Here is a 133,457-nt window from a genome sequence, read left to right on the forward strand (position 1 = left end):
ACATCCACATTATGACCCTGGTATTCCTTAGAGGTCTCCCATACAAATATCAGGGCTATTTTTGGGCAGGAACACACAGGAACGGCGTTCCGGCTGGCTTCCAAGTTGGCCATGCCCAGCAGGGACTCATTAGCATAATAGGCCACACCCAACAGCAGAAACTCATTAGGATTGGCTACATTAGGGGTGTGTGGCCTAACATGCAAAGGAGTTCCTGCTACAAAAAAGCCCTGGGTTTTGACAACAAACAAGGTAAACAGAATAAGAAGCAAAAGGTGGGTGTGGCTGGATGAACACACTTCTGGTAACAAGGGGGTGTGGCCTAATATGCTAATGAGTTTCTGCTGTGGGTGGGGCCTATTATGCTAATGAGTTCCTACTGGGCTTTTTCTACAAAAAAAAGCCCTGCAAATACTAGTCAGGGTGAGCCCTGATTAGTTTCCAAAATCTGATGAGATCGGGCTAGCCTGGGCTATCCAAACTAACTGTCTAAAATAATGCCAGGCATCCAGCAATATCCAATACTAAAACCCACAAATACCCAATAAATCCGGGAATGCCAACGGAATTCAAGTTATTCCATCCAAAAGTGAAGGGAGAAGCTAAAGAGGTACAGTGAGAAAGGATGCAGACCTGGCTATCGATATCGATATGTGCAAGGTCAAGTGAAGGTCTAATTCCCAAGACAAGGTCCAGAATCCAACCAGAAAAATTATTTAAAGGGGAAAACGGATAGGGACCGTATCTCATCATAGTCTAAAAGCAGGTAAACAGACAGGGTGAGACAATGTGCCTCAACAAGACGTTTGTGTAGCAGTACCTTGAGGCAAAGTCTGCTGAAGCACACAGCACATGAAACTTCAATTTGGGGAAGGACCTGGCCTCCAGTAATAGGATAAGCATATAGAACCAAAAACAAAAGAGGCCTTTCTTTCCAGGCATGGAAAGAGGGGCACACGGTCAGACTTCAGGTGTACAACCTGACTAGACAAAGGAGAAGGGTGGCCCAGGATCCTGTGAAGAATTCCAAATAGGGGAAAGGGGCGCTACCCAGGTGGGTCGCGAGGTGGTTTGGGACAGTACCAGTCTGAAGAGTCGGGTTTTGGCGGGTAAAGTTGAAATTGGATCAAATGGCCTAAATTAGAGGAATCTGGGATGAGGGAACAAAGACAAGTTAATGTGGGAGAAATTATTTCCTTGGCAAATGTTGAAAAGAGGTTATGTGACCAAAGGCACACTGATTAATTATCAGAGGCCTTGATTATTGATCTGATGAGCAGACACTGGGTGAGGCAAAGCTTTTCCCTGGCCTAGGACCACCTATCCTTGGATTTCTCCAGAACAAAGTAACAACTTCAGTTCTCTTTATCATCAGTATTAGGGCCCTGCTCTATGCATGTTGGGATCACTGGCAACTTCTCTCTCTAACACGTTGGTTCTTCTCGGATTCCCTTTGATACCATCAGTTCTTACGCTTACTCTGTGCTTCTTTTTTTGCCAAAAAATATTTTTTAAACGACAAACATAACACAAACAAACATACATACCATAGAGGGGGGGTTACCGTTACATCATTAAATTGTCTATTTAAGTACCTCATACGATATCTAGTTATTTATTTTCTATGTACCACCTCGTATTTTTGTATAAGTCTTTTGCATATAATTAAAAATATAGCTTTTGTTCCTTCTAAGTTGGTTGTATGTCTTCAGTCTATTTATAAAATCTTGACCATGTATTTTCAAAGCTTGCTTCAGCTTGTCCTCTCGACAATAAAGCTAATTTATCCATTTCTGCAGTTTCAAGCAATTTATTTACAATTTCTTCTATCTAGATGGAAAGGTAAAGGTAAAGGTTCCCTTGCTCGAAAGCCAGTTGATTCCGACTCTAGGGTTGCGGTGCTCATCTCCGTTTCAAAGCCGAAGAGCCAGCGCTGTCCGAAGACATTTCCGTGGTCATGTGGCCGGCATGACTAAACACCAAGGTGCACGGAACGCTGTTACCTTCCCACCCAAGTGGTACCTATTTATCTACTTGCAAGTTCTTGCTTTCGAACTGCTAGGTTGGCAGGAGCTCTAGATGGTACCCCATCTCTTCTCCAATACTTAGCATACAATATTCTTGTTGTTGTCACTACATGTATAATAAGATAGGAATCTTGCTTTTTACAATTTTCTGGTAATATATTCAATAAGAACAATTCTGCTACATAAGGTATAGTACTCTTTAAGATTTTTTGTAATATTTTGTGAATCCAAGATCAATATTTTTAACTCTGTCACACGTCCACCACATATGAAAGAAAGAACCAACTTCTTTTTTTTTACATTTCCAACAAACGCTTACTCTGTGCTTCTTAGGACAGTGCAATGTTCAGCAACTCAGCAAAAGTTGAACACACTGATGTCTTGAAAGGGTAGAGAGTAAACATTACAGTACCTAGCCATGGACACTGACGAAAAGAGTTTAAGATGCGTAATGGACATGTAGAGAAACAAGAGGAAGTTTATCTCAAACCTATTGAAAATAACAAAAGCCCATTATCATGATAAAAGTGAAGTGTACACAGAGCAAGCAAAACTAAGAGCTTTGTGACAGCACTTAAGAGTAAGGCAGAACTGTATCTATCCTTGCTGGGTAAATGGATTCCATGATAGGAAATTCTATGAATTTCAAGCAGACTAAGCGAGCCTGGAAGACAAGCCCAGAGTAACACGCTTCATCTATCAAAACCTCAATTACATCTAGACATCCAACAGGGGCTGGTTTTTTATGTACTGGCTAGAGTTTGCCGCTTGTCAGTTTTATGCCTTATGTGTCAAAGGGTTTGTTTGTTTGTTTGTTTTCCAGTAGGCTTGTCAGGTTTTATAACCGCTGGATGGAGCAAATATATATTTCCAAAGCTGTCATACAGAGGGATATGTGCAACTGTAGTCCATGGTAATACCACAACAGGATTCCTTACAAAAACTGGAAGGATAAAATTTCCATGTAAGTGGAGAATGCCATTTCCAGGATGGCATGCTAGGGTCACTAAAGTTTTTCATATTTCAGTAAAATTAGGTTTTTTTACCAACTTATGTAAATACTTTCCCCAACTTTTTAACTGAAAAAGTTCCTGCTGGGAAAGAGCCTCGAAGATAGCCATGAGATGGGTCTGAGCATTGCGTACCATCTTCTGAAAGCACTTGCTTTAGGGTGGCATGTTCCTGGATAAGCTGGTGTCATCCACAAGCAGGCTTTCTAGGAAGCCTAAATTTATCTGCGCTGGCACCAGTGTTTGCCCCACCATTTTCATTACTGGTTTTAAGTGACATATCTAAGGTATGGCCTGCATGTAAAACACACCTAACATAGCACTAAGGGCTTTTTTAAAATTATGAGTGTTACGTCGTGAGCTTAACAAGAGTCGGAAAGTGATTTCAGCAAGAATGCGGCTTTTATTCTTGAGCTTCAATACTTCTCCAACACGGTACAACATCAGTCAGCCAGAACAGCTTTTACATAGGAGCTGTTCTGTATTTAAACATTCCCGGCTAATGAAGCCACACCCACTGTACAAATAACAACCTATCAGGTTGAACAGATAATGACCAATCACAAGCGCTCCCGCTCTGTAAGGTGATTGGATGACACATCCTGGGCTAGTGCTCCTATTGGTTACATTAGGATCCTAGCCCAGGCCGAAGCTTTTCATTACAAGTTAATGCAATGATTCACACACACCAGTGCAATGCATTCAGGTCACTATGAATACATAACACTATCTATCTATCTATCTATCTATCTATCTATCTATCTATCTATCTATCTATCTATCTATCTATCTATCTAATGTTTCTCAAGCATATGGAGAACCACATAGCTCCTTCATTCTTTACATGATCATGTACTGAAAAATGTCCAAGCAACAACTGGTTGTATAGTCTTCCCCTGCAGCCTGGTTAGGAAGCAAGCTCTGGCTGTTCCCTCCTGGGAGGAGGAGGGGGAGGAGCCTCAGCCAGTTCTTTACCAGACTGTCTCAATTGCACAGGAGAAGCTTGCCTATCTATCTCTCCTGTGTGATTGAGAGAGTCTGGTAAAGCAAGCTGGAAAAGAAAGCAGGAAACAACCAGGTCCTTGCAGGCCAGATTGGAGCCCTGCGAGGGCCTGATCTGGCCCATGGACCGCATGTTTGACGCCCCTGCTGCAAGTTAAGTAGGGTTGGCCCTGTTAATTAGGGCTGGCCCATCAAGTTGCAGTCGACTTATAGCAACCCCATAGGGTTTTCAAAGCAAGAGACTTTCAGAGGTGGTTTGTCATTTCCTGCCCCTGTGTAGCAATCCTGGGCTTCCTTGGTGGTCTCCCATCCAAGTTCTAATCAGAGCCTGTAATTTAAGTAGGGTTGGCCCTGATTAGTACTTGGATAGGAGACCACCAAGGAAGTCCAGGGTTGCTACACAGAGGCAGGCAATGGCAAACCACCTCAGAAAGTTTCTTGCCTTGAAAACCCTGTGGGGTAGCCATAAGTCAGCTGCAACTTGACAACACTTTCCACCCCTCCACCATGCATGCATCCAGCATCATCTTGGAGGTTTTCTCCCACTGCCACAGAGGCTGGTTAAGGTGAGGTGTTAGGGTGATACATTTTGGAAGGAATAAATTTTAAGTTGCACCCCAGTGTACTATCCAAAGTAAAACTCTCAGTATATGTCATGCTTACCTCTGTTTTAAACACCAAATCAGACAACTCTCTTGTTAGTTGCATAAGCACATTCCTCCCCGGTCCCTCCGACCCGGTCTCATTCCTGGTGTTTAATTTTACTCCTGGTAATTAATTTTATTTCCTCTATTTGTTTCATTTTTGCACCAGTTCTTGTTTTCTTGCACCAAATTGTATGCCTTTTCCCAACACTATTTGTGCCTTATGAAATCTGCTTAAATAACATATATTGTACTGTAAATTGGATTTAAAACTGTGCAAAAGACATACACAGTACAACCAAATCTACAAAATCACAAGAGAAAAGCAAAGAACCAAAACTATTGAAAAACCAGAAATAAACTTGTCCCAGTTCCCCAGTCCTGGGACGAGACCCCCCCACCCCCGGAGATGCACTTGAGCCCCGACTTACCCCAAAGGCAGCAGAAACACAGGGGAGCGATGGCACCAGAGCCCCCAAAGGAGACGCAGCACAACAACTTGACACCTAGCGGCTCAGGCACAGGCCATAATGCCGGCAGGGCAAGACCCTCACAACGAGTGCCATGCTGCCCCACCCCTAGGAATCCTGGCTCCGGCCCCAGCAAGAGTGAGCTGAGACCAAACACGGTGGAGCACCTGGGTGGCGGCAGTGGTGGTGGCACGGCCGCCAGGCCCACCGTCGGCTCACCTGCGGCCACACCCCAAACTCCCGGGAAGCGTCCGTGTGTATGAAAGGGGGCGGGGCCAGATTGGGAGGAAGGGAGGCATGGAATAGGGGCAGCACCGGGAGAGGAGAGTGGCCGCCAGGACCACCGTCGGCTCACCTGCGGCCACACCCCAAACTCCCAGGAAGCGTCCATGTATATAAATGGGGGCGGGGCCAGATTGGGAGGAAGGGAGGCATGGAAGAGGGGCAGCACCGGGAGAGGAGAGTGGGAATAAAAGAGGAGCTCTTTGGCGGGACCGGGGAGGAACAGCGTATGAGGGAGCAAAACCGTGAAGGTGACGGCTAGAGAGAGAAGGAGCAGTATCCGGCACATGAGGCAGAGGGACTTGAGGGGTGCCGTTAACCCCGTCCCCTGCCTGTCTGAGGTCCTTCCACAGCTCCCTTTAGTGAACCACCTCCAACTACCAGAGCCACCTACCCCGCAGAGAAGCCAGACGCCACAGTCACCGGTGGGTTTCCCCCAAGCCCCCAGGGGAAGCCCACCACAAAACTTACAAGACAAATAAAATAGAGAACATTTGCTCAACCCAAAGAAAAAACGGCTGCAGTGCCTAGAGACAACAGAAGCACATAACGTTTTGTACAGCGGAATGAATTCTGCAGTTAGAACCTTTACCATACATTGTCATTACGAAAGTCTGGGATGTAGCCTGGATGAGTGTTTTGACAAACAGGGGTAAATAATATCTTTCAGTCAGTATGAATCATCACACTGTTCCATGCCTTACACACTAAAACTACTATAGCCTATCCCAATTTCTTACAGAAGTCATCCGTCCTTGGTGGCCATGTGAATTTTTTTACAAGCAAAGAAGTTATTGGCTTCACTGAGTCAGTGCTAATGATAGGGACAGTTAGGCACTTGGGAATGTAATGATGAAATTTTGTCTCCGGAAGCCTGTCAGGCTAAAATAAGGAAGTTTCACCAACACTGCACTTTTGTAAGAACAGCTTGTCTCTAAAACAGTGCCAGAATGACAGGATCAAGCCTCTCGGATGGCCTTTTCTAGCTGTGTTTGTAATGTATGAGTCCCACGTGTTGTCTGTGACAGGTCGTGGTCTGACTGACAGCTCAAACCATTTGCCAAGTCTAGCTGGAGCCTTTGGGTCAGATCCCGCCTCTCACATGGAGAGCTTGCTGCTTTTTGCCTCTACTCTTTTCCTTTTGTTTGCATAGATCTTTGTGCCTCTTTCATCATAACATTGGAGCCAAGCTTTTTGGAGGGGTGGGCTGACATTTCAGTTTCTGAGCATAGATTCCAGTCCCATGGGCTGTCTTTCCACTCTGGGGGCTGTCATTACAGTTCCAGAGCACAACATCTGGGCCCAATGTTGAAAGATTTTTACCATGAGTACTGATTTTTAGCTAGGGCATTATTGGTTTGGGATTCAAAACACGTGGTTTCAGAGTTTGGGAGCATTATTTTCAATGGGAAATGTATATGAAGGTCTGGGGCAGCTGTTCATAAAGATAATGGTATTAAATGTTCACAGAAGATATTCCTCCTTCTAATCAAAAGACTCCCCCAAGTTTCAAGTGAATTGGACTAATGGGGGTCGATTTCATAGCCCCCTGAAGTAGGTGTTTTTTGGTGCAGAGTCAGTTATCTCCACTGATTCCTAAAATGGTGGCCAAGCAGCAGCTGAGCTAGAGAGCTCCAGCCGGCCATGGCATTTTAAAGAAATCCTGTCTGCATTTCCCTACTCTTACAGTGACTGACAATAAAACGATCCTTACCTTTCATGGAAAACTCTGCATTTGCTATTCTTCATTGTGTCCTGTTTGTTAACTTTCACACAAAATAAAAGTGGCTTCCTTTGTGCAGTCTCCCCCATCCCTTTCTTTGGGTCTGCCATTATGGGGATGTACTAAAATGAATGACAGGCATGCGTATTGGGGATAATAAGACAGACCAAAAGGCCCGTGGGACGTAATGGGAGCCAGGAATACCAACTGACTTGCACAGGCTTCATTGAAATATGTTACAGCACACAAAAAGTTATAATGAAAAGGTGGAATGGGTTATGAGAAGCCTGCCCTGTGCCTGGAAGGACAGCTGCCAGAGTAGAACGACGATCCCTGGGTTGAAATAAAATGCTCTGGGACTGGAATGACAGTCTCCCAAGTGGAATAATGGCTCCTGGGTCTGGCATCGGTGCTCCGGCAACTGTCACTCCAGTCCCAGAGCAGTTTATATGGTCAGATGGACCATAATTCCACTTTGGGGACTGTCATTCTAATTTCTGAGCACAGATTCCAGTCCCATGTGCTGCCATTTCACGCTGGGGGGCTGTCATTACAATCCCAGAGCCACCTATCTGGGCCCAATGTTGAAAGAACTACAATACCTGCTCATTTGTTTCCAGGCACAATTCAAAGGGCTGGTTTCTTACCTTTAAAGCCCTAAATCAGGGATGTCAAACATACGGCCACTCCAGGGCTCTTATCCCACCCGCAGGCATCTGATTTTCTTTATTGCCATATGACAGAGGCTGTGTGTTATGACTCTACTATATGCTATCCCAGTGCTAATGCATAACAGGCAGTGGAAGTGGGAGGGTGGGCATCAGGGAGATACTGTAAGAGTGTTAATGTTTTAAGCATGTTTGCATTTTGAGTAAAAATAATATTGTTAATTGGGTTTACCTGTGTCCTTTATAAAGTTTATACATTTGGTACCTGGCATTACATTTTACGGCACACATGGCCCGGCCCGACAAAGAGACATTTATGTTAGATCCAGCCCGCAAAACAAATGAGTTTGACACCTCTGCCCTAAATGGCTTGTACAATAATAATGATGAAAAATTGCTGTGAGTTCACAAATCACAATGAATAGACAATAATAACTAGTACAGAATTCTAAATTCGGACAACAAGTCTTAATGGTTGCAAACATCTATCTCATTAAAGAGACTTGTTGTCCGAATTTAGACTTGTTGTCCGAATTTAGAATTTGTTAGCCTTTGTGCTGTTAAAACTTGTTAGCCTATGTGCTTTACGGATGTTGGTAAGTTTTTTTTCATCTCTTATAATGGAAGTATAAGCAACAGTGCTTACATTAATGCAATTGGATCTTATTCTTGAACAAATGCTTTGTATATTACAGGATAAGATTGATATCACAGCTAAACACAATAAGACAACCAGAGAACTGTATGTAACAACAAGAATATTTATATATTTGGTCATAGCCGTGATGTATGTATTTAAGCTTATTATATTCCATCTGTTTTCTGATAGGAATTTGGTTGATCGCTCACCTTCCGTATTTGACGTCCTGTGTTCTGAAAACATAGAAATTATAAACATCATCAAGCGTCAATTCTGTACTAGTTATTATTGTCTATTCATTGTGGTTTGTGAACTCACAGCAATTTTTCAACATTATTATTGTACTGCTTTGAATTGCTGGTCCCCCTTGTATATATTTTTAAATGGCTTGTAGCCAGGGTACTTGAAGGACCGCCTCCTCCCATAACGCGCAGCCTGCAAGGTAAGATCAGCCTCACAAGCCCTGCTCTCTGTGCCCCCACCTTCAAGAGGGAAGGCAGATGGCAACCAGAGACAGGGCTTGTTCAGTAGTGGCATCTCACTTATGGAATGCCCTTCTCTGGAGGCTTGCCTGGTGCCTACGGTGCTTTCTTTTGAATATCAGGCTTAAATGTTTCTGTGTATAAATTTGAAAATGGTCCAGAAACTTCAGCTCATCCAAACGATAATAACCAGACTATTGCCAGGGACAAGATATGGAGATAAATGTATCTTGTGTATGCTAACGTACGAACTGAGGCTCAATCAGGGATCAATGAAAGGAACCATCATCGTTTTCATTTGTCTGGTTTCTTCAGCACTGTGCTTGGAGAATGCACTGTGAATGCATATTTTTCCCAAAAAAGGAGGCCGTGCTGTCCGAAGCAGTCACACTCTTCTAAGCCCATTGACGTCAGTGGATGTTGAAGAGTGAACTCTGCTTAGGATTGCATTGTAAGCCTTTTAGAACAAGCAAAGATGCACATACTAGGTCTTGTGCTAGTTGCTATGGTAACTACCCTTTCAACTTCAATAGCGAAATCAATAATTGCCTAAAACCTGCTAAAGAGCTGTCTTAGGTTTTGGGGGTTTAATCTGTTCTAGCAACATGCCTCCTTTTCAGATGTTCAAGAGGGGAACAAACTACAGTATAAGAGATCAGCAATACAGCTCTTGAAAGCTTGTGCACATGAGTGACTTTCCCCTGTGTTAGAATGTAATCCCATGGGGATGGGTAATTGCACATTATGTTGTGGAAATCAAACCCTTTAGTAAAAGGTGGAGATCTTTCATGTATATTATACATTATTGAGATGTAATGGTTGAGAAAATGACTGGAAAACCTGGGTTATGTCCCCTTCGTTTTTCTCCAAGGACTTTCAAGATTACTACCTGTTTGATGCTTCAAAGTATCTATTTAGTAGGGCTAAAGTGTAATTTCTGTAATGGAAGCATGTGTAAATGTCCAAATGCATGTGATTTTAATAGCTCCTTTCAGCTGCTCCACAGCCCAATTTCCAAGCGCGCAGGCCTGTAGTATCTGCTGCAACCCTAAGGCTATTTTCCTGGGAGTAAACTCCACTGAATAACATGGAATATACTTCTGAACAGACTTGCTTAGAATTGCTTCCTAAATGTTTGAGCAGAGGCATAACAGCAACAGCAAATCCTAGTTGTATATGCTTAAGTTCCAATGATATTTAAGTGGGTATCGACCTGACCTGGATAGCCTAGGCTAGCCTTATTCCATCAGATCTTGGAAGCTAAGCAGGATTGGCCTTGGCTAGTATTTGGAAGGGTGACCTCCAAGGAATACCAGGGTCATGTTGCAGAGGCAGGCAATGGCTAACCAACTCTGAAACATCTCTTGCCTTAAAAACAACTTGAGTGGATTTATAAGGGCATAGCTCTGCTTAGAATTGCCCTGTAAATTTGAAAATAGTGAGTCTATTCAATTAATTTAGATGAAATGTATTCTGCTTGGCTATATTAACATATACTGAGGGAGCCTATAAAACTATCATTTTAAGTAAATAAGTACATCCACTTAATAATAATAATAATAATAATAATAATAATAATAATAATAAGTGGATGTACTTATTTACTTAAAATGATAGTTTTACAGGCTCCCTCAGTATATGTTAATATAGCCAAGCAGAATACATTTCATCTAAATTAATTGAATAGACTCACTATTTTCAAATTTACAGGGCAATTCTAAGCTGAGTTATGCCCTTATAAATCCACTCAATACTTGACCTGGAATAACTATGCACAGGATTGCATTGTTAACCCAGGATTCCAAACCTAACCAGTGAGAGCTAAACTACACAATAGCATGTCCCCAAGTCTGCCCTGGGGACCACGTTTAAAATTGCCACGGGGGCTTGATCCTGCTGGGGATCACAGCATGGGGTGGATGAGGGACTGCTCTCCTCCCCCCCGTTTCTCCCAAATATGGCATAAGGCAAGACAGGAGCCCTTCATCCACCCTCACAATTTTCAAATTTACAGGGCAATTCTAAGCAGAGCTATGCCCTTATAAATCCACTCAAGTCAATGGGCTTGGCCTGGAATAACTCTGCACAGGATTGCATTGTTAACCCAGGGTTACAAACCTAACCAGTGAGAGCCAAACTACACAATAGCATGTCCCCAAGTCTGCCCTGGGGACCACATTTAAAATTGCCACAGGGGCTTGATCCTGCTGGGGACCACAGCATAGGGTGGATGAGGGACTGCTCTCTTCCCCCCGTTTCTCCCAAATATGGCATAAGACAAGACAGGAGCCCTTCATCCACCCTCACCATGTACCACAGCAAGACTGGGCACCCACAGCAATTTTAAAAGTAAAAAAAATTAAGGCTTTAAAATGGTGCTGCATTTCCGTGGTGGACTCTGGGATACAGTATCATATCGTTTGGCCCGCAGTACTCTTCTGAAAGGTGCTCAGGCTTGTATTTAGTGAGTGTGGGGTAAGTTGATTTCCATAGTGGGGAGGCGACAGCCATTGAGAACATCTCTGACTACTCCCTTGTTGATGGAATCTGGTGCACAGATAGTGTCATTAAAGGCATCCTCAGTGCACCTCAGAGACTGGCTCCTCTCTTGACTCTACTGACAATCTCTATGTAAATTGGGTTTAAGTCTATTGTAGCTTATAGCCAGAGTCTTGAAATGTACCTAGAAGAGAACATATATACACAGTATTCCAGTTCCCTTCTGGGTAAAATTCAAGGTTCTGTTCTGGGTATCATAAGAGGTTCTCAGTTATAGACTAGAGAGCTAGAATTCAGGTGGTTTTTTTTAATTCCACTGAGCTTTCTGGCAAGTCATGCTTTGCATTCATATGTATGTTCTAATTTTCATGAAGATGAAATAAGAAACCAAGAACTAAAAATCCAAATGTGACTTTTCACAAAGGGACCTTGAGCTTCACCATGGGTTAATAAAATTATACATGGTTTTAAACAATAAATGTTTTTAAAAGTGGCTGCTTTGGCAAAAGGCATCATGATTACTATGAACTACAACCTCCTGGAACACTTGACCCATCAGCTAATTTGAGATGAATACCGATATTTTAGGAGTGTTACACCTGAGAACTCTAGGACACTTCTTAATCACTCTCCTGCTTTCAAACTGAGTAAACAACAAGCAAAACAAATGACATCTTACTGCAGTCTTTAATTCAGTTTTAACATTCTGTAGGTCATGTAACTTTACACTGACTGACAGTTTATGAAAATACATTCCCGTCAAATATCAAATGATTCTAAGCTCCTCATACATCTATGCTATCATAATTCGGTTTATAACACTTATGTATTAGTTGTCAAATGGAAAGTGACTCTGCAACTCGAGCAAAAAAGCTAGTTTTCATTACTATAAATCTCTTTATGAACCCCAGAATGGTTCTCCGGCTTAGCGACATGGCTTCTTTACATTACCCAATGATCGAGAAATAGTTCAACCCAAAGAAAGTTCTTATGGGTACAGAATATGGGGAAAGTCACAGAAAGCTCTCTATTTACCCAGCCATAGAGGAACATGAGAACATAAGAAGAGCCCTGAGGGATCAGACCAGTGGTCCATTTAGTCCAGCATCCGGTCTCATACAGTGGACAACCAGGTCCTCTGGAAGGCCAACAATAGGGCATAGAGGCCGAGGCCTTCCTCTGATGTTGCCTCCTGGCTCTGGGATTCAGAAGATACCTGCCTCTGAATGTGAAGATTCCTCTCAGTCACTATGGCTAGTAGCCACCGATAGACCTATCCTCTATGAACCTATCTAATCCCCCTTTGAAGCTGTCTATTCCTGTGGCCATCACTACATCCTCTGCTAGTGAATTCCACATTTTAATCATTCTGTGATCTATCCCTCACAAAGGAGGGAGAGCTGCAGATTTCTGTGACTTGTATCCAAAGATGATTAGCTGGTAGCACTCTGTGTTCCTCCCTTGCAAGGATCTGATGGGAAGGGAGAAATGCCATTGCTTGAAAAATCAGTAGAATTAGGAGGGACACAAGCACATGCCGTAGTTGTCTAACAGTACCCATACTCAAAAAATAGCATGGATTCCTCTGGGAAGGGTAGTTTCATTTTACTAGGATTCTCAGATTCCTAATTCCATTCCAGAAAATCATTGTAATGACCCAAAACAGCAATTCCCATGTATATCTTCAGCTTGGATATCTTGTTACGCATACCTATACTGCCTAGCTCACCCGTCCAACTGAGCTGTCAGTCTCTCTCCTGGTGTAAATTCAAAAATCTACCACAAAAGATTGCTGAAGGCAGAATGTTGACCCTGATTGGTTCCTCACATATCATAGCAAGGGACCAGTGTTCCCTCTAACCTGAGTTAGTGTGAGCTAGCTCACAGTTTTTTAGCCTGCAGCTCACACATTTTTGTCTTAGCTCAGGGAGGATGGCTCCAGAGCAAACTAATTTATGCAGTAGCCAAATCGCTCACTCACAACTTTAATGCCAGTAGTTCACAAAGTAAAATGTTTGCTCATAAGACTCCACAGCTTAGAGGGAGCATTGCAAGGGACCCCCTAATATGCCATCTCTCCTCACTTGCATGCTCAGCATTTGACAAGCCACAACAAAAATAGGTGTTTTGCCTCCCATGGAACATGCTCTGTTAAAGCCAACAACAGGTCATAGGAAGCACTGTCTGTGGGGTCTGATCTGTAATGACTGGTCCACACAGGCAAATCATCAAGTGATGAACAAGAATGTGCAAACTCACTCCATGACTCCATGGATAACAACTCTGAAGCAATACTAGGCACGAATGGTGGTGCTAAGGGAGTCAATTGATCCAATCAGCCAGTGTTTCACAGTTGCAGAAAATAATTTAAGTGATCTTGATTAAACCATAGGAAAACACCTCTGGAGTGGAAAGAGTACTGGGAAACAGTTTACAGTATTCTACCATTATCCTCCTTTCCGTGTTCTTTTCATTCGTCTTGCCCATCGGCTTGTAACCTCTTCCCTTGCCAATTTATTAATTCAACTTCAGTTTCATAACTCAAAGCCCGGGTATCAGACATCAAATTAGGCAATGTGGGGCTATCCATCTTGGTGTTTTGGTATAGAATAAATTTTTAATCTCATTCCATACTTTTAATAGCCAACTCTTATCAGATGTTGCTGAAAGTACGAATGTGACTCATGTTTCTTATCCCATAAAAAAGTGTGCCATCCTACCATTAAGTTATGTCCCTCAATATTTAAAATCCTAGAATTTTTAAGAAGTATCCACTCTCGTAACTAGGTCAATGCCGCGGCTTGATAATATAGCCGCCAGTCTGGTAACGCCATACTACCCCTTTGAATTTTTTCTTGCAGGAATTTCAATTTTATTCTCGGTTTTTTCTTTTGCCAGATGAATTCATGGACTAATTTATCTAGATTTCGGAAATATGTAAAATTTTTAAGTACTGGGATAGTTTGAAAAATAGCACTTTAGGAAGGATTCATTTTGACCACAGTTGCCCTACCCATGAGAGAAAGTTGCAAAGCCGACCATTTATCAAAATCTTTTTTAGTGGAAATTATTAGTTGTTCATAATTATCTTGTACTAATGTACTAGTTCTGTTTGTTATATGTATTCCCAAATATTTTATTTTCTTCTTCACTTCAAACTTTGAGCATTCCCGCTCGGCTTGTAACCTCTTCCCTTTCCAATTTATTAATTCAACTTCAGTTTCATAGATACTTTATCTCTTCACTTCTGTATTGTTTATGTATTTAAAACATTTATAGCCTACCTACTGACCAGTGGTTCATGGGATGGGATACAGCATATTTAAAATACAATACAAAATAACATGCGTAGCTAAAAGCAAACCCTTGCACTATTCATTGCAACACTCAGTCACTGTATTATTGTGTATTAGTAGTACTGTATTATTTTGATGACAGGGGCTGGTATTAATACAAACATTTAGATACATGGGAGAAAAATGTAATATGCACAGAACATGCATGGCCTCACCCAGTGAAATCAAAAGGAATGACACACTGGTTTGTCTAGTTCACTAAAGAATACTACAGTCCACAATACAGCAGCCAAACTACACTTGAGATAAAGCTTTATCTCCAGCAAGAGGACTGTGATGTGCAGAGGAAGAGAGAGAGCTGTTACAGGCCACACTGAAAAGAAATGTTGTGATGCATGTATATGCTGATAAGTGATATCAGCAGTCTTCTGACTGTGGCAGTATCAAAGATCCAACTGAACAAATGACGAGATTATTTTATAGTCAAATGTTACCCTTAAAGCCAATGTGACTGGATCTTTCCCAATGACTATATCTTTGGCCCACAACTAAGACATATTCAAAGGTAATTTAACATAGCAATACTTCATGATTGAGAGAAAAAGCAAGTGGTAGTGGTAAGGTGGATATATATCTTTAGGGCTTAGATCTCCAAAGATTTATACTGCATTTTGTATAATTATATACAGTCTTTAAAAATCTAGAAATTATAACAAAGTAACAGGAAGTAGTGGAATTTTTGCAAAATTGGAAAGTGTGATATTTATTTTCATACCTAAACAAGCCACAGGTACCTTTGTGGGGGGGAACTCTCACCAAGGGACATTACAATTAATGTCATTATAATGCTCTCAGTAAAAGCATTATTTCACACAGGCCTGTGAAATAATTTTATCTGGCCTTCTGCTGACCTTGCCAAATCTCAATTTAACAAATTTAAAATTAGTTCATCATGTCACTTATTAGGAACATCATATTGGTTCCAAAACTATCCTACGTGAGCAAAAATTCACAGATTCGTGTTATTTCTTTTGTTTTGAATCCAACACCCTGGTCAAACCTGAGCCCGCACAATTTGTAATGGTGAACTCTTACTGCTAAGTAATTGCAAATTTATTATAAATCCTACCACGCATGAAAGGATTTGGGATGTGCAGCAAACTATATCCCTAGCTCTTGGAGCCTTAGTACTACCGAGAACACTCCATCTGGATAATTAAAAAGATAGCTTCTAACTCCTGGTAAATCAAGAGAAACCGCTGAGTTTCTGAAGATACACTTTCAGCACTGTGGACAGCTCCCTGGTTACATAATATCCTCACTCTGAGGCGTTTTAAACTTCAGCTTGGCCTGCAGGTTTGGGAGCTTGGCCAAGCTTCACATTCCTAGTCTAGTATACTGTCCACATCATGTCTTGTAGCAAATGGACCACAGCAGCAGGATTTAGTTATGCAGGCATCTGTACAAGCAACCTGTGGTTTACTTTAAAGAGTCAGTGTGCGGTGGACAAGGCGCAGGAGTCCAGAACCCATTCACAGTGCCTTACTGTGTGAGTGCACACTACACACTGCGGCTGTGAATGAGCCGCCTTGTACATTTGTACACATGACAATATTTTAAATATTTTGAAAACATGGAAAGTCACACAGCAGCGAATTAGACCTAAGTATTTTATGTATGATAATCAGGATTTTCTTTTTAAAGCTTACTCTGTCTGGGATCAGAAGGTCATGACATTCCCATATAGGCGCTGGAGGTTTTTAAGTTCCTTATTTCCTCCCTTTAAAACCTGCTCCTGAAGACAGGGGGACTGTCCAGAGTAGTGCTCACCATAGCACAGTGAGATGCAAGAAAAAAGGGAAATTGGCAGCTCCTCTCACATGTGATGCACTTTATGCTCACACAGTGAGCTTTGGATCCTGGTCCCTTCATGCAGAAATTTTATTTAAGGCAATAATTGGAAGTGATGTTGGTAAAAGAAATTACCTGCTTACACCTTAAGGTAAATCGTTCCTGGCTTCTCCTCTAAGTAAGGATGAATTGAGTGCTGACTTTTCAGATACAACCTATTTCACTATGATCAGAATAGATGCACAATTAATATACTGCCCTAGAAAGACATTCATAAAGTGTTCAAGGCAAAATAAATAAATGAAAGGAGCTGGTTTATCTTCTCAATCAGGACACAGTCTTCCGTTAGCTAGTGTCATGGAAACAAAAGCTACAGAAGACAGACATCTTTTTGCTAGAACATTGTCATAAATTTGATGCAGGAGCTTTTGTGTGGCTAATATAAATACACTGTCTGGGAATATGATGGCTGTATTGTTTACAGCAAAATAGCTGTAGAGGAGAGCGTTATTTTTAACTTTGTCAATGAATAAAAGCCAGATGCAATAAAAACAAAGCCCCTGGCAGCACGTACCAAGCCTATATCAGCTGTGGAAAATCTTTTATTCGGAAAGCCCAGTAGGTTTGCACACCTTTCCCTTAGCACGCAAACCAGACACTTCCGTACTTATAAAACCATTTCACTATACTATAGACTTCACTATGATGTGTGCAAGGAATAAACTGCAGGTTCTTATGAGACAATAAAATGCAGGAGAAAGAAAAAGTAATCTGATCTATATTGTGTTATATCATGAGCATCATTATCAGTAAGTCTTTCCCAAACTGTAACTAGAAACTTGCATCTTAAAAAAAAGCACCCCTAAGAGTTCATTTGCTTACAAAGCTTCCCCCATTTCAATAACACTTAAGTCAGAGAACCAGTAACACAGCAATCATAACATTTAAAAATAATATCTCCTTAACAACACATTCAAGCATCGGTATCATTTTCTCCCAGCTAGTTTTTGGCCTTGGGAAGTCAACATTGCCACTCCTGTCTGTTAACTGGTGAGAGAGAAGTAGACACACCCTTTGATGTCTTCCTTCAGTTGGCGATCTTCTCCTCCTTCCCACGTACTATGACATCTCTCCTTCACCTTCTGTACTGTCATCCTTTCTCTCCCTTCCCTCTTGTTTCCACGCCTGTCTTTTTCACCCTGTCAGTGCTACAAAATCTCATTCTTTATGGCAGCCACAGAGCTTAGCCGCTCCAAACCATTACCCATTCTTGCCACACTTCAACTCTCAATCCCATCACCTCGCTGTTTGCCAGTACTGCCCCTCTTCATTTCTGGAGTCTGACAGGGCTGAATCCATTCCACGAGTGGTGGCACTTTCCGCCAGTGGAAGGAGCATTCACCTGATTTCAGAAGAACATCTTGCATCACAGGAAGGCTCCTTCCACCAGAGGAAAACACCTCCACTACTGGGACTGATTCCCAGCACTCAACACACAGTCTCCGGTCTTGCTTCCCCTCCCACAAATAGCAGTTACATCCTTGCTTGCCTTCTGCCTTTGAATGGTCAAAAATCAATCTCTTTGAAGTGTGATTACTTTGGTCTAAGCAGCAAGCTCAACAGAGGGTAAAATATGGAAAACTGGTAATGCTAAAAACAAAAGAAGTTCAAAAGCTGCAATTGTCACCAGTTATAGGGAAATACATTCCACTGTAGTAAACGGGACTCGCTGCCATCTAACAACTATGATTCAGCAGTACAGATGCATGCAGGGGCTTTCCATTTTTCTGTTTAGGGCAGCACTCTAAACTCACAGTGCAGGATTCCTGTACGCCCTCAAAAACGTTGTTTCCTAGAGAAGATTGAAAACCTTCTGTATATCCAGGGCTTTAACATGTATTGCATTTCAAGGCTCTGAACAATCAATGCAAGCCCTCCAGACTTCATCTTCTGTCCACTGGTACTTATGACTCATTGGAAGCTACTTAGGAACACCAGAGGGCAGGACACAGGAGACTGCAGGAAGGGGCAGATCAGAAGTCCCAAAAAGTAGATGGAAACTTCTAGGTGCCTACAGAAGTGCCATTTGTAAATTCATTTGATTCTACCAATGTATATAGAACTAAAAATAAAAGCGTGTCATAAACGATGTAAACCAAAAGACTGGTTTTGAAGCAAAAACTCTGGCCAAAGATACTTGTAGAAATCTGCTTATCTATTGATATGAATATTCTAGGTGCTATGGATATGGGTTGCTTCTGCATAAGGGCAATTAGCTCTCATGGTCCCTTTAAATGCAAATGCATTCACAGCAGCAATGGAAGTGCCTTGCAGGGATTTTTCCCTTGCTTTCTCCTTAAATCTAATACCCATCCCCCCTTTCCTCTTTTAACCTCTCTCAGGGCAATTAGCTCTCATGGTCCCTTTAAATGCAAATGCATTCACAGCAGCAATGGAAGTGCCTTGCAGGGATTTTTCCCTTGCTTTCTCCTTAAATCTAATACCCATCCCCCCTTTCCTCTTTTAACCTCTCTCTTTTTTTAAAATCAGTACTAGAAATATTAAGGTAAAGGTAAAGGTTCCCTTGCTCGAAAGTCAGTCGAATCCGACTCTAGGGTTGCGGTGCTCATCTCCGTTTCAAAGCCAAAGAGCCAGCGCTGTCCGAAGACATTTCCGTGGTCATCATGTGGCCGGCATGACTAAACACCAAGGCGCACGGAACACTGTTACCTTCCCACTGAAGTGGTACCTATTTATCTACTTGATGCTGCTTTGGGGGGGAGAGAATCGAGTAACAGCTTCACGTGAAAAGCAGGAAATGACCACTCTTTATCACCTCCAGCCATGTGTTAAAAGACGTCCAGCACTGGAGACTAAATTGACTCATACCTTGACAAAGCTAGAGGACTTCTGCTTCTAACTGGGGATTGTTATTGATGACACTCATTGTACTCTCTGATCATTCAACATTTAAATTTCCATAGTACAGAGTTCCAGATAAGCAAAGCTGCAATGCAGATATACTTGGAAGTAAAGTCCAGTTGACCTCAAAGAGTCTTTTTTTCCCAAGGAAACTTGCATAGCATTTTCACTTTTGAAAAATGAAACTTTCGTTGGTCAGGTTTGTGGGTGTATTTGGTTGCGTGGGATCTAGTCTTTCAAGCTTATCTGTGTGTACTTTGACATTGGGTTGCTCACATCAAGGCACACATGGTCATATTTGCATTAATTAACTTCTGTCTTTGCTCTCAGACTTCTTAATCTCACAGGAGATACATACTCCCTGCCCTGAGCTCCTGAGGATAATGATAGGACACAGAGGCACCCAAAACATTCTTCTTTGGCATCCAGAACAAAAAGGGGCTCAGTAATGATTGAAATTGATTGAAATGGAAAAAGAAAAAAGGCTGCACAAAGCATAACCAGAGTCACCTGCCTATCAAAATGGCAGAGGAAATTCTTTTGTATACTAAAAGGAAAGTGCCTTGCGTAAACAAAAACAGACAAGATCGATAAATGTACATTGAACTAAAGAAAAAAATCGATCAGGCCCAATGAAATTGCCATCTTCTCAGATTCTTAATAAATTCATTATCAATTACTATGGAAGTGTATCAATTCATTTGGGTGATGCCTCTAGCACTCCATGTGAAAGAGCACAAGCTCATAACAGAGAGACAATCCGTCTCTATTTAAATCAGCGCAAGACTATATTTACCATTTGACTTCAATGGGATGTGGATCACTCATCAGAATGGCTATGAATGGGAAATGATTACATGGAATGATTCCCGGTGTTCTCTAAACTTCAGTTTGCAGCACAGCAGCTGCTTCTCCTCTTCAGATGATTGTAGGAGCTCTAAATTACTTCCTTCCCATTCACCACAATCAGGCTGTTGTCCCAATGCATGATAAATACAGAACAGACATTTGGACTGCCCCTTCGTGGAAAGTTATTGCATCCGTAGATTGCAGCTGCCATATTAGTATCAAAGGGTATGAAATACAAAGCAGGTCCTATGTCAGTAGATGTTGGGATACGCACGCTTTCAAGTCCCACCAAGAGCCGCATCAAGCAGAATGGCTGTTCACCATATTTGGAACTCCTCTAAAATAGGGAGAGAGCCAGGTAGTGAAATATACTGGGGAGCCAAGAAGTGACAGAATAGGCTGCACCACTTAAAACACCACTTCTATCTGCAAACAGAGGATTCCAGAATAGCGAGGAAAAAAGGATTCACTCCATTTTTCTTTTTTGCTCCTTCCTACTTGAAAGGAGATGTCTGGGTTTTTTTACATGGTAAAACATTTAAAATGTGACCTCTGTGATTCTTCACCTGTACTCTAAAGTGCCGCAGTTCATTCTACCACCTCAGCATTCCATAGCATTTTGGGAAAGGCAGATGTGTCATTCCACTGGTGTCTGACCAGTCTTCCATTTCATTTGGATTTCTGTTTGGCTAGAACAAAAGCTTTTTTTGTCAAGAGACTAATTACGAAGAAGAAGAAGAAGAGATTGGATTTATACCCCGCCCTTCACTTGGAGTCTCAGAGCGGCTTACAAACTCCTTTCCCTTCCCCTCCCCACAACAGACACCCTGTGAGGTGGGTGGGGCTGAGAGAGGTCTGAGAGAAACTGCTCTTTTTCAAGGACAGCTGTGCCAGAGCTTGTGACTGACCCAAGGTCACATCAGCAGGTGCAAGTGGAAGAGTGGGGAATCAAACCCGGTTCTCCCAGATTAGAGTCCGCACACTTAACCACTACACCAAACAATTAAGCCCCTCAACCTCAATCATTAAGTTTCCATTTTACAGGCGGGAAACTGGGGCAGCAAAATTTGCTTGTCCAGTGCTACCTAGAGAGTATGCAGGTGAGTAAAGATCAAAGTCCCTGCCTTCTCAAGCCAAATCCTCTGCAACAAGTCCAGATTGAAGGAGAATTACAATGACACCCAACAAGTTTTATGGTAAGAAAATATTCTTGTCTAGAGGGGGATGCAAACGTTCCCTGGCTGTTAACGACATGTCCTCAGGTACATGCTGGGGAGAAATGTGTACAGGTATTAAAAGCAAGAGAGGCCCAGGCTGTGGTTTCTGGCCAAGCGACACAGTCTACGATCCTCTGAGATCACGGAGGCCAATCACCGGCTGCTTGGCTTTCTGCACTTCGCTACGTGTAGCTGCCTATTTTTGTAACTGAAACACTAAAAGGCTCATCCTCGTACAGCTTGGCAGAGTACCAAATGTGGTTTCTTTGTATGGTGATTGACTTGAATCTGATTGCTAACATGTCATTTTGGGGTTTTGTCTGCAACAAGAAAGTTTTCCCCTCCCTCCTCCCTCATCCCAGTTCGCATCTCAGTATTTTATCTTTTAATTCAGTGTAACCCAATTTCCAGAAGCTCTGAATGGCTACAAAGGAGATGTGATTAGATTGCTAGCAATGGGATTAGTTTTTATTAATGTACTGGAGTCTGAAGCATAACAGCAGTGGGATACGTGCTTTGTACGCTTCTCCAAACACCAAACCCAATGACAATATTGTCACACAAAGCAAAGCAGCCCCCTGCCTTTCATTTTTTTTATAGCACGGCACACCATGGTGGACAAGAAGGTCCTGGCAGCTCCAGATCACTGGACTTTATACCATATCCCATTTACGTGAGTAAGGATTAAGAACAGGCTTTGCATATGAATATGGGAATAGGAGAAAAACAGCTTGCAGTCTGGAACTGGCTAGAAAAGGTCACTGAGGAGGCTTTTGACTTGCAGAAGCAGTTTGCCGGGATACTGAAGTACTGAACTGAGGGTGCTTCAGGATTAGTATAGCCTGCATGCCCAGATGCTTGCTGGCTTGCTTCCCATCTGCTCAACCTGTACATTTGTAAATAGGTTGATATAAAAGGCACCATTACTCTATCCCCAATAGAAAACAGGATATGCTATAGTTTGGAGAAGTATAGAGAACAAAACGGTGAGTCACAGTGCTTGCTCTCTTGAGCATTTGCCTGCTGATGGGGTATCTTATTAGATTTTATTTATTTATTTAAAACATTTTTATGCTGCCTTTCCACCCGATTAGGGTACACAAGGTGGTGAGGTGAGCATTAAAACATTTATGCAATTAAAAATACGGTTAAAATGATAAAATTTCAGATAAAAACACATAAAGAATACTAGAAGGAGGGCCAATAACAACATGATTGGGGGTATGCCAGATGAAACAAAAAGGAGATAGATGAATCTTCCAGGGGAAGGAGTTCCAAAGTTTTGGTGCCTTGACAGATAGGGTTATCTAGCCTCAGATGGTGGAAGCGACCAAAGCAGGGCCTCCGAAGATGACTGGAGTGAGCAGGGAAGTTCATATGAGAGAAGGCGTTCTTAAGGTATGTTGGCCCCAGGCCATACAGGGCTTTAACAGTCAATACCAGCACCTTGAGGTGAGCCAGGAAGCAAACTGAAAGTAAGCGTAGATGGAATAAGAGTGGAGTGATATGGTCTCTACAACCCACTCCAATCAACACTCCGGCTGCAGCATTCTGTACCAACTGTAGCTTCCAGACAGTCTTCAAGGGCAACTCAACATAGAGCGCATTGCAATAATCTAACCTAGCTGTTACCAGGGCACATACCACAGTGGCAATATCTTTTCCACCCAGGAAGGGCCACAACAGGCTCACAAGCCAAAGCTGCTGAAAGGCACCTCTGGTCACAGCTGCCAACTGTTTATCCAATAGGAGGCCCAGGTCCAGGAAAACCCCCAAGCTCAAACCTGCTTCTTTAGGGGAAGTACAACCCTATCCAGAACAAGGGATCATCCATTTCCTGTGTCAGACCTTCTCCCTACCAGTAACACCTCCAATTTATCACGACTAAGATTCAGCTGGTTAACCCTCATCCATTCCAATGCCTTCAGGCACCTGTCCATAGATTCCATAGCTTCACTGGGATCTGCTGGCAGGACAAGATAGAGCTGAGCGTCACCCACATATTGCTGGCAGCTCAGCCCAAATCTCCAGATGACCTCTCTCGGCAGCTTTACTTAGATGTAGAAGAGCATGGGGGACAAGACGGAACCTGGGTGGACTCTGTGGGCCAAAGAGAAGAGCAGCAGTGCCCCAACACCACACTCTGAAATCTACCCTCGAGATAGGACTGGAACCACTGCAGAATAGTGCCGCTTAGTCCCAGTTCTGAAAGGTGACCCAGAAGGACACCATGATGGATGGTATCAAAAGTTGCCAAGAAGTCCAGAAAAATTAACAGAGTCACACTCCCCCATCCCTCTCCCTACACCAGGGCGACCAAGACTGATTGTTTCATTATTCATTGTTCAGATGGGGCATTTTAGCCGGCATAAACTGCTCCGGTTGGAACCGGAGCAGTTTGATCCGGAAGAAATGAAATCACACTTACCTTCTGACTGTGTAGCACATCGTGATATGCCCGTCCACACTTCAGGCGCTCAGCAGAGCGCGTCGGCTGGGGTTTTAAAAATTTTTTACACAGTTTGCACATGCGCATAGGCAGGCTTCCTTATAATGAAGATCTTTGCGCAGGCGCAGAACCCAACCTGGAAAGCATGCCTTGAAGTGAAGACGTCCCTTTAAATTTTTACTCTGAAACTGGCCTCCTTGAGGTCACAGACTTGTCTAAAGCCTTACACTAGGCCCTTTTTTTTGTTTGTTTTACAAACACCGGGGCGAAGCTTCACCCAAGCGCACATCGAGGAGGGTTTAAAAAAATGGCAGTCGAAAAGCGGAAGCCTCGGGCTTCTGAGCGGAAGTGGCTAGACACCGGTGAAGAGCGATCAGACGGGGATAATGCGGTTGGAACCGGTGCACTCAGGATACCACCACTTGGGGACCTAGTAGCAGAATACAACAGTTTAAAGCTGTTTGCAACTGTTAGGGACGGAAGGCAGATGTTTGCCGTGTGATCGCCCATAAGTACACCCATTCCAACCGACATCTATACCAGCATAAATGCCCCATCTGAATGCACCCTTTCAGTCCCCTAACCAGGCATAATGAAACAATCCACTTCATTCAGGAATCCCTGAATTTGGACAGCCACCACTCATTCAGTCACCTTGCTCAAGAATGGTACATTTGAGACTGGATAGTAGTCATTCAACTCTCCTGGCTCCAGAGTAGGTTTCTATAGGAGTGGACAAACCACTGCCCACTTCAAGGCAGCAGCAACTACCCCATCTCTCTGGGCAGCATTTGCTGTCTCCTGGACCCAGTTTGCCAGACAGGCCCCAGATTTAAGCAGCCAGGAGGGACAGAGTCATAGAAACAGGTGATAGATCTCAAACTTCCAAGAATCTTTTCCACATCCTCAGGCTACACAAGCTGAAAGGTATCTCACACAGCTGGGCAAATTAGCACCCTGGGACCATCCAGTCCTGTTGCTGCTAATGTGGAGTCCAAGTCAGAATGGATGCAAGAGATTTTATTCACAGAGTGCTTAGCAAAATGATCACACTGTAGTCCCACTTCCTTCCACTGGCCAGAACCAGGGCTATTTTTGGGCAGGAACGCACAGGAACGGAGTTCCGGCTGGCTCCCAAGTTGGCCACACCCAGGAGGAACTCATTAGCATAATAGACCACACCCAACAGCAGAAACTCATTAGGATTGGCTACATTAGGGGTGTGTGGCCTAACATGCAAAGGAGTTCCTGCTACAAAAAAGGCCCTGGGTTTTGACAACAAACAAGGTAAACAGAATAACAAGCAAAAGGTGGGCGTGGCTGGATAACCACACTTCTGGTAACATGGGGGTGCGGCCTAATGTGCCAATGAGCTGTGCTGTCAGGGGTGTGGCCTAATATGCTAACGAGTTCCTGCTGTTGGGTGTGGCCTATTATGCTAATGAGTTCCTGCTGGGCTTTTTCTACAAAAAGAGCCCTGGCAGAACCCAATAGGCCCTGACCTCCTGGAAGAATTCTACAGGTCTAAACTGTGCAAATGCAATGGTGGCAGAAAAATATTGCTTCTTTGCCTCCATCACTGCTACGGGGTCGGCTTTCAAAGCATCTCTAGCCCGTTCCTTGTCAGATTTATCCTGAGACTTTCTCAACCATTCCTTCAGCTGTCTTCATTGATTCCCCACCCCCACAAAGTTCTGGTTCCCCTGTAAGTCTAAACCCCACCAAGTAGGGATCTATCCATGACCAAGGGGACCATCTTCAATCCCCCCCATCTCCAGATTACTTTCCTCCTGCCCAGAACAAAACACCAGACCAAGAGTGTGACCTGCTGCACAGTGTGTGGGGACAGTTAGAACCATGCTGTACCGCTAGTCCTTCTTAAGACTGCATTCCAGACTCCTCTTCCTAGTTTATAAATGAACTAATTTCCTGATTTCTGGTGAAGATTTCATCAGTCATCAGCCATTTTTAGTACCCCAAGTAAGGGAGGACAAGAAGCTTGGCTTCCCTTTCCAGGTGACACTTCACATGATTATGGTCTGCTTTATTACAGCTCTTGCATGTCTCTGGAGCTTCATTGCAACACAGAATTCTGCCACTGGATATCCATCTGGATTGTGCCAGAACCTAACATAAAGCTTTCGGCAAATCCTGCAGATGTTTTGCAGACACTGTAACATCTTTGTTTAGGCTAGTGTAGCATTTGTTCTCAATTTACGCTGATATTGTATTTTGTAACACTTTGTGCTGTGGTTCCTTAATTACAGTATCCAAATAATGTTTTACTGTAAATTGCTAAAAGCTTTTCTGAAAATTGGTAGGACAAGGAATCGTGCAAATCACCATGCAAATAATTCAATGTCACACAAAAAATGGATTTTCTACTCTTGAATGTCCTGATTTTTCCCCCTTTTCCAGTACGCATGTTGACTTTGATGCCCTGTTTCACACCTGTGGATCTCCAAAGTGGGACAGGAATCCTAAACAGTCATACCCTTCCAAATCTATTGAAGTCAATGGGCTTAGAAGGGTGTGACTCTGCTTAGAATTACACTGTAAAGCTGTTTTGTTAGGTCCCTGATCATCCGTCAGTTTCCAGATGATAGCTAAAATTAATAACAGTATGCATATCACCATTGTGCTAAAGGCAGTGTGGAAGTGAGAAAGATTTTCATATTCAGTGAAACTGATGTATATTCATATCCAACTATTTCTCCCATCCTGGCGATTGAATGCAAAAAAAGGTATCCTACAATTCTGAAAGCCTGGATTCCTCTATCCCTTCTTTGCTAATTTCTTCTAAAATTGGGGGGATTTGCTGAGTAGCATCCTGTCCTAACAAGACTCTGTAAAACTATGTTTGGGATTCTGAAATTCTTAAACAGAAGGTGATAATACAGGGGTATTGTTAACAGCACCAATCTATTCTTCAGGTTTTAAAAGAGATGGAAGGAAGGATAATGAGTGTGTTTGAAGATAATTCTGCTTTTGTATAGGAAGAGACAGAAGAGGATTTTTACAATCCAGTCACATCAACAGCATCCCACAGGCTGTGCAAAACACATACCATTCATATCACAACATCTCCCAAAGCATTTTTGGTTCAAAATTCAAGGCCATCTCAAAAAGCAGAAATAAGCTCTACCTGGTAAGAAATGTTTTCTCATTCTGCCACTTCATGTGCTTTTGATCCACTGGTAAAAATGAAGCAACATTCAGCTCAGTGAATGTGGTTTTCCAGACAGCAACAGAGCTTTTTTTTTGTTGCTCAACCACTATTCTTTAAAAATATGATTTTTTAAAAATTTATGCTGCTGGTGGATATTGTGTGTGTGTAGTGTGTGTGTGTGTAGTGTGTGTGTGTGTGTATACATATGTGTGTCTATATATACACCTCCCTCATCATTTTATTTTGAAAGTGCAATATGCCAATAAATTAAGTAAACACTTTTATAAAAGACACTAGCAAAAAAAAGCACTCATTTGTGCTGATGTTTTAATACAAGAACTCCATAGCTAATAAAAGCAACACACTGCAAGAAAAAAAGCGGAGGAAAGGCAATTCAGAAGAAAATAACTACATTCCCATTTGTAAAAAGGTAAAGGTTCCCTTGCTCGAAAGCCAGTCGAATCCGACTCTAGGGTTGCGGTGCTCATCTCCGTTTCAAAGCCGAAGAGCCAGCGCTGTCCGAAGACGTTTCCGTGGTCATGTGGCCGGCATGACTAAACACCGAGGCGCACGGAACGCTGTTACCTTCCCACCGAAGTGGTACCTATTTATCTACTTGCAATTTCTTGCTTTCGAACTGCTAGGTTGGCAGGAGCTGGAACTAGAGACAGGAGCTCACCCTGTCTTGCGGCACCCGGGTCTTGAACCGCTGAACTACTGACCTTCCACAGCCTGCAGTTCAGCGTCTTAACCACTTGAGCCACCGCAGCTCCATTCCCATTTGTAAGTGCTCTGAATTACCTTCCTTGGTGGAACTCTGTGAGAAAACGCTTTCTTAATGTCCAGAAAACATTTCATGAAATCAGAGTTTAGTTTGCTTACCAAGCATCTATATACACCTCCCTCATCATTTTATTTTGAAAGTGCAATATGCCAATAAATTAAGTAAACACTTTTATAAAAGACACTAGCAAAAAAAAGCACTCATTTGTGCTGATGTTTTAATACAAGAACTCCATAGCTAATAAAAGCAACACACTGCAAGAAAAAAAGCGGAGGAAAGGCAATTCAGAAGAAAATAACTACATTCCCATTTGTAAGTGCTCTGAATGACCTTCCTTGGTGGAACTCTGTGAGAAAACGCTTTCTTAATGTCCAGAAAACATTTCATGAAATCAGAGTTTAGTTTGCTTACCAAGCATAATCTCATTTGCACATTTATAGAATACCTAAGATATTTAGATCATGCACCTCCCAGTTCCCGTGTGTGATAATTAACTTCTATTTCCAACAGGTGACCCCTGCATAGATACAAATCTGTCTCTGTGGGACTCAGTAAAACTAAGTAAGAATCTGCCCGGGAAACAGTACATCCTACTTCTTGTTAGTATGTTGGACTGATGGCTCCACACTATGATACCTGGGGGCAAGTGTCAAAAAAGTATGTTCTGCGCACAGCATGCAATCGAGCTAATCACTGTATTATTGCCAAGAGTGCAGAGCAAGAATCCCTTTAACTCTCAAACAATTTGTACTACGTAGTTATAGCAAAAGAGAAAATTAGCGAGATTCTAATTCATTAGACTCTCCTTTTCAACATTTCAATGATGATTAAACATTAGAATGGATGTATATATAGATTCATGTTTTGTGCCCCATCATTCAGAGAAACGAGAGAGCACCAGTGTCTCAGTTTTCGTTTAAGATGCTATTGTCTCCTCTTGAGAGGCAGGAGCCAGACTAAATTGGCCATCTGCACTAATTCCCCCTTCCTGTTGTAGACCCTCCTCATACCCTTCCTGAGGGTTTCCTTCCCCAAGGAGCAGCATTTCGCAAAGATCAGTGGACTGGAGTGAGAAGGGGGAGGCAGGAAAGTGCCATTCTGCAGGTAGAAAATTTAGCCTGGATCCAGCCTGAGGTAATGGATAGAACGCTTGAAGATATGTACCAAATAGATCTACTGAGTTGCCAACAGAGTGATATCTGCTTGAGTCTGCAGTAGCTCCAAGATTCCCTGCCCTGCTAAATCCAAGATTTCCTGCTCTTGACGTTTCTATTTATATCAGAAGAAAAGTATGACAGCTGGCCTAATGCTTTCCTTCAAGCACTTCAGCTCAGAGAATAATCAGTTTCTTCTGTAACAACATAACAGGCAGGGGCAGAGAAGGTACCAAAAATGACAAGCCACGTAGCCTGTGTGGTGCTGGCAGTGCCCCCGGGGGCCATTCAGCATGGACCCAGTTGGCAGCAACAACGCACAACAGCAGGTCACCCGCTGCCTCCTCCTGCAACACTGGCAGCAGCAGCAGCGCCGGAGGAAGCAGAAGGTGAACCGATGAATTTCACAATCACTGCTGGTTGGGTCTGAGCTGAGTGGGTCCTGCAGTTCTGCCACTACTGACAGAGCAGAGCCTGGCTTGTTCCTGGCCACCAGCAGCCCCCTGGAGCAGTACACCGTGGCTCAGGAGCCACATGTAGCTCTTCTGAACAACATCCCCCAACATGGCAATGACCCATTTTCAGGAAAGTGGGCAAGGCTATTGCTCAGTGGGTCTTGTCGCTGGCACGTGGTCCCTGCTTAGCACAGAGAGAAATTCTAACCACCCTGTCTCTTGCAACACTCCCGTTCATCTTGAAGGGAAGCGTTTATGTTTTAATACCCACCTTGATAAAGAGTTCTGGAGAACCTGGAAGCTTGCACAGTGATTTGTGTTATAAGTCTGACTTGCAAGCCCTTCCCCTCACTCCAGATACCAAAGGGCTGGAGAAGGTTCAACAGAGATGATCCTACACACTTAGAGGCATGCTGGTAATTTAAAAGGTTGTACTCATACCTTTACTATTAATACTAATATCTTACAGGTGTTTAATATTAATACAAATATCTTACAGGATCTGTGCTTGGCTGGGTGGCACACAGGCAATACAACAGTCAGGTGGCTCTTCTGATTGATGGTAATTTGAGAACATGGCTCTCCACAAGCCATGGAATGAGTACCCCTGCTCTAGGGCAACAGCCCACCAATAATAGCCACTCCCAATAACATAGCCTGAGCTCCATGCGCTCAAGTTCCATCTGTCATTAATCATCCTCCTGAATTTTTGCATCTAAGAATATAAGAATGTAAGAGAAGCCAATGTTGGATCAGGCCAATGGCCCATCCAGTCCTACACTCGGTCACACAGTGGCCAAAAATACCAGGTGCCATCAGGAGGTCCAGCAGTGGGGCCAGGATACTAGAAGCCCTCCCACAGGCCAATGGCCCATCCAGTCCTACACTCGGTCACACAGTGGCCAAAAAATACCAGGTGTCATCAGGAGGTCCAGCAGTGGGGCCAGGATACTAGAAGCCCTCCCACTGTTGCACCCCCTCCCGAGCACCAAAAATACAGTGCATCACTTGCCCCAGACTGAGAGTTCCTGTCTATACCTTGTGGCTAATAGCCACTGATAGACCTCTGCTGCTCCATATGTTTATTTAATCCCTTCTTGAAGCTGTCCATGCTTGTAGCCGCCGCCACCTCCTGTGGCAGCTTTAGTCCTTCAGATTACTCAGTCTACATCACCTTAAAAACTTCACCTTCCTCGTTGCTCTCTTGTTACCTTCCAGCCTCATAAGATTTTTTATCAAAACCAACAGTGTGCACATGGCAGGATTCCTTATTTTAGGAAGAGGGAGTTCTTTTTATATGAGGACTAGGAAAAAGGACCGTTGTGGAAATAAATACAACGACCTCTAGAAAGAGGCTCGGGGCGGGTGCCCCGGCCTTGGACACTCAGTTTCAATTTGCTGTGGTGACCTCAGCAGGGTATAATGACACTGAGTCCGCCATTTTCTCCAGAGGAACTGATCTCTGCTACCTAAAGAACAGTTGTAATTTTGAGTGATCTCCAGTCCTCACCTGGAGATTGGCAACGATGGTTCCCCCAATCATCAACCTACCTTTATTTCCCCCTCACTCTTCAGCTTTCCACCCCCCACACACCTGCAGCCTCTCCCGTGCTCTGAAGCCCTGACATCTACGTCACATTGGCTGTCATGGGGGCCACCTCAGCAGCATATAAGGATACAGAGCCCACCATTTTCTCCAGGGGAACTGATCTCTGCCGTCTGGAAAGCAGTTGTAATTCTGAGTGATCTCCAGCCCTCACCTGGAGATTGGACACATTTTACCTCAGAAGAGCAAACTGTTTAGAATGTTAGAGGGAAAAGCCAATCAAGTCGCATATGCAAACGACCTCTGTGTTCCGAGGCAAAGACCAATGAGGCTGCATATACAAATAACCTCTGTGTTCTGACTGGCTATGGGGGGGAGAGGAACAGCAAAATGTTTAGAATGTTGTAGACAGGACTCAGGCAAAGCAGCCAGTGGATAGGGAGACCCTCTGAATGACAGATCAGAGAGCGAACTGATTTTGGAACGTGTGGAATGTTCTAGAGAAGTTCCACCACCTTTCGGCTTTTATTTATAAGGGAGATTAGAATTTTGTTACCATTAACAAAGGTTTAGAGCCTTTAAGTTCTCCTAAACAGGACTTTGCTCTTGAAGAAACAGCCTGAAGGAACAATTTTGGGAAATTTAGAAACAGTCTTTTTCACAGCTACACAGTCGAATTTTGAAAGCTCTTTGCTGTGAAGCTCTGTACAGTTCTGAAACATTGCAAACACCAGACTCAAGAGTGAACCAACTTACTGGGCCACTCAGCTGACGAAGAACATTCTTGGTGGGCTACTCTGCCCTGGATGGTCACTAGTGGCCAGAATCAAGCTGAGCTGAGCATGCTGCAGGGACCACTCACCTCACCTCACACAGGGGGCAGTTTTAAGGTCCCAATCCATCCTGGACAAAACAGCATTATTGTAAGTCTGGCTACTGAAATAGAAAACCCACTGGAAGGAAGGACCAAGAACATCTACTGCTGCATATTTTTTCAGCCTGTATTTTGTATTACAGAAATATTCTGTATAATAGTTGGGGCTATGAACACAGAGGAGAGAAATAGGTTTCCTTTGCAAGAAGAAAGGAGGAAAGCAGATGGTCAGTCTCACAGTACTCTGGGCAAGCAGGATGTTTTGCTATGCATCTTTACTATCACAAGAGGGTGCTCTTATTTCTTTATTACACTGTTCTCTATGCTAATCATTGCACAGTTCTTTCTAGTCATATTTACTGCATGACACCATATTGGGCTACTGATTTAGATCATATGGAACATCACTAATCAAAACTTCAGGATGAGACATAGTATATATCGTAGACCCTTGGTCCATTTTGCCTAGGCCTGCCTGTTGGTCTCCAAAGTCTTTCCCAAACCTGTGATCTGAAATTCTTCAAGTCACAATGCCAGTGACTGACAGTGCAATCCTATGCAGAGTTATTCCATCTAAGTCCATCGAAAGAAATCGGTTTAGACTGAAGTCATTCTACATAGGACCCCATGTGCTTTTCCTCTGACCTACGGCTCCTCATATTTGTCTTGTGAACTTTGTTTATGGATATATTTTTGTCCCATGGCATGACTGTGCAGACCCTTCAGAGCTACTCCCAACGAATCATAAAACAATCAATATATCACCATAACAAATGCAACAATCAAACCTGAGGTCATTAATTCACAGGGTTGCCATAAGTCAGAAGTGATTTGATGGCACACAACACACAGAGAAGCATCAACATAACATCAGATAAGACTGTCTGACCTTCAAGGCCCTAAACTTGGCCTTGGTCTGGGACCATTGTACATACAGGACCGCCTCTTCTGTATACCCCCAGAAGATTATTACACTCTGGGGAGAAGAACATCCGGGTGATCCCTGGCCCAAAAGACAGCCGGGAGTCCGCAACCAGAGCTTTTCCAGCCCTGGTGCTGGCCTGGTGGAACTCTTTGCCTAATGACCTTGTGCAGTTCTGCAGGGCCTGTAAGACAGAGATGTTCCACCAGGCCTATGGTTGAGGACAGCAATGATTTGTCATCGAGCCTGGCCTCCTCCATCTCTTCCTCACCGCTCATGGGGAAACGAGCTGAAACTGGTTTTAAACACCATCCTAAAGAGTTATATTTTGTGATTGTTTTAGCTGTTTTAATTTGGTCACGGATGTATTTATTGAAATGTATTTGTTGAAATGCTGTTCACCACCTTGAGCCCCACTTGCAGGGGAAGGGCAGTCTATAAATCAAATAAATAAATAAATAACAACAACAATAATAATAACATCCCAGACAAAATCCCCCCCCCATACCTACTGCAATTCAAAGAATGTTGTCGACTGCATGAAAGTTAAAATGGAGCCAGTCTATACAACGTCTCTGTGGAGCCAAATCCATACAGAAAGAGCCAGTTCTGCTGCTGCTCCCTAGCTCAGCTGTCTAAAGGACACTTGAACTGTACCCCACAGATGGAGTGGCTTGCCAGTAAATCCTGCCGGGAGTCTGTCAAATGCTAATTGAGCCAAAGGCCACCGAAACACATGAAGCTGCCTTACTAGGTCAGACTATTGATCCGTATAGTTCAGTTTTGTCTCTCTTGACCAGCAGCAGCTTTCTGGGGTCTCAAGCAGAGAAAGGGCCAAACTACACATTACTGCCTCCTCCCCATGCCCTGTGCATGTTTTTTTTTTTTTTTTTGGGAACTGAAACGGCAGGGGAAGTAGTTAGCTCATCTTGAAGCCCCTCCTCCCACTGTGCAGCCTTCCCACTCCTGGGGACTTTTAAAAAATGCTTTCCCCTGCAGCTGTTATGCAATTGTGGAGAAAGGGTTGGGAACCCAAACACAGCTTGTCAAAAAAACATAACATGAGGTTTGGCCCAAAGTCACATCTGGCCCAAAGCCACATCTGTGGGTGCTTCCCCTCCCCCCGCCCCCCCAAGGTGTTCCAGTTTGGAAGCCAACATCAAGAAAAGTATCCACGTGAAACCAGCCAGGGCGATAAGGTCTTCCATGACCGCCAAGCAAGCTTCAGCCTCTGCACACTCATCTTTTAAAAATGAAACATATTGTAAATATACAGACAGAGTTGCTCTTAAAAGCTCGACAGAATCAGACGTGGGGCTGGTCCCGAGGTCAACAGTTGACAAGATTAGGGTTGCCAAGTCGTTTCAGTTGCTGCAGCACGTCACCAGGAAGTGATGTGACAAGCCTAGACAAGATGTTGGTGATGCGTGTCTGAATCTGCCACTTCTTTAAAGTCCTATAAATAGCATTTGGTGGAAGGGGAACAATTTGGATGGGACTGCAGCACAGGGGGGGGCAGTTAACCCTCACCCATGTCCTTCTCCCGATATAACACCCCCCCCCCCAGGGCTATTTGCACCAGTATGGAAAACATCATCCAAACCTAGGAAAGAACTTGGATATAAAATAAAAGAACACCAAATATGCCCATAAAAAAGAATTCATATTGGCATAAGTGTGCAGGAATCAAGTCTTGGTTCTCAGCAACCTCCTAAACAAGGATTACTTACGGATGAACTGAACGTTGACTAAATGTAACCCAAGTATTAATTAGCTAAAGCTGTATGTTAACCAAAAACGAAGAAAGAAAGGCAACTCCCATCTGGTTAAATATTAAGGTGTCAGCTGCGTGTGCTTCTAGGATCCGATTACACTTTCTGTAATAATATGGGTTGGAAAAAAGGAAGATACCAAGCGGGTCCAAAAGGCAACACACCCATTTACTGTATGTCCAACAATTTCTCTAAAAAGTCTCAAGAAAAGTTGCAAAGTTGTGTTCACTTTAAAAAAAGGGGGAGATAGGCTATTCTCATCCATTTTCTAAGCCTATCGAAGCATCACTACGAGAGACTCTGAATCGTTCCTGCTCTCCAGGCTAGTCTGACATTTACATAAGTAATTGTTTAGGTTCACAGTTGCACATTATTAATTTATACCTTGCACAGAGCAAGCTCAGGAGGCAAAAGGCAATCTGTTAAATTCCCAGCCCATAACTCTGAGGAAGGAAGCAAGCACGCAAGACATTTTATCCTCCTAGGAAAACCTACCCCATATGTTCAGTGGAAAATAAAAAAACAGCCAGGGAATTAAAATGCTGGCCACTTAACAAAGTGGGAGAGTAAATGATCAGTCACAACAAGGCCCTAAATCCGTAACACCAAGGCTTTATGCCAGATTTGCAATTGACCCAGAGGTTAACCTCAGAACTGGTTTCCATTGTTAGCGTTCTATTTGGGATTGTTGTGTAAAATAATAACTAAGATTAGACCTCACCCTAAATATGCACAGAGTCCCTCCAGTTCCTCATTGTATAACTACGGCCTGCTGGTGCATGTATTTGCAATTTAGGAGTTTGGGCTTCTGAACAGAAAGTATAGCCTCCAAACAAACCTGAGCTCAGGCACTCACACTTCAACAATCCCTCTGCTGTTTTGTGGTATCTTTCACAGCCATAGCACTGCCTTTGCCCTACTAAGTTTACCACACGCACCTGCAGATCCTACCCACTACCTCATGCCTTTCTGGAGGCCCTTTTGGGAGCAGGATTCACCCTGCCAAGCCAGGCAGAGATTAATTGACATCTCAAATCAAATTAGAAACCAAGGGGTCTATATTTATGCTAGCATTTCTCTATGCTCATTCCCACATTCTACCTCCAACCTCAAAGCTATCTCTAATTGGTGTAGCCAAAGCACCAGCATCCTCTCCTAAAGAACTACACATCCCCTTTGTTTGTGCGGCAAATGCAGCAGAAAACTTTCTGATATACCACCAACCAACTAGTCACTCTGTGCCCATACCTTTTTTCTTTTACTTTGTGTATAGCCTTAGGATAACTTGGCAGGCTGGATCCAACCAGCTTTTCTGCTGGCAAAACAGGAAGGAGATATCATCAGTGAAGAACAGAAGGAATGGGGGGGTGGGAAGGGTCCACAGAGTTTGGAGAGGAATCCTAGAGCTCCATGTCAATGCAGTGATGCCACTTCCAGTTATTCACCAGAAGTGACATCGCGCCATCAGTACAATTCCGGGTTTCGTGCCCATTTCCCCCCACTGTCCCACCAAACAGCGGTGGGTAGAGAAGGCAGGAGGTCTCTTACTATAACAGGAGACCTGGTGTCCCAGTCTTCGATCATCCAAAAAGGCTATGCTGAGAATCCTAAGGTGTGTATATACAAAAACTCTATGGGATGGGAGGGTATAGTATGGAGAGGAACTGGGTGAGACTGAGAAAAAAGTGGCTCGATCCAACCCAGTGTAATGCTTGAAGGGGGTAGTAGGGAGAAACAGAAAAAAAATAAGCTTCCCTTCAACTGCTTACTGAATTTTCATTGAGCAACACTTCTATGTAGTTAAGATTATTTTTGACCAACTATTTTAACCCATGTTAGATAGTGCCCCAGTTTGGTGTAGTGGTTAAGTGTGCAGATCTAATCTGGGAGAACCAGGTTTGATTCCCCACTCCTCCACTTGCAGCTGCTGGATGACCTTGGGCAAGCCATAGTTCTGTCAGAGCTGTCCTTGAAAAGGCAGTTCTTGAAAGAGCTCTCTCAGCCGCACCTACCTCACAGGGTGTCTGTTGTGGGGAGGTGAAGGGAAAGGAGATTTGTAAGCCGCTATGAGCCTCCGAGTGAAGGGCGGGGTATAAATCCAATCTCTTCTTCTTCCTCTTCTTTCTCCCCTTGCTTACTCCTCCTGTCTCCTGTCTTCCCTCTTGACCAGCCTGAACAGATTCTACTAAACATTTGACATTTGCATCTATCTGGATCTTGTCAGAATTCCACTGGGACACAAGCACACTTTAAGGACACAAAACCCACTTGGTACAGTCTGCACTGCAGGCACAGGACGTGACCACTTTGCAGACTCCGTGGGAAACCCTGGGCTCCGTGGGCTGCCAACCTTCATTAATGATCCAGCACCTGCCCATGTAGAAATGCAGATGTGAAGGATACCAAAGCTGAGTCTGACAGCTAGCAACTGAAATCTTTCAGAGCCAAGAAAAGGATGGGGAACAATCCTTTTAAGCAGCGAGTAGGGCAATGGTGTCTGCCCTAGCTAGGTATCCAAGCAGTCGTAAAGCAAGTGGCTCCATCTGGAATGGAAGGTCCTTGCATCTTCCTTTCAGGTTACACTGTCAAGCACCCTGCAACGGGCTTTCCTTCATGTTTAAATAATGTCATGCAACGTAATGCCACAGGTGCTTTCCGCGCTGAAAAAGGATCAGAGTAGAAAGTGGCTGGATTGGATTGGTATTGCGAATCTCCTCTGAACACCAAGCCCATAAGCTGAAGCGTCTGTGTAACACAAGAACTGTGTCAGAGAAAACCAGTCACTGCAGGTGCATTGGTGGCTTGCTTTGTACATGCCAGTACATAGCCAAGGAAGGACACAAGGAAAGATGTGTGGTCCACACACAATTGGTGGGTAACAGTGGATAAAGTCCTTGAGCAAGAGTACGGATTGCAAATAGGAAAGAGGAGAAGATTGCCACCATGAAGAAGAAGAAAAAATGTGAATTGCAGGTCATCATGGAAAATGGTTCGTATAGATTTAACGGCATTTAGCTACTGCTCCTTATATGTTGCATCTTGGGGGAAATAAAATGTCTCTGATACAGACACAATGTTCAAATTGTATGTACTTGTTATGACTTTGTACAGAAAACACTGTTTACACACTCCTACAAATATCAAAGCAATACAAAATAGAGCTGTGCACACTTTTTTTTTTTTAAAAAAAAAGCATTTAGCTCTCTCTAGCTGAAGTCATAAAAAGGAAGCTGCATTCCCCCCCCCTAAGAGTAATCTGTTGCATGTTAAAGTACCGACAATAAATGTGATCACTCCGTTTGCTTTTGTCTTGCAGTTGGGATGGAGATTGATGGACAAGTACAAAGTGACTCAGCCAGCGAAGGTAAAGGCAAGATTAACAGCCGCTGTCTTTGGAAAGACACTGTTAAAGAAGAATTTATTTTTCTTGAGAATTACATGCAGTGCATATAAATGAATATATGCTGGCAGCAATCTAAGCAGATAGATTCAGGTGGGTAGCCTTGTTGGTCTGAAGCAACGGAACAAAATTTGAGTCCGGTGGCACCTTTAAGACCACCAAAGTTTAATTCTGGGTATAAGCTTTGGTGTGCATGAAAGCTTATACCCAGAATAAAACTTTGGTGATCCTAAAGGTGCCACCGGACTCAAACCTTTGTTCAGCAACCTAAGCAGTTATTCAACAACCAGCAGAGTTGGGGTTACTTAGTTTAAGAAAAAGTTGGATTTTGCCCAGCTGATTCATGAAATACTTTGGTATGGGATAAGGTAAGTGTAACTGACAATCGACAGGCTTAGGGGCATGCAGCTCTGCTAAGGATAAGGACTGTAAGAAACACAGAGGTGGCGGGGATCCAGCAGATCATTTAGTCCAGCTGTCAGACCTGAGAGTGTCCTGAAACCTAATGCAATCCCACTAGATATTTGTTCAGCTTGATGTTACCCTAAAGATAAACCTAACAAGGTAGCTAATTCCAATTAATTCCTCTGGCATTTAGGAAGGATTTAAACATCTATCTGCCGTACTATTTGTAGACTGCTAAATCCATACTAATGGGTAACTATGGAAATAGAGCTGCACAGTGGGTTACATCCAACCACACCGTTTCAAAGAATGAATGGTGATTTCCATCAATTCCCCCACCGACTGCAGACTCCCACTTTGCCCTGCTGCTGTTCCTGAGGGCCTGTTTACCCCCAAAGACCAGAATTGGGGGGTTCCCTGAGCCACAGTGGTAGGGCTAAGCAGGAAACTCCCACTATACAAAGTCTGTGGATGGTTGCTTACACCCCACTTAGCAGGTCCACCTTTCAGGAAAAAATGTTAGGAAACACTACATTCATGTATTCTTACATACAAACAACTCATTATCTCTTTCTATTTCTTATACTGTCCTGCATTCTAAATACCAAGCAAAAACTATATTGCTCTTCTGAAGTACCTGAAAGCCAGCATGGTGTAGTGGTTAAGAGTGGCCGTTTGGATTCCCCACTCCTCCACATAAAGCCTGCTGGGTGCACTTGGGCCAGTCACAGTTCCCTCAGAACTCTCTCAGCCCCAGAGAAGAAGAAGTAAAGGCTGAAGGAGTCTGAATTGTGCCTTTGAGAACTTGGGTTCTAGGGGATGATGGGGGGCACTGTTATTGGGCAATTAAATGTAACTGGGAATGGTTAAAAGGGTTAAAAGATTGACACAGTTCATAAGAAGTACAAAGATGAAAAGTCTGAATGAAGTATAAAAAGCTAGGAGATCTCCTCTCTTGGGTTTTTAGTTAGTAGTGGGTTCTTTACTTTCTCCCTTATATGTAGCTTTCCCTTTCCCTTTTTCTGTTCTAGTTTTTGTAGTGTTTAAAAAATCAATAAAAAATCCCCTCCGGGGGCTTAAAAAAAAGAAAGAACTCTCTCAGCCCCACCTACCTCACATGGTGCATATTGTGGGGAGAGGAAAGGGAGGAGATTGTAAACCACTTCGAGACTCTTTAACGTAGAGAAAAGTGGGGTAAAAAACCCCAACTCCTCTTCTTCTTCTTCTTCACAACAGTTTTGACAGATGCCCAGGTCTCACAATATATTTTTGTATTACTCTGTTAACATCTGAACTGCTAGGCCTGATCTCCATTACAATAATTGGAAGTATTCACATAGATGTCCAAAAATTTGTATTTGTCTGATGAAAGACAATTGTTTATTAGAACAGAACAAAGTTGTGAGTCCAGTGGTACCTTTAAGACCAACAAAGTTTTATTCAAGGTATAAGCTTTTGTGTGCACGCACACTTCTTCTTCAAACTTCATCCTGCTGCCTTGGACAAACACGGCTACCTACCTGAATCTATGTTTATTACAATTATATCAATGTTATGGTTTATTTAAAACAAAAATGGTTTCCCTCGAGGACAGATGAAGAGGAGGAGGAAGAAAAGCCAGCCAGAAGAACGAATAGAAAGGAAAGGACCAGGGCAAAGAAAAAACAAAAGGATGAAAAGGATGCCGATAATGAAAGTGAAGAAGAGGATGAAGAGAGTACCAGGTGGACGAGGGCCAATAAAAGGAATGCTCAGAAAACAGCTGATCCCAACGGAGACACTGATGCTGAGGAAGGAGTGAGAGGCAGGAGAAGGGGAGCCAGGAGAGGTTCCAGCAAAGACCAAAAAGATGCTGAAAACGAGGACAAGCAATCAACCAAGAAAGCAAAAGGGAAGGATAAGAAAAAGAAGAAACACACAGGAGAGAGGTAAGGGATTTTTAGCAAGCTCCAGGTGTAATGACCTGCTAAGGGCTCAGGCATTTGGTAGCTATCAGCAAAACACGCTCTCCTTCTGTCAGTCCTGAATGCCATTCCACACATTTTCAGTGACCTCATCCAAATCATCAGCTCCTTTACTGGGTACCACGTTGCTGACAGAAACGGTCATTTAAATGCACTCATGCCCTTCGTGAGTGATAAAAGGAGTATGCCTTTTACACAGCGTGTCAATGCCTGTCAGTCTGATTTCCACCCTTTACTGGTAAAAGGGCAAATTTCACTAAGGGGCCTAGTTTCTGAAAGGCATAACCATGCATTCAATGTCTTGAGTTTAGGGCGAACGTTTTACAGACAAGGGGAGACTCCTGGGGTGTTTTAAGTGCCCAGATGCACAAATGTAGTTTGATTTGGAGACCTTGATACAAGCAGTAGTTTGTTGTTATTTTTTACCAAAAAAACTACAACCCTGCTACCTCTTTAAAGTCTCCATATCTAGATAGGGGCAACTGGTGAAAGGATGTAGTTTGATTTGGAGACCTTGATACAGGCAGTAGTTTGTTCTTATTTTTAACCAAAAAAACCCCAACAACCCTGCTACCTCTTTAAAGTCTCCCAATCTAGATATGGGCAACTGGCGAAAAGTGAAAGGGAACAAAAAGCAGAAAATCTGAAAAACCAGTAAAAACTTCACTAATTCTCTCTGGCTCTTCAGAGACTCCTGTGATAGAAGAATGGTGGGAAGCAGACAAATAACTTGCAGGGTATCTGGCTTCAGGAAGCACTTAGGGAATTGCTGCCCATTTGGATAAGGTTACATCATAACCAGCACTTTGGGTAGCATTACACATCAAGTTTTCCTACAGACAGAAAGTCCCTGGGTGTAGATGCATGTTTACAGAAAACAGAGGGCAGCCTACCCAAAATAACAGTCTCTCCTGTGTTCCCACTCCTCCCCCTCTAAGTGTAGCTTGTCCATTTCTGCCCTGTTATCATGACATAGAGCATTTCCCTGTATGCCATTCATAACATTGACTGGCAGGGGCATGAAAACACGCAGCACAGTTACACCAATACACAAAGTAAATTGAACTAAAACAGGTATGTACAACACTGAATTTTCAGGTCTGTGAGGAAGGGACAGGCTAGGAGGGGAAAACAGCCCTGGAAAGGGGTTCCTACCCCTGGCCTGCCCACACAGGGAGGAGGGAGAGGCTGCGTGTCTGCCACACACCCCAGGGCCACCTCAGGCTAGGGCTGCCAGCCTCCAGGAGGGGACTGGAGATATCCCAGTATTACAACTGATCTCCAGGCCACAGAGATCAGTTCCCCTGAAGAAAATGGCTGCTTTGGGAAGTGGACTCTAAGGCATGATACCCCACTGAGATCCCTCCCCTCCCCAAACCCTGTTGTCCCCATAAGGTTGCCAGCCTCCTGCTGGAGGCAGGGGCTCCCCCCACTACCGGGCTCCAACCCTGATCAGCTGGCCAGTGGGGGGACTTACCAAGAGCAGGAGGGTGGCCCAGGATATGTCACCAGTGACATTAGGGTTGCCAGGTCAACGTACCTGGCCAGTGGGGGTCTCCTGACTGGAAGTGATGCTGGGCAATTTCGGGCCTACTTCCAATTTTAGGCCTACTTCCAGTTGGGGGTGACGCTCTGTTTTTTGGGCAAAACTCTATGGTAAATTTAGCTTCAAACCATAGAGTTTTGTTCAAAAACCAGAGCATCATTCCCAACTGGAAGTAAGCCTGAAACTGGAAGAAGGCCCAAAAAGGTCAGTTGGGGGCAGGATTTTCCCCCACTGGCCAGCTGGCCAGCAGCTGGCAAGAGCCTGCAAAAGTAGGGGTTTCCCCACTCCCACAGGGGGAGGAGGCTGGCAACTGTAGGTGACGTGGCCACGACACTTCCAGAGTGCAGTGGAAGTGATGTCATCATATTGGTAATGGTGTGGTGACACTCTGGTATTTAGTCTAAAACTCTATGGTAAAAGCTATTTTTATCATAGAGTTTTTGCCCAAATACCAGAGTGTCACCACAATGGTGCTATGTGATGGCATCCCTTCCTGTGATGTCGCCACATTGCCAGTTACGTAGCCTAGGTCTTCCACCCAATCCTGGTAAGTCCCCTCCCACCCCCTGCCAGTTGCCAGGAGGGATCTGGCAACCCTAGGGATCCCAAGTCCCCCTGGGGGGCGGGGAAAACCCCGCCCCAGAGGCCCGTTCCCCAGTGCCACCGGATCGGGCCCCGGGGGGAACTCCACCCCAATGTGCGCGTCACCCGAAAGTGACGCGGGCAAGCCGGGCACGCTTGGGGCGGGGCCACGACCATACAAGGGAAAACTCTATGGTTTTCCCTTGTATGGCCGTGGCCCCGCCCCCCAGCGTGCCTGGCGTCCTCCCGTCACTTCTGGGTGATGTGCGTGCAACACGCGCGCACAAGACGCCGGCCAGGAGCCCCCTGCTCCCGGCAAAGATACACTCGGCAACCCTAGGCAACCCTACAACCCCAGGCTCCACCCCCAAAATCCCCAGCAGTTTCGCAACCTAGAGTTAGCAACCCTACTTCAGGCCTACCCACCTGAGGAAGGAGGGGAGGCAGGCTGCATCCCCAGTGGGTTACACAAGGCTTGGGCAGGCTGCCATGGCCTTCCAGACACTGTGCAAGGCTCTAGAGGGTTCCATGCAGGCCTTCCCCCTCCCTTGGACTGGGCTGGGTCAGTGGCCGAAGGGTGGCATGCAGCCTCCGCATCACTGTGCAAGGCTTGGGCAGGCTGCATGCAACCTCTCCCACACTGTGTGAGGCTCAGGTGGGCTGCATGCATGCCTCCCTTCTGCCACTGGGCTTGCTTGGCCCAGGTGGGAGAAGGTCATCACCCCACCGTGGTCATCACCCCACCGTGAGAAGTTCTGGTGGCCAGAATGGTCAGTCCACCTCTTCTTTAAGGTCTTGCTTATGATTAAGCTATTCAGATTCTTCCCATATATGTTCTTTAGTTAAACTGTTTATTGACTGTTTGCCTTTTTCACCTTTTAATGCCTTTTAATACATTTTATCAGTGTTTCCTACTTTTCCAATTGACAGTGTCTCCTTATGCTTAGAACTGTTGCATAGTTGATGACATAGGCTTGGATCCTATACCTTTGTTCTATGCATGCTGTTCTCTGACCTCCACTGAGGAATGCATTCTCCTGTGGCTAGGCGCTTTGGGACTCCTTGAAGTTGAAAAACGTTTGTCTGGTGCAAGCAGATGTGCCCGTCACTGGAGAAGTGCATTCTGCAGCAGAGTCCCATTTCCACTTCACCCAGAGAGAAGCACATGCAGAGCAATGAAATAGGATCATTTTATGGGAGGATTCATGTGTCCCCCCTGCTCCCTTAAGGAGCAGGGTGTGCTGCCAAGGGATGTTCTGCCAAACAATTAATTACCAGCTAAAGATGAACATAATGGTCAATCAGCAGAGCTACATCATGCTAGAAGAAGCTACTTTTTTAACCCCCAAGGCCTGTGCAATAGGCATGCTTGCTGACTGTATGAAGGTTTCTGAAAGAACACTGAGGCTAACATTCACCTTCTCAAAAGCACATTAGAAAATTATTGCCTGGTCTCCAGAAGCAGGTTGCCTGAGGTGGTAAGATGGGCTACAGCACTTCAGAGTGCAGGTGGGGGTGACCACTTTTTATCTCTCTCCTAGAAATAAAAGATTGCACAGTCCCACTATGTATCTGGTTGGGCCCTATGTAAAACAAAGGCAAAATAAGGTTAATTTCCTTATCGATTGTGATAAAATGGAGAGATAAAACCGGACCCTCTCTATATTTGTGGCAAAATAAACTATGGGAGCATTTTATTTATGGTAAAATTACAAGTCAATCCTTAATGGCCAACTTGGAAAGTTACCAAAAAACATTTCAGGTTATCTGGTTCCCAGTAGTAGAATACTTGGCTAGGGGGAAGGTAGTACCAAAGAACGTGTATTATCGTGATCTGTTACTCTTAAACTAATTATTAGAATAGACCGGTGGTGTTAAGTTAACGATACTTGAATGTAATGGCTTGCTTTGAACGTACAACTAATTGTTACTCTTGAGAAGCTCTCATTCAGTATTCTGAATGTTAATATGTTATAAAAATGATGTTAAATAAAGAATTTAATTTTTACAAGGTGAAAGACACACACGTTATACTAGCTTTTCACAAGTATTAGTGTAAGGAGTTCTTTGAAAATGCCCCCTCTGCTCAGAAGTGGCGTAGCCCATTCTACCACCTCGGCACTCTACCACCTCACTTAGCTGCACACACATAGACCTAGGGGTAGCAACTGTAAGATAAGACGACAACGCCTCATGTGCACAGGAAGCTGCCAAAAAACACCCCATATCTATGTTTTACCAAGACCACTTGCAGCGGATCACAAGTAACACATTTTAAACCAATAAATAATTACACTACAATAAAACCAATACAGTATAAACAACAATAAAATCAGGCAGCAAAGGTAAAGAAGGAGACATGTAATCTTTTCCCAGTGGAGAGAAAAAATTCAGGGAACATCCAATATTTATACTGGGAGCCATACCAGAGGATTTTTTCATAAATGCTCTGGAGTCAGATAAAATTGCAACCAATTATGTCAACGGAGAGGACATTTGAAGCTGAAGGCACGGTGCCCTCCTTCAACCCAAATGTCTCTAAAACTGATTTAATCTTTCCGCTCCTGAAGCCTTGAAGCCATTCCAAAGTGACAGTAAACCTCATCTCCAAACTTCTACTGTTCATCTTTAATTTCCTTCCATGACGTTTTTTCCTCTTTTTTCCTGATTATTTGACCTGTAAAGAAAAGTCTTTATACATTTTTGTTTAGTGTCTCAGTTTTTAAGTAGAAGGGCTTTGTTAATTTTTTCCCTTTTACTTTAGTTGCTGTAACTTGTAATTAGGGTTGCCAAGTTGATCTTCGCCGGGAGCGGGAGGCTCCCGGCCGGCGTCTGGTGCGCGCACGCACCGCACGCACATCACCTGGAAGTGACGGGAGGACGCCAGGCACGCTGGGGGCGGGGGCACGGCCATACAAGGGAAAACCATAGAGTTTTCCCTTGGATCACCGTGGCCCCGCCCCCAGTGTGCCCAGCATAGTCGCATCACTTCCGGGTGACGCGCATGTCGGGGTGGAGTTCCCCCCGGGGCCCAATCCGGCGGCGCTGGGGAACGGGCCTCTGGGGCGGGGGTTTTCCCACCCCTTGGGGGGACTTGGGATCCCTACTTGTCATTCTTTCGCTGGGGAGCATCCTGTAGTCTCTACATCCTTTTGAGTGAACTGTCCTGCGTTCCCCTCTTCCTTGTGTTGAAGTTGTAACCTACATGTCATTTCTGTTAAATTTACACAAATTTTGTCTTTAATGGGCATAGGTTGGGACTCAGTACATTCTTCTATTTGGTTCTTTTTCTTTATTTCTAATTGTGGGTTATGCGTTGTTTCTATGAAGTCCACAGAGGCTTTTTCAATACCCTTTTGTATCTGTTCCCTTAAAATCTTCAGGAACTGTTCCACAGACAAGTCTCCCACAAGCGTGTTCTCAGCCATTTCCTCCCCCTCTTGTCTTATCAAAGCCATTTTAAATACGCAGTTCAATTTAATTCACACAAGCCCTTATACTTATTCGAAATAGTTAATATTTTTCCTGTCCATTTCGCCTAATAAATCCTTGCCAAGGGAGAAAGAGAGCAAAAGGGAAAAAAGTTCTCCATGATTGCCGGCACTCCAGGAGGAAAACATTTAAGCCACTTCCAATCCTCTTCTGGCCGCTAAACCTCTCCTTTTCAGGCTGATATTTTATTTATTTATTTATTACATTCGGTTTATATACCGCTCTGACCCAAAGGTCTCAGAGCGGTTTACAGGCAGGTTGCAAGTGCAATTTAATTCCCTTACCTAAGGCCACATAGTACAGGGGGTGGGGCTGCCTACCGGCACCCAGGTGGCAGGTTAGCTATTCTGTGGCTCAGGCTCCTCCCTCCAGGTGGTCCATTGGGGTCAGCATCCATTCTTGGTGTCCAGGGCAGGTCTTCTTAGCTCAGCGGTCTCCTGGCGTGCGGCCCGTATCAGTCCCGGCTCGGCTATGTCCATATCCGGCTCCGCCGCGCCTGCACCTCTACGTCACCGCGCTCCTCCGCGACTCTACTTCTGCCTCCACTGTCATCGGGTCTTGCCAGATGCTGTTGCTTTTCTGGCCACCAGGGATCGCCACACCGCACCGTTGTTCCACTGCTACTGCCGCCGCCGCCGCTGATGTTCCCACCACATCCTCGCATGGAGGAGGAAATATCTGCACCAATCTTCCCTATTTCAAAATTAGAAGTAGTTGTACTCACAATTTCTCTTCTTGAGCATCTTCTGCATTACCGCTTAGGAAATTCAATCCAAATACAGTTAAAATGGGTGGCAGCGGCTTCATAGAACATGGCGACCATGCTCCTCCCATAGACCGCTCCTGCTTCTAGGCAAATAATGGACACTTCCCCACATTTGCCAGCTGCGGGAGGGGCCAAAACAGAGCCCCCTGCTCCAGACCTCTCCCCAGGAGATCTGGCGGAGCTCTCCCGCCAAGTGGGAGACTCCAAAAGGAGTGGAAATTAATCGGGCGGCTCAGTGTGAGCCGAAAACCGCCCCTCACCACGCCATTGACCGGAAACTCTACTCCGGACACCCCTCTGACTTGCCTGTGGTTTGTTTATCAGTAAACCTCATCTCAATAATACAGGGATTATTTCCTAGCAATTAGCCATTGGGAAACATCAGTGGACCATTCTGTATAATCAACATAAAAAGGGACTGGATGGCCAGCAGAGCTGCAAGGTTTTAAAAAGGGGCTACTCTTAAAGCCAAAACCACAGACTACAGATGTGAAAATTGAAATTCATTTTTTTCTTTTGGTGGCCATGGTTCAGCTTGCCATCTATAGAAAGAATCCCCAGGAATCATCCAAAGTTCAAATAAAACTGGTGAACCTATCAATTTTCTGCATCCCTTCCTAAATATTACAAACAAATGTTAGTGGAAAAACTTGACAAAGGGCAGCTGCCCTCCCCCAAGTGTGTACCATATTGCAGAAATCTTGTTTGAAACCAATTCACATGGCCACAGGATGCCTGATAGCTACTTAATAATTTACGTGTTACCTATTGATCTGTGTTCAGCCAAGCACCTCCATCTGCTATCAAATGCAGAACAATTTTTTGTGTTATATTTGTAAATACTCAAAAAGCTGTTTTAGCAATGGAAAGCAAGAAATTCAAGCCTCTGCATGCAACAGTTGTATACATGAATCCAGCTGAGATATGTGAAAGATGTTCAAGCTCCTGTTATGACTTATCATACAAGCACTCCCTCAGACAGTTATGTTCCCTATTGTGCATTTTATGTTTTTGTTCTCAGTAGTTCCTCTTCTGCATCCAACTCCTCAGATGATGAGTCTCTGAATGAGGAAGAACGGTCCAAGCTAAAGGAACAGGTAGAGGAAAAGAAGAAACTGATATCTATCATGAGGAACAAACCCTGGAGGATGGCAAAGAAATTAAAAGTGCTCAGGTAAGGTACATCAGTGGTTTCAGTTTCCACAACTGAAACATCAGAGAGAGGGGAAGAGACTGTACGTGTGTTTAGCAACCTGCAGGCTGTTATGCCATTTCACAAGCAATATGTTTTTGTAGCAACTTTTGCCACTTTCAGCAGGCCTGTAGCCAGGATTTTTTTTAATTCAGGGGGCTTTTAAATAAGTTGGGGGGCACCCCACACAGACACCCCCAACACACACCCCAAGGGAGCGCCACAAATAAAATAAAAAATTGTAAGTCAGGGAGCCTTGGCAGTAAGTTGGGGGGCCGGGCCCCGAGGTGCCCCACTGTAGCTACGGGCCTGACTTTCAGGCTCCTGGTGTTGGAAGAGCAACCAGTAGAATTTTGCTGCATGGTTTGGCTATCAGAGTTTTGAAGGCAGAGGTCTGTTATCATTTGTGGTTACTGGAGAGAAGATAATGAGCAAAATGCTCTTCAACTGATCATTAAGCCTGGCTTACTTTATTGCTTTAAAGACAAGTCTAAAAGCCTGGCTTTCGCAACCTCGTTGAAGTAAGCTCTCTGCTCTTCTTCGATTATTCATGCCTTTTGTCGTAGGCATGAGTAATCAACAGGATTCTTCCCCAAGATTCTTCATACTTGCAAGTATTAACATTTGTGAGTAGTTAAAGGGGGGAACATATTATATTGGTTGCTAATTTAGAGTACTGCTACCAAGCTTATCCATGAGGATGACAAAATGTTCCCCTTCCTCTAAGTCAGGGGTCCCCAGAATGGTGTCCGTGGGGGCCAGAGCATTCACCAACACCTTTTCTTGCACCCACAAAGTGTTTTAAGAAAGTGGGGACTAGGTGGGACTTCTGATTGGGCATCAAAGGTCTTATTGACTGTGCAGATTTAACTAATGTTGTTTCGGAGGCAGCTGCCACTACACTGTCAGTTCTGTTCTCTCTCACACTTGTGTTTCCCAGCAAATTTTTTAAAATTGTCCTTTTGTGTGCGTGTGTGTGTGTGGCTCTGGCTCCCACGGCAGCCATCTTGTCGTTGCACCCACCACCCTGTGTCAGAATTCCAAAGATGCCCAAAAAGCTTGGAGGCCCTTGCTCTAACGCTACAGTTTCAAGATTAGGATCCTTACGTAGATCCCCATTAGATAAAACTGGACTTGTTTCTGAGTAAACATGACCTCTGTCTGATGGAGGACGTGGTAAGGAGATCACCAGAGCCATTCCATAAATATGCCCTTGGAGGAGAAATCCCAGATAAGAATTTATTTATGTGGTACTGAACAAGTGACTGCAAATTACTCTGTGATGATGCGAAGACCCATGAAATTGAGTTAGTGTTGGCTCAGAAGTCTCTTGGGACTGCAAGGTTCATATTTCATTTCTGAGCGGCACAATCATAAACGTTAAATCTCCTACATCGATGTTTTTTAAAAAAGTATAACAACCTTTTAATTTTTAAATTAGGGAGGCTCAAGCTTTTGTAGAGAAGTTTGAAGGTGCCTTGGGAAAGGGGAAAGGACGAAAACTATACGCCTATAAAATGATGATGGCAAAGGTAAGCCCTGCAAGAGTTTCTGATAAACGGGAGGAAGGTCTGTGCTCCTGTGGTTTATTTTTCAATTCAGGAAGTGAAAAGTATTATGGAAACCAAATTTTTTTAGACTGAAGTTCAGTGTAGAGCTTAGGGTTGCCAGCCTCCAGGTGGGGCCTGGTGATCTCCCGCTTTTACAACTGATCTCCAGCTGACAGAGATCAGCTCCCTTGGAGAAAATGGCTGCTTTGAAGGGTGGACTCTATGGCATTGTACCATGCTGACGCCCCTCCCCTCCCCAAACCCCACCGTCTCCTGGATCCAACCCCAAAGTCTCCAGATATTTTCCAACCCAGACCTGGCAACCCTAGTAGAGCTACCAACCTCCAGGTGGAGCCTGGAGTTCTCTTAGAACTACAACTGATGTCTACACTACAGCAATCAATTCCCCCTGGATAAAATCACAGCTTGGGTGGGGGGACTATATGACATCACATCCCTGCTGAGCTCTTTCCATTCCCCAGACTACCCCCTCCCCAGGTGCTGCTCCCAAATCTTCACCAATTTCCCTAGCTGGAGTTGGCAGCCCGAGTTCAAGTTCAATCTGCCACACTGGAGTATGAATACTGGTAGGCTGCACCCACTCAGGTGTTTTGCCCTGCACCCTCGCTGGATCCATGGGTGATTACTTAGAAGTAACTCCCATTTTATTCTCCAGTTGCCCACTTTCCAGAGTTTCCGTTTGCAAGTTTGCATGCCACGAGGGTGGGGTGCATATTTTTTGAACTTCACCCGCATGGTATTGGTGGAAAGCGCCATCAAGTCACCACCAACTTATGGCAACCCTATAGAGTTTTCAAGGCAAGAGATGAACAGAGGTGGTTTTGCCATTGCCTGCCTCTGCGTAGCAACCCTGGACTTGACTGGTGGTCTCCCATTCAAATACTAACCAGGGCTGACCCTGCTTGGCTTCCAAGATCTGATGAGGTCAGGCTAGGCCCATATCAGTACCTAGACATATTGCTCCATCAGATATTCTAGTTTTCTGTATGCTTTGAAAATGTAGTTGAAAAGATCAAAATGTAGTTTAAAAATCAAACAAACCCAGGGTGCATATGCACTCTAGTGCAAAATGGGGGCGTGCCAGACTTCAAAACTCTAAATTGCAAATAAATAACCAGGTGAGCATTGCTGTAGGAGAAGGGGGTGGTCTTGCTTTCTTTAAAGGGACATATTCAGTCTGTAGAAATGTCTTTAATTTTAAAAAACAACAGAGCAGTTGAAGCAAGGGTAGGGGGTATTAGCGATCCCTAGTAATATCACAGCCTTTGTTTAATCAACAACTCTGATTCACCCACATTCCACACTGCTGTGTGTGTATGCATTAGTTGGGGATGGGGCCCCGGGAGAATTGCATTTTCCCATAAATACATAATTGCCATTCAGTGTTGGGGAAATGCAATATTTTCACAAAGACCATGCTGCCCTGAGGAATCATGCATGCATCCTTGCTGTAACATGTATAATTCTGACACTTTGTGGGGGAGAAATGGAGTCCTTTAGAATTGCTTCCTAAGCAAAACTGAAGAGTCTGAAAAGTTCAGCTCTGTTCTGTTCCCTCTACTGAGAATATATGGAATGTAGCTGCTCAGAGTCTCAGATGGGAAGATCCCACCTGAGCCAGGAACTCACAGGCTGTCAGCACTTTCCCAAGTTCAGCCACATCTGGCCAAGGCTATTTTGGGGCAGGAACGCACAGGAACGGAGTTCCGGCTGGCTCCTGAGTTGGCCACGCCCAGGAGGAACTCATTAGCATAATAGGCCACACCCAACAGCAGAAACTCATTAGGATTGGCTACATTAGGGGTGTGTGGCCTAACATGCAAAGGAGTTCCTGCTACAAAAAAAGCTCTGGGTTTTGACAACAAACAAGGTAAACAGAATAAGAAGCAAAAGGTGGGTGTGGCTGGATGACCACACTTCTGGTAACGTGGGGGTGCAGCCTAATATGCTAATGAGCGGTGCTGTCAGGGGTGTGGCCCAATATGCTAATGAGTTTCTGCTATTGGGTGTGGCCTATTATGCTAATGAGTTCCTGCTGGGCTTTTTCTACAAAAAAAAGCCCTGCACGGCTCCCATCTCCACTGTTAAAGGCCCAACCAAAAGAGACATTCAAGATCTGTGATCAGATCTCCCATGTCTTTTGAGCTTTGCTGTATAGCAGTCGTAGGAGGATATAGAACAGGATGGAAGCCTTTTCCTGATTGGCCCTTTACAAGCCACTATTTGCTACCAGAGAGAAAACGTGTGCTTTCCTTGTGGGACCAAATACCTCTGCACTCCTACTCCCACTCTCAAGGATTCTGTTTGTGTAGTGCTTCAAGTCAAGAGACCTGACCACAGATCTCCAGCATCTCATTAGGGTTGCCAGGTCTGGGTTGGAAAATACCTGGAGACTGTGGGGGTGGACCCAGGAGAGGGTGGGGTTTGTGGAGGGGAGGGGCCTCAGCAGGGTACAGTGCCATAGAGTCCCCCCTTCAGCGCAGCCATTTTCTCCAGGGGAGCTGATCTCTGTCAGCTGGAGATCAGTTGTAAAAGCGGGAGATCTCCAGGCCCCACCTGGAGGCTGGCAAGCCTACTTCTCATCCAGTCTGGCCTTATTGCTGGCCTGCTGAAATAATCTGTATGAAATATTTCAAGTATTCAAAATGTGCTACATATCTTCTATTTCGGGTGGAGGCAATATTCACAAAGGCTTGCAACGTTTGAAGACGAGTCCCAAACTTGAGCAAGGCAACCTTAGAAGGGCCAGCTCCTGGGCTTCAAAAGTTCAGCTTTGTCAGACGTATCTAAACTGTGAAGTGCCTAGAGAGCTATAAAGCTCAGTAGGTGGGATAGACACTTGAAAAAGGAATCATACATAAAGCATAGATATCGTGCCAGCATTCAGATAACTGGGGGTGGGGAGGAAGACCCTTATTCTTCAGCAGTTAGGGTTTGCAGCCCTGAGCAAGGTTCCTTTATAAGACTTCAGTCTCTCCTCACTTGCCTCTTTTTCTTTCTGATATCACTGTTACAGAGAAGAATCCAGGGGAAGCCCCAATGTTCTTTCTCTCATAACTCAAGTGCTCAGAATGTCACCGTTTCAACTGAAATTCAATCCTTTGGGTTCAGGCTCATCTTCAGGTTTCAGGCCGCTAGTGAATCATTTTAAAGGCTCCGGAAGCCTTGGCCTCCAGCCATCTTAAGAGGGGGGGAAATTACCTGCCCCTGTTTTTCTTTTCAGAAATGGGTCAAATTTAAGAGAGATTTTGAAAATTTTAAGACACAGTGCATACCTTGGGAGATGAAGATAAAAGAGGTGGAAAGTAAGTGAATGTTTCTGACTACTGTTACAGAAGTTATCTTTAAAAAGAATGAAAACTATTTTAAACATTCAACGGTATGAGGATCCTCTCAGACCAGCCCATGCTTGCTAAGAAAGCCTCTCTGCAACATCCTATTCCTTCTTTTAGAAACCTTCACTTGGCAGTCTTAATCCCATGTGTGGAAGAGAAATGCTACTATGTCCAATTAATTTATTTAGATACCATTGCCCACTATTCCCCCCAGTGGAGACCTAAAGCGACTTTATCCTAAGAACTACTAGGCCTGTAGCTACAGAGGGCCCTCCCAGGACCCAGCCCCCTGACTTCCTCCCAGGGCCCCCCCGACTCCCTATCCACCCCAGGCCCCCCGACTCACTGGAGCTGGCGGTGGCTCAGGGCTCCCGAGTGGAAGACAGAGGCAAGACTCTCCTTCCTAGGGGAGAAGCCAGTGAACGGTTCCCTTCGGGGGGAAGAGCAATATCCTTTGCAGGGGCATGCTCTTTCCTTTCCCCCCTCCACGCCCCACGTGCGTGGAGGTGAGGCACTGGGTGGGCTGACACTGCCTGCAGCAGCATTGAAGGACTTTCTGGAGGCGCTCACCACCCTTCTTCCATGGCTTCTTGTGGCCGGGGATGAGGGCAGCTCCTCACTCGCTCTCTGTCAGCTCTCCTCTCCCCAGATGGACAGAGAGATGGGACTCGGCCACCCGCCAGCCTGCCTTTTCTGGGCTCTGCTCTGGGTTTTGGCTGGGACTTCTCTAGCACTAGGAGGGTGGGCTCCCGCCCTCTCGGCAGCCCTGCACCCTTTCCTGGGGGCTGGCCAGTCGATGGACGCTCCTCTGGCTGGGGCCCCTCTCTCTCCCCAGGTGGGGATGGGCAAGAGCAGGACAAAGAAGGCACCCAAGAGATCAAGCAAGGAGCCATCCTTGTCTCCAGCCTCAAGGAACCATAGAAGGAGGGCAGCACGTGCCTCCCAAAAGTCCCTCGATGCTGCTGCAGGCAGGCAGTGTCCACCCGCCCAGCACCTCACCTTCGCACACGTGGGGTGTGGAGAGGGGAAGGGAAAGAAGATTGTCAGCCGCTCCGAGACTCCCCCCTACAAAGGATTTTGCCCCCCCCCCCCCCCCATGAAGGGAACCGCTTGCTGGCTTCTCCCCTGGGAAGGAGAGTCTTGCCGCTGTCTTCCACTCAGGAGCCCTGTGCTGTCACCAGCTCCAGTGAGTCGGGGGACCTGGAGTGGATAGGGAGTCGGGGGGCTTGGCAGAATGGAAAATGCATGCAAGCGAGACAGATGCATGCATGCCTCACCTCTCCCCCAGCCAAGGCTGGCCGGCCGAAGGGCAAAGAGCCTTTCCTTCAGGGCAGCCAAGCCACCACCTTCTGGATCCCACCCAGCTGAAGCAGCAGTGGATCCTGCAGCATGGGCAGCCCAGCCAGCCCTCGGGCTCCCTGGCTCCCTGGCAGTGCCATGGGGTAGAGGCCAGGCCTCGGCCCTTCCCTCCAGCCACCACACGGGAAGACCAGCTGGGGCAGGGGCCATGCAGCCTACATGAGTTTTTTAAATTTTATTTTTATTTCAGTGCCCCCCAACTTTTTTAAAGGCCCCCCAAATAAACAAAAATCCTGGCTGCAGGTCTGAGATCTACTCTGCAAGGTAGGTTAGGCTGAGAGTGTGTGACTGCCCATCATCACCCAGTGAGCTTCCATGGCAGAACAAGGATTCAAACCTGGGTCTCCTGGACCCTGGGGCGTATTCGGACAAATAACAACAACAACAATTTATTATTCCATGGTATGGTGAATTTTGCCATCACTTGACCGAATCTGAAGGCTGATTGCGTGGGATGTAGACAAGAATACTCTGCACACAAAGACTCATCTCCCATCTAGGGATGGGCATGAACCGAACCTCAAAGCAAAATTCATTACAAATCTTGCCCTGTTCATGGAGAGAAGTTTGTGGCAGATCTACCCTCATGAACTTCCATGAACATTTAAAGGAGTTCGTGGTAGTCTGTGGATGGAGAAGAAAGCAGGGGTTTAAAGGGACTCCAAATCCCTTTGAACCCCTGCTTTCTGTTCCCCATGAAAGCACCCAAAACAGCTGAAACCAAAGTTTAAGAAGGCCTGCCACAGCACTTGTGGTCCTTTAGAGAGCAAGTTAAGAGAGCTGAAATGCAAAACCTCTAGGGAAGCCACCAACAGCTTTACCATAAGGCTAGTGAGGTGGCAGATACAGTTATGGTGTCTGGCGTGGGCATTCTGCTCTAGTTTCCTCGAGAAATTACACTAAGGTAGCTATACAGTGCCTGGACAGCCAAGGCGGTGTGGTAAATGGGGAAATCCCTACTAGACCAATCACTCTGTCTCAACCTAATTTTTGTGAGAATAAAGTAGGAAGATTCCCATCCACCATCCTGAACACCTTGGAAGAAAGGTGGGATAAGAATGTGGTACAATGTTAGTGCTACCTTAGACAGTAACACTGACCTGAACCTAGGAGACCCATGTGCAATATGCAGACCCATCTCAGAAGCCCTTCCCTACCACTATGGCAACTGTCAGAGGAAGGCCAGTGAGGTCTGTGGGCTGAGGAGAAGGGACAGGTCAATGCAGAGAGAAGCCAGTGATGCTTTGAGCAGTGAGAAGGCTGAAAATCTGGCACTGAGGATGCTGAAAACCTGAGCTGCAGCCAAATTGTGTTGTTTTTTTAAAATATGAAAGGTCAATGAAAAGTGATGTCTCAGAATAAAAAAAAACTGGGCTAGATCTGTGAGCAGAAAGTTAAGTAGTGCTTCACTCTGGCAAGTTAAGTTTGAATTCAGCACCTTTCTGACGGCACCCTTTCTCTCTTTAAGGTCACTTTGGTTCTTCAGTGGCTTCCTATTTCATATTTCTGCGGTGGATGTACGGTGTAAACCTGGTCCTGTTTGGCTTAATATTTGGACTAGTTATAATTCCAGAAGTATGTATGTAAACAATGATCCTCGCTGTTTATCAATCTGAATGCGGGGGGGGGGGCATTAAGTTGCATGTGCTTTGTATCATATATGCAATGTCACCTATGCAGGGGTCATTTTGTAGAAAAAGAGGTGCAGGATCTCATTAGCATAACTTATTTGCATATGCCACACACACCCTGAGTAGGTAGTAGGAGTAGAGATATCAGCACTGGTAATGAGACCCTGGTAATTTGCCACATACAGTGTGGCGCTCACAGCATTGCTGGTGGTTAAAGATGCTTGCCCTACACAGCAATCTTAAATCCATTCCAAAAAATACAGAAGTCATTAGAATCAATACATTCAAGAGTGACTGACCTTGGGCACTTGCTTCTGTGCCAATTTAGAAGAATTGTGCGTTCTAGACCCACTAAATTACAGGGACCCTTGTGACCATTCCAATTAACAACTGCAGCAGAGAAGTCTGAGGGTGTGGCATCAAACGCCACATCCACAAACAACATCAAACTTTGGGAGGGCAGAAAAGAAAAACGTTCCTGTTTCCTCTGCACAAATAAGTTTCCTGCCGTTACTTCAGTGCATTTGAAATATACGTCTGCTTCTACTGCATTAAGGTTTCACAGTATATAAGCTTATCAATAACACAGATCTCTTCAGCAGGTATAAGCTTATAAATAACACAGATCTCTTCATCAGGACAAAAAAACAATAATTTCACTTATATAACAGAGCATGAAATTTTGGGACAGGATGCCCAACCAAATCCAGGGGAATATTCTCTGTGCAAGGTGGAAGCACGCAAGGGGCTGTTGCATCCTCGCCCATTACCCCAGGTGACCCTACAAGGCACACCTGACTGCTTGGATGCCAAGTCAAGTTTCGCACCGAGGAGGGACAAGGCCATGGGGCAGCAGCACCCGCTTGCCACGTACCGGCAGCCAATGCCTGGACAGGCTGCAAGCAAGCCCACCGTCACCCTGCACGTCTCTGCAATGCTCACCTGCTGGTTGCACTGCAGGCAGGACTTGGTGGCCATCTTCACATACTTGGCCGTTATGGTTCTTGTGTCTGTAGACATGCTCCCTCAGCTGTAGCTCCTGCAGTTGCCAGCGGGGCTCGGCGAGACAGAGAGCATGTGCTGCTGCCCCTCCCACCCAGATGGAACATGGCCCTCATGCTCCCCAGGGCCTCACCACCAACAGCCAATGGGAGCCCGCCCTGTGCGGTGCTCGTAACCTCTGGCTAGGCCAGGCGGGCCGCAGTTGCTTGGCAGGTGAGGCATGAGCCAGACTTGCTAGGCTTGGCCGATGCGGGGGGAGCGACCAGCAGCTGAGCCAGGGCTGGAGCAGGTGGGGGGGAGGAAAGGAGAGGTGGGGCGCATTCTGTCTCCTCCTCGCCTAGCCCTGATTCTGTCTCCTGTTCACACACAGCAACGGCTGCTTTCTACCTTAGAGGGAAATCTTGGGGGAGGGCATGCGCACCTGTTTCTTCCACCCCCTCCATTCTCTGTTCTCAGCAAGTTCTTCACACTCACACAGTAGCCATCAAGGAATGCTACACGTGCTGCTTCGCACTCCTGCTGGGAGCTGGGGGCGGAGCTTGCCGCCACCTGTGCGTCTAACTGCTAGCGAGCCGCTCCTGTGTGCTCCGGCTCAAAATGACCCCTGCACCTATGTGAATAAAGCAGCATACAGTACACCAGTGTGTCAAGGAGAAGGCTAACCTACAGCCTTTTCTCTGTAACAGGTGTTTTCTCCACATACGAAGTGTAGAAAATCTCAGTGCTGCTCTTCAGCCACGAGGATTGAAGTCAGAGCATGGCCCTTCCATAACAATGAATAATCTTAGGGTGGCTGGGGTGGAAGTGCTAGGGTTGCCAAGTCTACTTACCTTGGCGGCGGGGGAACCTCACCGGGCTCCGGGAGCTCTGCGGCGATGCGCGTGCGCGCGCCGCCAGCACGTCACAGGAAGTGACACGCTATGTCGCTCACGTTGAGGGCATGGCCACAATCGTCGGAGGGAAAACCATAGAGTTTTCCCTCCGATGATCAGGGCCACGCCCCCAACGTGAGCGACGTGGTTGCGTCACCTCTGGTGACGCAGCCACGCTGCGCTTCGGGGGGCAGAGTTCCCCCCGTGGCCCGATTCCGCAGCGGCAGAAATCGGGCCTCCAAAGCGGGGGTTTACCCGCCCCCTGCCCCCACTTGGCAGCCCTAGGAAGTGCACTATCCTTTTTCATTATTCCAAGCCTTGAGACTGGTGGTGCAGCCAAGGGATGGCCCAGGGATAACTTCATGATGACCAGGGGGCTTCGGTCATGAGAGGGAGGGCAGGAAGGGTTGCCTCAGTGCTTAGTTCTTGTGGCCCTTTCTTACACACCCAGGAAAATGCTGATTGCCACTCTGGGGTCAAGAAGCAATTTTTATTCGGGCCAGTTTGGCTGGAGATCCTGGAGGTCTTTTGTCATCTTCTGGGTGTGGAACAGCAGTCACTGAAGATGTGGAGGGGGGAGGTATTTGTGAATTTCCTGCATTGTGCAGTGGGTTGGACTAGATGACCCTGGAGGTCTCTTCCAATTCTATGATTCTATGTTCCAAAAGAGCTTGGACAGGGAGAATGCTGGTTCCCAGGCTCAGTTGTCATTCCCCCACCAAACAACTTCTAGTTGGCTTGGCTTGCTGGAACATTCAATCATGCAATCCTTATCTGCAACCTGAATGGTACCGATTCTAGAAAAGTCGTTCCATGTGATTTGCTGCCCTACAGAGTTCTGCTGCAATATTGTTACCGGTCAAAGGGCAAGGCTTCTGTGCCCTGCAGCTCCCACTCCCATCCCTATGACAACAGTATTCGTTTGTACAGACACTTGTTTAATTAATGCAGATGGCAACATTCAGCTTTACTTGGTATGGATGGGGGGGGTTTGCTACTGTGGAATTTACACCGCTCTGCTTGCGTGTGCTATCTAACCACTCAAGTGCACATTAGTGTGACATTACTGCCTATCAGCATAATAATATATAAAGCTACTTGATCTTGAATTAGTTTATAGGTTCATCTGGACTAATACTGTCCCCTCTAGTTCTCCAAGGTTGTAAGTAAAGTCCCAGCCCTTTTACCTGACAGCCTTTTAATAAGGATTTAGCTTGGGACCTTCTGCATGCAAATTGTGGCTCTAACATAACCCATATGGGTCATTGCTGATGCATCCTCTACCACTGAGCTCTTCAAAATAAAACTTGTATGAAAGCTTCTGGAGATCCACCACCCACCGTAAAACAAACCTAGACATGTGCAGTTCTTACAAGACAGCAAATATTTGAATGCAGAAAGTTGATTTGTTAGTTTCCCTTTCTACCACATTGAGCTTAACAGTTATGGTGCTCTAAGTAGGCCAAACATTAAATGACTACCATTAAACAGGCAATTCTGTATTTAACAGCATTGTAAAATAGTCACAGCGCTTTTTAATTTTGTTGTATCCCACCCATAACCAGAGCCATAATAAAAACATTCCCTGGTCATTGATGGTAATAATTAAGAGCAGGTTCACCAGTTCACCTTTGCCACCCAAATGGATGCAACACCTCATGATCATCAGAGGTCATTTCGGGGGGGATCGCGGGGGATCGCAGTTCCCCTGGGTGAGGTACGGGGGGTGGGGCACATGACGAAGCCCCGCCCCCTGCTTCCGGCCACCCCGCTTCCGGCCCTCATTCAGCCAGGAGGAGGCAGGAGAAGAGGGAGGGTAAGTTGCTTCCTCCCTGCATCTCCCCACCCCTGCCTGCCTGGGGCCAGGGAGGACCTTCGCGGGGCTTCCTTGCACTCCCGCCGGCCTTGCAGGTCCACCGCCGGGCCCCTCATGGGGCTTGGCAGTGGAGCTGCAAGGCCGGCGGTGGCAGCCGGAACCGTTGGGGGCGGGGTGTGTGGCCTTATGACACACTTCTGGTGATGTCAGGGGGCGTGGCCTTATGACACACTCCCGGTGATGTCAGGAGGTGTGGCATATGCTAATGAGTTATGCTAATGAGTTCCCCTAGCTCTTTTTCTACGAAATGAGCCCTGATGATCATGCTGGTGTTGCAGCCATTCAGTGACTATGCATATGAAACAGCTCATACATTACAGATAGGGCTTTCATATCACATGACATCACCAGTCACAATACATTGCCCTAGATGCAATAGAGATTCATCTACATGCTCTCAAGGGCTGAGTGAATGATGTACTTGCGTGTACATGTCAGCCCTTAAACCAATGTATATATTGTCTGTATCTTATACGCCAAAATAGACATACCCACCAGGCATCCACTATAACAGAAGTACATAACGTATTATTGAGTCCTTCCTGACAGCTCATCCATTGTATACTATGGTTTGAATCCTAACCATTTTTCAACTGGTGCAAGTGGATTAAAAAAAGCTGTTCCAGACCCCTTAGAAGGCCAGGATGCATGGAACCCACATGGACAAAAAGCCATGTAGGATGGGAGAGGAAGTGAGGGGGGGGGATTGGTCAAGATCATCCTTCCTGTTCCTTCTTGTGCCAGCAGAAAAGCTGGCAGGATCCATCCAGCCCATTATTTCGTCAGAACAGACCATGGGATCACCAAAACCATTTCTTTGCACAGTGCTATTGAGTTACTCCCAACCTTTTTAAAAAGCCCCATTTTCTTGTGCTCTCTTGTGGCTATCATCTATTGATCCCACCCTCCTGAATCCTTGCACACACAGGAGAATGGTTATTTCACAAACTCTGAGATCACAATAAATACAAAGCCATGAACAAATGTCCCTGAGCCAAGTCCGATTGTTGTACCGGGACGAGTGCTGCAGAGAGATATAAACCTAATCCTTTTACTGCATTCAAGGGGGAAATAATCCACCAACAAGAACTCTGCCATCTGCCCCAGACGAGTAGAATTCATATTGCTGCAGTGTGAAATGTGCTCTTTAACTATCTCCTCTTCACAAATAATGGCTAGCATTAAAAATTGTCCTTAAATGTATGGGTGATTAGGATTTTATTGTGCATTCTCTTTGTACTAATATTAATCTCCGGGAAGGCTACAGACACAAAACATGCGAGATAATGTTCACTATAACAACAATATAAAATAAGAGCCTGCTATAAAGGGAGAGAAACAAAATGCAGACTTCTCAAAGAATAGAACATACAGAAACCACCATTATTATTCTCTATTTCCTCTTCTGATGTCTTGCAAAGGATTCCATTGTCTTTGCAACTTTCCCTTGATCGTTTACCGTTCCTTAACTCAAACAGAACTTGTTCATTTGAACATGCCAACAATATGCCTCATACAAGGTGACCATCTTTATGGAAGGAATATTAGATTTCTCACACTTTGACTATCAAAACTTTCCCCCAATGTCAGCTGAAAACCCATTCTTCTTCAAACATTTTTATCCGTTCCCTTTATACATCCAAGTAAAGCTCTTACCATATGCATCTTTTACATCCACACTTTGTTTTGGCATTGTGAATGTTTTCAAGTGAAGTTTGAGGAAAGGAGGGTGGGGGGAGTGTAATTTGATTCAGAAGACAAGACCTTCATGAAGCCTTAAGACATTTGTAAAGCCTTCTCTGACCTCAACCCGAAATGTAAAGTGTAGCAGTTAGCATACAAAGATATGCTAGGAGCCAAGGCTCTTTTTGTAGAAAAAGCCCAGCAGGAACTCATTAGAATAATAGGCCACACCCAACAGCAGAAACTCACTAGCATATTAGGCCACACCCCTGACAACACAGCTCATTAGCACATTAGGCCACACCCCCATGTCACCAGAAGTGTGGTCATCCAGCCACACCCACCTTTTGCTTCTTATTCTGTTTACCTTGTTTGTTGTCAAAACCCAGGGCTTTTTTGTAGCAGGAACTCCTTTGCGTGTTAGGCCACACACCCCTAATGTAGCCAATCCTAATGAGTTTCTGCTGTTGGGTGTGGCCTATTATGCTAATGAGTTCCTGCTGGGCATGGCCAACTCTGTTCCTGCGCCTTCCTGCCCAAAAATAGCCCTGTTAGGAGCACTCAAGGGGCCGGTCATTTCAAATGTCTAGTCAGTTAAGAATATATAAGGCGGCATCCCACACAGCTGTTTTACTCTGCCTTGGCTTCCAAACCAGAGAGGTATTTTTCACCAAATCCACATGATGACATTCTCCAGTCGTCCACTTTCTGGGCATTCCCCCAATTTTTTGTAAACCTGATTTGCGATGGTCTTTCTTCTCAAAGATCCCAGTCAAAGCTGGTTTCTATGTGGATGGTTAAGGTGCACGTTTTAAAACCTCCCACCCATGCATTGCTGACACTGTTTTACTGCTGACACCCCTCATACCTCCCCCTGCACAATTAGAAACAATTCTCAGACATTTAAAAAAACAACCCTGTAATTGCTATAGAGATCAATATTAAGTTTAAAACTATCCATTTTTAAAAATTGGCTAAAAGCCATCTGGGCAGCACAGGATAATGGTGAGTTTAAGGAGATGGCAAAAGGAAGTACAGAGAATGCCCCTGGTGCGGGTGCTCTGTTGCAGCTGCAAATGCTTCTGCATTTGTGACAGCAGTGACTGCACAGTGGAGAATCATTGCCATGTGGATTCAGCCTTTGTCTGTGTGTAAATCAGAACAGAATTATGCACTTGGAATCAAGCTCCATTGCTCGAATTTATGCTGGTTCCACTAAATGTCACAAAGTAATCAGGGTTGCACCCAGCAGCAGTAGATTTCCACCAGCAGAAGAGGGGGCAATTTTTCTGCTTTCCCCCTCTGACTACTGACTTCCAGTTTTCCTGTCTCTGAGGAGCAGCTTTCCAAGGACTATTTGGGGCTGTAGCTGGATTGGGGAGGGGAGTCAGGACGTCCTGCTCCCCCGACTAAACTCCCTTCATCAGAAATGACTACAAGATCCAATCCAGTAAGCAAAATTTGAGTTCTTCTGATCTTATTTTCATGAGGCTGGATGTTTAGTAGAAAAAAAGGGAGAAAGAGAAAGAAAAAGATGCTTCAGGGCACGATAGGCAAGTTCTGAAATACTTTTTTCTCTCCCCCACCCCCACCTTGTTTTTTGCACTGAACATCCAGTCTCATGACAAGTTCAGGGGACTTGAAAGCTTGCTCTTTATTCTGGTTGGTCCAAATTAAAAAGGTATTAACTCCATTATTCTGGTTTGTTTTAAATGGACCAACAGCACAATCTTAAGCAGGGCTACCCTTCTAACTCCATTGCAATTGGCCTTAGAAGGGCATAACTCTGTTCAGGATTGCACTGCAATACAACTGTGGTGGAGCCAACCATCTTTCCACCAACACAAGTGATTATTCCACTGGTGCAGGAGGACTCCCTTAGACTGGAGGAAAGCTTCAAACTTTGCTCCGTCAAGTAGTAGGACCTACCCCACTACCTGCAGCTTGCTATTTTAGTATTACGATTCAACCTACTCACAGAAATCAGATCACATATCTCATTGAAACAAGGCACCCTAACAAGAAGGCAAAATGACCATGCTGTCATTGATGGAGGATGTGTGTGAGAGAGAGGATCAATGGGAAAGTATTTGCAATACCTTGCACATCGTAACATTTGGATTAACTTTGTACCAGATCTTAATGGGAACTCCATATGGAAGCATTCCTAGAAAAATAGTACCCAGGGCTGAGCAACCAAAGGCTATGGATTTCTCTGTTCTCTGGGATTTTGAGGTAAGTACCTTCAGATTTATGCCGAGTCTTCTCATGAAAGTAAACCCAACACTTGGTGGGAAATTTTAGCACATAACCTTTTCTGATTGGGGATGGGGGAGGCTAGCAAATGTCTTGCCAATTGACTCTTAGACAACACCTGAAGTCTTGCCTTAAGAAAGTAAAGTTACTCTCTAGTGTTAGTCATTCCACTGTGGTGCACAGGCCTGAAGTATGGAAATGTGGGCGGGAGTTCCTTGACAGTAGGGTTTCTACATAAGAAACCTCTTCTACAACATCTCTGCCTGGCACTGGTTTAGTGTTGGACATTCCACTGTGGTGCACAGGCCTCTGAGACATGAAGAGTTCTTTCTAGCCCACATTCCCATGCTCTTGACGCAATTCAAGACCCAAGCCAAGAGTCTAGAAAACCTTTACAAGCTTCGTAGTACTGCAATCAATTAATGTTTTCACTTCTCACGACCAGGGGTCATTTCGTAGAAAAAGAGCTAGGGGAACTCATTAGCATAACTCATTAGCATAACTCATCTCCCGGTGGAGATCCGGGCCCTGCGGGACCTTGTACAGTTCCGCAGGGCCTGCAAGACGGAGCTCTTCCGCCAGGCTTTTGAGTAGGAGCCGCCGCCACTGCCACGAGACCATCGCTGTGGCTGACCGTCCATCTACCTGGCCTTGGGGGGAGAGGTGAGAAATGCTGCCCTGATAAGAAACATCAGGCGGGCCCTCAGAACTGGGATATCATCAGCTGAAAATGAGATTCGTCCATCTTGAGCCTTTGTTAATATGTATTGTAGAGCACCAATGTTAGTTTTATTTATCATGCTTTTAATGTAACGTATTTTATTCTCGGCGTCTGCCGCTTGTTGCCGCCCTGAGCTGTTGGGTAGGGCGGGGTATAAGTCCCAAAAATAAATAAATAAATAAATTAGCATATGCCACACCCCTGACATCAGGGGGCCGGCGGGAGTGCGAGGAAGCCCCGCCAAGGCCCTCCATGGCCCCAGGCAGGCGGGGGTGGGGAGAGGCGGGGAGGAAGCAACTTACCCTCCCCCCCCCCCGAAATGACCTCTGCTCACGACAGTTGTTAATTCTTTTGTTAAAAGGGTCAGGAGCTCTCCGTTTTAGGTGTTTACCCAAGCAGCATGGCCAAAGCATGACATGAATAGGCAAGAGTGAATGATCCCAAAGCCACGGTATTATCACTGAAAAGCTTTAAAACAAAACATTTATACAAGGAAAACTGGAAGTTATATGGTGCTAGCGAGTAGAAAAAAAAAAAAAAGCCCTGCTGTAATCTGTTAACCTTTAAGGTCCTCCAAGACTCCTTTTTCCTTTGCTTTAACTGATTAACAGGGCTACTCCACTAGTAACCTTGAGTAATTTAACACATATAATTTAACCTTGAGTAATTTAACACATAATTTAACCTTGAGTAATTTAACACACATGTCATTTATGTTAAAGTCCTGGATCACACAATCAAGCCTATCGATAACTTCAGAACCTATTGATGAACTGTTATCAATCTTAAACAGGAGTCCAGCGGCCTCTTAAAGGCTACAAAATTTATTCTAGCATAAGTCTTTGTGATTCAGGGCTCACGTCACCTGATGGATTAGACACTCCTGTGGTATGTTGCTGCTAAAGACTAACAAGACTACCCCCCCCCCACCAGGAATTATCATCAAGCCCAGTTTTTAAGGTGCCACAAAACTGCTTTTTGTTTTTATTCAGATAATTAGCAGTCCATTTACACAAGGAAAGAACTTAAAACCTGGCTGCAAGGTGCTAGACAAAGGCAATTACATATTCAAATGCCATGAACTGATTTTTGACAAAGAGGAAGTGAGAAGTCTGGATAAGAGCCCACTTTAGTGAATGCTAAAACTTCAGCTAATAAAGGAGGGATCGTGACAACCACTGAAACCAGTGGACCCTATTTGTGTGAAAAGGCAGCGTACAAAAGTATTAAATGAAATAAGTTTCAAAAAGTTTCAGGGATAGACTAAAAAAGGACTCAGTATTCTCTGGAAATTTCCAGGGCTATTTTTGGGCAGGAACGCACAGGAACGGAGTTCTGGCTGGCTCCCAAGTTGGCCACACCCAGCAGGAACTCATTAGCATAATAGGCCACACCCAACAGCAGAAACTCATTCGGGTTGGCTACATTAGGGGTGTGTGGCCTAACATGCAAAGGAGTTCCTGCTACAAAAAAAGGCCCTGGGTTTTGACAACAAACAAGGTCAACAGAATAACAAGCAAAAGGTGGGTGTGGCTGGATAACCACACTTCTGGTAACATGGGGGTGCGGCCTAATGTGCTAATGAGCTGTGCTGTCAGGGGTGTGGCCTAATATGCTAATGAGTTTCTGCTGTTGGGTGTGGCCTATTATCCTAATGAGTTCCTGCTGGCCTTTTTCTACAAAAAGAGCCCTGGAAATTTCTAAAGCCATAAAACTGACCAGTGAAGTCATCAAGGCCTGACTTTGAGGCAGAAGTTATTACAGGGGTCTGATTCAGAGGCTCAGTCCCACCCCTAGGGCTGCCAGCCTCCAGGTGGGTCCTGGAGTTCTCCTGGGATTATAACTGATCAGTAGACTACAGATACCCTGGAGAAAAAAGGGCAGTTTTTGAGGGTGGATGATCCAATGGCATCACATCACCGCTGAGCTCCCTCCTTTCCCAAGGCTCCACCTTCCCCAGCTCCGCCCCCAAATTTCTAGGAATTTCCTGACCCAGAATATGCAGCCCTCTTCACCCCCACCCCAAAGCAGACTGTATTAGAAGCATTCCATTCCCATCTATCGAATGGAAGGGAGCCTACGTCCAGAGTCCGAAATCACCTGAGTGCGTGCTGCAACTGACTCCATCGTCATCATGCACCCTGGTTGCAGAATAGGGCTAGACTCTCAGCCAGTTCTTCACTTAATATGCATAAGAACATAAGAGACGCCAATGTCGGATCAGGCCAAAGGCCCATCCAGTCCAACACTCTGTGTCACACAGTGGCCAGAAATTAGGGCTTCCAAGTGGGGGCGGGGGCGGGGAAACCCCCGCTTCGGAGGCCCGATTTCTGCTGCCGCAGAATCAGGCCCCGGGGGAAACTCCGCCCCGGCGTTCGCGTCACCTGGAAGTGACACAGGCACGCTGGGCACGCTGGGGGCGGGGCCACAGCCATACAAGGGAAAACCCTATGGTTTTCCCTTGTATGGCCATGGCCCCGCCCCCAGCGTGCCCAGCGTGCCTACCTCACTTCCGGGTGACGTACACGCGGCACGCACTCACCTGACGCCAGCCAGGAGCCCCCCGCTCCCGGCGAAGAATTACTTGGCAACCCTACCAGAAATACCAGGTGCCATGAGGAGGTCCACCAGTGGGGCCAGGACATTAGAAGCAGTATGATAGCTGTTTCTGTGTGGCTGGGTTTAAGATGTTCAGATGACATTTTTAATGGGGAGGTCACATGGAACAAACCGATAATGTCGCTGTTGCCCATTCTGTCACCACACCTTCCTGGAATCCACCCACTAACTTTGGTCCAGGAAGTGGCACCATCATTTGGTTTTCTCACATAGCTTCCCTATTTCAGACAATGACTTTTATCTTGCAGTAAAGCTCCACTGATGGTGGGAGTTGCTCACCTGCCTCCGACTGCTGCAGCCCAAAATGCCTCACACTAAATGCTACTTCTAAGGGACGGGGTGGCCCACCCCACACCCGGGACAGCATGGAGGTAGGAAGGCAGCAAAAACTTGCAAGGGATTCATCCCATCACATCAGCACAGCTTTTCCACCACATGGGAATAGCACCTACACCGCTCGGATAACAGGGAGGGTACACCATGTCACTCAATTCGTCATCACTACGGAACTTGCAACCATGTACGTGAACTGGGAGGGGGAGCATCATGTTCCAATGGCTTATGAAAGCCTGCAACTTGTTCAGTTCACCAGTTCAGTTCATCACTTGGGGTTGCAGACATTTGCATCTGCATTTTTTGGGGAGGCTGAGCAAACATCTGTGAAATGGTGACTGGTCCTCAGGCAGGCCTCATGTTTTCAATGGTATCAGGTCATACATTCTGCTGCAAGGTATTCACCGTTGGGGGCTGAAGTGGCACACATGTGTATGTGAAGCAGTCCTGAGAATCCTAAATATAAGTAGACTTAATTATTTAAACATCAGCCTTTTCCTTTGTAGTGATCTGAGCTGCCGTGTCACAGAGCCTCTCTGCTTGCAAGTGCACCGAAGCTTTGTAAAATATGCATCACAGACATACTGGGAAAGGATAAGATTAAATTTTTAAAATGGAAATAGATGGTGAACATTTGCCAGTGCTGAACCCAGCAGACCCTGCTTTAGAAAATGTGTAGGTGAGAAAGACAGAATTAAAACAAACGCCCCCCCCCAATGGGTTACATAACAGATGATAGCAGAAAATAATTGGTTTAATTTGGGCCCAGGACACCATTTCTGATAGTGTTCTGGAGACTATAATTTTGCTTTCTCTTGCAACAGGAAAAAAGAGACATATATATATATATAAGTGCCCTGCAAGACCCCCAAGCTGAAAATTATTTTGCTAACAAACTACAAAAGAGAGCGCCTTTGTGTTTGACTTTCTGCAGTGCCTTCTACCTCTGGCTCTCCCAGCTACACACAATAGCTCCTGACCCAGAATCTAAAGGGTTACATTGCTGTCTGCCCTTGTTTGCCACTATTCTCACTGCTTCAGTCTCAGTAGCAATTCTGATCTGGCAGGGAAGGATCAAGATCCTTTTGTATTTGTGGCATTATCCAGCAAGAGGAGGAGAACGAACGCTGCCTGTTAGAGATGCTGAAATGACAGCACACTCAGAGCAATGACCTACATGCATTACATATTTGAATGGAGATAGTGGAGGATAATTACAGCCTCTTCCTGTATTACTTTTATAGGCAGCACACTCGTGTCTTAAGGTGAAGATAATCTGAGAAGGGCAATCCATCTAGAAGATGTAATTTCTGCATCTCCTTCAAGGATTTTGCTCAACAGTGTAACTTATTGAAAACAGCAAATTGCAACCCCTGCTAAGGGGTTTCTCTGCTTCACTCATCTTCATACAGACAGAGAGAGAGAGAGAGAAATGGTGCACTGGACTTCTAAGGTTGCTCTGCACTCCCCCGCCCCCTCCATTGGCAGCAGGTTTAATTTGGTCTTCCACACAATATTGTTTTTCCCAGCTCTACTGAGCTGAGGGCTTCCTCCACAAAACCGCTTTGGTAAGATCATTCAGACTATACCCCAAGTGGGCTTGGGAAAAGTGTATATTACCACTCTACCCTGCCTACATCTGGTGCTGCTTCCTCATATGTCTACCATTTTCCTTCCTCCACCACTGGTGGGCTTTTTGCAAAAATTATCAGTTGTAGGTGTTTCTACTATCAGATTTTTTTTAATGCTTCCCAAAGACAAAGGTGGAGAAATGGTAAGCATGAGGGGGAGGGGGACCACAGGAAACTCCATCACCACTTCCAATGCAAAGCCAATAAGCCCGTCGTTACAGTGGGGCATTTCGGGGCCCTGCCCCCTTAACTAAAAGTCCTGCCCCACAAATAACCATGCCAGAAACCTTATTTTTGAGGAGAGATTCCCCCGCTGCTGGCAGCGGCCAGGGTGAGAGCCACGGCTTGCCCTCAGGCTCCCCTCTCCCTGCCCACTGTGGAATTGGGAGGGGGATCGTGAGATCCGGGAAAAGACAGCTCAGAGGGCATTTAATTGCCTTCAGAAAGCATTTAAATGCCTTTTGAGTCCCCTTCCACAGGGCAAGAAAGCTTGGAAGTGCACTCAAGAGTGGCACCTTCAATACATCTCCAACAGTCCCCCTTTCTGCTAGCCAGCCCAGTCCTGCTGTATACCACCTCAGTCACAGTGAGTCTTTCAAAAGCATTCCCAGGAGCCTTTGGGAAACATTGGACTTAGTAACACTGGGCATTTTATTAAACTGGAATATTAGTAAATCTATAAATTACTAAATGTAAGTTAATAAATAAAAATAAGACAAAACAGACAGAAATATGTTGCTTCCCTACTGGTCTCACCCCTCTGCCTGCCATACTTACAGTCTTCTACAAAGGGTAGAAATCACATGTATCGTGACTGAATGTAACACAAAAGCCATACCAAGAGCTGATTTTTTACAGGCAAAGCTGACCCACACGCCAAAAATATATATATCATTATTCATGCAGCCCAGAGTTATGCCTGTTGACTCAGAAGTTAACTCTGTTGATTTCAGTGGGGATTACTGACAGGGGACAATAGGAGTGAAGCATTGATACTCTTCCTTATCTGACCGGCAATATTTCCACAAACATTGTAGACTTGTAAGAGAAGGTGCTCTACAACTCTGCAATATTTTTTTCCTGTTCCTGGAGAAACTGATCCCAGGGGAAACACTCTGGAATGACCATCGCGTGTGTCAGTGTGATGCACTGAGGAGGGGAAAGGGGAATGAGGTACCATCACCTTCTCCTCCCTCTTCTGTTAGTCCCACTCTACTGATGGAAGAGGCTAGAAGGACAATTTCATTCCCTTTTCCCCTACCATGTTTTAGCCCCACAACCTGCATCCATGGAGGTCCAAGAATTAGCTTCCCCTGCTTGGACAGGATTACGGGGGGGGGGGTGGAGCAGGAAGCTGCCTTGCCCCAGATCACGGAATCCAACCCAAAATTGGTTTGTTTGTTTTTCCTATTTGGAAATGGTAACTACAAACCAAGCTGCATGTTTTACCTACAATCTCCAGAGGGTTACCTGTGGGCACCATGGCGCCCACTGCTGTGTTTCCTGGCGGCCCCTTCCTTCTTCCCCCAGAGTTTCTCTTTCTCAAAGCAGAGAGCCAATGCTGCCTTTTCTCTACCTTAGTGGACCAGGAGCTGCGTCAGAACAGTCCAAGAAACACCAGCTTTGTGTTGCAGGGACTACCCGTTTGGAATCAGCCACCTCATTTTGTGACTGGTCCCAGCCCCCCCTGCCAGCCTCTGGGGTGGGGTGTACTGCCTGTTCTCAAAATACAAGAGTGTCTCAACAAGTCGGGGACCGGCGCATGACATTATAGCCACAAGCAGGATTCGCCCAAGGGTAGTTCCATTCCCGTGCATCTTTGGGAAATGTCACTTTGAAATGGATAAGTGGGAGAATGCGGACTGCCTCCCCCCACCACCGCCACCTGCTGCTTCCCCCCATTAACCCTTCCCACAAAATTTTCCTCATTCTAGACAGTTTCCAGGCTCAGGTTTAGATGGCAAATAGAACCCCCCAAGGGAGGAGAAACAGCTGGAGAAGTGAAAATTTAAGAGCCAGAGGAGGGGGGGGGGGGGTGATAGGCAAGGGAAGAATGAAGGATTCGGCTCATGAGCGTTGCACACACACAAACTCACAGCACTTCTTTTTTGCAAGCCACCACCTCCTCAGAAAGCTTTGCAGCAAAGGGAAAAGGCTATCAGGCTGACAGTACATGCCCTACACTTTAACATATTGCTTAATCCCAACTGGTATCAGATAAACACAATGTCTGTTATTTAGATTAAGGAAATGTCATTTACCAGGACTATGAAGAAGACATGCTCTAGATCCCCAGAATCGAAAGTATGCTGCAGAACTGGAGCTGGAATGCAGGCAGTGCAAGGCACTCCACATGTTTCTGAAAGAACAGCTGTTTACCAGACAGAAATTGCTCAGCCTTGTCCATGAGAATGACTAAAGGTTCTGCTTTCACTGTTTCTTATACCCAGCCAAAAGCATCAGCTGCCACTACAGACACTAATGGGCACGCTGCTGAAGTCACTTAGCAGGCATCCTGGATACTGCACATACCTGATAAGCTTCAATAACGATGCAGCAAATGAGTGGACACAATATGTCTTCTCATATCTCTAGAATGATGGCTGCGATGGATTGAAGAACGTAGTTGGATCTCACATCTAGGAGAACAATCAATTACATGTGCATTTGAGAAATTTTGAAAATCTGGTTGGTAAAAAGTGAAAAACGAAGGGTTTGCTGGAATCAATTGCAACATCCCCCCCCACCCTTTTAAAGAAATGGGAAGAAATGTACCATTGCTTTTGTCTCAGGGTCCTGAAGGTCTAGATCAAAAGGCTAGGATTTGCTAGGACTGAGGTCCCAAATGTAAGAGACACACTAACCCCATAGAAACTGGTTGAAGCAGCAAATTCTTTGCTGCCCAGTGCTTAAATACCCTGAGAAGGAGAGGAGCCACACCTGTCCCTGGGCTTCAGCCAGCTAGGGCTTGATTGAGATCCAGTCCTGCAAGAACTACATGCAACAGAGCAGTCATCAGGCTCAGGACTAGGAGCACAGGCTGTAAAGCCTGGCCTTCTTTCATTGTTGAGCTGTCTTTGCAAACTCTCTCTCTCATAAGGTGAATCAAATTTATAATATTGAGCAACAAATGTGTGAGAAATGCAGGGCTATGTGGCAGTCATGTTTGGTTATACCAAACTTTAGGAACAAAATTATTATTTAAATTCATCATATGCTGAGCTTTCAACTTCCCAAAGACCTGAAGGTCATTGTATAGGGTCTTTTACACAGGTATCTTGAATTTTTCTAAAGTAAATGGTGATTAGGGCAGCCAGATCTCTTGCTATAGCTCCTGCCCCAGCCTCCTGCTGCCGTTCTGTAGAGCAGTGGGAGCAACATGATGGGAAAAAGTGATGTTGTGGCAACACCAGGTTACATACCCAGAAGTGGCATCTTAGCACTGCTCTAGAGTTTCCCACATCTCTGTGGCTTTTACCATAGAGACTTGGGAAATGCCAAGAAAGTAACCCTGATGCTGTGACTTCAATTCAGGGTATGTAACCAAAATTTCCATCACAGCATTTTGTCAGTCACCATGCCAATCACCCTGCCCTGCCCCCAAAAGCTCTGAGGGGTGCCGGCAGAGAGCTGACAACCCTAGCAGTGATTGCTGAAACATCTTAAGAATCTAAAATCATACTAGGGATCCACAAAGTTTGGAAGTTGGTAAAGTTGTCTAATTGAAGAGAAGTAGTTTGTCTGAGAGATGGGAGACAGAAGGTACCATCTGTCATTGCAAACTGCAGGAAGCCTTTCTGTGACTTCTGGAAAAGAAATTTGGGTTGACATTAGATATATGTGATTGTTTTCCTCTGTTATAATTTATAATTATCTAATATTTTTAATATTTTGTGACCTTTGGGGTGTGTGTGTGTGTGTATCTAGATAGATGGATAGATGGATAGATAAAGCTTAACATGCAATGTTCACCTCCAGGCTGGATTACTGTAACTCGCTCTACGCAGGGCTACCCTTGAGACCAATGCTCCCTGTAAGCTGTGGAGTCTTGTGAGCAAAAATTCTACTCTGTGAGCTCCTGGCATTCAAGTTGTGAGCGAGTGATTTGGCTGCTGCATACATTAAGTTTGCTCTGGAGCCATCCTTCCTGGGCTAAGACAGAACTGTGTGAGCCGGAGGCTAAAAAACTGTGAGCTAGATCACACCAACTCAGCTTAGAGGGAACACTGCTTGAGACTGATCCGGAAGCTTCATCTGGTTCAAAGTACAGCTGCGCATGTTCTTACTGGGACATCTGTATGAGCACAAATACAACCAGTGCTCTGTTAGCTGCACTGGCTTCCAGTGGAGTATCGAATCAAGTTCAAGGTTGTGGTATTAACCTTTAAAGTCCTGGGCGGTCTGGGACCAGCATACCTGCAGGATCTTCTCTCCCACTGTGTCTTCCGAAGAGCCTTGTGTTCTTCCGATCAACATCTACTGGTGATCCCCGGCCCAAGAAATGTCCGCTTAGCCTCAGCCAGACCCAGGGCCTTTTCGGCTCTGGCTCCAGCCTGGCAGAACAGTCTCCCAAGTGAAATCAGGCCCCTGCAAGACTTGTTACAGTTCCACCAGACCTGGAAAATGGAGATGTTCCACCAGGCCTTTGGTTGAGGTGGCGGATACCAAACCTATTCCATCTGTCGGCATCATTTGCAGGCACCTTTTATATTATTACTGCTGGGAGTTTTGCCACTCATTAAAGTATCAAACCACCTGAGCACATGTACAATGGGAATTTATGAATAATTCGACCACATTGGAGCCACCTTGCACTTTATATTATGCTATACTGAATGGACTATTATTGTAGAACGTTTTAGTTTTTTTTAATTGTTGTATTTATATATGTTGTAAGCTGCCCTGAGCCCTGCTTGTGGGAGAGGGTGGGATAAAAACCAAAATAAACAAATAGGATATAAGTGATTAGCTTTAATTGAGCTTGGCTATTGCTCCCCCTCTTCACAGGGCTACATTAAGTATTCTGCTGTTTTCTATGGCTACTACAATAATCAGAGGACAATTGGATGGCTAAAGTACAGGTTGCCAATGGCATATTTCATGGTTGGTGTCGTGGGTGTATATGGATACAGCTTAATGGTCGTAATAAGATCGTAAGTTCTGCCGTTTCTTCAATGCAGCTTTCTTTGTCTCAGATTACAATTGATGCTGCTTTGTGCATTGTCCCTTTTCAATTATGACTTAAAAAAAAAAAGCTATTATAACTTTAAATGCAGTTTCCAAAGTACTGAAAATCATTACATCGGTAATAAGTGAATCCCTTTTAGGCAAAGAACAGAACCGATCAGTATAATGGCCTATACTATCCGAAGGAAGCTACCAAATGACATAATGGTGGAGAATTAAGCTTAAGAAGTTATTTGTTTCTATGAAGGAACCAATCTGTAGAAATACTGGTGGCTCTTCTTTTCTTTTTGTAGGAATTACAATTGGGAAAATTGGGCCACCACCATTGTTTCTCATGCAAGTTATAAAATGGAGCTTAGACAAGCAGCTACTGAAAAGCAAAACAGCTGGCCCCAAACAATGTGAACTACTCCTCAGCCTCAGAGCCACTTTATGGAGGACTGAACTATATGGCATTATAACCTGCTGAGGTCCCTCCCCTTGCCGGTGTGCTAGAGGTACTGAGGGTAGGGCGGTGCTGCTGCATAGGAGCATGTGGCTCCTGGAAGGGAACAAGCTTCTGACTCTGGTGCGCAGCACCCCCTGGGGGCTTTTACCTGTAAAGACCGATCCAATAGCAGACCTGCTCATGTGCAGTCCCCCATGCACAGAAGTTAAACGGTGAATTTATGTTACGATCTAGCAATAGATCAACCACGTATTGTATTTCAGTCATCAAATTAAAGACAGACAGAAAGCAAACTGGAGACAGCATTGCAGCCTGCTTCACCAGAAAGCACTCAAGGGCCCCTGCCACACAGGCAGAAAAAAACATGGCTAAAGTGCAGCTATTCAGAGCTGCACCAAAAGAGGCACACGGCGGCGGGATCACACAGATCCCCTGAGCCGCTGCACCATTGCTCCCCGGCACGATCAGATGCCGGGGAGGAAGCCACCAACGGGAGACCGGGGCAGCCAGCTGCGCACGTGTGCACATGCGCAGTTCGGCCAGGAGCCTCGGATGCGCCGGCAGAAGGACGCGCCGGCGATCCCACGGCTGCGCTTGCCACGGCCTTTCTGGTAAGTCCACCTCTGTAGGTGGTTTGTTTTCACTGCGGATTTTCAGCCTGAAGGGCCAGATCGGGGACGGGTGCGTGTTGCTTTCCAGATGTTGCGGTGGGATCGCGCCCATCCCTCTTCTGGCTCTAAGCCTCCTGTGTGACCGGGGCCTTGGTATATCTGAGGTGCACTTTTCCTGTGAACTGCCAGTACACACAAACTGAAGTGCTTCTTCACAGAATGCATCATTCACAGATGTGGTGCTGGCTTCAAAAAGGATTAGACAAAGTGTATATAGCAACAGCAGCCAGAAATGGAACCTCTGTGTTGAAAGGCAAAAACAAAACAGATATCTGTGGCATCTCAAAGAGTAACAAATATTTTATGGAATTTTTTTTTTATGAAGCTAGTGCCTACTTTGACAGAGGCACAATGAGGCAGGTCATCTGTAAGGCATAGCGTAATCTGTACTCTCCTGAGTACAGATCCTGATTTGACAACAATAATACCACAATATATTTGCTAGTTTTAACGGGTTGGACTGCACTGGACAAGGGAGATCGATAGGGTTAGATTCAATCAGCTTTTCTTTTCGTGTGAAAGGAAGGGGTCCCCTTTGCCCCCCCCAAAAGGCTATGCTGGGGTCGCAGGATTTCAATGTACAATAGCCATGAAAGTTGTGGTAAGGAGGAGAATTGGGTGAGACTGAGTGGGAAATCTGGCCACGGTCTACTCATCTTCAGGACCCTCTGCTGTGTTTTTTAAAAGGGGGATGGGGCAATTCTGAGTAGGGAAATTGTACATGATGAGGGAAGGTTAGTCTCCCTCCCTCCATATTCCTAATGCAAATCCCCCTAAAGGAGCAGTTTTTGGCTTTTTTAAAAGAGAGGAATAAAGGTCTCCCACATCACCTGAAGCTGGGCCCAAATATGTTATTTTTGCTGCAAGGCTACCCCTCTAGAACACTTCAGGCACAAAATGGCCCCTGTCAGAGCTAGGCTATGGGCAAACAAAGAAAGGCTAGCATTAACATATTTTACATATGGTATCCCAACGAAATTCTGCTGTCCACTGTTGGAGACAGGATGCTGGGCTGGAAGGGACTACTGGTCCCATTATTTATTTAGAAAATTTCTGTTCTGCTTCTACAAGAACCTGACTGAAGTGGCTTACAAAATGAAAAGAATAAATTAATTAAAACCCAGCACTAAAAATCCAGTCCAGCATAAAACCATAAAGCATAAAAACATCTGGCAAACTCTTATGATATTCTGATGTGCTCAGTCCACAAGGAGGATACACTTATTATTTGCCAGTTTGGTGGATGGGAATTAGAGAACCAGTAAGAGCGGAGCCGTTTGCATGGCTGGTTCCCTACAGTTGCCACAGTGCGTCCTTCGATCACATAGCTACTTTTGGATACTACCCACGGGACGTTGCTCATGCTTCCATTCATGTGCTGAATAGCCCAGGATAGCCTGATCTCATCAGATCTCAGAAGCTAAGCAGGATTGGCCCTGGCTAGTATTTGGATGGGAGACCACCAAGGAATACCAGGGTCGTGACTCAAAAGTAGGCAATGGCAAACCACTTCTGAATGTGACTTGCCTTGGAAACCCAATGGGGTCACCATAAGTCTGCTGCAACTTGAGGGGGGGGGGGATGCCAGCATGAGTAAACATTCCTACTGATGTATCCTAAACTAGTTCTTGCTAAACTTTGCATCATTGAAACTACACTGAAATGTTGCTCTCAACAGGCATGCTATAACTATATGAAGTATGAAGCAACATGCAGGTAAACACAAGCACATACCTTTTGATTCCCTTTGCCAAGGGCTACGTGGTCTGATTGCTGTGGGACACACCCAGTGTTGCATTGGTAGTCCAGGCATATACACATGTGTATACATATATCTGGGGAACCTCTTTGAATTAGGTTTTCCAGATGCATGCATGTGGGTAAAAGTGTGAGAAGCCTCACCTACTAGTTGCACACTTCATGCATTTACTGCCAGAAACAGTGCTGAAGTCCCGGTGCTCCCTTTAGCAATCCTGTTTTATTAACACTGAAACAGCCAGGCCCTGTTTTGGAGAGAATCTCTAACCAGAATTCTGCATACAGAAGAGAGTCATCTAGTGGCTGGATAATATACTGCAAGCAATCGTATGAATTTGTTATCTGCAGGATGGCCCGGAATGCACATGAAAACACGGGAGATGGGGATGATGAGAACTTCATTTTTAGCTGGAAAATGTTCACTAGTTGGGACTACCTTATAGGAAATCCAGAGACGGCAGACAACAAGTTTGCATCCATCACCACTAGCTTCAAGGTAATCTCCACGCCGGGCTCTGAAGTCCCACCCAATTAACTTTCCTCTCTCTGCAGCAAGATCCTTCCCTCCAGTGATGCTGCTGCAATGCACCTTTGGCAGAGTTTCAAACGGGGAAGTATATACGTTTTAGATAGCTAGGCAATCATGCTGATACTTACTTGTGATTTTATCAGGAGGCCCATGGCATTTTCTTAATATCCCAGACTGTGGCATCATCAATCTCTTCTGCCTGGCTTTCTCGTTGTGCCAGTTACAATGAAGAAAAGTTGAACAATATTGTTGCAGGCTCAAAACCCACATAAAGACTCCCCATTAAAAAAAAAAAATCCAGTGTATGATTCTTGAACTAAACTGGCCATATCATAAATGGGGTGACTGTGTTGGTTTTAGTTGAATCCCACAATCAGTTTTTTCCCTGGAAAATGCAAATTACTCATGTAACCCGCCTTTTCTTGTCTATGGCATAGAAGCTTTCCCTAAGCCTTATAAGACGCAGGTTTTTTTTTAAAAAAAACAATAAATATAAAAGTAACAATTTAATCCGCAGAAATAATTGAAACCAGCATAATTTAACAGCCCGATGGAACCAAAACGTTTACTATTTTTTCTAAAAGCTACTTTTTCTTTGTTTTTAGCTTTCAGTCAATATTTATCTTGTTATTTTTTTCATGACACATTATTCTGAAGTACCATTTGCCTGCCCAATTGCTGTGATTGTTGATTACAAAACTCAGAGGACATGCATTTGTGGAAGTACACACATGAAGGATGTCAAGAGACTAACCCAATGAAAAGAACATAAGATTAACCACAAAAAAGGGATACTCCTGCATAGTTAGCCTGCCCATTTCAATGTTAATAAAGGCAATTAAAATCTATAACTTAGAGACTATCAAATATTGGGTCTTGAGATCAGTGGGTGGGGTTGCTTCTGTGGCTTGCCATGTTTACAATCAGGCAGCACTTCAGTCTACTGGCAGGTCATTGTGCCCATATCTCTGGAAGGAAAAACTACAAACTGAACTGTGTCATCAAGGGCCAGAAGGATCTATAGATCAGTGGAAAGGTGGACACCTTTAGCTTCATCCACCCATTGCAGGTTGCCTACAGCTTTTTCTGAAGGAGAGCAGAACCTAGACAGTGTCATAAGTTACCAAGGATCAAAAAGAAGCTGTATACACATCTCTGTGTACCCTTAGGATATGGTATCTTTGTGACAGAATTTAGGAAGTCTAAGCCACTACAGAAGGTTATAAACGTCCTTATATCTAGCATCCAAGAGCTGACCCCTATACAGATAGGCAAAATCTTCAGAATGGGACCAGCCATGGTTACAATTTAGAGTTCTGCACATCCAGGGCAAACCAGAGATTTTCACGAAAATCTAATTTGTAAACACATACACACCCTTCAAATTTGGGGGTCAGAAGCCAAAAGTAGTTAACAGTGATCTGCATATGTAAAGAACTCACCCCCCCCCAAAAAAAAATCCCTTGGCATTTATGCGGCATGTTGGGTTGCAACCCAAATGGCATCTGTTGAAGAAGCAGAAAGAGGATAGAAACTCCAGCAAGCAATGGAGGGGTGGGGGGAGTTCGAGCCACTGTGGGAGAGGCCAGCCAGCTGCAAGTGAAGGGGGAAAGGCGACCCACAGCTAACAGCCAGGGATGTGAATGGAGAAAATTGGATTTCTCCTCCCCCGGAGTCTTTGCAGGTCCCCTTTTTGTGACTAATACTCTGCTGATGCAATAAAATCCTCCATTCCCAAAAACATAAACATGGCCGCAGCCAGATATCTCCTTCTTCATGCTTCCTGCCACCTCAGAGCTTATGCTTAGAAATGAACACCCCAAATCACTTAATTTTAAATAGTACTCTCTACAAGTTCCTATCACCTTGAAATCCTAATTATCAGGCTAATTAAGACAAGATGCATTTCTCCAGCCATGGACTATGACAACGTGAATCTACTTGAACAATGGCAAGTAAAGAACAGCAACAATTACAGACAACTCAATGCTAAAAAGGTGGTGAACTCATAACCCATGACTTTAGTTATGTACTGAAAAGTATGCAGACGGAGAGTGATTTCAGCTGAGCATACCTTTATTTAGTTCAGGACAAAGACAAGGGGCCAGCTCGCAGGCTGGTTTATATACGTTCAGAAAACCCGCCACCAAGTACACCTAAACACACCCCCTACTCCCGATAGGCTATTTACAGTAACCGGGCGACCATTGGTCTCCCGGCTGAGAAGCTGGCCCTTTGATTGGGCCGGCTAGGATCCTACGGACCCATTGTCTTTGGACATGAAGCTATTGAAGAGTTGTGCCTGGCCAGCCCGGGCAAGTCCGGGCATGTCAGGCTGAATACATTACATGTACAGTTTATTTTAAAGCTTTGCTCATTAAGCGGCGCATAGAATAAAGCACATCTTTTAAAGGAAAGCGCAGATGTGTTTGTTTCACAAGTGGCCTTCTAAATTCCTCCTACCCCATGCATCATCTGTCCCCATTGTTTCTGGCATTGTTTAAGGAATCCATTGTGGATGAGCAGGAAAGCAACAAAGACGAGAACATCCATCTGAGAAGATTTCTGAGAGTCCTGGCCAATGTGCTTATTATATGCTGCTTGTGTGGAAGTGGCTATCTCATTTATTTTGTCGTTAAACGGTCCCAGACCTTTTCCAAAATGAAAAACGTTGGCTGGTATGAAAGAAATGAGGTAAGAATAATGTTTTTCATTCGTAATGTTGACATTTAGAGAGTTAAGGATTGCCTGGCTAGTCTGGCATTTGGTTTTTAATCCCTCTGAGCTCTCACAAGCAGAGCAGGAAGGGGGCGGCCACCCCCACCCCCCTTTGATTTGTCTCCAGCTCCAGGTATGGAGAGGTACCCTGCCTGTGAACGTGGAAGCTGCTATCGTGACTAACAACCCTCCATATGAATTTGCCAACTCCTCAATAAGAACGTTTGAGGACAGAAACAGTAATGTGTTACTCATGTGGATGTATGGACTGACTCCCAGATGTACTTTCTTTCTTCTGGGATTGGGCCCTCAGAATTGATTTTCTCCAGGGGTCATTTCCTGCAGGAGCACACAGGAGTGGAGCTCCGGCAGTAAAGAGCCCAGGGGGTGGGCACATGCAACAAGCCCCACCCCCTGCTCCCAGCAGCCCCAGGCCATGAGGAGCAAGAAGCCTTCCTTCCTTCCTTTCCTTCCTTCCGTCCTTCCTTCCTTCCTTCCTTCCTTCCTTCCTGCCTTCTTTCCTTCCTTCCTTCCTTCCTTCCTTCCCTCTCCCTCCTTCTTTCCTTCTTTCTTTCCCTCCTTCTTTCCTTCTCTTTTTCCCCTCCTTCCTTCCTTCCTTGCTTCCTGCACAGATCTGCGCTAGCAATTCAAAACAGTCCAGTGGCACCTTTTTAAGGCCAAGTTTTATTCAGGTACAAGCTTTCCCTCCTCTGTGAGGACAGATCTGCACGTTCCCCCCCCCCCAATAGCTAGCAATCCAAAACAGTCCAGTGGAGCCTGAGTGGTGGGTGTTGCCTTCTGACACACTTCCGGTGATGTCAGGGGGTGTGGCATATGCAAATAAGTTATGCTAATGAGTTATGCTAATGAGCTCCTGCACCTCTTTTTCTACAAAATGACCCCTGATTTTGTCATTTAGTTAGCACCCACAATGAGGCAAAACAATCATGAAGGTGGAGAGGGAAAGTCTATTTAAAAGTTGTGGGGGAATTGTTGGTTTCTTGCTTACAAAAAGCTTCCCACTGCAAATGTAAGGGCATCTTGTGGGAAAAGGTAAAGCTGTCAAGGTGGTACATATGGGACAGATGAAAAATCATTCACTTTAACTCCTCATGTACATACACACCTGTTCAGCCTTCATACCATTGCGGTAATCAGATCTGAATCACACTTTTAAGATCTAGTGCAGTCTTAAGGTCTAGCAAGTATGCTCTTATAAACACTATTGTGACAAATATTCTCCTGTCCTCATTTGACAGGTTGAAATTGTCATGTCCCTGCTTGGAATGTTTTGCCCCCCTCTGTTTGAAACCATTGCAGCCTTAGAGGATTATCACCCTCGCATTGGGCTGAAGTGGCAACTGGGACGTATCTTTGCACTCTTCCTTGGGAATCTATATACTTTCTTATTGGCTTTAATGGATGATGTCAAGGAAAAGGTAAGGAGACACTAAGTAAAAAGGGTGTACATTAATTATGCTACTTATAAGATTAGCACTGCAATCCTAAACAGAATTACACCCTTCTAAACCTATTGACTTTAGTGGACTTAGAAAGGTGTATCACTGCTTGGGATTGCACTGCAGAAGTCTTGCTGCTCAAATGACAATCTCCTACATCCCAGATCTTTGTCTTTTGCTTCCTCCTCTTGAGCTGGTAATAGATGCTGTTTGCTAAACTTGTAACATTTAACTGGGGAGAGATTCCAGCCCTCCCAAAAGATTCTTTAACCCAAGGTCTAAACTGGGGAATATCACTGCTGCCACGTTTTAGAGCAATATCAATGGCTTTGTGATATTAGCAACATTAGTCTCCATCCCCGTATCACCCCATTACAGTGCCTAGCAACCGACGGATCTCAAGCGAAGAAAAAGGTGCAAAGACTGTCATACCTGATCTGAAAGCAATAGGCAAAGAATTAATGAGGGCATATAGATATGAGAAATAAACAGCACAGCCGGCTCCATATTGATTTCCACTATTTGGTGACCATTTAACTAACTGCATACAATGCATAAGTTCTGAAGCTTCTGAAGAGGTATTAGATAATACCCCTCTGTCCAGAGAGGGATTGTTTAAATCAGTTGGAATACCCAGGCATCTCAGTCATTTAAGCCTGGAATCACAGCCACACATTTATTATTCAGCGGGGTCATTTGTACGTCTTGTTATCAGTGTAAACTAATATACTCCTGCAATACTGTCCCGTGCTCCCTCTACCTAGCCCTGTGTTCACCATGATGTTGCTAAAGCACTGGCAATTCTGACTGATTTACAATAAAAACAGATTAGTATTAGACATATAGCTGCTTCAAAATGCAGACTCCCTATACTCACAGTCTATCTTTCCTCTTTGGTGCTCGGAAAAGGAGATAATATTTGCTCTTTAAAAGTATTTTAATTACTAAGGCAACAAATTGATGTACAGTTGCATAAATGTACATATGCCAGTTAACCAAAGAAGGTGGTTAGTGAGGTGGGCTGAGAAACGTTGCAGCCGCAACAGCAATACTCTGGATAGCTTTACATATAGTTGAAAGCAAATATTAATATGAAGCAGTCTCCTGCTCCTAAATTTCCTATTCAACCGCCATAACATGTATGACCAGAAGTGGAACTAGGACGTTATGGAGCAAGCTGGGAGACTGCAGTGGAAGGAAAGATCTAGACAGAGAATCATCATTAGCATTTATATAGAGTTTTCAGAGTTCAAAGCAATTCACATGTAGCCATCATTACAAGCACATTTCCCACTATAACAGACAGCAGGTCCCAAGGGCCATTTCAGGTTGGACAAACAGTGCAAGGTAGGGAGGGAGGCTGAATTCCATTTTTCATGCGTGGTCCCAATCAGAATCAGGCACCGGGGAGGCACAAAAGTCCCAGGACCCATGTGATCCAAAGTCCTTGTAGCGGCCATGATGGTTTTGCATCATGAATTAGCCCTAATGTCTGTGGAAAGGGGAGGAAGTCAGGAGAGAACAAGAGCTCTGAAACTGACATCCTAGCATTCATTTTAAAATGTATACGCCTTACTCTCATATCAGAAATTTAAAATACAATATCAACAATAAAGATAAGATTCTAAAAACTGATTTTCAAATAGCACAACTATCAGAATTATCAAATGATCCACTGAACATAATAGGTAACCAGCATATTTACACTTAGTCTCCAGATGACCTCTGGAAAAGAATCATGTTGCATCTCTTATTGAAAAGCTGAAAGGGAGGGTGGTCTGTGAGCCTCTTCAGGGAGGCCATTCCACAGAGTGGAGGCCAAAGCACTGAAGGAATAAGATCTAGCTGAAGGGAAATGTACATTAAATCCAAAGAAGTAACCCTTCCAAAGGATGGAACATACCATTGGCATGAACAGAAGGAACAAATAGCCACAGACTAAAAAGAGGACTGACGCTTCACAAAACCAGTCAATTCTCCAAGCCCCTACCGAGATTCAGAGTTTTGTGAGATTTTGCTCCCATTACATAACATTAATGAATGGATTTTTTTAACACAGCAGGGCCATTTCATCAATTATGGGAGGAAGGAGAAAGTTTTCAGTAGTCTCCAGAATACATAAGCTCATTTGTGGTATATAACATAATATTCCATCCATCTTCTCCTCCACGGTCAGTCACACTATCTAAAATCATGAGCTCAACATTCCCTCAGAGGAGAGCTAACTGAGGAGCATTCTTATCAATGGTCAACACTGTTGGGTCTCCTTTTTCAATCTGTCTTACCCAGAGGTCGATTTAGGGGGGATCGCGGGGGATCGCAGTTCCCCCGGGTGAGGGGCGGGGGCACATGACGAAGCCCCACCCCCTGCTTCCGTCCGCCCCGCTTCCGGCCCTCATTCAGCCAGGAGGAGGCAGGAGAAGAGGGAGGGTAAGTTGCTTCCTCCCTGCCTCTCCCCACCCCTGCCTGCCTGGGGCCAGGGAGAGCCTTCGCGGGGCTTCCTCGCCATCCCGCCAGCCTTGCAGGTCCACCGCCGGGCCCCTCATGGGGCTCAGCAGTGGAGCTGCAAGGCCACCGGCGGCCGAGACCGTTGGGGGTGGGGGGCCCTTCGCGGGGCTTCCTCGCCACGGCTCGGATCGGGGCACCGGGGGCAGAGTGGGCACATGGTGAAGCCCCACCCCCTGCTTCCGGCCGCCCCCTGCTTCCAGCCTCATTCTGTTGCAGAAGGAGGAAGAAGCAGGAGGGTAAGTTGGCGTCCTCCCCCTCTGCCTGGCCGAGGCCACTCCACGTGGCCTCCGCAAGGACTCCCAGCCCCATCCAGGAGCTTCCCCGAGGTAGCTGTGTTAGTCTGTTGCTGCAAAATAGTCCAAGAGTTCAAATAGCACCTATAAGACTAACAAATAGGACCTTTAAGACTAACCTTTAAGACTAAGACTAACTGAGTGGTGGGTGTGGCCTTATGACACACTTCCGGTGATGGCAGGGGGTGTGGCCTTATGACACACTTCCGGTTATGTCAGGGAGTGTGGCCTTATGACACACTTCCGGTTATGTCAGGGGGTGTGGCATATGCTAATGAGTTATGCTAATGAGTTCCCCTAGCTCTTTTTCTACGAAACAACCCCTGGTCTTACCAAGTCCCCAATTTTTTACATTTTAAAAAATGTTCATACTAATATTTTGTGGATGCGTGCAAAGGCTTCTGTCATACATTTGAGAAAATAACAAAACATTTCTATGTAAATGTCTCTTTTGTTCTAGCTAAAGGAAGAAGGTGTTATCAGGAATGTAACACAATGGACCATCTTAACCTACCATAACTCATCTGCAGGCAATTCAAGTGCTGTTACTCCCATTCAGATGGACCCAGCAGATATGCCTCGAGGACCTTGCTGGGAAACAAGTGTGGGAATAGTAAGTGTTTATGGGAGAGGACTCTCTTCCTTCCTTTTGCAACAGTTCCCTGGTGGTATGTCTCATTTCAACAAGATCAGAGATGCTCTCAGTCACGTGAGAATTTCATTTTCCTTTGACCTGTAATGCGTGGCCTCTGCATTTTCGACCATTCTGTAGCTGGATCTCATAGATTACTGTATACTTCCTTCAACTTTCTGAGAAAACAAAAGGGTCGAAATATGTAAGTAAATATAAATCAAGAATACTCCTTGTTGTTCTTATATATTATTCCAGGAGAGTAATCCAATGGAAATGTAACTCTGGCAGACACTGTCATCTAGCTAGCCAGATTATGGATCCATGGGGAAGGTCCCATCACTTATTCAGGGCTATTGCTTTTTAAAGAACATAGGCAACTCAGCAATTGCCTGAAGGTTTTTAAAATTAATTTACCAGGCAAAATCTTGGATCCACCAAAAGGTACACTAGGATCTTTGCAGAAGTGTAAACAAAGCCTTGTGTTGTTCCCTTGTACTTAAACATTGCCTATCCTGACCCATTTCTCCAATTATGTAAGATATGCAAGCAATTTCTGGACTGCAAGATAGAGGAAGAAAAGTGCCAGGTGCTGAAGGTCTTGCACAAGCAGAAGTGTGCTAAGTCTGTTTATGTTTTCTGTCTTCCAATATAAATAAACTAACTAGTATAAAGCAGCAAAGCAAAACCAAATTCTAGGGCTCCCACAATAAAGTTGGTAAAACACATTACCAGGGACATCTTCAGGTTAAAAAGAAACACAGTAATTTGTCAGCAATCCTTTTCCATGATATCAAAGTGGCTCACATATGGCATTCCTTAAACAGCAGGACATGGAACCAAGGTAAGCTTGACAATGGTTCTGAAGACTACTGTCAAGCAAGTACTGTTGTGGCTTGAGGCTGCTAGATCAAACAGCTACTTCCTCCCACTGACTTTAGCTCCTATCCTTTAGAGAGGTGGCAGGAAGAATTAAGTGTTCTGCAGTGGACAGAACTTATCACCAGGGCTTTTCTATCGAAAACAAATCTATAGTTTGTTAAGGAATCCATGCTTCTTTACAGGTTCTTAATATCAAGTCACCATTGGATTTCTGCCTGCCTCTGTCTGGCAAAGAATTGTTTTCTAACCAAGATCAATGGAAGGACAAATCATCATATACAAACAAGGCTGATGCTTTTGCATTCCTTTGTTATCCAATCCAAAGCCTTTTATTGGCATATAAATAAAAATACAGTAATCTAAGTACACACAGAGTCAAATTAAAATTGTCGAGTAACATCACGGAGTATCACCATAAAGAAAAACCTAATTCATCATATCATTTATCAGGCCATAGGGCCATGGCACTGCAGAAAAACTTTGCTGCTATTTCAGTTATTTCTGTGTCTGTGTTATCGAGCAAGAAAAGAAGCTTAAAATCATCAGGGGACTCTAAAAAATGGCCTAATATGGGATATAGAAGATCCCGACGGGACGCCAAATAGAGAGGGCACTGGAAGAGAACATGGGCAACAGTTTCAACACAATCCTTCCTACAAGGACAGCACCTGCTAGGATAGGGAATCCCTTGGAATCTGCCAGATAAAATAGCTGAAGGAAGAACATTAAATCTAGCCAAGGATATGGCTCTACGCAAATTTGGAGCTATGAGTTGATAGAGGTATATTGCTGGAAGATTTGCATTAGGAATAATCCCCAGATGTAAGGGAGAACAGGTTCTGTTAGCCAGGCTATAAAGAGTTTGTAGCTCTGATCCCAATAAACTAGATTTTATTTTTAAAAAGGCCTCAGACTCAAAGCATATATAAGGAGTCTAGGGACAAATTCAGGGAACTTATTTTGGCTTCATTCCTTTGTTATATAACCCCCAGTTGCAAACATATCCTTTTATAGAAGTGTCCGCAGATGGATATTGGCTTGGGTTGCTTTAAGATAAGTGACTAGATTAATCATCAGTAATATGTGGGGAGGGTTGTGGCTCAGGGGAAGACCCTCTGCTTGGCATGCAGAAGATCCCAGGTTCAATCCATGGCATCTCTAGTTAAAAGAAGAGCCTTTACTTGGCATGCAGAAAGTCCCAGATTCAATCCCCAACATATCCAATTATTTTATTTATTTATAACCCACCATCCCCTGTGGAACAGGGCTCAGGGCGGGGGACAGCATTTCTAATATACAAATTCAAATATCAGATATGAAGTTAAAACAGTTAAAAATAACCTAAACTATTCAGCAAAGAGCTTACAGATGGCACATGAATATACAACTGAGGCTCCGGTCACACGGGCAGGAAACTGCAGGGGGGAAGCGTGGCTGTTTTTCCCGGGGCAAACTAACGCGCGGTTAAGCAATCAGACCTCCTGTGGAGGTACCGTGGAGGTTCCGTGGGTAGGGAGAGGTACCGATCACAGGACAAGCCTGAGCGCAACAAAGAAGCGCGCGGTGCGGCAAACTGGTTTTCTTTTTTTGTGTACACGATGAATGCGCATGCTCCATTGGGTGTGTGTGTGCATCCACGGAGACTTGGGGGGGGGAACCTTTTTCGCAAGGGGACATGGGCGGGCGTCGGATGCCACCAGAAATGCGATCAGACGCCCACCCTTGCCCCGCGGTTTCCGGAAACTAGTGCCTCCAAGGTACTAGTTTTTTGCTGCGTGTTTTCGGCAGGAAGCCTTGGTTGTGCCACGGAAGCTTCCCAGATGTGCCGGTGAGATCGCGCCCAGAAAATCCACCTGTCTTCTGTCTCTCTTGCGTGGCTAATGTTCCATGTGACCACAGCCTTAGTATCCTTTCCTGGTGGGGGGAGGAGGAAGGAGGAACCAGGCTAGATGGAACAGGTTGCTGTCCTCAACCACACGCTTGGTGAAACATTTCTGTCTTACAGGCCCTGCAGAGTTGCATGAAGAACCACAGGGCCCTGATGTAATTCAGTAGGGAGTTCCACCAAGTAGGGGCCAGGGCTGAGAGGCCAGGGATCACCAGTAAGTTCTTCTCTCCTGTGCAAAGCGCTCTTTGGGAGATATACAGGCAGAGGCGGTTCCCGCAGATATGCTGGTCCCAGACTGTGTCAGGCTCTGAAGGTCAATACCATGACCTTTAACCTGATCCAGTATTCAACTTGGAGCCAGTGCAACACCGGTTGAATGGGGGTGGATAATGGAGTCCGTGTTGGAACGCGCACCGCTGCATCCTGGACGAGTTGTCATTTCCGAGTCCGTCTCAAGGGCAGCCCTGCATAAATTAAAAGAAGAGGCTCTGCTTGGCAAGCAGAAGTTCCCCGGTTCAATCCTTGGCATCTCCAGTTAAAAGGAAAGACCTCTGACTCAGACCCTGGGCAGCCACCGCCAGTCTGAGTAGACAGTACTGATTGACAGATTCACTATAGGGCAGCTTCATATTCATTTATGTAGAGAATTTATATCCCAGCTTTCGACACAAAGCTTCCAGGGCAGCGTACAGAATAAAATGTTTTCTTCCAACGAAATAAAATTGAATCAACAATAAAAACATACAAGGGCTTAGACCCTACACACTTTTTCTGTTTGCTGAAGGCACTTCTGCTTATGGAAGAAGGGTGAGGGTTTTTATTTTGGGGCAGTTCTTCTCTCCCACTGCACGTCTCCACTTCACTCCTGCCATACTCTTGGGCACAATTTCAGAGGGCACAGAATGCTGCAGTGGAAAGCAAGAGAGTCCCCCCTCATCTGGAGCAGCTTCATGTGCACTAAACAAAATTCACGCCAAAATAAATACTAGCAACCGCAGGGCAATAAATAAGAGAGCAGCAAACCAGATTTAAAAGATTTTGCCTGACACTTACCGTTAGCAAAGATGGTGCCTGGTGAACATGCCTAGAGAGAGAATTCCTAGGTTTTGGCTCTGTCACAGAAACAGTCTTGCAGCAACCCACCTCACCTTTGAAAATACAGAAAGAAGAGCTTCAGGTGAATATCGTTACTGCTGGGCAGGTCCTTAAGAGAGAAAGCAGTCCTTACGTACCCAGTCTCTAGGCCATTTAGAGCTTTAAACTTTGCTTGGAAATACACTAGAAGCTCGTGATGAAGGATGTTCCAGTAAAGGTTTAGGTTAAACATCACATTCATTACCAGGAAATGCTTGGTCCATTCCCATGTTTCCTATTACCAAGTTAATTTGGTTAATACGCCTCAGTTCACATGTGCTGCCATGTGTGTATTCCCACCCCTTGCACCATATCTCAACCACTCCTTTCCCAGACATCATCCATTTTTGGCAGGTCCCTCCTGGCAACCGTTGGGGGGATCAGGGGAGGGGGTTTACTGGGAGCAAGAGGGAGGCCCAACCAACATGCAGCAACATGCCTACCTATGTCACTGCCCATGTGACCCAGAAGTGACATCATCACATCGGAGATGTCAGGGTAACACTGGTATTTTGGCAAAACTCGATGGTAAATTTGGCTTCTACCATAGCGTTTTTGCCCATATACCAAAATGTTGCCCCAACATCCTCAACATGATGATGTCACTTCTGGGCCATGTGGGCAGTGACGTAAACATGTTGCTGCACGTTGGCTGGATCTCCCTTTTTCGAGGTACGTTTCCCATGCTGGGCAGCTGATCAGTGGGGGGGGACTCCCATCTTACAAAGTAAGTGTAGGCCATTATTAGAAAGTTGGTTTCTAAGCTTCCACACCACTCTGAGGTTTTGTCTCCACTGTACCATCCTACCACTGCTAACAACTATACACTCAAAATCACAGTTCATAAATGCTGATGGGATACTAGGGAAGCATCTCTTCCTCCTGTAAACCGAACAAAGCCAGACAATTCCCAATCTGCCACAGGGATGCAGCACCATTTTAGACTTTTCAGAATGTTGTTGGGGCCTGATCCTGCTAAGGAGCACAGCACAGGGGCAATGAGGGGCTCCCGCCCTACCCCGTGCTGTTTTCAAGAGCTGAAATTGCCACTGCAAGAGTCTAATCCTGCTTTGAGGAGGAAAATGGTAAACAAATACCCTAAATAAATGTGCAATACAACCAATTATGTAGAATCCTTCCCATTAACCCTAGGAATCTACCATAGTACATAGCGTCAGATGAAGACAGTCGTCTGACCCTTCTTGATGTAGGATTGCCTTATCTCCATGCTGTAATAATGCAGTTCTTGTCTGTGTGAGAGTGAGAGAGACCAATACATGCACAGTTTTTGCTAGGACAGGAGGAGAGAAAAGAACTCTTCCCACTCATCTGGAGGGAACTCCCAGTTACTATTGCATAGAATAATACAGTGCATACTGATGGATGGAAATTAAATGACCATCAGATGTAGAAGCAGGGAACACGAAGCAGATGAAGTAATGCAGCCAGTTCCCCCCAAATATGCTGCAGTGCAACCTGTCAAGGAGACTACGGGAATAGCAGGCGTTACAATGCAGACTACGAAACTGAACCACAGGAGACATCTAGTGGTCACAGCATAAAGGAAAGGCAGGTAAGGGCAATGGATTCCATAGATCTATACAGGGGCATTACAATATTGGCCATTTTATTCTCAATCACTTTCCTAATAATCCCTAACATAGTGTTTGTCTTTTTCACTGCTGCAGCACACTGGGTTGGCACATTCATTGGGCTATCCACTATGACTCCAAGATCTTTTCCCCTCTCAGTCTCAGCAAGTTCAGACCCAATTAGCCTATACTTGGAGTTGGGATTTTTTCTCCCAATGTGTGTGCCCTTATACTTACCAACACTGAAGGCCATTTGCCACATTGTTGCCCACTCATCCAGTTTGCAGAGGTCCTCTTCAAGCTCTTCACAGTCAGCCTTAGTTGTCACCATCCTGAATAATTTTGTGTCATCTGCAAACCTGGCCACTACACTACTCACACCTAGCTCCATTTCATTTATGGATAAATTAAATAGTGCTGGCCCCAATACTGATCCTTGTGTGACTCGACTGTTTACTTCCCTCCGTTGTGAGAACTGTCCATTGATTCCTACTTTTTGCTTCCTATCATTTATCCAGTTTTTAATCCATAAGCAAACTTGTCCTCCTATTCCATGACTGCTATGTTTACTCAGGAGCAGTGTTCCCTCTAAGCTGAGTTAGTGTGAGCTAGCTCACACATTTTTTTCATAGCTCAGGAAGGAGGGCTCCAGAGCAAACTAATTTATGCAGTAGCCAAATCGCTCGCTCACAACTTTAATGCCAGTAGCTCACAAGGTAGAATTTTTGCTCACAAGATTCCACAGCTTAGAGGGAACATTGCTCAGGAGTCTTTGGTGATTTACCTTTTCAAAAATCTTTTGAAAGTCCAGGTGTATAATGTCTACTGGGTCACTGTTGTCTACAGGCTTGTTCACTTTCTCAAAGAACTCCAAGAAGTTGGAGGCAGGATTTCGCTTTGCAGAAGCCATGCTGATTTTCCCTCAGCAGGCTTTGTCCCTCTATCTGCCTAACAATTCTTTGATTACAGTTTCTACTAATTTGCCAGGGACAGACGTTAGGCTGACTGGCCTGTAATTTCCAGGTTCCCCTCTGGATCCCTTTTTAAAAAGTGGTGTCCCATTTGCTAATCTCTAGTCTTCTGGTACAGTGGCTGAATTTAGTGATAGGTTACATAGTAGATTAACTATCTCACATCAGAATTCCTTAAGAACACTTGGGTGTATGCCATCAGGACCTGGAGACTTATTGTTTTTTAATTTCTAGAACTTCATCTCTAGTCATCTCAATTTGGCACAGTTTTTCAGATTCCCTTCATGAAAACAGGGGCTGTGGAATGGGTACAGGCCCCACATTTCCCACAGTGAACGCAAAAGCAAAAAAGTCATTGAACTACTCTACCATCTCCCCATCTTCCTTTAGCAATCCCTTTATTCCTTTGTAATCCAAATGCCCTACTGCTTCTCTGGCTGGTTTCCTGTTTCGAATATATTTTTAAAAACTTCTGTTATTTGTCTTGATGCTTTTAGCAACCTGCTTCTCAAAATCTATTTTTGCATCCCTAATTATTGACTTACATTTCTTTTGCCAGAGCCTGTGATTCCTCCTGTTCAATTCATTGGGGCAGACCTCCCACTTGTTTAAAGAACCCTCTTTACTTATTATAGCTTCCATTACTTGTTTTAACCACACAGGTCTTCTTTTAGACTTGGCAGTGCCTTTCCTAACCTGTGGAATGTATTCTATTTGGGCTTCAGTTAGTGTGGTCTTAAGTAGCTTCCAAGCATCCTCTAGGGATTTGACTCTCTTGTGTTTCCCCTTTAGCTTCCTTTTTACTATTCCCCTAATTTTTGTAAAGTTCCCTCTTTTGAAATCAAATGTTACCATTTTGGACTTTAGGGGTAACTTTCCATTGACATGAATGCTGAACTTAATAGCATTGTGGTCACTGTTCCCAACTGGTGTAACAACCTCTACATCTCTCACTAGGTCTTGAGACCCACTCAGAACCAAGTCCAAGATCACTATCCCTCTGTTTGGCTCTGTGACCAACTGTTCCAGTGCACAGTCATTTATGATGCCTAGGAAACTCATTTCTACAGCATGACTTGAGTACACATTTACCCAGTCAATGTGAGGGGAGTTAAAGTCTCCCAATATAACATTACCTGCTTTAGTCACCACACTTATTTTCTTCTCCATCTCAAGATCAGCCTCAAGGGTTTGATCAGGTGGGCAATAGTACACCCCCACTCTCAAGAAATCCTTAGGGCCTAGTATTTTTACCCATACCACTTCTGTTGGGGAGTTAATTCCCCTGTCAGCACAGGAGTGGGACTGTTCTGGTAAGTCCCTGAGGGTCTCTTCCCCAAACCCTCTCTCTGCCTCAGCATCTCCAGGTTGGCAACCCTAGCCTAAAGGGAATGAACCTGCTCCCTGAGAGCCTTGAGCTTCATACAGTGTGCATGTAAGCACGATTTCCACCCAGTGGGTAGATAATAGTACATGTGGAACTCTCTGCAAAACACTGGCCAGCCCCACGTCCCCTGCTGGCTTTCTACCTTCATAACTGGTTAGTGGTTGAAAGGCATCTAGAGTGATACAGAGTCCTCAGGCCTGATTCCCAGGCTAAGAGTCACAGGCCAAGAGCCAAAGGCTTGTGCCTCTTCCTAGGAGGAGCCTTACAGTTCAGAAGCCAACAGCCTCCGTGTCCCATCGGCAACAGAGAGAGTGGTACCTGCAATCAGCCCCAGGCAAACAGATCTTGCTCAATGAGCAACAGACCATGCAAAAGACCCAATCAGACCCAGACAAAAACACCACTCTCCAGCAGGCTATTTTCTAGCTGGCTCAGTTCTCAGTTATGAAGCAAAGGCAGAGGTCCCAAATCGGTGTTTTGGCATGTAACTGTTATGGGGGGTGGGGAGGGAGAGGAGCTTCTGCAGTGGAGAAATCAGCAGGCCTAAATGCTGTCCTCTCCAATTTTGTGTTAATAAAGACGCATGTTTGGGAGACTTATTTACCAACATAATGTCTGTAGTTCCTGCCTGAAGAAAAAAGACATGGAAGAGAGAGAGAGAGAGAAAGCAGACAGACCTAGAGCAGGAAAAGGTTTTGTACAGGACTGGACAGCTCAGGCAGATTAATACAGTTAATGTGAGTGAAATCATGGTGCTCTGTGGAACTGTCAAGTGAAAGCAGTGATTTGCCCGACTGCTTCTGCGCATGTGCGAGGATAAGGTTTTTCTAATTCTACAGATGAGCAGTTATGTGCATGTATAAACTGGGGGGGGGATTAAAAACCCCAACACACGCTTCTGCACATCGGTAGTTTAGACAGCAGGGAGTGATGTGACTGCGTTGTGAGGCAGGATAAGGGAGATAAGTGTGATCGTGACTATCCAGCTCAAAGATATTCACATCAGAACGGGAACAATTTAAAATGCTGTCAGCACACCGTCTGACCGCATCCCTTGTGGGTCTGGATAATACTGCTTCACACTGTAAGTGGGGTTTCACACAATAGAATTAGGGTTGCCAACCTGAAATTCCTTCCAAAATTCTCTCCTCCACAAGCATCACTCCCAAATCTCCAGGATCTTCCCAGACTAGAGTTCGCAACCTTAAAAAGACTGCTGCTTCATACAAAAACATTCCTTGCACATATTTTGTTCAAATATTTATACCCTGCCTTTCTGTTTAACAAGAGTTTAATGTGGTTAGATGTCAGGAAGATAGTTTTCAGCGGGGGGCTTGTTTTTAATAAGCAAGGGATTTTGAAGATACAGCAAATCAATCATGTGAGTGGGTCTTCATCTATAAACAAATGGTACAGCCCAAAGGATTATCATTTAACTGAAACTAGGCCTCAGCCTTTAAGAACATACCTGCTGACCAAGATATGAAGAGTAACAATGCTAGCAGAGAGCACTGACTATTGCCTGAGGCAAGAAGATTTCCTGTGGCAGAGTTAGAGAAGGAAAATTGACTAAAACTGCCTCTTTCATCACCCTGCCTGGAGACCCAGGGTCTATGAGAAAAGAACTCTTTTCAGTTAAGTGATTGGACTGTATCTTTCAAGGTTTGATATTATAAACTAGCTCTGCCAGGACTTTATTTGTGGTGGTACTCACCGGTATTGAACATTGGCACGGGGGGGGGGGGGGGGGGGCTCCCCGGTTATGTTCCGAGCAGGAAATTGGTGCTACTTTATTTGTACAGGCACATTTTTTTAAAAAAAAAACTGTATATCAGTCTGTTACAATATCATTAGTAAAAACTAATTTGTGGTATTCAGGCAATCCTGATAAGTAATTTCCAATTCTTCCTGAGGTGATGCTGATTTCTCATGCCTCCCTTCTTATCCTGAAGCGCCCAAACAAACCTGTGTGCCTTATGGGCAACTGACAGACACCAAGATGGGAATATCATCCTCAATCAAAAGCATTTCTGCATTGCACTCTGGGGGCCATGTTACAGTTTGCATTCTGAGACACTGCTTTCAGTAGTTTTGTTTTACAATAGAAATAGATAATAAAAAACCCAAGTTTTGTTATGTCAGAAACACAGAGGTACTGCTAATGAGGTTGCCCTGAAAACTTCCTTTTAAATATTCTCCCAAATGAGCACTGCAGGGCCTTTAGGAGTTTAAGGAGCCATTCAGATGTGCCTTAATTTAGACAAACGCAAAAGAGTAAAAATAAGGCTTTACCTCTCAAAAAAGCGAGCTTGGTTTCATTGGCAAGATGTCCACTCTTGCATCCAAAGTCCCAGCAATATTCATTCTCCAACAGATTCAAAAAGCCAGTCAACTCTGCTTTAGCGGTACAGCTGTGATCTTTCAGTGTTTGTCATATAAAATAAACATAAAATAAAATAAACATCCCAGGCCCCAAGGAGGCGAGACTTGCCATTACCAGGGCCAGGGCATTTTCGGTGGCGGCTCCTTACTGGTGGAACAAGCTCCCGGACGAGATCAAGGCCCTGCGGGACCTCTCACAGTTCCACAGGGCCTGCAAGACGGAGCTCTTCCACCAGGCTTTCAAATAGGAGCCGCCACCACAGTTACCATCAATCCGGAATATCGGACTGGCCTGCTCTGAGCCTCACCGGCAAACATCTGGACAGTGGGACTGATTTTAAGATCTGAAGACAGAAGGAATGCAGATACAACGCCATTCATCTTAAGGTTACTCTGCTGTAGTGAGCACTTTATTGTTAAGATTGTTTTTTAAGAGCCGTCTCCTGTAAGCCGCCCAGAGCCTGTTCACAGGGTGGGCGGGGTATAAATGTAAATATAAATAAATAAATACTGAGAGGACACTCTCAGAAAACACAGCATCAGTGACACTGGCTAATCCTTCTCAATTTGTTGTTTCTGCTGCAGGAATTTGTGAGGCTCACGGTGTCCGATATACTTGTGACATATGTAACTATACTAGTGGGAGATTTTGTCCGTGCTTGCTTTGTCAGATTTGTAAATTATTGTTGGTGCTGGGACCTAGAGGCTGGATTTGTAAGTAAATAATTTCTATGTGTGCGGCTGCATTGTTCCTTTAACAAATACTTGGAGCCACATCTTAATTCTGTTTGGCAATTTTTTTTCCACTGAAATATGCCTATGCAATACTTTTTTTTCCCTTAAGAAAGGTTACCCTGACAACAAAAGAGGAAAGAAGTTTAGGGTTATAGTTATATATGCTGTGCACCAGTGGGGGTAAACCGCCAGCCATGGCCCTCACCAGAAACTGGCCAAAGGATTGGGCCAGACAGCAGCAGAGAGGGCAGGCTTCCCAAACAGGCACCAGGGCTCCAACCTGCCTGTACAACTCAGCCCAGGAAGTCCGCACCAAGGCCAGATGCCAACACTCTGGCTGGAGGCATCAAGGGGACAGGCCAGAAAGCGGGGGGGGGGGCAAACAGGTGCCAGGGCTGAGTCCTGGATCGCATCCACTGCACTGAGAGAAAAGAGAGTAAGGGGCCAAAACATGCAAGGCTCACAAAAGCCCACAGCACCCAATATTCCCAGGCAGTCTCCCATCCAGTACTAATCAGGTGTCTTCAGGGTGGTATGGCCATAGGCACAGAGACAGCCTGCTTGCATCACAGCAACACACAACTGCCTATGCAGCCCTAATGCAACCATTCTCCCCCCTGCACAAAGTGATCCAGCACAGAGCCTCCTTTTCACAGTGCCCCCTGATGGAGGGAGGCAAGACAACCGAGGGAGGCAGGAATGCCAGGCCGTCATGCCTGCTCCTGCTAACCATTCCACCTTTGGGCATCATCTGCAGCAGTTGCAATCACACATCAACCCTTCCCTGGCTCTACTGAACATGCACACAGGCTGACGATCCCCCCCCCTCCCCATCCAAGCCACCAGTCTAATGGAGACAGGCCAGGAATGCACAGGCATGCTGAGCACTAGTGGGGACATTCTCTGAGCCTCCATTCCAGGGTGGAATCCCATCCAAGTCATGGCCAGGCCTGACCCACCTAAACCTGAGATGAGATCAGCTTTTATGCACTAGAGCTGCTTTGGCTCACCTTCGACATGCCGTTGTTGCTCATGCAGCCATGAAGCGTCTGTCCCCGCACCACACACAGTGATCCAGCTAACTCCACGCCTCATGTGCCCATTAATGGAAGGCTGCAAGACACCCTTGCCACTGTAACTGAGCATTGCGTTAATCAGATTCAAGAATATATCCCAGTGGGAGAATAGTTCACAGTAGTTTGGTAAGGTAATATTCCTTAAATTACTCAAGAAGGAAAGAGTATCGTGAAGCAATCTTAGACACAATTTGTGTCCCACTTCTAGAACTAGTTACTTCAATAATATACACAAATACTATTGTGTGGTACAGTAAACTACTTGTGTTTTGTGTTCACCTATCACTATAATCTCAACACTGCCTCATTCAAAGTATCCAAAATGCAGTGAGTGAATAGAAATGAGTTTGCTGTGTAATGTGAACTGAGGACTGTATTCAATTCTTCCCAGCATTCTTTGCACTCCGCCCCAAGAGCTGTCATTTAGTTTTCAGCCATGTTCTCTTTTTCCCAATAGCCTTCTTATGCAGAGTTTGACATTAGTGGTAATGTGCTTGGTTTGGTCTTCAATCAAGGAATGATTTGGTAAGATATATTTTTGTCTAACGGCTATTTTGTTGGGAAAGTTCTAGATCATGCAGGTTTTGCACCAAGGTTTGGGCAGCTGCAGGATTTTTTAAGGTGGCTCATTTATTTACCTATGTTATCCATGGACCATGATGGTGGCAGAAAGTGTGATCAAGTGGCAGTCAACTTATAGCAACCCCATAAGGTTTCCAAGGCAAGAGATGAACAGAGGTGATTTGCTGTCGCCTGTCTGGACTTCTTTGGCGGTCTCCCATCCAAGTACTAACCATGGCCTACCCGACTTAGCTTAGCTGCTGGTCGGGCCAACTAGATTTAGCTATGAACCCATGCAAGCTGAGAAAATAATGCATACACACATAAGAAAAGCCCTGATGGATCAGGCCAGTGGTCCATGCAGTCCAGCATCCTGTTCCACACAGTGGCCTATCAGTTGCCCTGGAGGGCCAAACAGGAAATAGAGTCCAACGCAGTGATGTTGCCTCAACACTAGTAAGCAGTTCTCTATCCAGTTTGTCAACTCCATGCACAATTTTATATACCTCTGCCATATCCCGTTATCTTTTTTCCTCAGCTGAGAAGCCCCCCTACTATCTAGCGCTTTCCTCACAGGAAATATGTTCTAATATCTAATTCTAAACTTTAGATCAAATGGGGCCAGGGATGATGTTTCAACCAACCTGGGGAAAAAATTCCAAAACTAATTAAAAAAAAAAAAACCCTTATAAAATTGGAGTTAAAAAGAACAAAGAAGGGCACAGACATCACCATTCAAACAAACATTGCCAAACAAGATCTCACAATTTTATGTCATGACATCTCATCAGGGAGCTGGTTGGACGTGGCAGGGGGGGCACGTTGTGGAAAGCCACCAAGACCAGCAAAGGAAGATGTCACCTCCTCTCCAAGACTTCAAGGGCCCCTTTGTACTTTATAATACCTAGAGCCAGTTTGGTGTAGTGGTTAAGTGTGCGAACTCTAATCTGGGAGAACCGGGTTTGATTCCCCACTCCTCCACTTGCACCGGCTGATGTGACCTTGGGTGAGTCACAAGCTCTGGCACAGCTGTCCTTGAAAAAGAGCAGTTTGCGTCAGAGTTCTCTCAGCCCCACCAACCTCACAGGGTGTCTGTTGTGGAGAGGGGGAGGGAAAGGAGTTTGTAAGCCGCTCTGAGACTCCAAGTGAAGGGCGGGGTATAAATCCAATCTCTTCTTCTTCATCATCCCTCTGCAGCTCCATGACAGAAATAAAGCTCTGTAGTGGCTGGCAAGCTGTCATTCAGGAAATTTCATTTGCCCTCATTGCTTTTATCACTGAGGAACCCCTGAACATAGTTTGCGAACTACAGAATTAAATCACATGACCTGTGAAGCTTCTGGGTTGGAACCCAACTCTTTCCCACCACTGACAGTCTGCTGCTGGGAGCCTTCCGTCAGTGCAAAGAATTTTGGTCTGGGACAAGAGGCCTGTTCCAGCAGCAGAAGGAAAGAATGGGACAAAGAAAAGAATGGGAATCCTTCACATAACAGAGACTAGAAACCATGACTGCTCTCCTATGCCCAGACAAAGCAGAACAGAATTATACTTTCTAGTCTCAGTTATCTGAAATATTTCCATTCTTTTAAGGAAAGCAATCTGTGGAGAAGGAATTTAGAGCCATAAAAAGATCTATTAGCTGAATAATGCATCTTCAGCTAATGAGCAGAGAAGCTGGCAGTGTCATGTACGCCCTGCATGAAAAATCCAAAATCTGCATGCAAAATACATTTCAGGTAAATAAGGTCGCCATGATTTCTTTCATTCCCATGAATTATTTTTGGCAAATACTATAGTAGTAGAGAGGACACAAAGGATGCAGGATATCAAGAGAGGTGGGGCAAAGCTTATAAGGGGAGAGTTGCAAAATTCACCAATGCAGAGGGTCCAGTTTTATTATAAGAAACTTTCGCCTCCTTCTGTGGACTATGCCTTTCAAGAAGGTACAGAGGGGAGCAGAAGAATATGCCTGCTAGTTTGACCCCGCCAGGAAGAACCTCTGCAAAGTTCAAAGCAGTGAGAGTACAAGGTAACAAGGAAAACGGGATGGAAGAGAGCAACTCACGAATTCTTTCAAATGCTTCAGTGAGGGACATAGAAATTTGAGTCTTTAGGGCTACTAAAGGCAGAAGAGGGGATGCAACTACATACAACATGCTATTTGTGTGTGTGTGTGTGTATTTCTGCTACAGGCAGGATCTAATGTATCAAAACAATCACATACACTTACCATAAGCAGTATATCTCATTCAACTAGCCGACTCTCCAGGTTGTATTTCTAGATTCTAGCTTTGACATTGGCCTATTACTCTTAAGGGAAGTTAGTTCTTCATGGCTTCTGTCATGCTCTGAGCATCCTGGCCATGTAAGACAAAGGTATCATATGATCAATTTCCCTCAACTATGAGAAACAAGACTGTTTTTGCCCTGTAGTAGGGAATGCCATTTACTACCAACCATCAAACATGCTTCCACTTCCCACATGCTCCAAAAATTCTGCGCCAAACACTGTCTACTCCGGCAAACCTGAAAACCTTATTTTAACAAAAGGTTACATTATGAATAGTACCATGTGCTCATTCAGTCACAACTTCCCAGTGGGAAACCTATTAGTCCATCCTTAATATTTTCCCCAGGTTTGTTGCTTTTGGAGCATAGTGCCTCAGTCTTTATAAAAATGTATTTCTTTCTCTCCCCCGCCCTTCCATTTTGATTACAGGATGGGATCCTTTTATGCACCAGGACTAGTTGGTATCAATGTGCTCCGTTTACTCACGTCCATGTATTTCCAGAGTTGGGCTGTTATGAGCAGCAATGTTCCCCATGAACGAGTGTTCAAGGCCTCCAAGTCAAACAATTTCTATATGGGACTCCTACTATTGATCTTATTCCTCAGCCTGTTGCCTGTGGCTTACACCATTATGTCCCTTCCTCCTTCTTTTGACTGCGGACCATTCAGGTAGGGCATGTATCATTAGAAAAGGTAACAAATGCGTACTTTGCTTGTGACTGATCTCCTACTTAATCTGGTTGCGTATTGCATACTGCAATCTACTGCCTCTCTAGAAGCTCAAGCAAGCCAATGCATGTTTGCTCGGAAGGTAGCCCTGCTGAGTTTTAGGCAGCTTTCTCCTGAGTAACAAACAGAACTATAGCTATCGCCTCCATCCTATCTCACCAGACTAGATGTGAAAAGGAAGTTCTATCCACCTGCAAGTCACACCAGGAATAGTCCAGTTTGGTGCCTGCTGTGGCATGGGCAGGTGAGTGGGGGAGGGAGAACTCATTAAACGCAAGCCAATGTATATAAGACATATGTTCAAATGGCCATGAACTACAAACACCTTAGAAAGGGTTTAAAGCTAAAATAGCTCTCATTAGGGAATAGCTCTGGAACCTTATCTCCTTGTCAAAACTCAGCGTATTCTCTCCCAATAGCCTTCATCGGCACCCATGTATCTATACTATATATGGGCTATCTCCAGGCACTGCTTTAGCCTTGGATATTACTTTGTATGTTTAACTGTGCTGGTGAGAAAAACTCTTGCCTAAACAGATTTTGCATCTCAAAGCACACATCTGTCTTGCATATTTTTATTATGTAATGAACTCACTGAGCATCCCTTAGAAACCAGAAGAGGAACATACACTTAACTTGGAAGGCGAAGACTGAACAGATCAATCGACAGTGCCCAAGTGAAGCTACTGCAGGATGTCAGACCAGCTTAGAAGAAGCAAAGCCCTGCTTTCTGGAGCTGTGTTTTAGTTTCTTCCAATCCAGTAGTTACAGCCATCATGACTTTCGAAGGCAGAGGGATAATAAATACCGACTTGTTCAGAGTATGCTCAGCAATCACCGTATTAACAAGCATTTCTTACCGTCAGTCTGAATCACCCTTGCACAAATTGTTCTGTGGCCTGGATTATCATGTCAATGAGGCATAATTTGATTTAGGAACTGTTTCTGCCTGCGCTGCTGACTCTGACTCAGTGTGGAGCCAGTTCAGAACAAACTGTTCCTTTAGCTTCATAGTCTTGGATCTTTCTTCTGGTCATAAGCATTGTCAGGAGCAATCGCCTCACATAATTTTGAGAAGAGAAACAGCCCACCCGTTTACATGGAGTTATCTTTCCCTTTAAAACTGTATCACAAGAGGGCACCTTCTGGCATTTGGGAAACGAAGGACAGCAACAGGGCTGCTACCTTGGAAGGTCCAGGTGGCTCATTAGTGGCTGTAACCAACATTCCCTTGTTCTTAAATGGTTTATATTGATATGTGCAGCTGTCCTATTACTAATTTCATTTCTAGCCGGCCTTTCTCACCCAGACTATGAAATATGAAAGCAATTCAATCAGACAGCAAAGACCTCCAATGCACAATACAGTAGGACCAGGATTACAGAAGTGGGGAACGATGCAAACTAAAAGCTGCCTAAAGCATGGCATACCATAATGTAGGAAAGGAAGTTACAAAGACTGAGGCCATTGCAGTAAACTACACATTGCACTACACATTGCAGCAGACTGCAACACTGTTCTTTACAGAATCAACCTCACGTGGTGTCCCATTATACTACCATTCCAATCCCTCTGTAAAAATGCACTCCTGAGCATTTCTGTTGTGCACGTTCTGTGAGACGATAGAAGGGTGGGGGGCCTTTCCCAACCACCTCAGGCAAGCCATTCCACAATGCAGGAGCCACCACAGAAAATGTGCACAAATGAGCAGTTGCAGATTTTACCCATTTGCAGGGGAATACCTTCAGAAGGCTTTCTAAACTTGTAATGGTGGGGCACAGCAGGAGAAGTGGTCCTGCAGGTATGTGGGTTCAAGGCCATCATGGGCTTTGTAGGTGAACCAGAACCTTGAATTGAACCCTATAATGGATTGGTAACCAATGGAGCATCTGCAGAATTCGAGTGACATGTGTGTTCCATTTCATGCTTGGCTATGACATTCTGTACGAACTGGAGTATCTAAATTGTCTTTAAGGGCAGACCCCGTACAGTGCATTACAATAGCTTAGTGTTGACATACAACTAGTATAAGAACTCTAAAACAAGAGATCTCCTCTTATTAGAATTCTGGGGCTTCCAGTACTCCAAAGAAGTACACAGCCACGTACGTCTGAAAAGCTTCTTTCTGAACATGAAGTGTGCCATGCAACACTCTGCAATATAATCTAAAAAATTATTCATTGTGATTACTGAATTAGTGACCCATTTGTCTACTTTTTCCAGTGGAAAAAAGAAAATGTATGATGTCATCCAAGAGACTATCCAATATGATTTCCCACCATTTGTAGCCAAGGTCTTTGGCTATGTGGCAAACCCGGGACTGATTATACCTGCAATTCTGCTTATGATGTAAGTTGTGCCAATGAAACAAAGCTGGGGTGTTAAATATTTAGGAGATTTTAGCAAGACGTAGATACAGCTTTCTAAACTGCCACTTCAGACTAACTGTGATTTAAGGGTGCTCCTGCTATATGTAACTTTTATGTAAAAGATTCTTCATAAATTGGTTGTCATAAGTCTTCCAAAATTATACCCTGAAATTACGGAAAATGTCTTTAGTATAGATTGCAGTGCAAGACTCTTAAATCAGGCAATGCACTTAAAATGCCTGAGTATTACTCACTTTAAGTCATTGAAAAGCATCAGATATTTTATTTAAAAAACACCTGATGTTTGATTTTGTAGTCTCGCCATATATTACCTGAATGCAGTGGCTGAAGCATATCAACAAGCAAATGCAGAGCTGAAGAAGAAAATGCAAATGGTATGTTTGTGTTTTGTCCTATTGACTTTCAAATGAAAAGGGCAGTTTTGCATTTTTCACTTCAAATATTACATGTAAAGTGTTTTAACTGAAAAACACAAGTCCTGATTAAGTTGATAATTACAAATGCTTGCAGTATTTATTTAGAATATTTCTATGCCACCTTTTCAGAGTCCTGCTCAAGGCAGTTTGAAAAATTCCTATGTGCTCCAGCTAAAGTTATATTACTTTCCCTGCAGATGGAAAATTTTAACATCACAAACTCTTAACCTTCACCACCAAAACAATTTATGTGAGGGACTAATTGCCTGAGCTGTTATCACTATAAGTTATGTGTAGAATTATAGCTAAAGCATATGAAATTAATTCCGTTTGACATATTTCAGTGGTGTGAATTCCTTAATGGAAATAGCAAAAAGTACAGTACCCCAAACACAAATGAGTGTATTCGATATCTTATTGGAGTTGTTAGGGCGAGGGGGGGGCACCTTGGATTTTCATGAACTGATTTGTACAGGGACATTCATATTAAATTAATTTGATCAAGTTAGGCCCCGGTCACACGGGAGGTTTTGGCCTGGGAGAGGGACGGATCGGGGGCGCAGCAAACAGGCGTGATCAAACCGCAACATCTGGGAAGTGGCACGCACCCGTCCCCAATCCGTCCCTTCAGGCCAGTAATGCGGAGCAAAAAAGAACCTGCAAAGGAGAAGGACTTACCTGAAACGCCGCGGCAAGTGCGGCCGTGGGATCGCCGGCGCGCTCGTCTGCAGGAGCAATTGCGGCTCCCGGCCGAACTGCACATGCGCACACATGCGCAGTTCAGCTGCCTCGCTCTCCCTTCAGTGGCTTCCCACCCCCAGCATCTGATCGTGCCGGGGAGGAACTGCGCGGCGGCTCAGGGGATCTATCTGATCCCGCCGCTGCGTGTCTCTTTTGGTGTGGCTCTAAAAAGCCGCACTTTGCCCATTCTTTTTTCCCCCGTGTGGCAGGGGCCTTACAGCATCTTTTTTTGCAACTATGTTTCCTGGGAAGTTATTGAAGATTGACAAATAGTTATTTCTACAAATTGCATCAAATGTGGCCAACAACTGTCCTGACCTTGATAGCCCAGGCAAGCCTGATCTCGTCAGAACTCAGAAGCTAAGCAGGGCTGACCCTGGCAAGTATTTGGATGGGAGACCTCCAAAGAATATCAGGGTTGGGAGGCAGAGGCAAGGCTATCAAGCCACTTCTCTGAACATTCTCCATACTGCAGTAGGAGTCACCAGCGTTTGCCATGACTTCCAGGCACGGACACACACACACAAATGCAACCCCACCCGCAAAAAAATATGGCCAAAAATTGGCAAGCTTTGCAAGATGCTTCACTGACGCTCTCATTTAGCACTTCCAAACTGACAGGCATATCTCTTTGCCCATCACTTTCTGGCTACTTTCTGCTAGGTATTTACAAAACCAAAGGAGTCATAATTACTAGTTATATGCCCTACCACATCTGCCTTGATCCATGCCCATCATGGCTAATTAAAGCTGGCCACAATAGGTTGCGAGGCGCCCTAAGAGAAATAATCAAGTCCCTCACAGAGGGAGTTTCCTGGGGCACTCAAGGAAGTGGAGATGCGTCCTTTCCTGAAATAGTCATCTCTGGATCCGGTCGTACCAGCCGGTCTCCAATTTGCCCTTTTGGGGCAAAATAATAGAGAGGACCATGGCAGTTCAACTACAGAGCTTTTTGGATGACGCTTCCATGTAAGATCCCTTCCAGTCCAGTTTTCGCCCGGGCCATGGGACGGAGACAGCACTGGTCGCCCTCATGGATGATCTCCAGAGGCATCTGGATCTGGGCGGATCAGCAGTACTGGTGCTGTTGGACATGTTTGCAGCGTTTGATGCAGTTGACCATCAGTTACTGATCCACCGCCTCACCGACATAGGAGTTCAGGGGCTTGCCTTGCAATGGCTTGTCTCCTTTCTCCATGGTCGGGGACAAAGGGTGGCAATTAGGGGAACAGCTCCCCCAAAGGTACCCACTGGAGTGTGGAGCGCCTCAAGAAGCGGTGCTTTCCCCAATGTTATTCAACATCTATATTCGCCCCTTTTGCCCAGATTGCCCGTAGTTATGGGTTGGGATGTCACCAGTATGCAGATGACACTCAGCTCTATCTGATTTTAGGCAGTCAGTCTGGCTCCAGACCGGAAGATCTGGACCAGGCGTTACAAGCCGTAGCTGGTTGGCTTAGACCGAGTCAACTGAAATTGAATCCTATGAAGACGGAGGTCCTGTGCCTAAGCCAGGGTGGTCCCGGCCTTTGATGGGGCACCATTGGTGCCAGCACCGGAGGTTAGGAGTTTAGGAGTGCTCTTGAATGCCTCCTTAATTATGGAGGCCCAGGTAGCAGCCACAGCCAAGTCAGTCTTTTATAATCTCTGGCTGATTAGGCAGTTGCTTCCCTTCCTCAACTGCGACTTGGCAACAGTGATCCATGCAATGGTCACCTCAAGATTAGACTACTGTAATGCTCTCTACATGGGGCTGCCCTTGTTGCAAATCTGGAAGCTGCAGCTAGTGCAAAATGCTGCAGCCAGGCTTCTGATGGGCCTCCCCATGTGGAAGCACATCCAGCCTGTCCTGAAGGCATTGCACTGGCTGCTGATAGCATACCGAATTCTCTTCAAGGTGCTGGTTCTTTTCTTACCTTTAAAACCCTTTATGGCCAGGATCTGACATACCTGAGAAACCGCCTTTCCCCATACATACCTTAGAGAGCACTACAGTCGGGGTCACAAAACCGACTGGCCCTCCTGGGCCCCAAGGATGCCAGGCTGGCTGCAACCAGGGCCAGGGCTTTTTCGGTGGCGGCTCCATACTGGTGAAATGTGCTCCCGGAAGAGATCTGGGCCTTGTGGGACCTTTTACAGTTCCACAGGGCCTGTAAGACGGAGCTCTTCCACCAGGCCTTCAATTAGGAGCTGCCACCATTATCAACAACTGGAATTTATAGGGCCCTGGCCCTTTAGTTTGCTACTGACAGCCTGTGCCTGATTATATTTCAGAAAGATCAGCGAGCTGAACATCTAGATAATCTATTGAATGCACTCATATGGTAACGCCATCACTATGGAACAACACTGCTAGCACTTGATGTTGTACTGTTTTATAATGAACTGTTTTTAGATGTTTTATGGTACTTTAATTGTTATTTATATATTTACGTTTATGCAAGCCGCCCTGAGCCTGCCTTGGTGGGGAGGGCAGGGTATAAATGGGAAGAATGAATAAATGAAAAAACAAATAAATAAATAAAATTGAAAATGGCAAACATAAGTTCAAAGATAGCCACATTTCAGATAATTTCCAGATTTCGAAAAAGCGCCCAAATTACGTGCTCATTCATTAGAATTCATCTTCAATGTAAGATCTTTTTTTCAAAACAAAAAATCTACGTATTTTTAAACAAATTACATGCCTCCTATTTTATCTCTGCAGCAACGTGAAGAAGCAAAAAATAAGAAAATTAACAAAGCTTCCACCAATCCTGCCATACAAGATTTAGAAGACTTGTTTGTTCCATGTGCAAAGACTACTGATGAGCCCAAGCCAACCGAAGGTAAACAAAGCCAAACGAGTGCTTTCAAATGAACGCTGTCCAATAAAGGTTATGGCAAGGGAACAAGTTAGGATTATTTCTCCCTCCCTCAACCAAGAAACACAGGGTGGGGCCTACCAGCTCAACAAGAGGCGGCAGAACCTACTCCGTCTTGTCCAAATCCAGTCCCCAAGATCAAAGGAATAATTTTTCACTACACAGCCCTAATCAAGATGAGCACCCGAAGCACCCCATTCTTTCAGCATTGTAATTGCTGTGAATCTAAACAGAAGTATTTCTGATATTTAGGAACAGTTAGAAATCTCCCAGTCTGATACATAATCTGGCATCCTGTGTCTGGTTTTAGTTTCTGGGTCATTACATGGCAGGAAGACCACTGCAGTGAGAATCTTAGTCACATCTGTCTCAGCAGATGTACATGACGGGGATGCAGCCCTTCCAGAAGAATCTGAAAACATTCCTACCAACCATTATCATTAAGACTGAAGCTTCTGTGCTCGGCATGTCTTTTTTCTGCCATTCACTGTATTGTCTCAAGCTTTGGAACGGCTTTCTTTTAAAACGTGACTCGTTTGCATGAGCTACTCTGTTCTCTGGGGCTTCACCTACCAGGGGCAAAGAGGCAGAGGCGATCCACACTACATTCCTAACCCTTGCAACAGAGAGGCATGGTAGCAAGCCTGCAAGGGATAGGAAACAATGCGCCTTTCCTGCTTTGGAAGGAAGAGGCTGGATGGGGGACAGTGAGAGGGATAACCCAACCCTGCCTTCCTCCCCCTCCTTCCAGGATAAGGAAAGTAAATATGTTGCTTAAACTTTCCTTTTGGCAGGTAGACCAGGGTTCCTTGCGGCAGGAACTGATGCAAGTGCTTCTCACCCACAATGAAAGTTGGGTCCCAAGGAGATATGAGCTGCAATAAGAGTTAGCATTCTCTGTCTACATGAGAGATCAGGGATGAGAATAAATTTCTAAGTCCTCACCTTCAACATATTTAATTTCATGCAAAAGCATTAGCATCCAACTGTCCAGTATGGCTGATCAAGGACTGGGGGCTCCAAAAGCACCACTTCATTAGCAAATGCCAGCCTTTGTCAAGCAATGACGTCACCAAGTTGTATTATCCCACTCTGGTGTGAAAGGCCCTCTAATGTTACTTGAGAGCTTTCCAGAGGGGCACATACACCGATATTACAATGGGATAAAGCCAATTGCCAGTTCTGCTCTGGGTTCCAGTGGGGCTTTAGAAAACTTTATCAGGTAGCATAATTTACTTATTCCTGTTTTGATTATGATGTCAGGGCCAAGCTCCAGTTGATAGGGCAAGATTTAATTTTGCAAACCTACAAAATCATCATTGTGGTGTATGGTAATAATACCTGGGTCACTCCTAGATCCAATAAACAAGTCTTCTAGAAGAGGCACTATGTAAACAAAATGCAACTTAAATAAAAATAACCCCATATGTATACTGCATTAGGCATCCATACTTGTTCGGATACATGCAGGGGGTACCTTTTTCTTACTAAAGAAACTGAAACAGCTCCATTCACTCACTCCCGGGGAGCAATCAATTTAGCCTTCTTGATATATTGGGAAAAACTTAAGTTGCCACAACTCTCAAAAACAACTTACTTCAACAGAAACGCAAATGTAGCAACACATGTAACTATCACTTCACAGAAACCACCACATATTATCATTCCTCCTTGAGGGGAAAAAAAAGATTCAGTTGTAACTCACCTTGGGAGTTATGACTAAGTGCATTCTTGACCATTTTTGCTGTGCAGCTAATAAAATCTTGGGGGAAGTGTGTTAATCTGTTTTTGTTATTCTCCCTTTAAGACAGCAACCCAGAGCCTGACAATAAGAACAATCCTGCATCAGAGGCCAGCATAACCAGAAACAATCCTCCTGACACTGGAAAAGGAGCCCTGATAGTACCCGCACCTCATGCAACAGCAACTCAGCCACCTACTCCAAGACCTGGGGAGCCTCATACTAACCAACCAAAATCTGGACCCCATCCGTAGGGACCAGACCCTGGGATGGGAAGTGAGAGAACTGAGTAATCTACAGTGGAAACAGGATCTGGGTGCTAATATTGAAAACACATGCACACTCATTACATTATACCCTGATGAGGGTATTTCTGAAAGTTTCACACATCTCCCTTACATCTGTGATAAGAACATACCTTGAGATTTCTCCCATTCAGCTTCTCCATTTTTTCTTCTTCTTAAGAGATATGAACACTTGAATAAACAGAAAGACAGCTCTTTTGGCCTGTGTGCATATAGCCCAGCAATACTGATATAACCTATTCCTGACTGGCACAATATAATACCCGAAAGAAATCCAAGACTAGGGCTAACCAATTAAAGATGCTTTCAGTCCACTTTGTAGCTTTTACGTTATTAAACACACTTACACTTCATGGAAACGTTAATGAAGGTACCTTTTGTGAGGATCCCAAAAGGTATAGTTTTTCTTTAATAAGTGTAAGATTTTCAAATAAATTTCACCATCAGATGTCACTGTGGCTAAAAGAGCTGATATGAAAAGAAATGCACAATTCAGATCTCATATTATGTACAACAAATGACCATTCACATGCCACGATGTTGTGTGCTCACCAACAATCTGTGATACAGAAATACTTAGCTTGAAGGAATAAACTTAAAAGCTTCTACTTTTAAGTCTGTACTTACGGTAAGGGTCAAGTTGACTCAATTGCCCATATCCTTTTTAGCTGCCCCCATTATATATATTTTTACTTTATAGCCAATTTATCAGTCCCTGGACTGATCGTCTACAGAATATTTCAGAATAGAAACGAAAATTATTGTCAGTAAAATTAAAAAATGCACATGTGACTTAGCCATATGTATCTATGCTGTTACAGTGATAAAATGTTTCGACGTATGATACTTAGCCATATGTATCTATGCTGTTACAAAGCAGTGATAAAATGTTTCGACGTATGGTTTATAGGTACTTGAGTTACAGGAAAAGGAAGAGTTTCTAATTTAACATAATGCAGTACTTGTCGCTAAAAGAAAAGCACTTTTAACTACTTTAATCTTCACCAAATAAGGGAAACCCCTTCCCCAGAACAAAATTTCCATATGTGGTCCTTTGGCTTAAATTAAGGATTTCCTGTCTGTAAAGACAAATTAAACCTGGCTTAAATGATTGTGACACAATCTGGCAACTCAGAAATTATCCCATTCCAAACACATAATTCAAAGGGATCATGAAAAATAAAAATTATTGATTCAATGAAAAATAAAAATTATTGATTCAGGTGGTTAGCTGTGTTGGTCTGAAGCAATAAAACCAAGTTTGAGTCCAGTGGCACCTTTCACCTTGGATACATATCTGATGAAGTGGGCATGCACACGGAAGCTTAGACCCAGAATTAAACTTTGTTGGTCTTAAAGGTGCCACTGGACTCACAACTTTGTTCTATTCAGTTCAGTTCAGTTGACCTTTATTGGCATAAAATACCTTTACCAATGTTTTCTCATTATTGCAAGAATTGGGGGAAACAGCAAATTTGAATGGGGCCTCCTGAACCTTGTCATTTAGTAGCTAGAAATAATCTGGAAGAACTGTTGGTGACCTAACCTTTGCCACCCTGTGCTGTCCACTCTCAATTCAACTCATGGCATTTTCCCATATTACTACTATACTTTAACCATTGCTTGAACCCAAGTTCCAACTGGCCAGATCTGAGTAAGCATGGGCATGTACAGGGAACATGCAGAAGATCAGAATGCACATCTCAGTTGCCGATACTTGTCAAGTTCAGGAAATAAAGCCTATTTTGTATACACAGGTTTGATCTGTTAAATTAACTGCACACAAAACACTGTCTCATGACAATAAATCTGCTCAGCATTTATCATTTTATTCAACAAATTAAAGAATCTCTCTTGGGACTCTTTTCTGAGCCTCTTGTTAGTTACCCTTTTCAAAATGAATACGGGGGGAAGAAAGGAAAACCTGAATCGCAGAATACACCGCTAAAGAAAAAGCAAGCCATGTTCAATCATAAGAAAGAGCTTTATTTCTGTTTTTTTCACTGTATTCATGAACACTTGTTGCTGAATAGATTATGACCACTCTGTGGCAGTCCCCACCCACTCAGTTGCCTGAGCAGTGGGAGCTGCAGACCAGTCCTCAGTGGCTGGCTGTGCACTCCAGTCCTCTGAAAAAGCAAACATAAAATGACCATAAGGGATTTTAAATATAAGACGTAACACAAGTTTAAATAGAAGACAATGCCACCACCCCACCCCAGCTTCAGATCAATACCTATTATAAGAGATTTATCGTGGCAGTCTGTCCACAATATGCCCTGAAATCACACAGCTCAAACGAAGCAGTCATCTAAACTTTAGCCTTTTCTGTTTCACCCTGTTTATTACAGTACCATTTCTCGGGTACTTACCAGCTGGGAATGGCTGTATTGGCACAGAGGGCACTGGTACCCCCTCAGACCAATCAGCCACTTCAGGCTGTGGAGGAGCAGTGAACTCAGGTGCAGGAGCAGTCCATTCGCCTTGGAATTCCTCTTTCGTAACAGCTTTCTCAGCTGCAGCCTGCTCCTCCTTTTCAATCTGAAAGAGAAGAGAGACCACGTATGCTGAAATTAGAGGTTCTATTCCTCCTCCTGTAAGGTGAGGAAACGGCACCAACTTTACATTTGGGAAGTGACAGTAGTTTGTGCACTGCCTTTCCAGCAGTGTTTGCAATCTCAATGCTTTGTCAAATAGTGCAATAAAAAGAATTATAAGCAAACCCCCCCCCCTAATAAATTAAAATACAACTGGGGTGCAATCAGCACAAGCCACTCTCTGCGCTAGCGCCAGAGGAACAGAGGAGTCTGACAAAGTTCCCATCCTTCAGATGGTTTTGCCGCCACCACAGCTGTTGCCTTAGTAATAGTATCCCAATTTTCAGCTGCGCTACTTTAAGCATGCCTCCAAACAAGATCCACCACCAACTTATAACCACTGATTTCAATACAGTAATGCCATCTGCTCTTGGATTCTTGACGTTTATAACATATCCTCAAGTGCTCTGCAACCTTCGTTATCCCGAGAACACAACAATTCTTTATCAATCTGATGGTTTTTACCTCTTCAGGGTCCCGGTAGAAATAGAGATCAGGCATAACCTCCCATGGGTGTTCACGGGAAATGGTGCCACGCATGCGCAGGACCTCCCGAGCCAACATCCACCACATCAGACCAACTGAGTGAGCTCCCTGAAAGACACATTGGCATAGACATTTTAGGACCAAACACTTATTTGAAAAGATAATGGAGGTAGGACAGTCAATAAGCAAAGTTATTGACAGTCAATAAGCACAAGTTTTGACAAAGGATGAGCTCAATACAGCAATATTACACCACAAACTAACTATAAAGTAAAATGCTCTAGTTAAGTATCATGTTTAGCAGACGTTTACACACACCAGCATACAACAGGTATTCCTGATTCAACCTTAGCAACCAATTTCTCTTTTTCTGTTTCCCAAAAAGCTGTGGCAAGAATCACTATCAAACTCCATTCACTGGGCCACAAATGCCCTTATGGTGCTAGCGAAAAGTCCTGCCAACATTGATGTAGCACACTTCCTACACTCAGCAGATCACAGGCCAGTAGATGACCTCAGCTCTGAGCTCTAACAGTGTGCAAATCATCCCTACACCCCCACCCCACCCCAGCCCTGTGAACTATCAAAACAAGGTAGTTATTTGGCTATCCCTTGCAGAATAGATGATCTGAAATTACATCTAGAAGATGCCTTTCAAAGAGAAACACGGGCAGGTGTTACAGAACATCAGCTACCTTGTTGTTGCACGGGATAGCAATGTCCACATAGCGCAGGGGAGAATCGGTGTTACACAAGGCAATGGTGGGGATGTTTACGTAAGATGCCTCGGTCAGCGGCTGATGGTCAGCCCTTGGATCAGTGACCACCAAAAGGCGAGGTTCACGGAAGGCAGCCTGGATCTGATTGGTGAAAGTACCAGGAGTGAAACGGCCAGCTATAGGTGTGGCGCCCGTTGCAGCAGCAAACTTCAGAACAGCACGCTACAAGAAGGGAAGTTAAAAACAAAAGTTGAAATAGCAGTTCTACAGAAAGGATGCTAAAGCAATTTATACTGTATTTTCAGCTGGGGCCTTGAGTCAGTATATTACTTCTAGGCATCAACACATTTGGCTCCTACTTTAAGTTCAGTTTGCAGACTTTTCCAAACACCACAGCAAAAAAACAGTGGGCATTTTTCTTGACAAGTTAAACTCTGGCTGGGTATTACTCAAGCAACTATGCCCATACCTGTCCAGTATTCCTGGAGGAGATAACGCTCACATCAGCAGGGTTCTCAATCGCAACAATGGCACGGGCAGCCAAAAGCAGCTTTTCCCAGGTTCTCTTCAGATTGATGATATAAATGCCTAAACACGAGATCATAAGAGTCTAAGTTACTTACTTAAATAGCATTGCTTTAACGGCCAACTGGCCACAAGCAGTATCAGACTGAAACAACCCTAAATTATCCCCTTCTACATTAAATTACCGCCAAAAAAATATTTGCTAGTAATAATGTGATCCTATTATCCATATCTAATAGTAACATCTGAATTCACTAACTCTGTGAAAAAAGATAAAATTGATAAGATATAAAGCGCCCAATGTTCCCTCTAAGCTGTGGAGTCTCGTGAGCAAAAATTCTACTTTGTGAGCTACTGGCATTAAAGTTGTGAGCAAGCGATTTGGCTCCTGCATTAATTAGTTTGCTAATGTGTGAGCTGGAGGATAAAAAATTGTGAGCTAGCTCACTCTAACTCATCTTAGAGGGAACACTGAAAGCGCCCTAAATATTTCAAGATCTAAGTTAAGGATGGATGACTGAAATGCAAAAGCCTGCTGAGGGTTCCTGTTTACCACCCTGCCTATCTCTCCCCAACACACTTGTTAAAATTACACAAAAGGGTGAATGAGGAAGATGAATGGATTTAAAAGACTAGGAGGGATGAGACAGCACATGTGAAAATGTCACTTCATTGTGCTCCTCTCTCCACTTTTGTAACTTGAAAAACAAGGACAAAAGAGTGTGCAACTGGAAGGAGACTCTATTTAACTTAGTTGATCTCCTTCTCCTCCTTCAGCTATTGAAAATAGTGCCATCAAATCAGAGAATGTGGTGGCCTGGCCCTGGGCACTTATGAGGTCCTGTGCAAGAGGAGCTTGTCCCCATTTCCTATTCAAAGTGACCAATCAGTTCAAAATAGGGGGGGGGGGATCTACATTCTCCAGATGTCCAGGCACTAACAGTGACCATTTTATTACAGTTGGCATGTGGCAGTGAGTACTATCAAACTCCAGTCACAGAGCAGAACTCTCTTGGCGTTAGCGAAAATCCTGCCAGCGTTTTGCTATAGCACACTTCCGACACTCAAGAGTTCACCGGCCAGAAACTGGCCTCAGCTCTGAGCTTTAACAGTGTGCAAATCAGACAATAGCACAGAGTACAACAACCCACGCACAGCACATCAACTCTCACCCCAGCATTCAGTGCTATGTGTTTGACATGTAATAGCGAAAAATGTCAGAATGTCAGAAAAATTCCCCCTGAAGAAAATACTGATGATTGTCCTGCAAACTGGAGAACATAAAACAAAACATGAATTCTAGGTATCACTGTAACCTTACACTATTTTCGGATTGGCTTGATTGTGTTCAGTGCCTTGCATCCTAACCTCCTTTCCCACTTGCAGAAAGCACTCTCACCTGTGGAAGAGGGAATCACAGGTAACTGCCTCTCCCACTGTACACCTCCACTTCACACTCCCCACTCTGTCCACAGAGGTCCAACTACCCCCGGAGGATCAGGCCATCAGGAAGCACTGCAGGTTGCAGTACAAGAGAGAAAAGCTCGCAACCTAGACATGAGTCACCTCTAGCTAGCTAGGCCTGCTTACGTTTTATTGATGACAGTAAGACTGTGTTTTATTTTCCCATTGAAATCACTCCGGCTTTATCTTCAGCCAAATCATACCCACATTATTAAAGAGACTGAGATTGTTTATCAAATCACCAAGACTGAAGACTTCCTAACTCAAAACTTACAAAAGCTAGAATTGTCAACTGTGTTACCACTTTAGCATAGAAGAGTTGTTTTTTATACCCTGCTTTCTCTACCTTAAGGAGTCTCAAAGCAGCTTACGATCCTCTCCCCACCACAGGCACCTTGAGAGGTAGGCGGGGCTGAGAGAATTCTGAGAGAGCTGTGACTGGTCCAAGGGCACCCAGCAGGCTTCATGTGGAGGAGTGGGGAATCAAAACCAGTTCTCCAGATTAGAGTCTGCTGCCCTAAATCACTACATCACACAGCATTCTGTTTCCGGTTTCAACAAAGAATTAGACAAAAAGCAAAAAGTAGATCAAACCAGTTAACAAACATGAAACAGTAAAAACCCTCCACAACGCTGGGGTCAGAAGCCACTGACATTGTGACAACTGACCACAATTAAAAGATTCTCCCCTATTCTGTTACAATACACTTACCATCACTCTTCCTTTTATAGATGTACTGTTCCATCTGGAAGTCTAGATTGGTGCCTCCCAAGTGGGTTCCTGCAGCAAGGAATTTGAGGACATCTTCCTCCTTCATCTGCAGGACATCAAGGCCTCCGGACATTGTGAAAGCTTCCTTTAAAAGCAACGACAGGAAACCTAGAACAGAATGATTTTAAGTTAATAACATTTGCCTACCACATATTGTGTGACCTCCTCATTACTCTTAGACATAAACTGCCATCTATTAAGGGAGCAACAACTTCTGTCCATAAACTGCCATCTATTAAGGGAGCAACTTCTGCCATTGCCAAATCAAACATACAGTTGTAAAGCATTCTGTAGAACAAAAAGTTAAACTGCAGAGATTGAAAACTTTGTAACTTTTGAAAGCATGTCAAACAGCTCCAGTATTGAGCATGCTATGCATCATCGTGCTTTACTAAAAGCTTTGGCTAAATCTGAACACGAAACTATACAGGGTATCATCTCAACCACTTTAATAGGCGTAAGTTCCAAAATTGCATAAATCATGTATCATTGCTTTACACTATTTTAACTACCCCTTTTTATCAGACATTTTAGCTAAGTTGCATTTTCCCAGTTCTTACATAGCTGTACTGTCTCCAGAACTCATTGTTGCAAGCTGCTTTGCAGGTATTTTAGATGGAGAGGAAGGTCACAAATAAAACACATGCCAAAAGGAGATAATTGTATCATCGTTAAGGCTTATCCTTTTGAAAGCTACTGTAGTATTTTAGGTGCATAGTCTCATCTTAACTACAAACTGGCTTGTGGAAAATATTACCACCCAGCAGTGTATCTTAAACAGAGGCACAGTACAGGTTTAGGTAAACAAAAAGGTTGGAACAAAGAAAAAGAAAATATAACTATTCATGTAGTGCAAATGTACAAAATATTGTATATAATTTAAGAATACATTCAGAAGTGCTAAAATATCATTTAAGAACAACAATCTTGTTGTTCATCATATAAGTACCTAATCTTAATATATAGGCAAATATCCATTTACAGTTAGGTTTAAAAGTACATATTGTCTCCATATGGAAGAACCAATACCAAATGTGTTTCAGCATGATGGGTAATTATTTCTCTTTTTTCCCTTCATTTCAGATTCACTCTGTATATGACTAGTTTTATGTATGTTTTTGTTAAATTAATGGAGTGCACAGTTTGAATTATACCACTGAGGAAAACCAGTTCCAAAACACATTTGGCATTGGGTCTTGCATATGGAGACAATATGTACTTGTAAACCTGTAGTTATGAAAATAAACATTTGTCTTTATGTTGGGTATTTCAGTATTTATACACTGAACCACAGGATTGTTGTTTTTAAAATAACAAATTTAACACTTCTGAATGTATTATTAAATTATATAGTTATATTTTACTTTCTTTCTCTTTGTTCCAACCTTTGTGGTTTCCTTTCTTCTGCAGGGTTGTGTTTTTCGCCCATTTTTTGGTTGTACTCATACAGTACAGGTTTATCCTACACTAAAACAGAATGACTGAGTATATATGTGACCTGCTTCAAAGCCTTCTAAAACACTAGGGCCATTCTCCATTTCATCACCACTATACCAACAGGTACATTCAAGCTTGCTGAGTGCCACTGGAGGGGGGGGGGTCTGTTACTAACTTCAAAGCATGCATAAGTAAAGGTAAAGGCTTCCCTTGTACCAGAGCTAGTCAAATCCGACTCTAGGGGACGGGGGTCATCTCCCTTTCCAAGCCGAAGAGCCAGTGCTGTCCAAAGTCGTTTCCGTGGTCACGTGGCCGGCATGACTAAACGCCGAGGCACATGGAACGCTGTTGCCTTCCCACTGAAGCGGTACCTATTTATCTACTTGCAATTTCTTGCTTTCAAGCTGCTAAGCCTTCTTGAAAAGGGCCACAATCCAAATTGAAGGAAACCATTCTAATGGATTCTCTGAGCTGCCTTTCACAGACACTACACAGCAAAACTGGAGAAGAAAAATCAATTCTGATATTTAAGGTAGACGTTTTAACATCATCTGCATACACGTACTGCAACAGGATCTGCTTGGGGGAAGATGCTAGGTGAGCAAACTGATTTACAATCACTAGCATGCAGCTTCTTAAAGCGTGCATTTCTATGGGCAACGGAAATAAAGGCCAAAAAAATTCAGCTGCTCCACCAGCTTTCGGTCTGATTTGTTTCAGTGCTTTACAACAGCCCATCCGAAAGGATCTCTATTCAGGCAGGAAGGCTTTAAGCCCCGGTTAAACAGGGGAGGCGGGAAGACCGGACGCCCCTTTCCCCCCCTCTGCAGCAACCGCAGCACGAGAGAGTCGCGCCTTTTCTCCCCCAAAGCCCCCCCTTTTCCCTTCTTCCTCGCAGAGCCGCGTGCACAGAACTCACTCGGTTGCAACGCCGTATGGAGGCCTCTCAGGAATCGGAGAGAAAGAGGCCCGCGACTTTCGATGACGCCTATATATACCCTTCCCCTCTACCAATCGCAGACAGCTTTACTCAAAAGGTAGTGACGTCAGTGCAGCCGGGTTGATCTTTCGAAAACGGCCGAAAGAGGCGCTGTTCCGGCTTCCCGTTTGAATGCCGCCACTATAGTGCTACGTGAGGAGCCGCTCTCTCATGGGCTCTCTATTGTGAGCCCTCCGGTTTTGTTGCCGGACGTTGTAGTTCTAATTTCCTGGAGTCCGCTTCTTGCTCACTGAAGGCGGGACGGTAGGAGAAAAAGGAAAGTTTGAGTCCAGCGGCGTCTTTACGACCAACAAAGTTTTACTCAAGGTGTTAAGTTTTCGTGCGCACGCACACGAAAGCTTATGCCTTGAATAAAACTTTGTAGGTGCCAGGGCCGCTGGACTCCCGACTTTGTTCTGCTGCTTCAGGTCAACCCGGCTACCCACCTGGACGACAAGATGATAAAGTACGAGAGTGAGATAAAGACGCATCTGAGATAGCTTCGCGTTGGCGGGCGAAGGCAAGAGAAAACTGTGAGGGCGCGGCCGGGAGCCCCCCCCCCCCTGCGCCCCCCGCACTTGCTGCTGGTGCGATCCCGCCTTTCCTCCCCTATTGTTGTGAGTGAACGTGTTCGAGAGACAGCCCGGTCGTTGTTGAGGACCGAAATGTCACTCGCGTAAAAAAGACATCATCAAGGTGATAACCTACCTTTATATTATTTAGGGGGGGTAATTCAAATTTTGGTATTGGGGGGGGGGGTTTTCAAATAACTATTTTGAGGTTTGGGAGGAGTCTAAGGAAGGGCACCCCCTTAACTCCTTTTTTGGTACTTGCAAACAGTGTTCCCTTATTGTTGTGAATGAACGTGTTCGAGAGACAGCCCGATAGTTGTTGAGGACCGAAATGTCACTCCCGTAAAAAATACATCTTCAAGGTGATAACCAACCTTTATATTATTTATACAATGTCCCTTCCCCATCACGACCTTTTTTTCAAACTCCTGAAACTAACGTAGGAAGTAGGTATGAAGCTGCCTTATACTGCATCAGAGCTATGGTCAATCGAAGTCAGTATTTTTCACTTAGACTGATAGTGGCTCTCCAGAGCCTCAGGCAGAGGTCTGCCCCATCATCTCCTACCAGGTCCTTTAACTGGGGGTGCTAGGGAATGAACCTGGGACCTTCTCTGCATGCCGAGCAGATGTTCTACTGAGCCACATCCCTAAGCAGGCACCTTGCAAATAACATGAACTGTTCCTGGCATTTCAGTCTGTAAAGAACAAGAATATTGGACTTCCCACAGCTGCAACATATGACTCACTTTACAGACTTACTAGTACCATTCTTTACTAGACATTTCACCAGTAGCTTGTTTGTGCAGCTGTTGGGAGCTGATAAAAATGTGGTGCCACCCAGCTTCTTTCTTGTCATAGGCTATTCATGCAACTATCATATTCCACTGAATACAGGATTTTAGAGGAGCAGCTTTGCCTTTCTGAAAAGCTTAGAGGGTGGGTGCCTCCTACTGGTAGACTTTCTCACAAAATAAGCACAGCCACAGAAAATGCCTGACCCCATGGGCATGCCACTTCTTAAGACCTTACAAGAAGTCATCAGCAATGGGGCCTGAGATACTTAGTGAAGTTTCTGTGTGGTTTCATTTGGGGGGAGAAAATGAAGGAAGAGTGAGAGTTCAGAGTTTCTTATCAGCCAGGCCACCAATGCACCCACCCATAATTCATTTTTCATTTCCCCCCCTTACTTTACAGTGATTTGGTGGAAGATCTGATTCTTGTAAGATTCTAGGATTCTTGCATGCTATTTTTACTAAATATGCTATTTTAAGGACAGCTTGCTTAGCTCATTTGTCATTTTAATCTTAAAAATCCACTGGGCAATTTATCTCAGGTCAGTTGCTCCACTGTTTTAAGGTAAAAATCCTTAAACCCATTTCCATTCCAAAAAAATCTGATTACTTTACAAAACTGATCATGTTTTGAAGACCAAATGCTGTTTTTACTTCATTTAATGTGGACCCATTCACGATCTTCAGACTTTAAACCTAAGTAACATCTCATGCTACAGTTAGCTTGCTAGCTATCTGCCACAGAAAGATTTTAAACCTACATTTCTCACAATGGCATCCAGTGTTCCCTCTAAGCTGAGTTAGTGTGAGCTAGCTCACAGTTTTTTAGCCTCTGGCTCACACATTTTTGTCTTTGCTCAGGAAGGATGGCTCTAGAGCAAACTAATTTATGCAGCAGCCAAGTTGCTCGCTCACAACTGTCATGCCAGTAGCTCACAAAGTAGAATTTTTGCTCACAAGACTCCACACCTTAGAGGGAGCATTGATGGCATCCCAGGTTCAGAATTGCCTGTTAAAGGTAATCTGGTTTATACACTGTAAAAGAGGCCAGGCATGCATGATGTGTTGAACAAAGGGCAAAAGGAAAGCTCGATTCCAAGAGTGCTCCAAGTCTTTTGGACGCTCTCACAGATGAACAGAAGAACAGTCCTGCTGGATCAAACCACTAGTCCAGCATCTTGTCTCATACAGTGGCCAATCAGTTATTCTGGAAGTCCATCAGCAGAGCATAGAGGCCTTCCCTGATGTTGCCTCCTAGCACTGGTATTCAGCAGTTTACTGCCTCTGATCATGGAGGTTCCCGTGGCTAGTACCCACTTGATGGACCTATCTTCCATGAAAGTATCTGGTTCCCTTTTAAAACCATCTGTGCTTGTGGCCATCACTACATACTGTGGCAGTGAATTCCAAAAAGAATAGTGCCAAAACAAGTGCTTTAAAGTCTGCAGTACTTAGGATTACAGTTTGCTTCACAAGCTTGTTTACATTTGTAACTTTTCCCCATGTTTTGTAACATGCTTTGGATGGTGCATACAACTAGCCATATCAGTGTAATCTAACAAATGACAGAAATATATCAGCATGACAGGCAGACTATATTGCTAAGGACAAATATATTTATTCAGCTGACACAGAAAAAAGGAGTCACATTCAACAGGATAAAGTTATGACCTTTTGTTCATACTACCTGCAGGCTGTAAGTGCAATTTAATGAACTGTATCTAAAAAGAACTACAGTTCTGGCAATCAAAATAGTATTAATACTGGAAGTCAACACATTTAATTTAAGAGACATGAGTAGGAAAATTCAGTTAGGATGGATAATTTAATAATGAATATATAAATTTACCTTGAATGTGGGTATCAATAGGCTATTTTGAAGTATCACCTGCAAGTATAAACCTTCAGTTCTAATTATATTACACAAATTGGTTTGCTTCTATGCAAAACTGTCCTTTCTTTTGGCATAGCGACTGAAATCAAAATTGCAACACCTAAGATTATAGGAGGCAGTATAGTGGAGGTACTCAGAACACATGCCTCTTGGAGCAAGAGATCGACAACTAAAAAGCACTTTCCTGGCTCACGGCAGTTGCCAGGCTGAAGCTGTCACTCACTCTCACCCTTTTGGGAAGGAGGAAGGAAGAGAGCATACAAATATTTAATACATATACCTCATCCATCTACCAAGATTTGAGTAGCACCTGTATGATAAGAGTCTGAAATTCTACATGGACTTGAAATGTTGTGAAATTATACCTTGGTGTAACCTAGGTGACAAATGCACTGCCATTAAGAAAAACCCAAATATGTTCAGAAAAAGCACACCTTAAGGCTTTGATTTGCACGCATACATTTGCCGAGGCCAGACCAGTCCTCAAAAGAGAAGCATCAATGATTTACAAGGCTGTCCAACTCAGCAGATGACACACCACTTTCAAACAAAAACATGTTACATTAAACTGCAATTTTAATTTTAAAGTAATATTACCAGCACTATGGTATTATATCCATGACGATCAAACTTTCTTTTCAGATGTACAGGATCCACAAATCAAGAGAAAATGAGACCAAACTCACAGGGAAAAGTTTGCAAGCTTTTTTAAAAAAAATTCAGGGCTTTTAGTAAAGAATTAAACACATTCACTTCATAAAATGAAGTGGCTAAAGGCAACTTTTTTGAAGTGTTCACAGGTGAAATGGAGTTCTTTCCAAGCCCAAAGAGAAATGGATATTTTCCAACTAGGCTTCCAGGATTTAAAACATTGAAGATGAGAATGAAGCCTTTTAACGTATAGAGTTTGGTGTGGACTGCTATACACGGCTGCAGTTTTCAATGCAAACATTCCAAAGAGAGCTTTTGCTTTCACTTAACTTTCAGGACGATAGTTTTCAGAAAAGAGTGCGGATGGAACAGCTAACTGTAACATGGAAGCGTGGACACCAAGACTAATCTTTGAGCTGGAGTGCACAGTAACACAGATGGGGTACGCCACTAGTGAAAAGCCAAAAACTAGTCAAGATGGTAGGGCAGCAGCGTTCAGGAAGTGTGGTTCCACTGGTGACATTACAGTGCTTTTGCTTAAAGAGATTAGTGCTAGCATGTGACTCTTAAAGCCTTTTCTTGAATAGAGCTGTTGTTTTGCCCCTTGTGCTTTATGCTCACAGAGAAGTGAACAAAATAACCTATGAGTTTAGGACCACTTAATGAGAACATTTGAAGTGGATCAAGTGGTGTTCATTGAAACAGAAGCAGAGGGCTTCTAAGTGAAACTTCAAGGCTACATTGTTCAACTGAATAAAAGGATAATCCTCAGCAGAGTTATACCCTTCTAAATCCATTCAGGGCAATGGGTTTAGGTGGATGTAACTCTGTTTAGGATTACACTGTAAATCTATCCCTTAAGGAATGGTAAGGTCGTTGTTTCCCTCGGCGGCTTTCAGCAAGTGTTCATTCAGTCTGTAACTCCCAACAGAGCAGGAATTACACCTGACAAAAGAGATGAATTCACTGTAAACCTTACAAACCCCCTCCCCTTCCGTGCATTTGTCAAAACGTGACATACATTTGTCACATGCTGAAAAGAGGAGAGAACAGAAGAGGCATCACACAATCTAGAAGACTGGACCTGCCGCCAAGGACAGTAATGACGTTCTAGGTCTAGAAGTCCCAGCTGCCAACGTCTCTCTCCCAAGAGTCTGTAGCATGTTCTTTTCTGAAGATTCTCAGCCTAAACATCTGGAGAGACCTTTCCTGAAGCTGAGACTAGCTCCCGCACAACACCAGAGTCTGATACACTTCTCACATCCCAGGTATGACGCAGTCTCCCTGGAACGCTTTCACCATCACGACCAAAGCAGTGTTTCCCTCCACTCTCATTTCTATGAGTGAAGCTTTCTTGGCCTGGTAACTCTGCAGTGCTTCCCCACAATGGGCACGAGACATCCTTCTAGGGGGAAACCGGTCGCAGCTCCCATCTCGCCAGCAGATCACAGTGAGTGGCGAAAGAATAAGAATACAAGTCATTCAAGATTTCAAATCCATTTTGACATCATCTGCTCATACACAGTCCATGCCATTGCAGCCATCAGTGTGCGCCGCAAAGCTCTTGGGACGGCACCCCGGAAGAAACCAGCCAGCCCGTAATCCTGTAACAAGAAGGAAGTGCTATCATTACACCCAAACGTTCATGCTCTTGAACTGCTGGAGGACACATTAGGGCCGCAGTGAAGGTCTGCCCATTTCTACATGAAAGTAGCGCTTGTGTAAACAGTGTGTTGCAGAGGTTGCACTAAAACTTGGGAGACCCAGATTCAAATTCCCATTTAGCTTTGAAGCTGACTGCGTGACCATGGGACAGTCACTCTCTCTCAGCCTAATCCAATTTACAGGATTATTGTGGGGATAAAATGGAAAGGAAGACCCATCTGTGATGTTCTGAGTGGCTTGGAGGAACAGCAGAATAAAAGACATCTACAAGGTGATAACCTACCTTTATATTATTTATACAATGCCCCTTCCCCATCATGACTTTTCAAACTCCTGAAACTAACGTAGGAAGTAGGTATGAAGCTGCCTTATACTGCATCAGAGCTATGGTCAATCGAAGTCAGTATTTTTCACTTAGACTGATAGTGGCTCTCCAAAACCTCAGGCAGAGGTCTGCCCCATCATCTCCTACCAGGTCCTTTAACTGGCGGTGCTAGGGAATGAACCTGGGACCTCCTCTGCATGCCGAACAGATGTTCTACTGAGCCACAGCTCCTTCCCTAAGCAGGCACCTGGCAAATAACATGAACTGTTCCTGGCATTTCAGTCTGTAAAGAACAAGAATATTGGACTTCCCACAGGTGCAACATAAGACTCACTTTACAGACTTACTAGTTCCATTCTTTATAAGACATTTCACCAGTAGCTTGTTTGTGCAGCTGTTGGGAGCTGATAAAAATATGGTGCCACCCAGCTTCTTTCTTGTCATAGGCTATTCATGCAACTATCATATTCCACTGAATACAGGATTTTAGAGGAGGGAAAGGCCATCTCTGCTGCAAAGGCCACTCTACCCCCAAGGACATGTTGTATATTAATCTTACCCTATGGAAGTAAATGAGAGCTGTGCAAGAACATATTATACCTAGCATTGCCTCCCACAACTCTTTCAGGATGCCTTTATCTCCTGCAGTTTTTCTTCAAAACCCATCTTTTCCTTAAAGCTTTGGTCTTCATAGTAAACCAACCACAAATATTTAAAGTACACAGGAATACTGGATCCCACTTTCTCTTCCTCCCTGTGTTGTTTCCCATGGCAAATGATTATGAACTCCTTGAGGCAGGCCCTGTATTCTTGTAAGATTCTAGGATTCTTGCATAGTGTATAAATAGACAGTGGCTCACAAACATTTCCTCTAAAAAATAACAAAGAAACCCTAAATGTACAGATGTCCTTTTCTCAAGGGTGGTCACTGTGTCTCCTACCTGTTGCTCCTTCAACACCACTCCCCATCCCCCAAGCAAGGCCTTATTTCTGGGATTAAGGACCAGCCAGTCAGAGAGTATCCGAGCTTCTGAGAAAGAAGAAATGCTAATCTAAAGGAAGACTTGGCCAACTTTTTGAAAGAGAGATCCGTGTTTTTAATCTAGTGTCCAAAGGACAGAGATATAGTTTACAACCTGTATGTTCCCTGAACCTGCTGACTAGAGCAGTGTCCCTACCTCCGCCTCATGCTTTCGCAATCTGCGACCAGAGTAATTAAAACGGTAAGCGGCAGCAACTGCGTACATCTTGATTCTGCCATTTAGCTGGGTCATGAATTATAACAATTGCCCAATTTGTATTCTGCTGTGGCACATATTCTTCTGGAGGAGCTGTATCTCTTCCCATGGTCCAGGGGCAAAAGATACATGCACACAAAGAAAAACTAAGAATTCTACAGCAGAATGTAATATACCAGATCAGAACCAAGTATGATTTTTTTTGTAATCCAAAAGATAAAATTCTGCTTTGGGCTGAATTGTACATTTTGGAATAAGGGGAGACATCTGCAGCACTGGGGAAGGGCACAGCGTAAGTATCGGGGAAAGCTGTTGAGGCGGCAAGGAAGGAATTGTCCCACCCAGACCCAGTCTCAACTGAAAATCGCCAATGCACCATACTGACAACTCAGCCTTACCCTGAAAATTAAAGAAATGACTTCTCTTGTCCGATGGTGTTTTTCAGATGACAGCTGCATATGGGTTTTGATGACATCAGCAGGCTGCGTGGCCAGCGATGCCAGAATTCCAGCAAAAGTTCCACAGCCAAAGTTCACTAAAGGTGTGAGTGCAGGATCCAACTGGTCTGGGAGACAGCAAGCAAAGGGGGGGAGGGAAGTATTCCCATCATCATAGGCACAGGGGGAATCTTTATTTAAAATAGTTTTATTTTTTGGATAAACCTCATATATCCAGCTATAACATTTTTAACAGCACAGGGGGAATCTCCAAGCTCCAACAGAATTAATTCTACCTAAAACCTCAATAGTGGGGTGGATGCTTATCCATACTCTTACTTAGACAAGACTTGCATAAAAGGAGATTCTAATATCTTCAAGCAGCCTGTTATATTTCCCAGCCTCATCTTACATCCCCGTCTTCCTGTCCTAAGGAAGTGTGCTTGCACATGAAAGCTTATACCATGAATAAGACTTTGTTGGTCTTAAAGGTGCCGCTTTCCTATCCTATGCTTACTGAGAAAGAAAAAAACATTACAGTGCTTCCTCATCCTCCTTAAGGCAGTTTCAAATATCCAAAAGCTTAAATTTTCCTTTGACCAACACATCCTATTCCTCCAGCCTTTCACCTCCTGCATTGCTACTTTCTTACCTGTCTCTAGACTGAGCATAGCTTCCTCGAAATGTAGTGTGTTCTGAACCAGCATTTCAAACGAGTTCTAACTCGCATTGAGAGGATGCTGTATTTTGATACAGTACCTATTACAGCATATCGGTTTGATAAAATGTTCTCTAAAGCAAGCTGCCAGTGGCACTCCCACCTTGTTATGGCATCATCCTACTGCTGACTCAGGGTCTGTGTTCCAGTCGTAGCTCCCTGGAACTGTCAGTGCCAAGTAATACACTGGCTAACAGATATCTGGCTAAAAAGGTTACTCAACAGATGACATCCTTTTCAGTTTGCATTTGGAGTTTTTCTACTAAAGAATAGAGCTTTAACCCTTTATGCACAGAGAAGATTAATGAGACTAAGAAAATACACTTAAGAACAGACTGAAAGTTTCCAAAACTATATCCTAATCAATAAGAAAGCCAAGAGACTGAAACAGAAATGGTTCAGTATGAAAAACAGGCAAAAGATTTTAAGTTTAGAATCAAAAACCAAATACAAATCAATGAAAGATCAAATTTTAGCTACCAAATAAACATGCTTAGAAATTTTTGTTATAAAAGCTGAAAAGGGAACAGATAAAAAACAAGTATGGAGATTCTGGGAGGGAAAGTTCAAAAGCATGTACCCACCACAAATAAAAGGAGCTTAGCAAATTTTCAGCAAGCATACACCTGATCTATCTCCCTAAATGCGGCTCATGTTTTGGACATACATTTGGGCCTTTTCCTCATGTTGATCCATTAGGGGAAAGCCCCGGGTACCTTTCTAGCCCCTGCATCACAAGGACAGCCACTCTATAGGACTATCATCCCGTTGCACAGTTGTTACAGCCAAACTTACCATAAGGTATGATCTTCTTGGTCTGCATGTAGAACATCAGATAGATGCCAGAGAAGGGTGCATCTCGCAGGAGTGTTGCTGTCAGGCCACTAAACAAGCCGTGGACTCCTTCTGACCGGTAGATATTTCTGAGGGCTCCATGCACACTCTCATAGCCATACCTTCCACTCTGCAAACCGAACAAAGAGTCAGCCTACACCACAGACAAGAAAGACTGAAGCTTTATGAAATAATTCACAAGACAGTGCAACTGAGCTCATCCAATTAAAAAAAATTACCTCATATCGTGTTTTCACTACAGTGACAGGCAGCATGCAGATGACAGCAACGCTACGTGAGGTGGCACCCAGCAGAACCAATTCCAAAGCTGTAGGGGAATGATCCAGCAGAAACTGCTGCTTTATCGTATATAAGGTGCTAAAGTAAATCCCCACTCCTGGAATGCATCTTGCAAACGACTGTGAGAATATTAACAGTAAGAGAAAATATGAAAAAGACTGAACACAATGGAAAACTACAATTTTTTAGAAAAAGTTAAAGATCGCATAGTTGCTGAACAAGTACCTGGGGGAAGCTATAAATCAGAAAAAACTTTCTGCTACAGTTCTAAGCATCATCTAATGTGAAAAAAAATAAAATTTGGAGAACATATCAACTACTACTAATGCTTCCCACTATACTTTGTCCAAACTTTTTTCCTTGCTGTACTGTTGTATATTCCTGTCATTGAATTGGTATCCATTTGCTTTTGATAGCAGCCACTAACAGTGCATTCCTAAACTGAGTTGCCCCCTTCTCAGTCCACTAACTTCAATTAACATAGAAGAATATAACTCAGCTTAGGAGCACACTGTCAGGATATTAGTTATTGTTTTATTTGCAGCACAGAAAAAAATACATTCATTACGATGAGTCCAGCACAAGGGAAACACAAATGACTTACAGGAGAAACACCTTTCCATAGCCCCAGTAAGCTTTCTGTGCGAACAACCTTAAAGAGCAGACTGACCATTCCAACATGACCCGACCTATAAGAAAAATCAGAAGGTTAGAGAGCCATTCTTCAGCTTCTGGATCTCAGAACACTTTTAAAAACACTTTTATCCTGTTTCCACAAATTTCTCTCTCCCCCACCTTTTAACACCCCAAGCCTGAGAGGCTCCAATAGAAACTTCAAGTACCTACCCATTGACAGATGGCTGTAGGGTCTGCAACCGGGTTTTAAGCAGGTCTAGAGGCTGGAATAGCAAGGTGGAGCAGGTCCCACTGATGGAACCACAAACAAAAGCTTTCAGCACAGGGTGCATCTTGAATGAAAAACACAGAAGTGATGAGAAAATTTCGGAAGGCCGACCCCATCACAGCTGTCTAAAAAAGTCACACATTCTCCTCTTCACAAGCATCTGATCAATGTGAAGCATACACAATTCAGGATCTGCTTCTACATTTACATCGTAGTCAACTGAAGTGATGCTCAAAGAGCAGCTGATTCTTATGCTCTGCAGCGCCTCAATCCAAGAATGTCATCAAGGTCACTGAAGCTTTATGGTAGCCATGCATGTGTCCAGTGCCTCTTGGACTACATTCAGTTACAAGTCACTGAGCCTGCACACACTAATGCCACTGAATATTCCCCAGCATCCCCATCTGAACGTTCTCATACAAATCTTCATGAAACATAACACGTGTTTATACACCCAGTATACATCTGCATGTTTTTCCTCATCTTTTGTACAATAAAACCTTGATAACTGAGATAGCTTTACTTCAGTAACTAGTAACTGCAAACCTGAAAGCAATAACAAACATTCATGGGATTTTAAGTAGATAGATTAATGCTGCAAAAAGTAAACTCTCTATTTGTTTAGCTCATACAATTTTACAAGCCAATCAATATTTAAGAAACTTCAAGTCCTACCTATTTTTCCTCTTGTTAAATTTAAGGGGGCTTCAAAGTAATTACCTTTGGCTATGAGATTTGCAACCACATTTCCAATTATGACAACTTGCCCAGTGCCTAAATTGCAGACCAAGAACAATGACCTTTCGCTGCAAAAATTAAGCAACGGAGTAACACACAGCCATCCTTGCCCCACACTCTATCCAAGTGAAGGGTTTTCCACGGTAGGTTCCACATGCCAGGATTAGGCACAAGCTACACATGCAGGTAAAAAACGTGGGAATAAAGCAGGAGAACAGAGTGCACTGGGGAGCAGAATGTTCCTGCCCATTTAAAAAAAAAAAAAAACCTCCCTGAAAATGTAAAAATCTACTGACTTTTAACTTGTTCCGGTTTTGTATTTGCCAAGATTACACCACCATTGTTCAAAACAAGTGGTTGCTCACCTGCAGTCTCTGAAGCCCCCCCCCCCTCGTTCTGCTGCAGGGGTTGACCCGGCTTTACTAACCCGTGTAAGAAGACCGTCTCCCTGTGACTCAGCAGAGGGCAAGCAATCACTAGCCAATAGCTGTCCTCCTCGGGCTCCCCAATACCCTTCCAGGAACAGAAGCCGGCCGGCAGCCCGAGAGGTTTTAGGCACACTTCCCCAGTCTCAGTGAATCCAGAGGAGGTTACTCCTGAGTAACTAAGCTCGGACCACACACACTTTCCCCTCCCCTTATTGCCAAAAATAAGGACACAAGAGCCCCCCGCATCCCCACTGACCAGAGCAGCCTCGCCCCCTCGCCTAGGCGATCCCGGGCCCCTCGCCGTGGCTCCAACCCAACTCCGCAGCTCCACTTGCGACCGCATCGCCAATCCACGCACTTCTGACCCAGGAACAGCGGGCGTGACGTCAGAGGCTCGCCTCCAGCCCCAGCCAATCAAGAAGACGGAGTAACCCGGCGACCGGAAGGCTGAAATCAGTCCTAACTCTTCTGTTTTCCCTAGTGCGGATGTAGCTAACAAGGGACTGGCAGGAAGAGCATAAGAAGAGTGTTGGTTTCTAAAGGAATTAAGTTTAATTTTTTAAAATATGCATAAAAATCCGATGTACTACTCTCTCCCCTCCGTATCTCCAAATAGTGACAATCCCGTTTCCACAAATGTCCTAAACCTTAAGGCACAATATATTTGAATTTCTAATGCCAAACGCAGTGGAGGCTCGGTGGTGTATTTATAGCGTAAAGGCAACCATCGGTAGCCCGATATGAGGCGTTACCTCTGAAGCATCATGTCCCAACGAATTCAATGAGATTTGCTTCAAGGAAAGTGCATGGGGCTGCAGCCCAAGGCAACGAAATCAAGCATTCAGAACCACATTGCATATCTTCCTCCGACGTGACACTTCTCCGTGTCATAAACTGGATTTCAAACCACCGCCACCCCCATCCCCGTCGCTCCTCTGAACAGGAGCTCAGTAGCGCTTCTGATGTCATGAAAGATAACTTGGAATAAAAGAATAAACAGACTCCTGGTTAATTTTACGACAACAGAAGAACAGGTGCCGATGCCTCTGGAGTTAATAAACCGCTCCTTGTTTTCTTGCTAGGAGACTTCAAGTTTGCCGCCTGCATCTTGCCTCTGGAACAGAGCATAAGTGGGGGAGGGGGGGTTGTAACTCAAGGTAATTACATTTTTACAAAGGCTACTCAGTTCGACTCAAAATAGTCCCCCCCCCAAGTGGAAGCCGGATGGCAAAAAGTGGAGCCTCCCCAAGGACGTGTGTGAATTGATACTGAAAAAAATGTTCTGAAACGTTTACAATCAAACAGCAAGATGGAGCAAAACACACATGCACACACACTAGATTTGAGACAGAATAACCTCCTGGAAGTCTCTGGGAGGACCAAACCCAGAGAGATGATAGGTAGGGTTCCCAACCTCCAGGTGTTGCCTGGAAATCTCCTGAATTACAGTTGGGCTTCAGGTCACCATGACCCTCTGTGACAGGGTTTCCCAGCCTGTGGGTCATGAAGCCTGTGAAAGTGGGCCACAGGCTCTTTCGGTTTTAGTGATTTCTGAATGCTCTGGTTGTTGTTTTTTTTCAAGTATGTCCCCATACCAAGTAAATTTGAACTTGTGGGTCACTATACCAACAAGGTTGGGGACCCCAGCTCTATGATGAACTTGTGGGTCACTATACCAACAAGGCTGGGGACCCCAGATCTATGGCATGGGCATTCAACACATAGCTGGTGGGCTGAATGCGGCCCACCTGACCTCGCCTGAGATTTTTAGCAAACATCCCTGACAGTGATTTTCTTCTCCCTCCAGTTGTCAGAGTCCAGGCAACGGGGGCTGGAGGCAGAAGTCCTTCCACCTGAAGTGGGCACATAATGGCAAGCCTTCTCTTCATGGAAGATTATTTGGGATGGGAATCACACTTTTCCATTCCTAATTGTTCTCCAGGGGGGGGATTCTGAGCTATCCATGAGGTACGTTTATTGTATATATGTAATGGAACAGTCTGCTCCCTCCCCACCCCCCAAATATCTGTGTGATTTAGTTTGGTCCGATTAGGTAGAGCTGTAGTTTCAGTTTCCAGTTTTGTATGCTAGCTGTAGCTGTTGTTTGTGGGACTTGCCCCCTTGCAAATAAACAGTTGATATTTTGAGCCAGCTTGTCTCTGCTGAATGGACCTGAGAATGGGTGCCTGAGTGAGTACTCTAACCTGGGAACCCACAGCCAGAAGAGGACATAACAACCCACACAAACTGAACCCCAACATAACTGAGGTGCTACTGGTTGGGGGGGGGGAGCGTGACCCAGGAAATCAGATACCTCCAGTTCTGGATGGGGCTGCATTCCCCTTGGAGGAGGAGGCTTGTAGCTTAGAGGTGCTCCTGGCCCAGAGCTTTCTGTTTGCAACAGTGGCCGGGGTGCCCTTCACCAGCTTGGACCGCTGAGCCAGCTGTGGCCTTGGGGGGGGGGAGAAATCTTGCCCCTGTGCTGCATGCCCTGGTAACATCTTGGCTAGATTACTGCAATAGGTTCTAAATGGGCTTGCCTTTGAAAACTATCCAGTAGCTACAATTGGTACAGAATGCTGCAGACAGAACCCTGACAGGAGTGGGTTCTAGGGACCAGATCAGTACACTGTGGTTCCATCTACACTGCCTTGCAATTTGTTCCCGGCCCGTTTCAAAGTGCTGATATTGACTTTAAGGCTCTTCTAAATTTTTGGTGTTCACCACCCTGGGGACTTTATTTGGATGAAAAGGTGGCATAGACATGTTTAAAATACAACTAAAAACTAGATCATTAGTAAAGTGCCTTGGTACAAATGCCAAAATTTAAGAGCTATCCGTGAGAAAGGGAGGAGGTATCTTTTTCTAAGGTGGCTAGCATAGCGGCACAGGTGAAGACTTTCTCCCCTGCACTGCCAAGATTGCAAGCTTGTTCCCTTGAAGGTGTGACCCCCGCCTCCCGCCCAGGGATTGTGGAGACATATTTGGAGCAGGTACCTGAGGAAAAGGACAGGGCACCTTGGCAGAGATGTGCTGGAGGCATGATGGAAGTCAAAAGAGTTGCTGTGGAGGGGGAGAAGAGAGGTGAGTGTGAGTGTGAAAGCCAAGGGCAGGCCTTCTTTGAGGTACCTGAAGGGCCGTTGGGGGGGGGGGGGGACACAAGGGTGGATGGGGTTCCCTGCAAAGGGAACGTGGATGTCAGTATTAGCACTCCATGGCCAGGTGGCGGGTTTTGTCCCATTGCCGTGAAGGTGAGAAATCTATATTTGTTGGGGTGTAGGAAGGACGGCCACTCATTGAAGAGTGCCAGAGTACAGTGTCACCAAGGCACGACATCTAGTGAGAGCACACAGGCCTGCAGCAGAGGGCCCCATCCTCAGGGGCTCAGCCATGCCCCAGCTTTTCGCCCTCCTGGAGTTACTCTGGCCAACCCAGGCCATCACTTTTTCTCCTTCCTCCCAGCATCAGGCTGTGGGCCCAGCGGCTAAAGGGAAAGGAAACGTTAAGCCTCGACACACACGGAGGGCTGGAAAGCTTTTCAGCCACTTTGGAAGCTGGACCACGCTTCCCACTGCCAGGGCGCAGCACGGATTCACGGGGCCCTCCACCTCAGGCCGCTCTGCCCTCGCTCTGATCTTGGAAACGTACTTGGATGGGAGACCGCCTGGGAATACCAGACGCTGTAGGCTTTTTGCCCTGCTGGAATCGCTGTGGCCACCCTGGCAGCCCCGTAGCTAGAGATTATTGGGGG

The 133,457-nt window shown here is 44.6% G+C and overlaps 3 protein-coding genes across 3 annotated transcripts; 1 reads left to right on the forward strand and 2 right to left on the reverse strand.

Moving 5' to 3' along the window:
• The first annotated feature begins 37,650 nt into the window (after window positions 1-37,650).
• Window positions 37,651-109,179, forward strand: TMC2 (transmembrane channel like 2). Its single transcript, XM_015424339.1, has 20 exons — window positions 37,651-37,696; window positions 38,024-38,071; window positions 40,107-40,440; window positions 47,884-48,036; window positions 49,496-49,586; window positions 52,849-52,930; window positions 55,788-55,894; window positions 63,520-63,618; window positions 73,951-74,096; window positions 77,356-77,503; window positions 80,042-80,230; window positions 81,514-81,693; window positions 84,976-85,128; window positions 95,968-96,096; window positions 97,651-97,718; window positions 100,474-100,713; window positions 102,997-103,122; window positions 103,459-103,537; window positions 107,028-107,148; window positions 108,992-109,179. The coding sequence occupies exons 1-20, from the start codon at window positions 37,651-37,653 to the stop codon at window positions 109,177-109,179; spliced, it is 2,727 nt and encodes a 908-aa protein (XP_015279825.1).
• A 2,017-nt stretch (window positions 109,180-111,196) lies between these two features.
• Window positions 111,197-118,237, reverse strand: RPSA (ribosomal protein SA). Its single transcript, XM_015424344.1, has 7 exons — window positions 118,150-118,237; window positions 115,734-115,901; window positions 113,502-113,620; window positions 113,009-113,254; window positions 112,293-112,421; window positions 111,603-111,771; window positions 111,197-111,359 (listed from the first exon to the last, which is right to left on the reverse strand). Exons 2-7 carry the CDS (start codon window positions 115,864-115,866, stop codon window positions 111,265-111,267), a joined length of 891 nt encoding a protein of 296 aa, XP_015279830.1. The 5' UTR covers window positions 115,867-115,901; window positions 118,150-118,237; the 3' UTR covers window positions 111,197-111,264.
• A 5,115-nt stretch (window positions 118,238-123,352) lies between these two features.
• SLC25A38 (solute carrier family 25 member 38) lies at window positions 123,353-130,059 on the reverse strand. The gene is made up of 7 exons (XM_015424352.1): window positions 129,963-130,059; window positions 128,483-128,604; window positions 128,241-128,325; window positions 127,576-127,755; window positions 127,298-127,466; window positions 125,746-125,912; window positions 123,353-123,723 (listed from the first exon to the last, which is right to left on the reverse strand). Exons 1-7 carry the CDS (start codon window positions 130,047-130,049, stop codon window positions 123,610-123,612), a joined length of 924 nt encoding a protein of 307 aa, XP_015279838.1. The 5' UTR covers window positions 130,050-130,059; the 3' UTR covers window positions 123,353-123,609.
• Between the last annotated feature and the right edge of the window lie 3,398 nt (window positions 130,060-133,457).

Source organism: Gekko japonicus, unplaced genomic scaffold (assembly GCF_001447785.1).
Source record: "Gekko japonicus isolate JY-2015 unplaced genomic scaffold, Gekko_japonicus_V1.1 scaffold2553, whole genome shotgun sequence".
In the NCBI taxonomy this organism is placed as follows: domain Eukaryota; kingdom Metazoa; phylum Chordata; class Lepidosauria; order Squamata; family Gekkonidae; genus Gekko; species Gekko japonicus.

Coding starts and splice junctions, on each gene's coding strand:
- SLC25A38 (XM_015424352.1), bottom strand. CDS start 130,049: ATGCGGTCGCAAGTGGAGCTGCGGAGTTGGGTTGGAGCCACGGCGAGG. Junction 127,756..128,240: donor TATGGAAAGGTGTTTCTCCT/GTAAGTCATTTG, acceptor ATATTCTCACAG/TCGTTTGCAAGATGCATTCC. Junction 125,913..127,297: donor CAAGAAGATCATACCTTATG/GTAAGTTTGGCT, acceptor GCTGTCTCCCAG/ACCAGTTGGATCCTGCACTC.
- RPSA (XM_015424344.1), bottom strand. CDS start 115,866: ATGTCCGGAGGCCTTGATGTCCTGCAGATGAAGGAGGAAGATGTCCTC. Junction 112,422..113,008: donor CTATCCCGTGCAACAACAAG/GTAGCTGATGTT, acceptor TGTGTCTTTCAG/GGAGCTCACTCAGTTGGTCT. Junction 111,360..111,602: donor AATACAGCCATTCCCAGCTG/GTAAGTACCCGA, acceptor TTGCTTTTTCAG/AGGACTGGAGTGCACAGCCA.
- TMC2 (XM_015424339.1), top strand. CDS start 37,651: ATGAAGAAGAAGAAAAAATGTGAATTGCAGGTCATCATGGAAAATG. Junction 74,097..77,355: donor TTAATGGTCGTAATAAGATC/GTAAGTTCTGCC, acceptor TGTTATCTGCAG/GATGGCCCGGAATGCACATG. Junction 107,149..108,991: donor TGAGCCCAAGCCAACCGAAG/GTAAACAAAGCC, acceptor TCTCCCTTTAAG/ACAGCAACCCAGAGCCTGAC.